Source organism: Centruroides vittatus, unplaced genomic scaffold (genome assembly GCF_030686945.1).
Source record: "Centruroides vittatus isolate TY-2023 unplaced genomic scaffold, ASM3068694v2 contig_928, whole genome shotgun sequence".
NCBI lineage: Eukaryota > Metazoa > Arthropoda > Arachnida > Scorpiones > Buthidae > Centruroides > Centruroides vittatus.
In genome coordinates this window covers 20,195-144,426 of record NW_027122614.1, presented here as the reverse complement: position 1 = coordinate 144,426, position 124,232 = coordinate 20,195, and the positions used below count along the sequence as shown (strand labels likewise).

Sequence of the window (124,232 nt, the reverse complement as noted above, 5' to 3'; positions counted from 1 at the left end):
TATTCAGAAGGCCACGGGTGTATGTGCTCGTGCATTAAGCGGTCCCGGTCGTAGGAAATAAAAAGTACAAATTTACACTACAAAAGTCCTCGGCTCTTTACTTTCAGCTATATATTTTTTTGTAAATAGGAAATAAAGCAAATTGCTTTCCTCTTTACCTTAAAGGAATCATCCATCAGTTCTTTACACCAGAGTCGAAATTATTGGCAATTAAACGATTTCTTCATCGTTATGAAACAGTTTAAACAGAGCATCTGTGCTCTTCAATGAAAATATCTTTAGAAAGTTTTAGCGTTTAGCAAATATCCTTACATCTCTGTTGAGAAAGTTGCGCAGACAACTGTAGTGTGTTTATATTTAGTGTACCAGAGCCCCTTTAGCCGCCACTCGAACACATCGAGTGACGTTTCCACTTCCCAGGACGAGGACCTAGGGGTTGGATTTCGGGAAGCGGTGTTGGTGTTATGTGACGGTGTCGTTTACTGTAACGAAGCGTGATATGTAAATGATTGGATGCGACGAACAAACTAGATAATGGTTCAATTGTAAATGTTATAGTGAGAAGTGTTTGTAAGAATGTGTTGTAATGAAACCGTCGAAATCGTTCAAATAATGAATTTCGTGCTTATCTGCCCTCAATACAATGGAGTCGTGGACCGAAGACCTTGTATTTTTTTGTCACTCTTCTGCGAACACCAGCGTTACGTCGTCTGTCTTAGGTCGTCGTCTATCTTGTCCATCCATATTTGTTTCCGGGTCTAAAACTCGTTCCGATTGACGTACTAATACTTACTTGGAGCCGAGGACAGCTTATTGCACTCCAAACTGGGTCAGACGGAGCGTGTAATTTGTGGCATACCTGGCGCTAAGTATCTAGCAATCCTGTAATAAGAAATTCATACGAAACGAAGTTAGTCGACTCGAAATCTAACGGCCCTACGATATTCTAAACAATAATTTCCGGAATAAATGGTCTGCAAATGCAAGAATCTTCTCCATTGTTTCTCTAATAATAGCATCGACACAATTATTAAATTTTCAAGTCAACTGTATAAATTATTAATTTTGTTTTCCATTTCAAAATTACTGTATCTGTATATAGTATTTGAATATTAATTTGTCTTCGTGCAGTTTAAAATACCTGTCGGCAACTTATATAACATAATGTTTGGTGTGGTGAAAGGTGAAAAAACAGAAAAGAGAGACCGCCGATACGGTTGAGTCTAAGAAGGGTATTCATAATAGAAATGGGTAAAAATAAAGCAAAAGTGTGCTTAAAAGCACTCTTACATTATTTCAAATTTCAGAAAGAAACTTTTTACCACATTTACGTGATAATGCTATTTTTATTGTATCGGATCTTATTTTATTTATATTACGTTATCATAATTTGTCTATGAAATAAAGCAAGAAATTTGAACCTATTCTATTCAAATTATTCTTATATTTCTGTATAATATCAATATTCGAATATTGTCTAAAGACACGAGGATATTAATTTACACTTTAATAAAACTTGCATTCTCTGATTATATTAAAAATTTTTATCATATTTATTTCTTTACTTAAAGTAACATCTTTTACAATCATTATTGATAATTCTAGAACTGTAGAAATTTTGCTCTTAAGAGTTTAACATGACTTAGACAATGAAATTGTTATTCGAGCGATAATTTCTGAAGGTAGAAAAATATATCTTTACTTGGAGGTAAGCCCGGGAGAAAGATAAGTACAAACATTAAAACTATTTCATTACTCTTCTTTTATATTATATTATACCATTTGACATAATATATAAGTACTAAGGTGATCTTAAATAGGGGCTTATCACACCGAGTGACCAATCTCACACATTTTAAAAATTCATTAAATTGTGTACAGTAGAAGAAGAAAGGTTTTAAAAGATGTTACATTGGTCACTCAGTGTGATAAACTCTTACGCAAGATAACCTTGGTAGTTATATTTATCAAATACTATAATATAAGGAACATTAATACGATAACCATATAAAGAGTTTGGTTATTTTATCCTACTCTTGTCACGTTCATCACGATAATCGGATGGTACAAAATGGTACAATTTCATTTGTCGAGTAAACAATTGAAGTCGTGGTATCATATTTTTTCTAATGTTATCTTTAAGAAACTGTACCATTCTCAGCCGAATACTTCTTGTAATGAAAATAATCCTCAAATAAAAGGTCGGCGTTTCGATCAATTTTAAATATGTGAAGATTTTTTATAATTTACCATTTGTTCTAATGAAGTTAATTCAAGCCAATACACTGTTACTTCTGTGGTGGAGTAAAGAAGGATGTAAGATAGACTCGAAAATTTTATATTTTTGTAAATAGTCATAATCCAATTTTAATTGAAAATGATCTTGCAAAAATTCGAGAATAATCACTTCTATGTGATGATAAAGTGTTTAAATTTTGGCAACAGATTGTATAAATTATGTGGCAAATGCGTTCTCGTAAATATTGCGTTTATAGAAAAATCGTTGGGCTGCATTTGAAAAATTTGTAGACCTCTAAATTCCCACTGACGTCCGTCTGTCTAACTGTCCTTTCTTAATCTCGAGAACTAATTAGATAGATGAATCTCGAAATCAGGCCTGGTAATCAAGTCCCAGATTAACATTGCTCCCTACCGGAAATCATGTTATTTCAATTGAAATGTTCCCCCTCGAACAATGTTAGATACATAACCGGCAGGATTCAATCGCCAACAGGAAAAGTATGATGTGCTGTACGGGGACAAAACACTACCTCATTCCAGGTAGCACGTAGCACTTTCCTGCTATGTGCTACTTGTGGCATTAATAGCACATCTATTTCGCGCTATCATTGTTGCGGTAATTCGGTGAATATAATGTATATTTTTTAAAATTGTGTCTGTTTTTTTTTGTAAAATTTATATTTAGTTAATCATTTGTTAACTTTTTTGTCAATAGATAGCGCTACGTGTAAATAAAAAAAATCGACTGTAAATAAAAATTAATTGATTTATAGAAATGCAATCGATATTTTGGGGTGTGATGTACGACATGATCTGAGTATGTAAGCGTAACTACCGAGTTTCGTAGCAATTGGTCGAACGGTTTAGGAGTGTATGACGAACAAACAAACAAACATTTTCATTTATATAGATAGAAGATGATGATAATAATGATGATGATTACACGTGGATTCTTGGAAATTTCGTTTGTTTGCAACGATTTGATAATACAATTTCGGTGATATACTCTTGATTCGACATAGAGAAACTTCAGAGAAAGCTGCTGTTAAAGTTCTATTTAAGATTTGATAATACAATTTCGGTGATATACTCTTGATTCGATATAAAGAAACTTCAGAGAAAGTTGCTGTTAAAGTTTTATTTAAAGAACATTACCATGTGTCCGATGCAAGTTGATACTACAAGTAATAATTTATATATGAGTATGCACATTTTGAGAATAATTATATTTATTTTAACTACAGCTATGTGTGCAGAGAGAGAAAAGAGAGAACTTGTCGTCATTTACATATCGTGACATTGAAAGCATAGTTTGAAACTATAGATAGGTTTGATAGTTAATTATACTATACTTAAATATATAGAGTACCCTATACGTCTGTCCCCAGGATTTTAAATACGTCTGTACCCATAGGATTTTAAATTACTTGAATTTCTTCCTTTTACTCAACTTCATGCTACTGCACCTAAGAAAGAATAAACAAACATCAACACAGGCTTATGGAATAAAAATCTTATGGATTGTGCCATATCTTTAGTGTTTAAGGTATAATGGATTGATAAATTTACATCATAATCTTATGTAGTTTAGTACAGTAAAACCTGTATCATGCCGGAGTAGGACGGTACCGAATATATTTCCGTTTTGGGCAGGTTTTAACGTATTTATATGGCCGGATTTGGGGTATTATGGCATTTACCTACTGCGTATGGATCCAGATTCAAATCCCGATAGTTGAAAAACCAAAGAATTTTTGGGGTTTTCTCCCGGATATAACTTTCCCCATCCCTTGCTATCTGACGGGCCTATTGTGGGCCTAACAGAGCTCATAAATTGTTTAAAATGGAGCCCTATTAGTTTTCGCGAGATGGAAATTACGGAAAATGTGTTATTAGTACAGAATTATACATTAATTATATTAATAAAATTGCATGTCAATTAGTACAAAATTTTAATCTATATCGAAGTATAATTAACATTTTTTAGTAATTAACCCATTAATAAATATATACTAAATGTGATATTTAGTAAATAGGTCTAGAAGAGAAATCTTTATAAAGTTAATTGTTTTTTTATTCTGTAGAACCAGAATAATTATGTTGAATCAAAATTTTTGAAATTAATTATTTTATTAGAAGCCAGAAAATTGGGGAATAGAGAGGCAAGTCTATCCAACAATGTTTGGTACTGCATTCATTACTGTATTATACCTAATACAGTACAAAATGTTCTTTCCCTGTGTTAGGTTGTGTAGGTTGTACACAACCTAACACAGAAAAGTAAAAAATGCCCCTCCAAGATTTTTGGACTCGAGACCCCTCGAAACTTAGAGAAATGCAAAAATTCAAGGGTAATTTATGTATGTATGGATGTAAGTTTGTGTGTGTCTGAAGGGCACAATTTTACTCACCCACTTTGAAGCTTAATAACTCCTATGCCTTTTGCCGAAAAATTCTGAAATTTAGCAAGGAGTATTAGCAAGTTTAAAATTAGAAATTTAGCAAGTTTTATTACAAAAAAAATTTGTAATAAAACATCATAACAGATGGCGCCACATGTAATTTTAATTGTTCTTCGAGAAAGTTACGCAACTCGTTGATTGATTTTATATCCATTACTGCAGTTTGAACTTTAATTTGTATTGTATTGTATTTAGTATTGTAAGATTTGAAGGATAATAATTAAATTTAATCAAAATAACATCAATAAGTCAAAAAGTCATCACGATAAGTGTTCTATCCTGTTCTGCTCACCCCGAAATATCTTGTAATCGATGAAATGTTTGAGAGATTTTCGAATTAATTTTTGTTTTATAATAAATTTCAGATAAATCTACAGATTTGTGGTCCTTCAGGGTATTAGTTTATGTGATGTTAGTAGGTAAAACCCCAGCTGATTTCTGGAAGGGCTAAATTGCCCATTTACCTCTTCAATCATGTGCTAAAATATTAAGGTTACACATGGCTTCTAACGGTTTTATTGATTATAAATGCAGTCATTTACCTTCTTAATGATTAAAAATAGTAATTTCCTCTGTATTTTTTACAGATCTTAGACGAAAATTCGATGTTTCTTCTAGGTTTATCAGACGAAGCAGCCAACTCCTGCTGAAAGTGAGATCCTTGACCACGAGCCACACGTTAGTTGTATGACGCAATATCTTTACGACATGTAAATATTGTGACGTGAATTTATAAAATTATGTAAAACTATTTTGTTATTAATAAACTTTATAGATTATTCTTTAAATGTAATGCGAGAAACGAAGCGACGACGCGACAACAAGCGACGATACAAAGACATATTAAGCTTATTGAAGCGAGTAGCGATAGAATTGTAAGCAACCGCACGCGACTCGCTCCATGCATAATTGCGACACGACTGTTATATAATAAATATACATTCTTAGGAAAGTAGCGATATTACACGCGACGATACGAAGACGAAGCGAGAAGCGATAGAACTGTAAACAATTGCCGCGACTCGCTCCATGTATAATTGCGATGAGACAGTATCTGAGAAGCTAGATATTATAAACGAAAATATATTATGAAATTTATAATGTTTTATGTTAACAAAGAGTGTAAATTGATAGCGAGCGACGCGATAGTACGATGAGAATAAATCATTAACGTAGGAAGTCCGACGCGATGCGATAAAGTTGAGATAAAGTAACGCGATAAGCAATGAAACTTTGATAGGGAAAGGTGACCTTGTTAGAAGAGACATCGCTTCTTACGCGATATAACACGATAGATGAAGAAAATAAAGCGATTAATTATAAATATATAAAAGAAAAGTATGCAATCTTTGATCGCGAATCGCTAGCGATGCGGAAATTGATTCAAAAATTACGTAAATGGCGACGTCGCAGGCGATAAAATTTGCATACGTTTATCGCATTTGCGATCTCATCTTGACACGATATAAATCGACTCAATGTGATAATTCGCGACGGAAATATCGACGTCGCCCCTTCGAACTTCTATCTTTCGCAGTTGTCGCAGTTGTCGCTCGCGACATCGCGACAACTGCGAAAACACAATTCCTGTATTCAAAGTTTTGATTCGAAAATCAAAGTTATATATTAACCAATTAGAATTCACTTAAAAGTAACTACTCGGAAGCTTATTGATTAAACTCCGTCTCTATTGGTTTACGAGAAACGACATAAAATTTCGCTCGCGATATCAAAAATTCTCGCGAGCGAGAAGAATAGAAAATCAATTTTTCTACCTGTATACAGGCTAAATTTATTTTTTTTAACGGGAAATAATTATATCGTAGACAATTATTCACCCCCCACTTTCAAGTGGTTCTTGTATTGCCCGCATCATTTCCGGTTACTGACCGAAATAATGTTATTAGTTACATAAAGGAGAGAATAAAATAAATGATTTTTGTTAGATAAACATATGTCGTCGACCCTTCGGAAACATCTGGAATAAAATATTTGATTGAATATATAACAATAACAATAATATCCTTTATTATTCCTATACGCTTCAACAATCGCTTCTTGTTAACAGTTTTGTAAATATATTTGTGCAAACCCAAGGAAATTAGAGTAAAAACTGAAATTTTACGTAAATTAAAATAGATTTTTCAAGTTTTGGGGTCTTTATAGCCTTTCAAAGACTCAACAGTGAGTCAAAAAGGCTCTAAGAATGATTAAAATAAGCCTTAGGATAGAACACTAATGCAAAAACTACAGTGAAATACTTACAAAATAAGATACGAATTAACCAGATTTTCGTAAGGTTAGAGACTTTTTTAAACTCATTGTGCCTTAATTAAGGATAAAAACATCGAATGCATGCCTTGAATATTTATAAATCGTGGTCACAAAAAGCTCTAAATTAACAGAAAAGTCTGACTGAAATTCCTTTTAAATCTTGCTTTATGGTTCATTATCACGAGCCATAAAGGCTCATTATAATAAAAATTACAGGCATAAATCATTACAAAGGCTCTGAATTGATAGCAAAAGTGTAAATTCGTCTCAATTAAACTCGAAAGCGTGTGTATTTTTGTGTATTAAAGCATGAAAATCGCGACCATAAAGGCACATTATAATAAAAATTCGAAGCACAAACTACTACAAAGGCTGTAAATTAGTAGAAAATTGTCATAAATTTGGGAATTTCCACAATTTTGAAATTAAAAATATAAATAATTCTAACACAGACAGACAGGTGTGAAACTTGTAAACAATTAAGAATAACACGAAAAGTTTATCAGAGTAGGGGGGAAAATATTAATTTTGCAATTCAATTTAATCTAATCACGGTTTAAAAAAATATCTAAAAATTCCTCGAAATGTTTCTTAAAAAAATAATAAATAATATAAATTAATAAATATTATTAAAGTCGCGTGTAAAAAAAAAAAATTCAACAGAAGGGAGGAAAAGGTAAACAATACAATTGTAAATAACCTAATATTCTAACAAGTCGAACACGTGTTAAAATTGTCATTTAAGTGTATAATTTGCCCGGATATCCTCTGATATTTTGATGATTTATTGGAAGTGACACAGATGCTAACAGATGTGTTCTAAAATCCTGTTTAGATCACAGAACCTGGGTGCTGTGTTGCTGCAGGTCAACCAATCGTCTACTTGCCCTTATTTATTATCTAACGATTTTACGTAAGTGAAACACTAGAATTTCTATCGGAACTTCGAAAGGTGAGTCACGTATTGTAATCATTTCTAATAATATTATTGTGTAAGTAGTGTACTTTCTAACACAACAATACACTATACAGTGGCTTGTTGTGGCCCTAATATAGGAGGACCTTCTTTTTTATTATATGATACGTGTAAAAATATGAGGCCTTAAGCTTCAGACTCATAAGTTTAGCTTACGTCCAATTCCAGTTATATTGAACTGTATTTAATATAAAGTACATATGTGCAGTACGTGTACGTATATTATAAAGGGTATAGAAGTTAGAAAATTGTATGTTTAAGATGAAAAATTAAGTATTTGTACCCGCATTTGTTGGTTATAAAGCAGAATAGTGGGTCATCAAGCTGTGTAAAGTACTAAGCAAGCCCTCCTCTACTTAGTTGATTGCTTTAAAAATTCTAATTTAATATATTTATAAGCGAAAATATAATTAAAATTTATGTGGTTGTTATTAAATCGTTGCAAAATAATTGCATTATTTTAAGTTTAAAATTTAACAAATAATACATGGAGTAAGTGGTAAATTTACAATTGTACCGTCTGCAATATTTAAATTTCTAATTGATTTAAATACAATTATAATACTTTATGTTAATTGATTATACATAGACTTATGTTGATATATCTGGGTTTTTTACAGTTAATTTTGTAGTTAATTATGCTTCCAGGTATACTAAATTTACCTTTCATATGCTGAAAAATCTGCTGAAATAATGCATTAAGTATATTTTTTGTTATTTTTAAATTTAAAAATGAAAATATTACTTGTTTCCCTTTTGTAATAGGAAGAGGGAATTGTGTAATTCGTTTGATTGAGGGTGAATCAATCGGTTAATTCAGCGAATTAATTCAGTGTAAAGACATTTCTTTTGTGTAGTTTTGTCCAAAAATTAACCTTTTTAATGTTAATTAGCTTATTTAATTACACTTAAAATCTTATATATAAACCAGTCTATAGGGGAAACCGGAAATAATGAAACACAATGAGAAAATTACATCGTTCTGTAATTTGGGATTATGTAAACGTTCTTTGTCAAAAATACAATGAAATACAAGTAAACTGTGTGCAATACAATTAATTTAGTTGTATTGCACACGGAACAAAGTGAATATTTGTTTCGAATTAAGGCAAAATGAGAATAGCATCTTCATCTCCATTGTCTACTTCAGCACATGAATTAAGGGTCTACTCGAGGCAGCTCTGGCAAAACGATCCACCTTTCAATAGAGGTTATATTTGAATATACTGTACTTAGTCCATATTAGTAACTGAAGAATTACAATACAAGTACATGAATTTACACTTTACAGTGCCATGGTAAAGAAATGGCAATGCCTAACAACCTCCTAAACCTTTACACTTTTTTGGACCAAATTTTTGTGAATTAAAACTTGCATTTTCTTATCGTAAAGAACTAAAATTGACCTTGTAGATAATTGCAAGTTTTTTTAAAGAATGATTACCTATCTTCTAGACTTATCACTTGTCTGATGTAAAATAAAAAATGGCACGTAATCTATTACACTTCCACGTACATCCCCCTCATACGTGGAAAGCATAATTAATACATTTTTTGATAAATGATAAGTCAAAATACCTATATAAGTAAGAGACATCACAATGCAAAAGATACATTTCGCTTGTGATTTGAAAGAATGTAGAATATTGTAGAAAAATTTGCTCATTTTAATACGAAAATTTAGTTTTTAATTGCTAAAACAATACAATTTTTATACATTTTAACTTTTAATACAATTTCCTAAATCAGGTATGATACTTTTCTACTGAAGCGTGCAATGAAGGTTTTTCACATTGCAGCTTTCAGAAAAAAATCGTACTTTTATATATATATATATTAATGTGATCTTGATGAAATGTCTTATTTAAATATGACGTATTTCGATTTATAAAAATATTTCATTTATTTTTAGAATTATTGACCATTTCAACCATGCCAACAATGATGCCCTACTCCGTCAACTGTGACGACTCAATTACCAACGATAACTGTGAGAAGCCCAAAGATCATCTAAGATTAGTTCTTCTAGGAGCTGCTCGTGTGGGTAAGACATCTTTAATTCAGCAACTGCTGTATAATAAATTCCCATCCCAGTATCGAGCTACAGTCGAAGAGATGCACAGAGCAGAATACGAAGTGGACGGATGCTCGCTGACACTTGAAATCTTAGATACGAGTGGAGCTTATCCATTCCCAGCGATGAGGAGATTAGCCATTAGTAGAGGGGATTATTTTGTATTGGTATTCTCTATAGATGACGGGGAATCTTTCGAAGAAGTGGGAAGATTGAAAGAAAGTATATTTGAGCTTAGATCTCCTGAAGCACCTATGGTTATAGTCGCTAACAAGAGCGATCTAGCCGATTGTAGAAGAGTTAGAAAGGAGATTGCCGAAACTGTGGTAAGCATCGATTGGGAGAAAGCTTACATTGAATGTTCTGCCAAAACTGGACATAATGTGCTTCATATTTTTACGGAGGTGCTCTTTCGAGCACAGATACATTATGCACTGAGGAGAGCGGTCGAAAAGAGAAGACATTCCCTACCTGTTCCTCATAAAGGTGAAATTCCTTCTCCTAAACGTCACAGCTGTGTCATATCATAGATACACACATACATCTCGATATATATATATATATATAAATTACTGGATAATCGAGATCGATTGTGTAGAATTTCACAATTGTAACTTCAGAATGAAATGGTGAGACGTATGTATTGATATTACGTAACTCTACAGGCTTAAACAATAGAGTTTATATCGATATTATGCTAGATATATTTTAAAATCGTAATTAAAATTCCATTATCATCAATTAAAAGCACGAAAATTCATCGGTGATATTCGAGACTTCATGTCTCACCTAATTCTCAGAAGTACTTATGTTCAATCTACGGAAAATCATTTGTAGAAGCTCGGGTAATTCATACACAATCGATCTCTATAACCAGTATATTTCATTCCGTTATTAATCACTGTATTCTTGCTATTTTTTCACAGTATTCTCAATTCTTTCATCACAAGTATATATTTTTTATATTACACTATACTAAATATATGTATAAAACAATAAACTTAGTTTAATAAATATGTACTCAGATAGCAAATTTGTGTGCTTATTGAGAAATTTACACACGTCTTTATCTATTACCGTAAATTCGTCAAATTTTATTTCGTGTAAACAGGTTTACACCGAATTTTTCCATAACCCAAACAAGTTGCAGCTTAGGATCTCAGGTTACGAGTCTACAGTTAAAGCCTCACATTTTCACATATCATTATTGGGTGAACAGAAAGAACCTATTATATATTATAGCTTAAAGCCACAAGAAGTCTAAGTCAAGCCCCGTGAATTTTCTAAAAGTTTCGAGTCGATTGGCTGAATGGTTTGATGGGATGACATAGTAAAACATGGGCGATCTGTCAAGAGGATGTCTCCATTATATGGGAAGCTGACTCTTGTTTTAGTGATAGGTACGTAAAGAAACTTTGCAAATTCCACGCGGCCAAACCATTGGTCAGGTGCGAATCCGTGACTACCAGTATTCGGTGTTTTTTAGTAATTTTGTATCGAACGATTTTAGCGAGGTTGAGGCCGGAGTTTTAAACGCGAAAACGTGTACGTGGGATGTTCAGCGCCGCTTTCCTGTAAGCCTAGCCTAGAAGTTTGGCAATGGCGTTTGGAATGTCGAGCATGATTCCACCGACGTTCCAAACGCCATTGTCAAACTTCTAGGCTTACAGGAAAGCGGCGCTGAACGTCCCACGTACACGTTTTCGCGTTTAAAACGTCGGCCTTAACCTCGCTAATTATTTCAAGATACTCTTACTTAAAAAAATAATGTAAGTAATGTATAAAGATATTTGCCGTATAATTTATTAATTTTTATAACATTTTACATCATTTTAACAAATTGCATGGTGAATATCTGCAACTTCCAACTCGTTAATTTTTTTACCTCTTACTATCGAAGGATTAGCACATTTGCCTTTGATATTTTTATTTATATTTAATTGTATTAATTCTTCCATCGAAGAACAACAAAGAATATCATTACCTGTAAACAATGCAATCAAAATTATTATCATTGCATACACGTAACCTTCAGAATATTGCAAGAACTCTTTACCTTCGAGGATAATTTCACGATGACTGCCAGTTAAGGGGCGGAGCAAATCAAGTGATAGAAATTTTAATTGATTATTTGCCAGATTCACGTGCATCAGATCGGGCATCCTTTTAAAAAAATCATCAGGCAACTTTTTTATCTTGTTATTCCTGTAATATAAAATAATCATATGAAATTTTTAATGAGCTACTAGCATTGGCGTAGCCAGGGTTTTGTTATGGGGGGCCTAGTAGAGGCTGTAATTTTCTGGGGAGGGGCCGTGCCCAGTCATGCCCCTTTCTGGCTACGCCCATGGCCACCAGTGACATTGAAACTGTTAATTTTTCGTGGGTTTACGCCTGACAGACTGGCCATGTGAAGTTTTCCAGGTTTTGTTCTCGTGTCCTGAATTGGGAACAGTTTCCCATAGAAAGCCATTCCGGAAAGTAAATCCCTTTGGCAGACTGCTCCAGTGTTGCGTTGTCTTATGCCATCAAACCAACTAACCATTGATAAATTAAAGTAATAAACAAACGAATTATTAATTTTTGCCCATTATTAACTTTTTAATGAAATCTCATTAAGTTTGTCGTTGTATCAAAATTCATTTACAAGGATTGATGGATGGAATAGGACAACACGGCGATTTATAAAGGGGTGAAATTACTCTCTGAAGACTTTCTACGGGGAAACTGGTTTTTATTTAGGTGTTAGACACGTGAAGAAAGCGCAAAAACGTGGCCAGTACGGGAAGCCACAACTTACTACCATGTTCAGTGGTGTTAGTCACTCGATCACTGATGAGTTCTAATTTACAAGAAGGTAATAATTGAATGATAAACCTTTCCTTTTAAATTTACACATGAACTAACTAACAACTCTAACCATAAAATACGACATAAATTACTTACCCCAAATATAATAACATTAACTTTGAGGGTACAGGAAACATGGATCTCTTCATATCAGTAATCAAGTTATTACTTAGTTCCAGACTCATCAGATTCTCGTGTTTGGCAAAGGCTTTGTCGTGTAAGTGGCTAATTTTGTTGTTTTCTAGTTCGAATTTATTGATTTTTTTCGGTGCCAGAAAGGAAAAATCTTCAGAAATAGCCGATAAGTCTGAATCCCGAATAACCACATGGTTTAATTTAAAGCAGTCTTCGAACGGTTTCCATCTCCACGAATTTAGCCCCGTCACTTGTTCTAATCTCAATTCTTCCAAAGTTCTCGCCATGTTACCAAACATTTCGTAACTGTCTTGAAGCTCTAAACCTAAAACTTCACTAGATTTAATTGTTAGAATGGCGATAGAAAATGCATTCCATATACGAGCCGGTAGAAACATCAAGTGAACATGGCTCAGTTCTAAGCTGTATACCAGATAATCATTGAAAGATCGAAGGGATTTTGACATTTCCTGGATATTCTCGTAGTTCTTGCATACAACGTGCAATCTTGTATAACGGATTTCGCATTCGCAATTAATTAATTCTTCTTTTGCTGGGCAAACTTCTAATTTGTTTCCTTTGCAACAGGCCGTTAGCATGAGCACATAGAGTACCATTTGAAGGCAATAAATCCTTCCTAGTGCTTCCTATAAGTAAGAAGAATTAACTGTAATTAAAAACTTAAATTACAGAATATAATTATGAAACTTAAAATATATTCAAATTTAAGGTTAATGTTATCCTTGGTGCCAAGATGGCGGCTCGTCTCTGATTCCAGCAAGGAAACAGTGGGACACACGTTCTAACCTAACCTAACCTATTCTAATAATTTGGTTGGTAATAATTATGATAATTTATTAGAATAGGTTAGGTTAGGTTAGAACGTACGTTCCACTGTTTCCTTGCTGGAATCAGAGACGAGCCGCCATCTTGGCACCGAGGGTAACATTAACCAAATTTAATATGTACTTTTTCTTATTCTATATTGTGTACAACCTTCAGACACTGCATTATTGTAGTTAAATGCCAACCACTGGCCAACTCACCAAGGGGCTAACTGACCTTAGAGGTCCTCTTTGGAAGATTAATAAATAGCTGCAGTTTAGGTGTTAGACAAGTGTTTATGTAGCCCATTAGCAAATCGCTTTATTCCTTCAGCCATCAACTAATCATATAGTTAAAAACTTTTTTCTTCCTTTTTTTCTCAAATTAAACATAACACCTCCGGTTTTTAACTTATAAAATACGTTAGAAAATTCATTTAAAGCATGAAATTTCGTGTAAACTTACCATGTTTCTCTAGATGAAAAATTGTATAAACAAGATGTAGTTCTCTGTATGATTTCCAGGTGTTTTCTTTGAGATAAATATAATTTAATATCAATTAAAAATAAGTTTCGTAGATAAATAATGGTAAATAAATGATAAAATAATTAACTGTTAAGTTTTATCTGTTAAATTTAACATAAATTTAGCCTTTGGTAACCGTATACCGAAGTTTAAAATGTCAAGATATGAAGCGTAAATGTTAATTTTAATTAAAATTGGGTGTTTTCTTTATCGCAATTAAGTAAATAAGTGTGTTCTAATCTACATAACAGTATTTTATGATGTAATTAATAATTAAATTATAATTTAATCGGAGGAAGTTGATGGAAAATTATAAATTTCATACAGTTCAGCATTTTAATTCCGTTTAAAATTTCATATTCAAGTTACGTTTTGTACTTATTTTCTTTAGTCATTAAATCACTTGTCTCTAAATTTCGAAAATGTAGGAAAATAACAGGAAATTTAAATTAGAAGGTAGGACTATTGTTTACAGTTGTACAAAGGAAACGGACTATATCATTGGCTTGTTGTAAATTATTGGCGCAAAATTCCAAGTCTGTCACTTGAATGTGAATGAAGCGTAGTCTTCTTTGTGGGCCAACTTCCATGGACAATCCTCCAATCGTAGTTCCAAATTGTCTCCAATATTTCTGATAGAGTACCTTAATTTTCTCTACCTTAGGCTCTCTGCACCAAAGTATACCGCATTGGAACTGTCCAAAGTACGTGTGAATATCTCATACATAAATAGAACTGAAAATTAACCTAAGCTGTGAATGCCGAAAACTTCAAACAACGGTATGCATCAACAAAGACTGTCCCTTCCACTGAATACAAAAGCTAATTTACATCCTATTATTCGATTCTACTCAAAACTACTAAAAATTGTGATTTTATCCACTTAGCCCACTAGTGTCAAGTGGATGAAACCAACGAACACTGAACGTGGGTTCGCACCTGCCAACGGGCTAGCCTCGTGAAGTTTGTTGGTTTACTTCACACGTCTAACACCTAAACAGAGGCTAGTTTTGTTTATTTGTTTGTTTGTTAAATTATGGCAAAGCAACACATCTTCCTAGAGGGGAATGCCTTTCGAGTGGTCTTTTAAAAGTAACTGGGCCCTATTCAGGCGTTACAGATGTGGAGTAAACCCGAAAAATTCCACAGGGCTAACCCTTCCTGGCGAGGCTAGAACCCACGACCCAACTCCCAGCGTTTAGGAAACAGAACCGCTTGTCTACTGGTGGGCCGAGGCTAGTTTTCATGGAAAGTCCTCCCGGGAGGCATCTCCTCTTGGTAGATTTATTTTTAAAACTGTTTCTACCCTGTGGGCACTAACTTGCTAAAAACAGGCCTCTTCGTAGATTGTCGATGTGTTGTGTTGCCTTATCTCATCAATACAATACAATTCAAAACATGGCAATGAAAAAGTTTTCTTACTCGTTGTCATTGGCCAGATCCCCAATATACAGATCGATGTCGACGATTACGTTCATATTTCAATCGAATACAGGGTGAAGAAGCACCCTGCATTCGATTAAAAATATAGTTTCAGGCATTTTAAAAATAAATCTTCCAATAGATCCATTAACAATCATCTTCGTCACTTATGTCTAATTCTTGCTTTTTCTTCTAGAAACTTTTCTGCTGCCCTTTTTTGTTGGAATTTTTGCTCTGTAATATTTCTAAATAAATTTCTCTCGTTTGTGTTAGTTATTTTTGAAGATTCTCTTTTAGTTTCTGCATCATTATAAATTTCATTAATTTCAATTAGCAGACTGAAACTATTTACGGATTATCCGTTTAAAGGTACTTTATCCTTTGTCTTGTCTTGTCAGTGGTTCATATGGAGATTTGTGGCTATTCGCCTCTACTCCGAAGAGACCCGAACCCCCGACTGAACTCCCAGTGTTCAGGGTTTAGTCCACTCAAGTGCGGGGATGAAGATCGTTCGGCCAAGGTACTTTATCCGTACTAAGGTACTCCATTTCAAGGACAGACAGCCGGATGGCCGAACGGTTAAGGTGGCAGCCTAACGCTCTGGGATCCCGGGATCGAATATGGACGGGTCGAATAATCCCGGGAGTTTTTCGGTGATGGTTCGGCCACCCCATTGTGGGCCTGACCAAACCCACAATGGACTTGCAAAAAGAAGTCCTCTTATTGCACACAGGGCGGAAAGAGTTTTAAAAAATCTCCGTTTAAAGGTAAAGTACCATCTGTCAATTGCTTCGGATGGCACGAAGTCTTCTTCACTGTATCAGTCTTTGTTGAATTGCCATAGAGCAATTGACCGAAAATCGGTTAATAATACTCTTTAATGTTGAAGAATTTGGTAAGATACAAGTATACTCGGTAATGGAGGAATATTATAAATGGTTATTGTCTTTTCAGGTTCCTTATCATAGTGGTGTGAACTCTATTTATTAGAGAAGTTTAAGGTGTTGTTGTAGGGAAGTATGGACAAAGATATTACACTGTTGTCTCGTTAATAATTGATTGAATTTACACGTAAATGTGATTATTAACGATAAAAAGGCCTGGCTGCTATTTGTATGTCTGGAGTGGGATGAATTAATTCGCGAAAAGTAAGAATTCTTTTGTGACTCACTCATAAGGCCAAGAAGCTTTTAAGCTGCAAACTCTTCTTTAAAAAATGTCTATTGTGAGGACCGAATTAAGCCGGTCCGATTTTAAAATTTTATAGTTTCAAATCCCCTCGGGAGATAACGATCAAAATCAGAGGTAACAATCAAGATTCAAAGGATGTACAGTCTTCCGCCGTCAAACACGCTTCCCTCCTCTCCGGATCCGACTTCTGAGTCACGGAGATCGACTCATCGTCTACCGTCATCGCAGCGGACGGGACTTGGAGTATATAAGGGGGGAAAAAGCTGAGAACGGGGTCGCTGAAGGTCCGCACAAGACACCCGACCCGTAGGATCCGTCCCGAGAAGCGAGGGCCGAGACACGAAGTCACCGAAGCCCGGCGACGACGAGCCGCCCGCCCGATCCTCCCGCTTCCCTCCACGACCGGAGAACAGAGACGATTAACCCTACGATTACAGCTAATTCTTCGACTAATCCTAGGAAGAGGTATGATCCCCCCGCATTTGTGAACTCTCTCTCTCGCGGTTAGAAACGGAACGCGTTAGATCTTTTGTATCTGTTTACCGTCTAAATAAATCGTTATTTGTTTTCCTCATGGTTCCGTTATTTCGAATATCGCCTTAACCTTATCGACGAACCCACACACTTCCTCCACTCGACCTGACAATTAATTACCCAATTCCGACGAGTCGGGATATCATAAAAATTTAGCCATCCTTGACAGTGGGGTGGGTCTTGCCGACCTGTTCGCCGACAAAAAGGAGGTACGACTCCGTCCTACCTCCCGGCGTTTCCCACACTATTAAAATACCAAGACAGATGGAAAGCTGTTATTAACGGCATATAAATGCAACTGGCATTTATATGCTGTTAATAACAGCACAGTAAATTACGTTATAAATCATAAACTGCTGTGATCAGATTTTAGCAGTAGTAGTAGATCCTAGCTTGTTTAAACTCTTCGATACAATTAGTTTGCATGAACACTGTACAGTAGTGTGGTCCAATCTTAGTTATGTTCTAAACTTTATAGCCACTGTTTCCTTTAAGCCGCGCACTGATTTCTATAAAATTATAGAGGTACGTTTACTTCCTGTGCACAAAACCGACAGCGGGACATCTGCACACAAAGCATTCATGATGATTCCAATAATTTCTACATACAGGATGATTCAGGAGGAATCTGCAATATTCTGGGAGATGATAGTATGAGTGATCGTAAGCAAACCATTTCATATGAACATGTTTCGGATTTCTTGTTTGGAAAGATTTTGCTCGGATACATTTTTCCACCGCGCAGCAATATGAAAAATTAGAAGGAGCATTAGGTAAAGACATACTTCTCATAAATGTTCTGGTTTTCTAAATCAGAGATTACTTAAATCTAGAAGCCGATCTTTAGTATTTTATTACATTCCAATGAAAAAGTACTGCAATTTCATTTTTATTTTTATTACTGGCATGGCAACCATTTGGCAGCCGTTATTGCCAGTCCAAAAATTACCTTAGCTAATTGCTTAATTGAAGTATTCAATGAAATAAGGTACCTGGGTTACTTAGGTCCCTTATTCTTATTGTTATTTATTTATTTATTTATTTTTAAGTAAATTTTATTTAATAAAGAACACCCGGAAAACACGCGATACACGTTTTCGTGATTCTTTGTTAATTTGTTAACAGTCGTCGGTAAATGGCGCTAATTTCCAACATGGCAGCCATCATATAAAATGCGTTTAGCTTTGTTTATACGGTTTATTACTGGAACAATACATATTCTACTATCGTAAAGACCTCGTAATTTAAGTGTTTGAGGGAATAGTGAAAGAAATCTTGAAAATCTTGCGAAAGCCTTAAGTTGAGAGACAGCTATAGATATTAAAAATACGAACCATTGGAGCAATTGTCATCATAATGAATTAAACCAATAGTTATCTTTAATAACATTAACACAGGCGTGTCTTTCATGTTTATGATCAAATATAACAAAAGTATGTGCTAGAAATAGGCAATTTCTGTATTTATGAATAAAGTTTTTTATTTTATGGACAAATGGGGCTGACTGAAAGTATTTTATTGAATACATAAAAGATTTTTTTAAAATATAATTAAAATATTTTTTAAAACACTGATCTTAAACTGTAACAATGCATTCTATACAGCAGTAGTTTCATTATTTCTTCCAAAATAAAGAATTTATAAAACTTTTCGTCGATTTCTGAAAAATTGCTTGTCTATTTCCATCCTACGATTTAAAACACCATTCATTTTCAACTTTATCATATAACAGATTTCTTAATTACAGTGAAACTTCGCTTAACGAGCATAATTCGTGTTCATAATGCGAAACACTCGTTAAGCGAAACAATTTTTTCTGTAGAAATTAATGTAAAATACGATAACACGTTCCATGCCGAAGAAAAATACTCAAATATTTTATGTGTAACATTTATTCAAAGAAAATTATACAACATACATTGTTAAGAAGCGTAAATCATCATCTTTTCTTCTAGCGCAGACTATACCAACCTGGAATGCGAATTCAATTTACACAAAACAAAAAAATAGAGATGTTTCGGCCGAAGTTTCCATCTCTGAAACGTAAACGTCAAACGTTGAGCCCGCCATCTTGTAAACCTAGAAGTTTGACAATGGTGTTTGAAACATCGAGCATGATTCCGCTGACTTTCCAAACGCCACTGTCAAACTTCTAGGCTTACAAGATGGCGGCGCTCAACGTTTGACGTTTACGTTTTAGAGATGAAAGCTTCAGCTGAAACCTTTCTATTATGTCTGATAAACACGCCAAACAATATGCCAAATTCTTGGGCTATGTTAAGGCTATAATTAAATATTAATTAATTTGAGTAGAGGTAGGCAGTTATGCTGTCATCTCGTATTAAATTTAATGACCGATTCCAAATTAAATTTCAGAAATGTCTAAATTAAAAATTAATTATTAAATTTAATACGAGATGGCAGCATAACTGCCTACCTCTAGTACCGGCTTTTTTTAAAAACTTTCTCCGCCCTGTGGGCACTAAGAGGGCCTCTTTTAGAAGGCCCATTATGGGTTCAGTCAGGCCCACAATGGGGTGACCGGCTGGTGAGAGACGGGGCACGACATATCCGAACGGACCATCCCCCGAAAAATTCCTGCGGATTATTCGACCCGTTCGAATTCGATCCCGGGTCATCCAGAGAGGTAGGCTGCTACCTTGACCGCTCGGCCATCCGGCCGTCTAGAGTACCGGTTTTTAAAGATACCAGTTAGCTTCCTCTTGGTTTAATTCACGCTTAATTCCTATTGCTCGTTTGCTCCTAATAACACAGATGTATTCTATCTCAAACTGTTTTTCTTTTTCAAAAAATATTTGGAAGAATTTTCGTAAATAAAGTAAGTTACTAACATTTCTAGTTTAGTGTATAATTTGCCTGTCAACATAGAAAATAAACGTCAAACTATAAATTTTACTTTTATTTTTCAGATTCGACTTTCATTCAGCAAATGCCATGATCAAAGTCTGCTTTTCTCAATAGACCTAACTGATAACCCCTTAATTTCTTCGGGAATTTACATATTGCTGGAACTTTTAGACGAAACGGAATAACCCAAGCCATGTCGCTACAACAATACACGTCGTTTTCTGTAAAATATAAAATTATCGTCATCAACGTCACACCATACTTGTCACAAACTTAAGACTACAGATTATTGTTGACGGGATCAAACGCTACAGGTAAGAAGTGAGATACTGAACAATAGAATAAAAACGTACCCATTAGTACAACTCTCCAATCTTTATTATGTATTATAGGTTTGACAACTTCGAATGGCAAATGATGAAAATGATTATTGTTCAAGTACACTGCTTCGAGAGCTGGCATATTTGTAAATATGTCTTTCGGCAGATTGCTCAACCTGTTACCACTAAAGAAAAACTAAAGTAAAAGACAAGCTTTTGATAAAATTCAACATATAACTATGAATATTTTAATACTTACATAAAAGATATAGATTCTAAACGTCTAGCCATCGTAGGTAACATGGATCTATGCACTTCTGTCAAATTAAGATTTTCTAATGATAGCAACTTCAAGTTTTCGTACATGGAAAAGGCATGAGGTTCAATATAATCGATTTCGCAGTTACTTATGGCTAAAGATTCCAGGATTTTATATGGAATTTGTTTGAAATTTTCGCCGATGGGTCCTAACTCGCTTCTGATGATATCTAAATTTTGAAGATTTTTTAAAGCCGCAAAAACGGACCAGTTCCATGATTTTATTCCTTTTACTCTGAACAGACGAATATAGTTTAAGCTCTCTTCTGCTCCTGCAAAAGCTATATTACCATCTTCCGATTCCCAGCCATAAACTGAACAGGAAAGAATCTTCAAGTGTGTTATAGGAAGATTCTTAAACATTCCGTTTGGTAGATACATTAGTTCAGAATCGAATATACTGTAAAAAAATTTATATGAAAAATTTACAGATATTGTACGGTTATATATATATACATATATATAATTACTCTAATATATTAACTGTGTAGTCGGAAAGGACGTTCGTTATCGACAATAACTGGTGCGGGGTCATAATATTTTTGCACATCATCCAATCTGATGAAGCGCAGACACATTCTGGAAGGTCTTCTTTGGGTGGACAACCTGTCTTCCTAGTTTCTGCAGCAAAAAATAAAGCTATTATTAGAATAACACTATAATACCTCTCATCCATTACAAACATTTTCCTGATATTTAAGTCACGAAAGTCAAATGATTAAACTTTAAACGTTCATTCTATCGATATAAACTGCTTCAGTTGCAGAAAAGTAATCTTATCTTAAACTAAACAACGTATTTAAAATTATACACCTGTCGAAACAAATTATTTCATTATGTTTTAATATTCATTTAACAGGAGAATGGTTCTTACTTAGATGTTAAATACGTGAAAAATACCTGAACAACTTCAAATGGTCAGGTGCGAACCCGCGACCAATTATCAGTATTGAATGGTTATATCGATCACTGGTAAGCTTTTTAATACTGACTAAAAGATTTCATAGATGTTTTGTTGACTGAAGAAACCTGTTCTTACACATATTTACAGTGTATGCCATGCACATAAAAGTATACAGTGTAACAGCAGCACTGCTAGCTGTTTGAGCGCCTGTGTGCAATACCGATTATGCCGCCTCTGTTTAACGACTACCTACGTAGAGCTTGCCAGCAATACCAATTTGCCGCCCCTGGACGTGCCGCTCGCGTGCGGTGCACCCCTTGCACGCCCGCTTACGGCGGGCCTGCAGTGTAACCTCGCTTAACGAATGACGAGGAGAGAGACGTCTCGGATTGAGCGCATGCTCCATCAGTCAGTGTTTAGCACTCGTTCCGCTAGCATCTTAGTGTCGCTTGTGATCACACATTTTTCCAAACTTGTGTTCACACATATTACGTATCAACAACCATAGCCTGTTATATAATAAACACGCCAAACTATATGCCAAATTCTTGGGCTATATTAAGGCTATAATTAAATATTAAAAATTAAATTAATTTGACAAGAGATAGGCAGTTATGCTTCCATCCCGTATTAAATTTAATGACCGATTTCAACTTAAATTTCAGAAATGTCTAAATTAAAAATCAATCATTTATAATTATTAAATTTAATACGGGATGGAAGCATAACTGCCTACCTCTTGTCAAATTAATTTAATTTTTAATATTTAATTATAGCCTTAATATAGCCCAAGAATTTGGCATATTGTTTGGCGTGTTTATCAGACATAATAGAGAGGTTTCGGCCGAAGCTTTCATCTCTAAAACGCGAATGTCAAACGTTGAGCGTCGCCATCTTGTAAGCCTAGAAGTTTGACAGTGGAGTTTGGAAAGTCAGCGGAATCATGCTCGATGTTCCAAACGCCATTGTCAAACTTCTAGGTTTACAAGATGGCGGAGCCTAACGTTTGACGTTCACGTTTTAGAGATGAAAACTTCGGCCGAAACCTCTCTATTATCTGTGATTTTTTTGTTTTCTGCAAGTCGAATTCGCATTCCAGGTTGGTATATTCTGCGCTAGAAGAAAAGATGATGATTTACGCTTCTTAATTATATGTATTTTTTTGTTTTATATTTCAGATTAACTTTCCCTGTTTTAAGTATTTTGTCAATTGCAATTATTCTACCAATTCTTATGGATGGGCCCCATTGACATAATATTGATAACCGCGTAAAATTCGTTGAACAGTATTCGTGGAAATCGTTATTACATATATTCAATTATGAAGACATTCGCTTTACACTTAGTTCCATTTAATTTTAGTCAACTCTTAAATTCATGCTTCGTATATGGCAAAAAAAATGTTATGTACAGTACAGTACCTTTCTTGCAGTTGTTCAGTCACCAGTAGGTCATGAATGCAATTTTTCAATTAAATATCATTACTATGCCTGTATTATTTATACTAAACAGGTAAGAACACTTGATTATTAATTAAAATTAATAATAAATTTTAAATGGGACATGTCATTAATAAAAGAGGGTGAATGAACAAATCGCAGTATCGCTCATCATTTGGATCGGAGCAATGCAGTGATGCAGACCCGCAAGAATCGTCAACACCGATTGCAGCGGTACAGGGCTCGATCAAAAGGACTTTCGGAAGAACTTTGAATGGAGAAAATGGCCCTTATTTAGGTGTTAAACACGAAGAAAACTCGAAAAATTTTACGTGACCAGCCCATTCGTCAGGCACGAACCACGAACTGTTCGGTGATGTTATCCATTTGGCCATTGGCAGGCAGAACACAAAGGACCAAAGAAACTAGACCTAATAAATTATTCAAATGAATGTTAAAAATATATTAAAATTATTTATTTCGACAGGTGTAAATTTTCAAATACTCAGTTTACTTTTAGATAAGGTTATCTATTACTGTAACTGAAGCATTTGTGTCGATAGAATGAACATTTTAATCATTTTACATTCGTGACTTAAATATCGGGGAAATGTTTGTAATGGATGCGCGGTATTACAGTTTCATTCTAATAATAGTTTTATTTTCTGCTGCAGAAACGAAGAAGACAGGTTGTCCACCCAAAGAAGACCTTCCAGAATGTGACTGCGCTTCATCAGATTGGATGATATGCAATAATATTATGACCCCGCACCAATTATTGTCCATAATGAACTTCATTTCTGACTACACAGTTTACAGAATGAGGTATATTAATATATTATATATATATATATATACATACAACTGTCAAATTCCTGTAAATTTTTCATACAGATTTCTGTTACAGTTTATATGATTCCGAACTAATGTATCTACCGAATGGAATGTTTAACAATCTTCCTATGACACACTTGACATTTTCTTCTTGCTCAATTTATGGTTGGGAATCAGAAAATGGTTCTGTAGCATTTGCAGGTGCAGAAGAGAGCTTAAACTCTATTAGTTTGAGGGATATAAAAGGAATAAAATCGTGGAATTGGTCCGTTTTTGCTGTTTTAAAGAATCTACAAACTTTGGATGTCGTTTCGAGTGAGTTAGGACCTATTAGCGAAAATTTCAAGCACATACCATCTGAAAAATTGGAAACTTTATTCATAAGTGATTGCGAAGTCGATTATATTGAACCTCATGCCTTTTCCAAGTACGAAAATTTGAAGTGGCTAACATTACAAAGCATTTCTTTGACAAAAGTCAATAGATCCATGTTACCTACGATAGCTAGACGTTTAGAATCTATAAGCTTTACGTAAGTATTAAATTATTCATAGTTATATATTGAATTTTATCAAAAATTCTCCTTTTACTTTGATTTTCATGTAGTGGTAACAAGTTGAGAAATCTGCCAGAAGATATATTTACAAATATGCCAGTTCTAGAAGCAGTATACTTGAACAAAAATAATTTTCATCATTTGCCATTCGAAGTCGTCAAACCTATAATACACAATAAAAATTGGAGAATAGCACTAATGGGTACGTTTTAATTATATTGTTCAATCCTTCAATCTCTATGCTTTTACATGTTTGTTATTGTGTCGTTTAGTCCCGTCGACAATAAACTGTATAGTCTTAATGTTGTAGTGACAAGTATAGTGTGACATTGATGACGTTATCGATACTTTTATATTTTACAGATAATGACATATATTGTTGTAGTGACATGGCTTGGGTTATTCCGTTTGGTCTGAAAATTCCAGCAATATGCAAATATCCACAGCATTTAAGGGGATATCAGTTAGGTTTATTGAGAAAAGCTGACTTTGATCATGGCATTTGTTGAATGAAATTTGAATCTGAGAAATAAAAGTAAATCTTAAACTCTGTTTTACTCTTTTTACTTTTAAAATCAGTTATAAAAAATAATAATAATAATTAAATAGTTGTAATTTCAAGTTTTCCACAGAGCAATATCTTCATTGTATAGTATTTTCTAAGTACTGTGTAAGTAGCCCAAAATGTAGTAAGTCGCCCAAATACAGTATCTAGAGCCCTACAAATATATCAATCTGTTACTCATAGTCCAAACTCGCAATCCCGAAACACGGCCGTGTTTTATGAATAAGAGAAAAAAGGGTAGTCCATGGGTAAGGTGAGTCCCGAAAATGTGTTACCGTAACTTATTATTAATTATTATTAACTTATTTGTTACACATTGTTGAATGAATTCCATACTTACACAGTACACGACCTTTTTAAAAAGAGGAGAGTAACAACTGAACCAATACTCATCAGAAAGAATAATTCATAAATAAAACCTTAGGCTGCTGAAATACTATAACATTTTAACGACACTTCATCACTTGAAAATAGGGATGAGCCACACTGTGATATTATCACTTTTTCTTTTATCATAAATAATAATACAATGCAAATAAGGTACAGAAATACTAGTTATCTTTTAACTTATATTTACATGAGATATTAATTTCTTTTGCAGTAAACGTTAGATAAGTAACTTAAGATCATTCTGCTTTAGAAATACTAATATGGCCGCCGCTGTCTTCACTAAGAAATCTTAAGGCTCCTGTTACTATCTTGTGTTTGTTGATTCCAAACCATACATAATTGTAGAAGATGGTAACGCTCGTAGTTTAAAATAAATAAGTTGAAAATGGGTGTCTTCTAAACTTTTATGAGAAACCGGCCCGCATTTAGTTGCTAAACACGTGAAATCACCGGGAAGCTGCACGCGACCCCCACGATCAAATTTCGGTGGTTCTATCTACTTTAGACACAAGTAGCGTTGAGTGTAACACTAAATGATTCGGTTACTCCGACACCAGTGTCACTTAAATCTGCTGAGAGCTACTTTGCAAAGTCCATCTGTTGAAAACAGAATAATGGTAATTGTTTTGTTATTTCGGTTAGTTTTTGGCTTAGGAATATTGTTGCGGAAAGCTTTCTGTCTACGACTTTCTTACTCATATGTGGTGAGGCAAAAGTGTGTAAACACCCTTTTATTTTGATCAATGCAATGTTGACAAAATCGACTATAGATGCGACAAGACAGTGGGTAGGAGTCTTCTATGTTTGGTGAGCCGAAAGATAGAGGATTATACCCACTTACAATTTTATTCTTACTTTACAGAATTTATTCTCATAAAAAAATTATTTCATTCCACCCAATTATTATCTTGGTATATCAAAAGTCAATTTTTTTAAGTAAACTATATTCAAAATGGCGTCGCAGCCGCCATCTTGAATAAAACTCACAATTTTTAAATGGAATTGATGTCACATTAAGCCTAGAATTAATCCAGAAACGCAATGGAAGCACCAGTTTTGGCCTAACTTTATTTAAATGAAGTGTCCACAAAGCGTTAAAAGACGTGTTCAATGTGCTCACCATGTTGCTGGTTGCACATGTTCAAATGTCTATCATTAATCAAATTAACATACGTGTGTATTATTTGAAAAACCTTATCTAACACAAGTAATTCATGTTTTTCATATTTTTTATCTTAAGCGACTTTATTTCTTTATAAACAAAAGCAACTCTAACAGAGTTTATGTAAAAAATCTTTTCCTTTGATATCTTTTATCTTTTTTCCATCCACGATTTGAGGATGTTTGCATTCACCTTCGAAATATTTTTGCACGTCATCCTTCACGATCCAAGAGAAATCGGAGCAGCAATAAAGATCGTTCCCTGAAGAAACAAGTATAAAAATATACATTTCAGATTCGGTAAATATAATTTCAACAGGATCGAATGTAGAAAACTTCTGCTTACCATTTAGAATAATGCTAAATTCTCTTCCTCTAAGAGGTTTGAACGTATCGACAGAAAGGTGTTTAATATTATTATTTTTTAAAGAAATTTTCTGCAAAGCTGGCATATCCGTAAACATGTCTGCTGGGAGGTTGCTCAGTTTATTTTCACTGTAATGAAACGATTGGTGAAAAGGTGTATACATAATTATCTGCGGAATCAAAGTTACTTAACCAGTGGCAGATCATCGCACGGGGCAAGAAGCGCAGATTGGGATCTCTGAACATTATCACCCAGAGATACATTGTGCGAACTTCAGGCACAGATACCATTTTTATTTAAACAATTACAGATTTGTTTTTAAGGACGATTGACTGATCAGTGTTGTTTTATTAGGTAATAAATTGATTTGATAGCGTTACTTAGTTTGATCTCGAAACTAGGTTGCGCTTGGGATCCTCCAATTGCTTGATTCGCCACCGCAAGTAACACACAAAACATAGCAAAATGTCTTATTTTACTTATTGTGTAGATCATTTATGTATTATAACTCTAATTGATGTAACTGTTTCAAACAATGCATTGTTTGACGGTCAGAGTCATCCTATTGCTCTGGAGGATCCGGGATCGAATCCATGCCAGTTCAAGGAATCTTTCTTGAGCGATCTGTTCCGTATATGTTTCGTTTCCAACCTGCTCATTTGTGAACCTGTCTAAATCCACATTGGGTATAGAAAAAACTCTTTCTTAATGCATACAGGACAGAAACTGCTGAAGATATAGTACTTGACAGCAATCTTTCGTTGGGATAAATTAAGTTTTTATTGAAAAATTATCAAACATCTAAGTAATAATTGATTATATAAGGTATGTATACTTTAAAGATACTTACTCGAGAAGCAAATCCCTCAGATGTAAAGCTGGTGATGGGAGCATGGAACGCTTAATTTCCGTTAATTCATTGTCCTGCAAACTTAGTTCCTTTAACATTATGTGCTTTGAAAATGCATGCTTATCAAGGTTTCTTATTTCACAAAATTCCAGTCTTAACTGGGTTAATGTCTCCGGTGCAACCGTCGTAAAATCTTTATCGACGTAGCGCAACTCACCTCTTAAAATATACAAAAATTGTAGATTTTTCAATGTGGAAAGTACGATCCATCTCCAAGAATTCAATCCTTTCACAGAAAACAAACGAATGACTTGTAAACTATCTTCCGCGCCTTCAAACATTACCGATCCATCTTCGCTTTCCGTGCCTAGAACATCACTTTTTCTAATGTCTAAGGCTCTAATTGGAACTTCTTTGAACATTCCACTCGGAAGATACATCAGAATGGCTCTGTTCAATCTTAATGAAATTACGATATACAGTTTTCATTTCAACTTAATAATAGCGAAAAATTCCTTTCTACAGTAAAACCTGTGTAAACCGGATTCGGTTGTACCAAAATGTTTTCCGTTTTGAACAGGTTTTCCTGTATATAAACTTTACACATATATATACTTACCTGAGTGTAGAAACTTTATATCCGGAAAGAGCATCCATTATTACGTTCAATTCTTGATGACTCATGATACCGTTACAGATTATTCCTCTAGGCCAGTCGCAAACACAACGTGGCATCTCTTCCTCTGGAGGACAGCCTTCTTTCCTTGTTTTTATTGTCTTGCAAAGGGTTAACAGCGCAACCCAAGTAAGGTACTTGCTATGCATTATTTATTCTTATTTATAATATGAATCTTTCAATGCACTAATCCTTTCTTATTTCTGCACCTGTTATAAAGTTAGAAGAATGTTTCCTTCTGTTTACAGCAAATGGAAATGAACTTTAGATATTTCTTGTAATTTTACAAATATAACAGAAAATATATATAATATTACAACATACCTTATAAATTAATCATTAGATAATTTAAAATAATGATAAATTTTTCATTACAGAATTCATTTATATCTATATATTTTAATTTATTTGATAAACAGCTGCTACTTGATAAATGTTACTGTGATAATTGGATTAATGGAGGCAACGCAACGCATAGGTAATTTGCCAAGAGAGTGTCTCCTCGGAGGACTTTCTACGAAAAACTAGCTTCTATTCAAGTGTTAAATATTTTACTAATATAATAAGAAGCTTGGGAAGCTTGGCAACGGATCCTTTTATTTATTTATTTGGTATTTTTATACTGAGTACCAGTGGCGTGCCGTCATTGGAAGCGATAGAAGCGCCGCTTCCACCTTCCAATGACCTTCCCTTGTAGTTTCTAAAATATAAATTTTCATATTTTAACGAACTTTGAATTACTTAAAATTAATGTTTTATTATAACTGCATTATGTATCTTATTACAAATTTCTATACTACATGTGAAAAAAACGATAATATTGCTACTATATATTCGAATATCAGTGGCTGAATGGAAACGCTTACGAGACAGCTTCCACGGCGAGAATAACTAAATGGTGTAAAGCAGCCAGAGGGCATTGGCGCATGCGCTTTACAGAGCACCAACCTCACCCGGTTTAGCTGGTGAAAGCTACACAAGTGTAATACCCTATTCACACTGTACATTTTAAGCCAGCTTAAATGACTAAGCCAGCTTTAAGGTATGAAATATAAACGGAACTGACTAAACGTTAAACCGCTTTAACTACCAACAACCGGCTCAGCTTAAATCGCTTTCTCAAAGACGCTTAAGTCGCTTCAAGCTTTTCACGAGGACCGCCACAAGTTCAAAAATAATGGCGGAAGCAGATGTACAAATGTTCGAACAAAGCGAGAAAAAACGTTCAGAAAATTGGTCGGAGGAAGAAATAGCGATTTTAATTGAAATATGGCGGGAAAAGATCGACGATTTACATCGAGCAAAACGAAATAAAAGTATATACGAAGCAATGGCGGCAGAAATTCGTCTTCGGCGGCCAACGTCTAGAGCCAGAACGCTTCCAACGATTTTATCCCTTAGCCACTAGTAGGAAGCCATCTGACTAAGTGAATTGTTTAAGATTTAAAAAGTAAAGAGTATTCAATGTTAGGGGCCGTCCATAAATTACGTAAGGGCGATTTCGGCCATTCTAGACCCCACCCACCCCTGTGTAAGAAACCGTAATATTTTCTTTGATCCTCCTCTCCCCTTTCTTATCTTACGTAATATTTAGGCATGATTTAAAAAACAAAAGATTTTAACAAAAAACAGTTTTTTATGAAACCCGAAAAATCTTAGGTCCAAAATATATAATTATTAATTAGTTAATTAATATGTACTATTATTTATAAAGACTTTATGTGAACAAATTTAAAAATATAAAAATTTAATGAATTCGAACGAACAATTTATTTTAAGAACTTTATTTTTTTAATTATCAACAATCTTTTCATTGTCATCATCATTAATCAGCGTCATAATATTCATTTTTATATTAATTTTAATTTTCACGAAAGGACACAAAAAACTTTGACAGATCGACTAGCTACTATACGTGTAAATAGAAACGTCATACAATACAAAGCAAGAGAGAGAGAAACAACCACACTGCCTTTGTCTTATGATAAAAAATGTGTAGAGCGTGAGTCTGCTAGCGTTATTATTCTATCACGTCACACGAGACGGCGTTAGTACAACGAGCGTTCTTAATAGAAACCGCCAAATTCAAGCCAAATTCAAAACTTCACCACTCAACGAGATCAAAAAATAAGAATATTACGTAAGACGAGATCTATTACCCCCCTCCCCCGGAGTAAGAAATCGTAAGAAATTCTTGACCCCCACCCACCACAAAATACCTTACGTAATTTATGGACGGCCCCTTATTTTTATGTACGTTTTTTTGCAAAGTTATATTTGATTATAATTTTATTTTAATTCTACTGTTATTATATTTACAGATTTTCAGACATAAAATCTTTAGAATTTTTATCACTTTTAGATGTTAATAATTTTAATATTATGAAAAAGAATTTTTCCAAGTGTGTTTTAATTCTATAAATTAAGTAAATTCTATGGCAAATTTTTTGATTTATCTAAATTACGTAGCGAATCGCGAATTTTATATTAATGTCCAGACTATATTGACAAGTAACTCTTAAACATAAAACATATTATAATTAATGTCGATCCGAACAAAGACGTGCTAAAAGAATTATATGATTTAATATTATTAATATTTACGGTACCATCTACCGGTGGGTCTGCTGAGCGCAGTTTTTCGACTACGAAGCAAATTCGTACATTGGCCAGGAACACTCGGTGGGAGGAAGAATTGTGGTCGCTAGCGGTGCTTTCGATAGAAAAAGAGCTTTTAAATACGTTGATGGAGTCGGCGACCGGCGACTTTTATGATAAAGTAATTAACGACTTTGCGGAAAAAATCGCCGAATAGAGTTAGTTTATAAAAAATTAAAAAAACAAGTTTTTCTATCGTTGTTTGTATCACATCAATTCGTATTATGTATGTATTATTTGTATTATTTGTATTTTAGAACTAAAATACATAAATTTATTTATGTCATTTCCAGTATATCATATCACGCTTCCAATGACGACACGCCACTGGTCTTATATCGGGAGTCACTGTAGCGACCCCTCGGGAAGTAAAAATGAAACTGACTGACTATCACTACATATACAGGAATCGAAGTTTCCGACTTTCGAGGGGTCGATTTCTCCGTCCCCGAATAGCTATAGTAACTTTCAATATCTCGTCTCGTTCAAATTCTTAGTGTGCAGAATTTCAAGATTTTGTATAAAGCGGTTGCCGAAACACAAGCAATCGAAAAGTGCTAAGATTTGCAAAAAAGCTTATTTTCTTATCATTTTTTTTTTTTCATCCGGCACGCAGAGAAAAACTACTGGGTCTAGAAAGCTCAAATTTTAAACTTAAGCCTTTCCCGTTATCGGTGAGGTACTGGCCAAACTTCCGGGTCGATAAGTCAAAGTTCACGAGGGTTATCCATAGAGCTAATGACAATTATTTAGATAAATATATACGACTTATTTGGGAGTTCCTTAAAATCGAGAGTGCTAAGTAAATGTCTTTTCCTGAATGTAAATAAGATTTTAAAAATAATATGCGAAAATGTTTATTGATCAAAGAAATTACACATAGAAACTTTTCGGTTTATTTTTAAATTTTAATTCGTAATTATGCGGTTATATCGGGATATTAATTGATTAAACATACACAGTATACACAGTATATGTCTAATATCTACTTTGTACAATGTATATATATATAGTACATTTATCTCACCGGTGATAGGAAATGCGTAGGAAATTTGATTTAAAAGACACGAAATGGTACAGTCGAAAGACGACGACAAATGTAATAGAAAAATCAAAAATTTCCACAACTCGCAGAACAAAACTCTACGCCAACAGTCGAATTAAAGTACTATTTACCTATTTTGAAATGTTTATTATTATTAATTTTTTCTACATTATTTTAAACGACAACTTTTTCTCCTGTCTTACTATCGATTACTTCTTACTACACGTCACAGTTAATAACTGTTTTATTAATAAATAAGTTTATAAAACAAAATTATACATTGCAATTAAAATTCGTATAAAACGACAGATTTAACTATAAACTACAAGGGGAAAAGGAAACGTATTATTAATTAATGGTGATATGTATGAAGGCCTGTTATATTATAAACACTTTTTTTTATTTTACAAAAAGCATAGCCTTGTACTCGCGCCATAAAAATTTGTTGGATTTCTTATACCCTGGAGATTTTTAATACCGTAGTGAACTCGTTAATAGTTTCTTCACGCACGACTTTCTTGCCCATAGATAAGGGTAAGAAGAAGAATAAATACATTTATTTGATATTGAAATTGTTCAAATATAAATATTTCAAATTCAAATAATAAAACATTTAAAATAATTATCGATATACACGCCGGAATGCCGAGAGGAGTGCACGTGGGTGATGCACTTTGGAGAACCCGGGATCGTATTTCAGAGATAATTACACGGAAATTTTTTCTTATTTCTTAAATTTTATTCTCAGCAGATGCTTCACTTCTTTCTTAAATGGTTCATCTAAGAGACAAGTAAAACCTGTTAATATTTTATAATTAAATTTTAGAATGAACTTTGATTGGCATACAATCCTGCAATATGTATATTAGACAATCAAACTCGTGACTATTCCACACAATGCATAGTTTTTGTATTAAAAGTTCATTAAACTACATAGAATTTTTTAATTTATATATAATTCTATGAGCTGAAAAGGTTATTTTTGAAAATATTAACCATTTTTAAAGAAAATTAGTGATGCCCAATACCATCACTTATTGTATATAGCATTGCAATAATAGAACAAACTCTGTTTTTCATAAAAATTCTAATTTTTTACAAACATTTTTATAAAATGTATAGAACATATTGAGCTTACATTATCTTCTTGAAGTAAAGAATTGGAATTTAGTCTTTTATTGCTTTAACACTTGAAAAATTGGAGACATCAGAGCATAAAATATTATACTCAGCTTTGCTGAAGAGGGTCTACGTTAAAATATTGTTTTACATTGGCGGATTATTTCATTGGTGTAATCGTTCCAGCGTGTTTTCCCGCGAAAATTTCTGGAAATTCCTTTTAAAAGACTCGTAACCTGACTCCGTTTCTCTCGATCGTGGTCTTGTTTGTAAACTATTCATTGATACTCTGTTCTTAGTTATCCTTTTGAAGCACGTTCCAATATCTTATAATGGCTTTTGTTTCATTATTGTTTCTCTAAGAACACGATATCTATTTGCATATTGTGTACCTCGAGAAACATCTCTTAAAGAAGTATACGCTGAGATTCTCAGAAAAAAATCCGTCATGACGTTCGTGTGAAATGTGCAGGAATTCTTAATGGAAAATTGTTTCTCTATCACAATAACGTTGTATCACTAATATTGTGCAGCCAGTATTACAACTGGAAATTATGTTACGTCACGTCATTCATATTTCCGTGTGTCTTTTTGTTTCTGCAACCGGAGAAAGTTGTAAAAGGGATATCGTATCTAACGACGATGCACGCAGAGTTACAGTGACAAATCTTTGAGGTATGCCCAAAAATACATTTCAGGAAGCATATAAGACGTGAATACGACAATGGCAGAGGTGTATATAAGTTAATGGAGAGTGCTTGAAACATGAAAAATTGTCAGAGGATATAGATGATGAAGGCTTGGTTTGGTTTATTTGTTTACGGCAACGCGACTTAGACGATCTGTCAAAGAAAGACGTCTTTCTGAAGGACTTTCTTTGGGAAATTAGCTTTTATTAAGTGTTACAAATGTGAAGAAAACCCGGAACACTTACGTGACCAGCCCGTTGGCCAGGCGCGAACCCACCCTACCTGTGTTCGGAGGTTGAATTCACTCAGCCTCTTATGAGCTTACCTTAAGGCACTATGTAGTATTATTTCATGAATTAGCTCTTGTATTATAGAACAGTGCATATGTTAAAGAATTGTTGAACAATGCTTTCATTGTTACAGACTAACATGATAAGGATGTAAATAGGAACGCCTTTTTCCATTTCGACTAATATAACCCAGTCACACTTGATTATCAAATAACTTTAAAATGCTACAGAATACCTATTTTGCATATTAACCAATCATTCTAAATAAATAAAATAAAAGATAGGTGAGAATTTTAATTGGGTTCTTCAACGTTAGAACGAATGATACTATTACTAACGAACAAAGCGTTATATGAATATGAAAAAAAAAGAAATGAAGACTGGATCTTAAGAGCTGGGCATTTTAATCGTGTTATAGCCTACTCATATTCTCTTAAATATATCTGTCAGCGCATATTGTATCGAATATATCGTCTCGTAAATAGGGAATGGAGATAAAAACAGTTCGTTATATCGAATTTCCGTACTTCGAGTGCTCGTTATAGGGATCACAATGTACTTTCATTAGTAAATTTATTATTAGGCTGTAATAAAAAATTGTAATGCGTAAGAATAAAATTCCCATTGAGATGAATGTTGCACATGTAGACGATATTATAGTAAGTTTTATTCTTAAATTTAACATAAACCGTGACTAAAGTCGATTTCAGTTAATTCTGCGATCTTCTTATTCATCAGCGCGTGTGGATGTTGACAGGTTCCAATAATATGCTTCTGAAAATCTTTCTTGACAACCCATTTCATATCCGAACAACAATATAAATCGTTATCTGAAAATGAATATCGCCATAATCTATCTTCCACTGCGGCAAGAAATTATGGAATCTTTGTATTATAGAAACCTTATGGAAACTTACCAATCAAATTCACAAGCCATTGTCTTCTCGAAAGAGGGTAAATTGTATCTTCTGATAGCCGTTGTATTTTGTTGTTCAATAAAACTACACGAAGCAATTCTGGCATCTCAGTAAATATGTCATCTGGCAGTGTCTTCAATTTGTTATCCCTGTAACATGTTTAATTTGATAATTACTTCAACCCATTATTATAGTTTTTATAATTGAAATATACAATTTGCTATGAGCTTTAATTGCTACGCTACACTACACAATTTCTACAATTGTAGTAGGTATTTGCAACGTTCTTTGTTAGAATCACTAAAGATATTAAAAGTATTTACTGTATTCATCATATGTACAGTACAACGCCCTTTCTTGGAATTACAAAGGATATTAAGAGCATTCACTACAGTTGTAGAAATTGTGTTTGTAATCTAATGACTAGATTCAACGTTGTGTTCAATATATCGATGTTTACCTTCAACGATCTGCACCATGAAAAGGAATCGGCTAGCCTTTATGTTATTCATAAGTGAATAACATGAAGGTCGTATTGTAAATAACATGAACCACTTCTTTACATAGAGATATTTCGAGAATATAATTACCAAACCAGTCCAAAGACTGTAGAATAAAATAGGATTGATGAAGTAAAGCAACACAATACATGGACGAACCTGCTAATGGAAGTACCTCTCGAGAGGACTTTCTATTGAAAATGGCGCCCATTTAAGTGTTACAAGTAAAGAAACTCCCGAAAACTCCACGCGATTAGGCCGTTAGTCGGGCGTGAACCGGCAACAAACTACTCGGCCATTGGCGCAAATTCTTTGAAGGTCACTCAATTGTAATAAATGATTGATGTTGGTAGATTTTGGGTAACCCTGTCATATACAAATGCTGTATAATATGAATATTAATCTAATTTTTACTTACGTAAGTTCGATATCTGTTAATTTTTTCGCTGGATTGGGAAACATGGAGCGCTTTATTTCCGTGATATCGTTACCACTCAAACTTATCTTTTCCAATTCTTCATGTTTAACGAAAGCTTCTTTATGTATGCTCTTAATGTTAGCATAATCCAAATACAGTTGTTTTAATTTTGTAGGGGCTACCAAAGCAAAATCTTCACCGATCTGGCCAACTTCTGCTCTTCTAACCATGAAATACTTTAAATTTTTTAACGTGGAAAAAACGGACCATCTCCACGAGGTCAATCCTGTTACTTGATACATATTAATTTTTTCTAAACTGTCTTCGATTCCTTCAAACATCTTCGATCCATCTTCCGTTTCCCAACCTAAGATCTCGCTATTTTGGACTTCTAATGATTTGATCGGTATCTTTCTAAACATTCCTTTCGGTAAATACATTAGAAATGCTCCGATCAATCTGGAAATTGTTTTTTAAATTTTCAATATTGAACTATATTCTTGAATTTTGCAAGGCAAGAATGTGACTTACTTAAATGAAGAAACTGCATATCCATCGAGAACATTCATAATTGCATGCAAACTTTGAGGACTCATAATGTCATTGCAAGTAACTCCCTTCATCCAATCGCAGACGCAACCTTCGAAAAAGTCTTCTTCGGGAGGACATGTTTCCTTGCTTCCAAAGGTTAATGTTATCAGTGTCAGAAATACAATCCAAACAATAATTTTTCCACTCATTTTTAATTCTTAGAACTGTAAAATAGGATATACATTTAAAATATCGCTTCTATTATCAAATGAACAGTCATTTGAGTCATTTTCTTGTTTTCTGCATCTTATTCTTTCTAAATTATAACACGAGAAAAATATATAATAAATTTAAATAGAGTTTCTGACTGAATTTCATACTAAATTAGTTAGTTTTTAAACATTTTTGTTTTTGGTCACCATCCTAGAACAAAATGGCGACTAAAAAGTCACCATTTTGTTGAGCTACAATTTGAGAAAAAAAATTACAGTTCTATTACAGTGATTTTACTTAAGACAATTCTTCTTCCGTGTGCATTAATTAAGCATATCAGTAAGGAAGCAGAAGAAATAAATCTGTATTAAACGAAATCCTCGATTAAGGACCCTCATAATGCAAGCATGATTCGTTTTCACGCCGCAACTCTAACTTTTTGATTGTAAAATATTCTTTTATAAAGTGTTGTGAAAGATTATATTTTAAAACAATTAGTAAATAATATTTTTAATTTTCCTATTTTTATTCGCTATATTGTTTGTTCGTTTTCTTCAACGCCACATATGGACGATCTGCCGAGGGAATTCCTCGTGGAAGTGCTTTCTATGGAAAACTGGCTTTTATTTAAATATTACTAACTTGAAAAAACCTCGGAAAACTCCGTGTGGACAACCCGTTGGCGAGGCACGAACCCACGACCAGTGTTCAGTTGTTTTATCCAATTGACCACCGGTGGGCATTCGCTAAGGGTGTTAAATCTTGGACATCGTATCTTATCCTATTTATTTGCGCAGTATGGTGGCAATCTACAACTGGAGATTTAGATTCGTACCTAGTTTTAACCCAAAAATATCTTGAACATATTATTCCTTATTGTGGTACCATATTGAAATCTTATTATGTATCCGTTACATATAAACCTTACTATACCAGTATGTTGCATTAACATACTTGCATTAATCATTAATAAATCTCCTAAAAACTGAAGTTGGAAATCTCTTAGTGTCCTTTAAGCGGAAAGAGGATCAGGCTCCTGAATTATTGGTTTGGCGTGTTTAAATCGTAGAACTTTGAAGATAAATCAGAGTAAAGTATTACATTGTGTTTCAGAAGAATAGTGTGTTTCACTTATATAAAAACTAGATTAAGCACTTACCTGCGGCCTTTGAATACTCCAAAATTTCTCTTAACAATTTTTATCTTATTTTATAAACTTACAGGGAAAGGTACTATCGAGTTTCACAGCTGTCTGTGTCACATCTGATAAATCATATTTCTTTTATCATTGGAGAGAAAATTGGCATGTTATTGATATCAATTTTAGGTAAAGGAACAAAAGGATAAACTTAACATTCGCTCTTAATAAAATTGTTGTCAATACAATCAATTCATCTTTGCAGTAGTGGAATGAAAAAAACCACTGACCACTATTTCTGGGGATTGGCACCTCACCAACGGACTGGCCATCCAATCCATTTTTGATTCTTTTCTCTGTGGAAACTAATAGGGCCTTTTTTCCATATCCATCGTAGATTCTGCAGGCCCACAATGGAGCGGAAAGGTGTTGAGGGACAGGACATATCCAAGTCGGATTTCTCAAAATATTCCTGTAATTCTCCACCCGAATTCAATCCCGGATTCCCAAAAAGGTAGTCTGACGCCTTAACCACTTGACTATTCGTAATAGATAAATGAAATGTTTATTTGCTTGAAACTTGACAGAATTTTACAGCACTTCGTCTTATCTTCTATAATCATATTCGAAATCTTACCTAATTAAAATATGCTCACTTGTCAGCATTAAACATATTCTATGACATGTAATTTAAAAAAATGGAGGCACTTGGCCAATGCTCAGAATACGAGATCCCGACAGGGCCGGATTTACCAATCCAGGGGCCCTGGGCACAAATTCGGTGGGCGCCCTCCCTTTAAGAGTAGGCAAATTTGATGATTTAGAAAATTTACACAAAATACTGTACTTTCAACTAGATTTCAACTAGGAAGTTGTAAATTTCATTTAAAAATAAAGTTATTGTAAACATACATATATTTTATTGTGTAAAACTAATTATTTTAATTTAATTGAAAAATACCTTTGTAAAATTTTTTTCCCGAAATTTTCCGGTGTTTCATAGGTTTATCCCTGATTTGGTTTTCTTTGCCTGTGGCCTCATGATTAGACCACACTAGGCTGTCGCAATAATAAGGAAAAAAAATTATGTCTAAACATAGTTTTGTGGGGGCCCTGGGCACCGGCCCCAAATGTCACTATGTAAATCCGGCGCTGGACCCCAAGTTTAATGTTTAATGTAAAACATGATATTGATATAAAGTTTCTTTCGATACTTTAAATAGTTTGTATCTTTCGTATGAGAAATTTAAATATCTTGCATTTGTTTTAGTACGTATCAATAAAGAAAGATAACATTTATCTTTTTTATAATAAACTTTATCTGTTATATCTTGTATAAAGAAACAGGAGAAAGAGAATTACTTACAAGAGAGCACTTCCCCTGGGATTGAATAAAAACATTATAATCATATTACAAATATTATAATCATAAAAGTGATTAATATTTGTAACCTTACACAATCGACCGTGGGACGCTTTACGTCTTTTTGTATTGATGTATTCTATAATCTACGTGTGAAAAACCCCAAAAATTAAATAACCAAGTTAAAATTTATTGATGTGGTTATTTGTCTCCAAGCTTTGCTCCTCTGGAAAATTTTCTGCGAACGCCCATGACTGCTGTCGTGCCACACCATACTCAATCAGAACTCCTGAACGTAACCAACGCAATAAGTTAGTTAAGTACCAGTTTTACTTTGCAAAATGACATATGACTAAGTTTCTAAAATTCAAGAAAAGTATTATATTCGGATGTAGAATAATCTAATCGAAATGTGATTAAAATCATAAAAATAAATTAATCGGTTTTAAATTATGAAAACCGACGGCCGGATGGCCGAGCGGTCAAGGTGGCAGCCTACCGCTCTGGGGAACCCGGGAATTTTTCGGGGGGTGGTCCGTTCGGATATGTCGGGCCCCGTCCCTCACCACCCGGTCGCCCCATTGTGGGCCTGGCCGAACCCATAATGGGCCTACTAAAAGAGGCCCTCTTAGTGCCCACAGGGCGGAAAGGGTTAAAAAAAAAAAACTATGAAAACCATCAATTTAGTAAACGTATTCGGACTACTTCATACCATCTTTAGATTCGTTATTTTTTAAAATAAATTAGAAGAACCAAGCGTATAGTATTCAAAATCAAATGAGCTAAGTATTTGGTTGCTGTGTCCACGAGTGTCTGAGAGGACAAAACCACCAAACACTAATACAGTAATCGATTTGGGTTTGGATGTGACCAACGGGCTGGACTTATGACGTTTTCTTTACGTGTCTAACACCGGAATAGGGCAAGTTCACTTGAAAATCTTCCCGGAAAGTAGTCCCCCTTGCAGACCGCCCATGTGTTGTTGCATTGTCTTATCCCATTAATCCTACCTCCTACAATCCCCAGAAGCAAGGAAGCCGTCTTCAGCTTGTGAGAAGTGTCTGCAAACTTGAAACAGACAGAGTTGACAGCTGAAAGAGACTATCTTACTCTCGGCTCAGTGCGATAAGTTTTATGATAAAATCGCGAATGACCAGAAATTAAAAACAAAATAATATGAAAAATATGTTTTCCGTTCTTTTATGGTATCAAGAAATTACGGTCAGCCTAATCTGACGAGAGTAAGGTATCCCATATCTTGCCGCCTGTCCAGAAAGATACATTAGAAAAGAAACAAAAAACTTTGCGCCAGCCAAGAAGGTAACCTATGTAAAAATTTAAAGACCATTTACATCAATGGCCTTCGTATCCACTGTATCAGGTGTCTTCTTCCGATATCGCGGTGAACGTTCGTCGATCACCGCAATATCGCTACTGTGGACGAGAGAAACGAGAAATTTGGATCTGCTTGATGAAACCGTGTCTCGTTCTATAATTTAGGCTTAGTTAAAACTAAGAAAAATTTGGAGTTACCAAACAGACCATTTTTTGACCAATCAGCAGGCTTAAAATAACATACATGGCAGAAGTCCAATGGATTTCTAAAATACAACGTGCCAGTAGTTGAATCCTTGTGTATGTTCTGGATGCAACTTGAAAGTCAGCGTTCAACTACTGTACTTCGTCCCTGTTACCTCTGTCTTTAGCCATTCTTCTCACAACAGTTATTTATATGTTGTGTTTGATAGCCAGTTACTTTTCTTCTCCTTCGGTGTTTAGTGTAACACGTTTAACACCACTTATCATAGTAATCTTACTAAGTACAGTGAAACCTCGGTATACGACCTTAATCCGTTCCTGATGTTTAGACTTATACCGACACGCGTATAATTGAATTAAGTCGTATACCGAGCAAAATTTGTTTAGCCCAAACAGGACGTATTCCTAATTGGACGTATTCTAAAGCAGACATATACCGAGGTACCACTGTACAATATTTGTATCCAAAACTACAGATACTGTAAAATCATATTTTATTTCAGTTGACGTTAATAATAATGCTCAGATATTTTGCACCTGGTTGCAATAGATTGTAATGTTGTTGAGATTTCTCATGGGAAGTGGGATTCAACACCCGATGCTATTCTCACTAAACTTCATAATGCGCCTTACTTATATAAAAAGTAACCTATATCAAAACGAAAAATGGCAATTAAATCTGAATCATTACAACGCAAGCCAGTTAAATTACAACATATTGATACAAAAGATAAACTTCCCGTGACATTTTTAAAACATAATTTATATAGTCGATTAATTTTGTTTATTTTTCAGTAGCTGAATCATCACACGGAAACATGTGAAATGCAATTAAATTATTGTGTGGACAGATGCCAGAGCACTTCATCAGTAGGATTTCCGAATGGCGCTCCTGTTACTGTAATTTTTTAACACTCTTTTCGCCCTGTGGGCACTAAGATGGCCTCTTTAGCAAGCCCATTACGGGTTCGGACAGGCTCACAATGGCGCGGGCGGGCGATGAGGGACGGGGCCCGACATATACAGACGGACCACACCCGAAAAATTCCTAGTATTTTATCGACCCGTCCGGAATCGAATCCGGATCCCCCAGAGCGGTAGGCTGCCACCTAGACCGCTGTCCGGCTGTCCCTGTTATTCTAATTTGAGCTATTATTAGCTCATATTAAAAAATTTTAAAATATTTACTTTAAATTTTAATATTAAAACAAATATTTTTATTTTGTTTTGTTGTTGATTTGTTTAAAAATTATTATTAATTAATATTATATATTTTTCCCCTTATTCGTAGCGCCATCTGGTGCCAAAAGTACGCAGTAGCTGTCATAACCTTGGTAATGGCAGTCGTCTATTTTGGTCGAGATGTTCCATTCCCTTCTCATCTGATGCGTAATTGCACCAACAATAAAGATAATTACATAAGTGCAACCCTCAGTCTTGTCTCACATGCTAAAGTGGTAAGTCGTCTCACCATTTGCTCCCTTTCTTTTGTTATGATCAATGACGCAGTTTAGGCTTAGGACCAACTTACTTTATTAATAGCGTATTTTAAGTGTATTTTAAATGAATTTTTCTCACGTTTACCTGCCGTTGTACACGCAAAATACCGAAATAATTTATTGAAGGAATTTATATACCGTATAATTGATTGTTTTTTTCCATAATGTGGCAGTCTGTCACGTGATCTTCCATAATGAGCTTTTGTGGTTGTAATTTCCCCATAGTGTTGGTTTTAATGAGGTCGTGTTGCATATTTCTTTCATAATAAACATATCTTCCTTTAATGTATATGACAAGGTTACCTGCATCATACTCTAGTAGTTGTATATGCTGTATGCTTTTACTAAGCTGGCTTCTCGTACCACTCTTACCAGAGGCAAAAGCGGTGGCCTTCTGCTCCGGACGGGCCAAAAGACCCGGGAATTTTTTGGGGTCAATCCATCCAGATACGTCCCTCTCCGCTGGGGGACTGGCCAAACCGGTATTTGGCTCACTGATAAGTATTTAGTGGCTGCGGGGTCGAAAGAGCCGAAAACTAAAATATATCCCATTATCAACTTTTTTTTTTTTTAATTACAGTAAACTTACAACACTAAACTTAATTAATAGTGATTGTAAGTTTAATTCTTTATGATTGTACACAATTTCACAGTAAAAATGATAGACTGGTTATTCACTTCCTTTAGGACGTTTTTGTGATAGTCTTGGGGTTCCTAAGCACCTGGAAAGTAGGGAATTTTCATTAGTGTTCAGAAAAAGTCGTGGAATATCTGGGAATATTTTTAAAACTGTCAAAAAGTCAGGGTATTTGCTTCCTTGGCTGCCTTGTTGATTTTTCGCTGTCGATATGCTTGAGTAAGTGTAGCCGTCTTCGGGAGGTGAGAAGTAATGTGGTGCAATACAACTAATGAAAAGAGGTGCAGAATATTGTATAAATTCCCTGACCCTCAAGTCAGGGAATTTATACAATGTTGGTCAGGGAAAGTCATGAAAATTAAAACAAAAGATGTACAAAAGTACAAACTGATGAGTTTGTACTTTTAACTTTAAACTGAAAGTACAAGTGATGAGTTTGAGTACAAACTCTAGTCTTTTCGTAATGCGATGTAAAAAGTTTAATAGTGTAATAATGGGTGCTTAACCTAGTAAAGTGGCTTTAATATAGCTGGATAAGCAAACCAATGGCATAATCTGTTTCATAGGAAGTTGGCTATGTAATTGGACTGCTTATTTGGCTGTATTAAAGCCACTCTGCCAAGCACCATGCCCAATGTGATATATGAAGTCTAAATTATTTTTGAAAACAATATGTATTTCTAAATATTGCATTAAAAATATATTAGTGTGTCGGGAATTTTTGTACCAGTTTCCATTGTTTATGCTTTCACTTTTATCATTTGCATGGTTTATCATACCACTGATATCATTATATAAATACAGCTTGTAAGTGTATATAATCAACAAAGAACTTATGTAATATGCATTATTTATGTAACTGAAATTGATAATGCAAAAATAGAACAAATAGGTCAAAAGTTAATGAATTTTAAATCTGGTAGTGTTTTTATAAAAATAGAGAGAGATAAACACTAGCCAAAATGTTATGCAATACTTTAATGGATGCAATTAAGTAAGTAAATTTTTTCTAAAGCTTTAAAATTATATAAAATTATAATTTAAGCTGCTGTTTTTATCAGAATTTAGTATTTATTAATCTTGAATGTGATTCAAGATTAAACACTGATAACCAAAATTTGTACATTGCACTTTATCATCACTAAGATAATAGATGTATGTGTAGTGTAATTATAATAAAAAATACATTTTTTATTCTAAAATGACTGTGTTTTCTTCAATACTTTCCAATAAGATTATCCCAAATTTAAAAGTAAAAATAGGGGTACTAATTTTTTTTAAATGCTTTAAGACCAAAGTGCACAAGTGACAAAATTAAGGTGCCAACAAGTGTTAATGATTATTCCAGTTGGGAATATCTTGTAACTTTGATGAGTGAAGATGGTTATTGCAGTGGTTCTCGACCTTTCTGAGCCCGCAGAACATCATTCGTATGCTTTTTATTACATGGAGCATTAGCATCGATATATTCAAAAATTGATAGAATACCATGTTTGTTGTTGTCAGAAAACAGTGAAGTAATAAACTAATAAACTTTAATGTATTGAATAAAATGGAATTGTCTACAGATATGATATATTGTAGTATATTGGAATAAATTTGAAATATAAACTTTAAAACAATTTTTGCAGGTTTGCAGAACACCAGATTATAGACTCTGTTGGTAATCGATAGTCATTTTGTTACCACAAGTGCCTATTTATGGGCAAAATCTGTCTATTCTATTAGCTAAGCAGCACTTACTTGGGTGCTTATAGGTTAGCCTATAATTGGAGCATTCAAATACATTAATCAAGCTTCTGATTTCTACATTTGTAGTTATTTAAATTTTAAAAGTAATATTTTTGTAATGTTAGATGGCACATTCCATTTAAATTCTGACTTGTCATGAAATGACATAGCAAACAGTGATGAATGTGCATTTTATAATATTTATTGACTACATTATTTTTTGTCTAAATATAGTTTACTCTTATTTATAAATAATAATAATGAGTAAAAATAAAACTGCATTTTAAACACAAAGCATGAGGCATAAAATAAATAGTTCATTTGTAAATAGTTTGATCATTGCCGTCACTTGTTTACCATGTTAATTGGTAAGAGGAGCATACACAATGTTGCATATATATCAGTATATAAAGCTATTAATTATAGAATTAATTATAAGTGGACTTGTAATCTATCAGTATGAACAGTTTGTAATTATAATATCATAAGTATAGCAATTATCAAGATTTCTCGTGTATAATTATCCTGCAGAAATTGCTAGAATGCATGGCCTGTACCTGCTGTCAAATTGACATTAAAACACACTAACCTATATAATATATATATGGGGAAATTTTATATATTATGGTATAAATATGGTATGTAAAAATAACCCGTAACTTATATTCTATTATTGTTTAGTTCTTGTATTGAAAATATTTGCAATACATTTGACAGAAAAACTGCTTTTTTATAGAAGTAAAGTACAGAGTAAACCTTTACTGTAGTGAAGAGTCCTAAAAGTAGAATTTTGTTATACCTACGCTTTAGGTTTTGTTAATACATTAGTAGAGAAATATTTTTAATACCTACATGCATACAGCTAACAGCAGGTTTGATTAGAGTCTGGTTGAAACCTCCAAAATTTTCTTAAGTGTTTTGGTCCGATCACGTCAAGCTCAGTCATCTCGCAAGTTTAGCAGATTCCACAGTGATTACAAAAAAGGTCTTTGATATCATATGGCAGAGAGTTTAAAATTATGCATTTATATACTAATAAACATCCAAAAAACTTACAAGTTAGTAAGTATATAGGATTTTGTTCTATGGCATCACAACTAATGCTAAAAATGGCATCATTTGCAGTTTGAGATTATCGAATTATGTTGCAATTATCTTTATAACTTTCTTTTATATTCTGAAACATTGACTCCCAATTTTTATTACCTATAGAATTTTTAGTATTCTTTTTGTAAGTTTTAATAACATTAAGATTTTATTTTATCCTTGTTCTTGCTTTTAATCATCACCTTTATGATTACAACCAAAGAATTCAAGCCTTGCATGCACTGGATTACTTCATTTAGTGTCATTCTGTTCTTATATTATCATTTACTATATTTTCACTTATAAGCTCTGTGATGTCAAATTTATTATTGAATATGTAAAAAATTAATTATTATTATTATAAAAGATTTGAGTACTAATTACATTTTAATTTTATACAGAAATGAATTTATGCTGGTAGAAAAGGAAATAATGTCAGTGTATAGAGAAACCTTTAATTCTTTAATTTCGTCTCTAAAAGAAGCCGAAACAGACACGCAGAAATTTGCCACTCTTCTAGCGGTTGCAGATTTTTTGAAGAAAAATGAGTTGAGTAATGAAGACAGAGTAGAGGTGTCGGAGGCTCTCGACTTGCAGTTTCTGAGGAGGCTACTGCACACTAGCAAGCCACCAGAAGGGTGCTCTGAACATGTGTTTAGAGCAGTCGCTCTGAACATTTTGACCTACATCTGTACTGATGCCTATATGCAATGGGAACAAGTGCTGTTAGAAGAGATAAGTGTGTTGAAAGAGATGATATCGACATGTCCTGCAACTTCAGAAAAAGAAAATATGGTGAAAGATTCGTTGCAGTGTATTTTATTTTTAGCGACAAAAGACCGTAGTCATCAGGCAGTTCTTCTAGAAAACGAAATTGACCGGGTGCTTGCCAACATATGCGTCGAGGGAAGTTACGGATACGAAATGGCCCTGCATATTTTATTGATGACATTCTCGTCCGAAGGAAGAAACACTCTTCCTCCAAAAACATTCACTGATCTTATGAACAAGTTGACTGACGATTTCTACAAAGATCATTCTGCTAAAAAGTTTGAATTGTGTCATGTACTTACCGATATTTTACAAGTTTGTGCAAACATTAAAGTATGTCAAGAAGAACAGTGGTTGTTTACCGTTAGGTATGCTCTGTACGACATTCTGAGAAGTAAATTAAGTAAAGAATATAGAGATTCTGCATTGAAATTAGCTAGTACCATGATGGAGAAATTTGGTTCAGTGTGGTTGATAGACGAGAGTGAAGGATCAAGAAAATTCTTGGCGCTATTGATAAATCTAGCGTGCATTGAATCACAAGTTTTATTACACAATAAGAAAATTAATGAAGTGATTAAAGACCTCGAAGTGCTAGTTTCTTGTTACAGCATTCTTGAATATACAGTGTCTTTGTTAGTTGAGGACGGTCTGTCACATTGGACCGATCCAAACATGGATCAAATTCTAGTTGCGTTAAAAGATACATTTAATATTATTATTCAGTTTTTCATTAATGTATCTAAAGAATGGGATAGCATAAAAGATTTAGATGCTTGTTCTGTCGGAAGAGTTCGCCAAGTAACGTGTGCCACGTTTCGCATACTATGTTGTTGGTTGGCGGAAGAAACTTCCATGCTCCGTAACGAAGTTTACGAAGCCCTTCCCTTTATGATTAAGATATCGAAAAGTTCAGTTCGTGCTGTTAAAGACAGTAAACGGAGACTAAATGCAGCACCCTTTCAAATTTGGAATGTAGACATGATGCGTTTCATTTTACCAGTGTTGTGCCATCTTAGTGCTGATGATAACGCAAGAAAAATATTGCTCGACGAAGAAATTCCCGTCACGTTATTAGATTACTTGCAATTTCAGTGGAACGCAATGTCAACCTCTTCCAAAGCCGAAGAAATATCCATCATCCTTTCCACTCTCTGCAGCATACTTCTGAACATAGTCGTGTTTGAACGGAAAAATATTACAAAAAATGAAATATTTTTCCAGCTGTTAAAGTTCTTATTTTCGGCTCTGTCTACTCTGCATTCGGGATCGAAGTTCTTGCAGCTAAAAGCTAATTTTGCAGTACTTGGCCTGATGATAAGTGGATATTACTACAACAGGATACGGCTGTGCGAAACCAGTTTCTGCAAATTCTTGTCAGCCAGCGTGAAATTTTTGTGGGATGCGCATCACATCGAAGACACCAGCGATTCTACATCGTTTGTTTTGGATAGAGAATATCGCAAAATCTGGCAAGACATTATGGAATTATGGTTCTTGGGAATGCAGGCGCTATCGAATCTTCTCTCCTGCATACCTTGGATTTCGACGTTTCTCTTAGAAAGCGGCTGGCCCCAACACATAGTCACCCAGCTGTCCAGAGTTTCAGAACCGTGCATCGAAGGAAGCATAAAGACAGCCTACCAGCATTTTCTGTACTGCGTCATCAAAACGTGTCCTGAAGCCATTCAGGCGCTGTTGGACTGCGAAATCGTGAAAGTGTGTAGAGTTCACAAATTGAAAGAATTGGAATCGTTATTTGTGTGAGGGGATCACTCGGACTTTAGAAAGAATCCTCGTTCGTGGCAAGTATATTTATAAAATTCATCCGGTCTCGACGTCTTATTTAGGAAATTGGTGAAAAGGAATGTGTGGGAAGAATTTTACACAGACAAAGACTGGAGATACACATTAATTTATAAATGTCATAATTTTTTAGTTGTTAATGTTTCTCTCTTAAAAATTTGTAATTTTTAAATTTGAAGATTAAATTTTTTGATGTATGTTTACTTAATTTTCTTGTCTGCTGCTGAAGTAATCAGTTAGATTTCACCAAATAAATCTAAACTTCTCTTGAGAAACTTCAGGTAAATAAATTTTTCAGTAATACATGACAAAATATTGGGCTTTTATTGAACATATAATTCATTAATGGACTATTAAAACAATTTGGTATAGTGATCTACCTACCTACAGTACCGGAAACAGTTCGTAACCGACATTTATTGTCATCTTTGGCAATAAAAATATTGTATTAATTTGGTATGTATTGTTTCTAAGTATCAGGTCAGTCCATAAGTTCATGTGCATTTTTGTGACCAAGAAAAATCTTATTTTCTTTTTACACTGAAGTGTGAAATTGGATCTCATTCATATAATACTGTTCAGAATTGGGAACATTTCAGTTTTGTTATTTTCATTAAAATGGAAGGAACGGATGAATACAAGAGAGATGTTTTGTACTTTTTATTTTTAAGTGGTGAGAATGCTACAAATGCAGTTGAAAAAATACTGTACATAATCAAACTAATTAGTGTAAAGACTGCATAGAAGTGGTTTGAAAGATTTAGAAACAATGATTTTAGTGTGGAGGATAAAGCCCATATGTGAAGACCATTTGACTTTGATGATGATGCTCTCTACACTAGTTGAAGCAGAACCATCTTTAACAGTTGATGAAATTGCAGAACATTTAAATTAGTATATAATATATACTTGTGGCCCAAGGATTAACATGTCTAGATTATAGTAATAAGTATTAAAACTTTATCACGAGAAAGGATATTTTAAAAAATTACTTCTACAGACACTTTCAATTTTTACTTAGAAAATAGATAAATTCATTTATTATAAAGGAGACAAGCAAAAATGTATTTGAAAAACACAAATATTTGTTTTATTTGGGTCTCTACTCATTAATAAAACGACAAAACACCATTTTAAAGTGCATTTTTATTCAACTAATATATTTATAATATGTAGCCCAAAAAGTAGCTAATGCGCCAAATGATATTTTTTTACGCCAAACTAAAAAGAAGGGTAGCCAAATCTTGCAACGCTGGAAGGAATACTAAATAAAGCTGGAGTTGGGACTCAAAGGATTATAGGCCCAAATGCAGGGAAAGGAGAGAAAGGACAAAAGATGATGAAGGTTGGAAAATTATTTGCAGAACAAACTCTATTTAACCTTTCTCACTACTTTTTATCTTTTGGCCCCTCTCTCCTTTCCCCGAATTTGAGTCGCAACTCCAGCTTTATTTAGTATTCCTTCCTCATTCATACATTTCAAAGTATTTGAAAATATTTCCTTTCCATTCAAAAATAAAATATGTATAAAGGTTTATGGCTTTGTGAAAATTCTCTTTTGAGTTTATTCCGTCGAAATAAATAATAAAATTTGTCGGTTTTGTTTACATGTTTATTGGGCCACGTGCGGTCTGCAGGTCGGACACCCCTGATCTAGAATAAACGTAAATATCGTCATACTGCAAACTCTAGGAAGAGTTTGGAACTATTATCCAAAATATTTATCCGGCAGCTTATTTCTTCAAATGAATATTAACAAACATTTTCGGTTATCTTTGGATTACGTGATCAACGACCAAATAGAGCATTATTCGTAAGAGCATGTTGTGAATTTGTTCTACATGCAGTTTGAAATTTAGAAAAAAATTTCATATTTGAATGACACTAAATTATTTTATAAATCAACTAAACTCTAATTTGTTACATCCAATAAATTATACAAGCTGCTTAAAATTAACACAAATGAAAGTTCAAAATGGTATGTGTATTGCTGTTTAAACACACCACTATGCTCTTGTATGATAGATATTAGAAAAATTAAGTGTCGCTATTTTAAAAATTGTTTTAAGTCACGCTAATCGGTCGTTAAAGGAATAGTTACAAAAGACAAATACAGGGTGGATACCAAAGTTCTTATATACAAATGTAACTGACAAGTGCAGATAGGTATGGTTACGGTACAGTGACTGCACTACAAGACGACACAGCTTTCAATGCTCCTAGTGGTAAAATTTGGAAGTTAACACTCCTGTTTCAAACAATATAATTCACTTTTCTTCCGTATCTTGCAAAGTTGTAGAGTTAGACTGATTTAGTACAAAAAGGACTGTACGAGACTGGTGCGAATAGAGCAAGGAGTACTAGCATGCACGAGCACAGGCATTAAAACGAGAAATATGCATTTTACTGTGTCTTTGTGTTGCTTCGTTACCATGTTGCACGACGCTCACGCATCACTGTGCAAGAATTTTCCAATACATCCCGTATATCACACAATGGCTATGGTTTCCGAAGAAAATGTTTGCCTCTTGGCTTAAGAATTATATAAAACAGACAACAGCCATTAAGAATAAAAGAATATTTATTGTAAACTTAGAAAATTCAGAATCTGTTAATAAGATTATATAACAATGAAATTTGACACGGATTGGCCACCTTGCGAGAAATATTGGATGGAAGCTGTAATCAAATTATATCGCGTCACAATTCTAGAGTATCGGAAAAAGAAAATAATAATCCTCCGTCTATATACAAACCGATTCATTGCACCTCGAGTCTCCGGAATGTTGACCTGTAAAATATTTACATGGAATGCAGATCCTTAACAAGTTAAATATTGCAATAGAAAATATATGTATATATAACAAAATCTTACAGAATTAAATCGTTCTCTTTCGAATTTTTTGGCAAACTTTTTAAAGTTACAAGGCACTTTCGGTCTCGTCTCTACGTACCATGCATGAGCATATTCGAAAGCAGAATTAGGAACCAATTTTGCAAACCCATTAAGACATTTAGAATAATTGCACGTGGATTTTAAAACGGCATAACATGCTTAAGAACATTAATGCATTACATCAATCTTCACAAGTAGAGTAAAGAAATGAAAAATCCTGGTAGTTTTCAGATTGTGTTAACTATAAAATTACATCCCTCAGTTTATCTGTAAGCTTTACTACTTTTCTTGTTTGAATGGAAGTAAAACAGAATAACCGATATGACCAAAAAAGTCAAATTAATTCAACCTGTGCGCCACAGATTTGGAATTTATACCATTTGGAACTTGTAGAAAATAGCCGTAGCACTTCACGTTATACTCGTCTTATACAGCACATTAAAAAGATATACACATTTGTACAAACTACGCCAGTTATGCTGTTTTACTTTACATTGCCGGAACAAAACTGCTGGTTGTTTAATCATTTCTAAAGACAATGCAACAAAAACTTCCATTACAACTTTTGAAAAGTTACAAAGACATGTAATTATGGCAAATGCAGAAATTGTGACTTTGGCGATCAGATAAAAGTCCACGGTGACTCTGCAAATTGCGTCCATCTTCGAAAGAAAAGGCCGTGGGCCGATCACAAAATTGGTTTCACTTCCAGCAGCTCGGGATAATTCTCCACGATGTTCAGAAGAATTCCGTCGATGTACTTTTTCAACTTGGTATTGTCTTCCTCTTGTTCTTGCAGAAGTTTCCTCAACTGGAATCAAATGCAAATTTTAATTTGCGGACCTGCTCCAATTATGTACGTACTCGATAACTCTCGCTATCGAGTATGTTATCAAGATAATGCAATAACTATGTAGTCCAATCATTGCAAGGAAATTGAACTGAAAGAAATATTCTACATTCTACTGGGCAGTTTTTACCCTCGCCTTCTTTTAAATCTTAACTGTCGTTACTCAATAATTTTACAAAGAAATGGAAGAAGTTTCTTTGAACTCACCTGTTCCTTTGACAAAGTTTCCAGCTCGTCCTCCAAGGGCAACGGCGAACTCTGGGGCAGCTCTTGGACGATGGAAGAATTCGACATATATGCCTGCAGTTCCTCGTTTGTTTCCTGCAATTTTGTATTTTCCTAGAATTAAACAAGGATTTTACAGTTTTTGAATCATTTGGTTTGGTTACTGTTGACATAGCAGACATTGAATCTAAGATTACATGCATTAAAGAAATCACTAGCAAAAATTTAGTGTATTAGATTTGGTCATTACTATATTGTGTATGACATTATTAAGGAAACAATGGACTAAAACAGTAACTCATTTTTTCCTTGTGCAGATTGTAATTTATAAAATTTGCTAATTTACACATGTACAGTACAGTACATAGTTCTAAAATAACCATATTTATGGACAGTGGCACGGGAAGCCAGGCAAAGTAATTCTTGTACACCTTTCATTATATTTGTGGTCGTAATATTTGCCACATGCAAATTTAAATTACACGACATTCTGAAACATCAAATTATAGTGTTTTGGAATCTTTCTACCATCACAGAGCTTTCAATGCAATTCAAAACGAGCAGACATCTTACGACCTTTGTTCAGCCATTAAATCCGAAAAGCATAGCATGTTTGTCCCGACACTATTTAGTTTTAAACACTAAACTACTACGAGAATTAACGATTCTGCGGTAATAAAACAAATTAGAATAAATGTTGACTACAATGAACCTCAACAAGTCAAAATAAGTCGCAGACATGCGGCCCCTCCTACAAAAGCTTTGAAAACATATGAATAATGTGAATATTTGTGGAGGTTCTGTGCATCCATTCTGTAGGTTTTCACCTAGATCCTCATACAACACATGAGGCTCACAACAGGGAGGAGATTTTATCTTGGTCCTTATGGCATTATCAATATTGTAGCAGTTAGCATCTTTTGTTATTACTTCTAATGTTCTATTCAAAATTACTACAAGAATTTAGTAATGCATTCAAGTTTTTAAATGGAAAGAAGTACTAATAATTACAAAAGTTTCATTATTTATTTAATTGACACAGAATGCAATACAGAAAATATTTTATGGAGTTAAATATAAAATAGATTGATAATAGATCTGTTGTTTAATACAAATACAAATGTAAAAACTCACAGTAGTAACAATTGTAGCAATATATTCTAGGTGAAGATGCAACCCCCGCCACAGGGTTGGAATGCATCTGTAATGGAAGTTTAGAACGAAGGGTCACTCTCTACTCAGATCCCACCTGAAGAAGGTCCTTGGGGACCGAAAACGTTTGTGGTTAACTATAATTTGCGAAACTGTTTAAGGTTATTGGAATAGATATATTTATTGTTGCTTCATTTCTCAAGATGGATTTTAAACAAGTTAATATTCCAAATTTTGTTTCTTAATCTTTAACCCATCCTGAAATATCAAACAAAATAGATGCCAACACAGTTTGAGTTTTTTGGGTTTGACAGTATCAAAACATTGGATTCCAAAAACCTGGAGTGTCGAATGTGACACGATTACAACATTATATTATAAAAGCTTGGAACGTAACCCACGTTACGTTATAATCATCTCAAATTTTTACTTTCCCGGCTGTTATAACAGCCGGGAAAGTACTAACAGGGAAAAGAATTGTAATGGATTTGTTATACAAAAGGTACCCTTATTTTCTTTTCATTACACCAATCTTAAGTAAATTTTATCATTTAATTCTATATTAAATGGCATAAACGTCCACCAAAACTAAACAACTTTTGTAACATTATAATTTCTCTCCACTTTCAACTTACATTTATCACAGTGGCCTAAGTAGTAGTGATGTGATTTATCAGTATTCTAAAAGTCTTAACATTTGTTTTCAATGTTATTTTCTCTCCTCTTTTCTGCTGTTATCATTATCAAATACACAATAAAGTCAATCGGCTATTTGCAAACAAAAAATTAACAGATATTTTCCATTTCTACCTTGTCAAAAATTCTATGTAACAATCATACGAGTCCTTCTGTCCATTGCGAAATTAATTCACTGCCTATGCCACTTAGAACGTGCCTGGTTACTGTCATTCTCAATACAGTCAAACCTGTTTTTATGCAGGGGATAGGGACCGCATTAAAAAAAACGCATAAAAAAAAATCTCACGAAACTTCACGAATGGCTGTAAATAATAGTTTTCGCAACACAATTAAAAAATATTTTTTTAATGCGGTCAACAGGGACCGCATAAAAAAAGTCTCACATAGAAAATAACTCAAAACCGTGTGAAGTAGAATTTATTGACAACAGATGTCAGCACTTGACTGCATCGTCTGGTCTATCGTCTGTTTTACATATTTTTGTCCAGGTGTTTTGTTGACTTAAAAAGTAAATTATTTCATTTTTCGCATATTCATGCAATAATATTACTATAATAAGTGCATTTATGCTATAATAAGTTTATTTAGCTATAATAAGTCAACGTAAGACATGACGAATCGCACGAGACTAGTCGCCAACTATACCGCACAAATTAAAAATTCGCATTAAAAAAATCGCACAAATAAAGTTCGCACATAAAAAGAGCGCATAAAAACAGGTTTGACTGTATTTTATCTCATCCAAACTAATTTTTGCCCATTGATAAACACAGACCTAGACTAAAAATTGCAATTATATAATTTCTCCTTTAAAAGGTGTCTTGGTTTCTAACCAAAACAAAGATTCAAATAATTGGAAGCTACTTAGTATTTATGAAAGTTATTTAGGTGTTACTAAATTACATCGATGGCAACATCACAATGTTAGAATAAAAATAAAAATAGAATAAATTTAATGTCATCCAATGCATAAAAAGAAAAGACAAGTAGAATGGATTGCAAACACTTATCAAAATTGAGATTTTCAATATAAACCTCAAATGCTACTGGATAGAGTTAATGTCACAACGTAACAATTATATAGGGCACATCTCAATTATACAACAAAAATTCAATGTGCTAATGGTTAAAATAACAAATGTTTGCATTTTTAATTGGTAGTAATTCTATAAACAAAGTAACTTACCTCCTTTAGCTGCCTCAATTCCCTCTGAAGTTCAAAGAACTGGTTAGGTAATTCCTGCATGCTGTGACTACGGAAACGTTCCAGTTTCTTCATGTCGTCCTCGTAGTCCTTCAGGTCTTCCGACTTCTGCTTCAACTGTTCGAGAAGCTGAAACACAAGTAAAAATGCAAATTTCAATTTCATTTATTTAGAAATTAAATGAAAATGTGCAGAATTTGGAAGAGCTGACATAAAATTTACTATTATTTAATTAGACGAGTAAATGAAAGCGGGAAGCACACTATTCTACGAACTATCTATAAAATAAAAAATAATCTGACAACTCTTGGATTTACTTTTTTGCTCTTATCGCATTTGATTTAAATAATATTTCTAAATTTTCAAGAATTAAAACAGGATTAAAACAAACTGCATCACTAGAACAAGAATTCTTTCATCAAATATTACAAGCATAACTGAAAACTTTGATATATAATATACAACATTACAAATTGTAATGTTGTATATCGTATTACTTTACAAATTGTAAACAGATTAATTATATTACTTTGAAATCAAACCAATGACAGTGTCAAAATATGAGGTTAAATGGAGCAATTAAATTGAGGTTAAATGCCAGTTTGAAGGTCGGCCAAGCAATTTCTTTTCTTATTTACAGAATAAACTAAAATCCTTCAGAAGTATTATGGATATAACAAACAGACAAGATTAAATAGGAATGAAGCAAATTTGAAATGATCTTGCAATATTTTAATGCAAACAAACTACTATTAATGTGTTATTTATGTAATTTTTCTAAAAAAAAAAGACAAAAATATTTCTGGTGAATATAATAAACAGTTAATTAAAATTGAGAGTATGAAATGCAAAAGTTATCGTAGACTCTGACTCAGATAGGATATTTCTTCTAAAAGCTTCTTGAATAAAAGTAAATAAAACAATTGACAATAAAGACAAAGGTTGTAGTGTTTATGAAACCGTGCCGGTGCTTATTCTGCAACTTGAACACAAACTATGAAATTTGCCATGTGTCCGAGAAAATACACCATATAGTTTGTGTTCAAGTTGCAAAAGACAAAGGTTATTTTTTAACAAAAATCTACAAGTATAAGCTTTAAAGCTTCATTAAAATATATATAAAATAAATTTCCTCCTGTTAAAATAATTAAACAATGTAACATTAAAAATCTGTACAATTTGTTTTCGTGAAGGCCAAATCATTAATTTCAAGTTTATCAGAGAACAACCACTGTTAAAATAGATAAGATTTGATTGAAAATGTGAAAGATAGTTATCTTTTGAATGTAACTTTGAATTCCTATTCAAAATTAAGCCCAAAAGTCCTGAGACTATTGAAAATTCTTAAAAAACTGAGAACTTCTGTATTAAAAAGTCTTTTTTGTCTGAATGATAGAGCATTTCGCAGTTTGATACTAAATTGAAAATTAATTTCACATTGTACCGTAGAAATTTATACATTTTAAATATAATTAAAATGAGAAAACCAAGTTATATTCTACTAGAATTATATTTTTGTCATTTAATAATGCAGGGTAATGTACATACACATACATTGTTAATTCATAAAAATAATTAGGATAATTATTATACGTGTGCATATATGTAAAGGATTTTTCTAATTATTTTTAAGAATTCAGGAAAGATATTATAGAATAACAGAAAGATGACATCAAACTGTATGGCTCGAAATTGAAACAATTTTCTATCATTCGTGCATCACTTTCTTTACGTGGTTGACTTTTTTTACTCTTTCCATCCCAAGGATACTAAAATGGCTTTTTCTGAGCCCTACGTGGGTTTGGCCAGTCCGAGAATGGGATGTCTGGGCCCAACATATCCCAGGACGGACTGCCCCCAGAAAACTCCCAGGATTTTTCGACCCAACTGGAATCATCGCCAGATTCCTCAGAATGATAGGTTGGTGCTTTAAAAATTCAGAAATTATTAAAGCAAATTGTCAAATACAATTAAAAAGGGAAAATATACTTCATTTTTACGCCAATTTTGCATGCTCTTGTAACATTTTAAAAAATATATTAAATGATAAAATAAATTCTAACCATTTTGTTTTTTTCTTTTTCTTCCATAAAATTTTTTCTCTCCTGTGAAACTACATCTTCCAAATTCTTTTTCTCTTCATTCAATGAAGTTAATTCTACCAGATTCAATTCCAGTTTGATTTCCATCTGCATTTTATCCTGTTAACAACACTGTCAATTATCAAAATGTTAATAAAAGCATTTAATCCTAATATACAATAAACATTCACAATTATGTCCCAGTTGCTTACTTCAGAATACATAAGGTGAATGTCAAAGCACAGTTCCAATAGGCAGGTTTTTTTAAAGTGTGGCTGACCAATCGACTTTTATTGTTGCAAAACAAATGCTAACAGACAGTCTTTATAAATTTTAATTTATTTAAAATCTATAGTTAATGATTGTAGCAATTGTGTATTATAAAACTGTCATCATTTGGCTTTATTATTACATAGTAACAACAAAACGGACTACAGGCTTAACTCCCAAATGGCAATTCCATTTACAAACTCGGTACTGCCAATCGAAACACTTTGATATGTGTTTAAAAAACACTATACACCCTCTTACCTGTTTTAACTTCTCCACTTGACTTTTCAGATAACTAATTTCTTCCAAGGCATTTTGATTTTCAATTTGTAATATGTGAATTCTAAAATTAAAAAATCAAATTTATTAATTATCTATAAATTAATATAACAACTGTAAAGAAGAGGTTGCTTCCAAAATAGAAGTATTTTTGTTCCGACAGAAAAATGGTATTAATTTAGAACAAAAGATTTATTTACTTATTCATGTAATCTTCTATTTCTTGACTCTTTTCTCTCTCGTGACGGCTCTGAAACAAGTTCACGTAATTCATTTTTCACCTAATGCCAAAACTGTAATGCAATCGAGCAAAGAAATAAAAATACCAATAGTTCTTTCAGTTTCTTCTGCTCTTCCTTCATCTTTTCTTCCGACTTTATCTCGTGTTCTCTTATCTGTTCTTCCAAAAGATGTATTCTATTTCAAAATAAACTTTTAATTAAATCGTAAAACAAACAAACATATAAAGAAAATTGTACCTTGTCATCAAATTAACATTTTCCTGCTTTACTTTTTCGTATCTGTCGTCATTATCGGTTTGGACATCTTGCAGTTCCGACAGTAGTTTCTGAAGATTGTGAATCTGTAACAACAAGAAAAACTTTTTAAAATGTTTCATCAATAATTTCTAAGTCTTATGATTTATGAATCTAACTGTACAAAAAAACAATACAATCAGTATTATATATGGGTGATTCAGAATATAAAATGCTCTTTACTTTTCAGGCAATGGCAAACTAGGGTCTCTCTCTTTAATGTAATATGGTTTTTTGGTGTCATATTGAGCATATCTCTAGCCGCACGGGCCTTATTTTCCAGGCGTTTGCTCAGGTGGCCAGGAGAGACTGGGGCCTCTCTCCTGAGGCCCTCTCGACTATATATGACGGTATCTTTATCCCAATCGCTACCTATGGGTGTGGCACATGGGGTAGTGCCATCTCAAAGGTTCACATCAGAAGAAAACTGGTTTCCGCACAGAGGCGAGCTCTTCTGTTATTAACTAAGGCCTATCGCACCACTAGTAATGTTAGCCTACAAGTGATCGCACAGAAATTACCCATAGACATTGAGATCTCTATGAAAACGAAGATGCAACAAGCCAAATGGGGAACAAATATTCAGATAGGCGACATCACAATTGAATCTGCGGATATTGAAAGGCCTCACCCATTCCGTGATACCATTACCCCCACTTACAACTTCTCAAGTAGCTGGAATAACCTTAACAATGCCAGTATCCAAATATACACCGATGGCTCGGGTATTGACGGTGGTGTAGGTTGCGCTTATGTTGTTTATGACAACAGTGAGGAAATTCACAACCAAAAATTCAGACTACATCCACAATGCAATGTATTCCAAGCGGAGCTTTTGGCAATCAGCAAGGCCACGAACTGGATTAACAACACCTACTCGAATTTCGAGATCGACATCTACACTGACTCGTTATCTGCCCTTAACATGATCTACAGCATCAAGCTCCATCCACTTGCAGTGGAGATACGGAACAACATCAGTGTATCCAATAATAACATTCAAATATTCTGGGTCAGATCACATCAGGGTATGGAGGGGAATGAGCAGGCAGACGCCCTTGCAAAAGAAGCTGCCCTCGACCCAAACATCTCTTATGACTACGGCAAAATCAGCCAAGGGACTCTTAAACGACTTATGCGGGAGGCAGCCATAGATGCATGGCAATCTCACTGGAACGAACCTGGGCACCACATCATTAAGCAATTCATTCCTGACCTCCGGCAACACAACAAAATAAAGTGGTTTACCCCTGACCACTATACTACTCAGTTTTTGAGTAACCACGGGAAATTTGCTCACTACTTGGCGAGGTTTGTCAATAGAACGTCTGACGAGTGCCCCACCTGTGGGGTTAGAGATGGAGCTAACCATTACCTATATGACTGTACTATAACTGCCAAAGAGAGAACTGAAATAAGTCTTCTCCTGAATGAAATTAACATAGACAGGCCCTGCGACCTTACCGACATTTGGAAAAGTCAAGAGATCTTCCATGCCTTCAAAAGGCTCGCAATAAAGACGATTCTTACTAACAATCAGCTGCTCCAAGATGGGGCAGTTGGGGGACCAAATAGCTCCTGAGGGGCTGCGTTTTCGGGTTTTCCTCTCCCCTGCTGGGCGGCAATGCCGCCCATCTCTTTAGGTACAGGGGATGTCATCTTGTTCTTTCTCCACGCGATACAAGCTGTAACGCGGTGATTCGTGAAACTGTTTTATTTTATTGTTTTAGCCACTCTATATTTTCATCTTGTCTCTTCAATGTAGCATTCTGTAGCGCCAATTATATTGTTTCCTACGCCCTGGTTGTGCCACTGGCAGGTACAGGGCATGTAAAATAAATCTTTACGTCAATAAACCAACAATACAATACAATAATTATATATGCACGTATTTATTATTTACAGTAGAGCATTCATTATCTGAAACAATTTGGGACTGGGGTTGTTTGGATAATCGATTTTTCGGATAACTGATTATGTACAAAAAAATATATTAATCTATCCCATGTTGAAATTCGTTCAAATCCTGGCGCGTCCTTATGTACCCTCTCATGGTTGCACCAGTGCTGCCAGCTAAAACACACACATCAACAAAAATAATATTGGAGTAGCCCAAGACATAGCCAAATATTTCAGCGCCACAGCACTAGCGGAAATTTAAATTTGCCAACTGGACTGTTTTCGGTTAACCGATGTTTTGGTAGATTGATATTTGGATAAATCGATGCTCTACCACCGTATACATATTTATTGGCATAGAAATGCTTCTTTTTAATGTGACAGCAATCATGGTTACTGTAGCTTTCATCGCTGTTAACATGAACAAAAAATACCCAAGATGATAGCTACTTACAAAGGATGTTTAAACATACTACCCAGTTTTTCTTTTTCCTCGTAAACATCTATGTCAAAGGATTTCTGGATCATCAGGTACATTAAAATAAATAAATCTGTATATAATAACAATATGTAAAGTATGTAATAACAACACTAAATCCTATAATTAAAGTCATGAAATATTGAGTATTTCCATTTTTCTTCTTGCAGTAATTTAGTAAAAATGACCAAATGAAATTTATTTAAAGTTGCACTTGAAATTTAATCTTAAATTCCTCCATTTGTTTGGAAGAAAATTCAAAATAAAATTAAATAAAAATTTTTCTGTTTATTGTTTCAAAGCAACATTCGGAAAATAATACACACAAACCATTTTTATTGCCATTTGTACTCAAAAAGTCATTAAGATGCAGTAGAAGCTGTTTCTACAGTCACAATATGCTACATAAAAAAATTTACATTGCACCTACAGAGTTAAATTCAAAATTATGAGATTAAAAAGACTATATCTATCAATTCCCATAACTTTTCTATTAAATATAGCATTATTTTACTTCGAAAAGCACTCTGTTAAGCAGTTTCTACCAAACAAGAACTGAACTAAGTACATTTGATTTAAAATATTGTATACCTACACTAAATTATGAGTAAAAAAACCATAACTTATCAAAATTTCTTACTTTATCATATAAAGTCTGAATGTCGTCTTCTACGGAAATTTGATCTTGAGACAAGTCAGAATCGTAGTCCGCACCATGACCGTTGATCGGACTGGAACTTCGGAATAGTATCCTGTAACAGTGATGTAAAGAAATAAAGATGTGTTTTGATAAAGAAACCATTCGATTTAAATACTTACCGAGCAGAAGCGTTCGACGACGGTCTTTTATTCGATCTGTTAATAAAAAGAAAATACCATAAGAATTCGGGTTTGATCGACTTCAAAGCCTCCTTTGAAAGACAACGATTATACATTATGTCACAAAGATACAAAATGGTTAGGAGCTAAAGCAAGGTTAGTATCTATACAACACATCCATTATAGCATCATTCACAGGTTAATGGGTTTATTGGATGGAACAAAGCACTCTACACTTTAAATTTTTCTGTACCAACACCATTTACGAGCGTGCATTATCGACTCAAAATGACGTACCGAGACGACCTACGTAAGCTGCTTCGGAGCCACGTGTTTCTCTGTTGAAACAGATTTTCCTTATTATTGTTAGTTCCGTTTGTATCGTGGTTTTGAAAATTATCCGAGCTACAACATAAAACAGCATGTAAAAAATTTCACATAATTTACGTGACTGGAATTTATGAGAATTTGGGTCCGTATTAATTCCATTCCTAGCTTAAATCTAACCGACAAAAGAATATTATAATTTAAATTTAATTACCTTACAGAGTGACCTCCCGGCTGAAGATACATGTCTCGATTGTTTACTTCATCAGTGGTTTCGTACAATTCGACATCGGCGAAGTTGATCAGGTCGCTACTGCAAGAAACAACACCATCGGCTCGTAAATTACGAAACACAAAAGGCCACTTCTATGCAAAAGACAAAGGGCGTGTATTTACTTAGATTCGCTATCGCACAGTCCTTCGTCTAACGTCGTAAAGACGTCTTCTCCACAATCTTCGATCTGTAGCGTGGGCGGAACATCCTTAGACATGACAATAAAATCCAACTCCAAAGATCCACCGGCCGTATATTCTAGCTAGAAAACATTACAATAAATTAGCATTTTATTGATTTTCAGTTTCCTGTTTCCAATCTGCATTAACGAATAACCAATCATAAACAAATAAAGAGCTAAATCAATAATCGATTCTTATGATGCTTGCACACACAGCTGCATCCTACAATTGTATGTTAACTTGATAAACAAACACATATTTTATAATAATAAGGAAGCATTTTTATTATGTACAGAAAATGCTTTAAAGATTATCCAAACTTCATCATCAGAAGCTTTTATTACATCCTCCCATCCTGTACAGCCATATATTACACTTGTTCTAGATTTGCTATCTCATAACTAGTTCACCGGTGTTTAAATATATATCGTCTGTGCTATCTACATTCTAAAATCTGCAGTATATTCATCACATCAATATCACTAGATAGTTTTCTATAATATATACAGCTTAATGCATTTATAAATCAACCAAATTGTGTATTCCCATCGAAACAATTCAAATCTAGCTAACAAATCAATTCCGATAGACTTAACTAGTCACGTTGGTGTCCCACGCATCGACGGGACCGACATCAACAGTACACCGTTTAAGACAATCCGAATGCTACCATAAACATTAACCATAGCATACGAAGGAACGTTTTAAGCACTAGAGAAGCCTCGGCCCAATTTCCTTAAATGCATTATACAGATATGGAACAAAAACGAGCAAGCAGTAAAAAGAGACCTCTAAGAGGGCAAGATCTCGACTATGGTCGGACATGCCTGTGCATTGAATTGCCAAGCGCGAGCTTTCGTTACAGACATTAAAATTGTCCCATCCATAGGAGCTATGTCACAGACGGCGAGACCATCAGGCCCTCCTCGGCGGAAGGAGCAGTCCCACGACGTAGCTCCCACACACGGGACGATTTTAACATCCATAACAAAAGCTCATGCTCGAATCTCAACTTTTGTAAAATAATTTGGGGATTTTTTTTGTATGTTCCGTCATTTGAGGGCATTAATGTAGGGAAAGTTATATTTTCTGCTCTAAGAAATGCAAAATTGGCAAGAATTCCTGAAAATCTTCCTTGCAAGATTTCTTGCTTGTTTTGCATTTCTTACAGCCTAAATAACCAGAAAGTAAGCAAATTGCTTATATAAACACATGCTTAAATGACCTAAGGGAAATTTCTACCGAAATTTCATTCAAATTCATTCTTAAACAACACTTATTACAGAAAATATGACTTAATTATGTATATGGGAGATTAACGTGACATTGCAACCTGCCAATATGTTACATCAATGTCAAAACATCTCAATCTGCATCTTCGTTAGTGCATAAAATTCCCTAAATTAAAGTAATTTTCCAGGATTTTTCTCACCCACTTACCTAATTCGACCTAATTTTACCGGGTAACATTTACTTTGACACCATTTATTGGCTACATTTTCACTTTAAATCGTTTAATCTTCCTTCTCCCATTTACATCTTCGAAGCAGAATCGTCTAACTTTTTGGCATTTGGGTAAATTCGATACGCTCGAGGGAAATTTCCCTAAGGTAAATGCTATTTCCGTCGACTTATGTAATTTATTGTTTTTTTAATTCGGATTTATTATATTGTTTATATTTTATTTAAAGTATTAAAAATTATTTTCCACTTTATGTATTTAAAATACTTCGAATTTTTCTCCTAAAGAAGAATTACGAATGTAATGTTTATTGCAGTTTGGGGAAATTTCTCTCTCGACCTGACTTTCGGCGTAATAATTTTTATGGGAACAATTAATAGAAATCGAATTTTTAAGTGAATTTATTATAATATTTATTGTTAATTTTGTATTAAATTACATTTTAAACAAAACTTCGAGTATAAAGTAATATTTTCTTTAGCGTTTATAATTTTCGAGACTACCGGAATTTCCCTTTATTTACATAATTTTTTTATTCGTTTGACTAGTTATGTAGATTAAATTATAGAAAATTACATAATTTTTTATTTGAAAAAAAATGTTTGTTTTTAGTATACGATATTACATAATTCGCTTGAAATTTCGAAAAAATATTTTCACGCGTAGGGAAATTTCATATAGGAAATGCAAACTCGGATAGGGAATTTTTCTGCCGCATAAATTGAAAAAACAATTTTAGTTTCTAAGCATATTTCCGGATGTTTTGCGAAATTTAATCCGGAAAAATCTTAAGAGAGAAAAAAAACAGCGTTCGAATTTCATCACGCGAAACCTCTTTATTTAATTTTTTTTTCTTAAATTATTCTCGTTTTAAGGAAAAAGCGTTGTGTCGAAGGAGGAAAAATTGAAGTAAAATCTCGGTCTAGTTAACGGGTTTAGGGAAATTTCCTGAAAGTTTTTTCGAAAAAAATAAATAAAACATTTTTTAAAAGGTTTATCTGTTTGAAAGTCGTAATTACCTATTTTCGAACTAGCCAATAGAATCGAAGAGAATTTATAAATTTAAATGTTTAAAATACGTCACAATTCATACGATTTTAAATTTGTATCTTAAGATAATTACTAGTAATTTCCAAAAATTCTGTAAATACCTGTGTAGGGATTTTTAAAGTAATTTTTCTATGTATCAATATTTAAATGTAGTATTTATCATGCAAGAATTCTAGTATGGGATATTCTATTTTGGCATTTAAATCTCTATGATAATATTTCTAGTGTTTTTAAAGCATTATTTCTAACGTCTTTAGGTAGTGTTTCTATTGTCTTTCTAGTGTTTTTAATGTCTTTTTGCCGTTTCTAGTGTCTTTAAGGTAGTGTTTCTAGTATAAGGTCGCATAAAATAGCTTTTCTAGTGAATATTTTTAAAGTAATTTATCTCGTGTGAGACCTTTGAGACCTGTGAGAAGATCCTGAACTAAAAAACAACTCGAAAGAAACATTTGCATTGCAAAGATCGTTAACTTTTCTAGTGTGGACATCTTTAAAATATCTTTCTAGATATTTCAATTACTTCAGGGATCTTTTAAGCGGAATTTTTTTAATATAAGAAAGGAAGTGACGACGAAATTAATAATATAAAAACGAAATAATTTTCTTGTCGGACGAATCTTGTGTTCTTGACGCTCGACAGCACTAGCGGAGGATTCCACGAATATTTTTAGTATTTATTAAGGGAGGCGAACATGCATGAGGGATACTTTAAACGAGACGAATGCATGTCCATATCGTTTATTTTAAAACTTTTGGAGTCACGTACGAGGCTCCGGTTACGTGCCCAACTCTCGTCATTCGATCTCGTGCCAACTTCAAATCGGTCTGAACCTGACGTCACCTTATACCCCACTGTTTAAACAACACCGTGACGTATCAAAATTCCATCTGGCCATCGGGTTCGAGTTTCTTTCTTGCTCATATCGTGTTCGAAGTACGTGTGCAATTAAACCTGTTTGCGTCACTTCGACTAAATTTAGATATTACATTAGGTGCGACGAAGGTTCTTTAGCAAAATTACCTCCCGGATTTCTTTACCTGTTTGTTACGTCACACGTCTCACACTTTTATATCTGTTGCTGGCTCTTATTGTGACCTGTTGTATGCCTAATAGAGCTCTACTCAGACACAGGACACGAGCTTTGCAGATGCTTTGACACGTGACCTCGTAAATAACTTCATCTATAGGAAGGATGCGTTCAGTTGTAACGTGATTACAAGCTTATTTAAGGTATCTGTACTCTTTAATCACATGACTTTCTCTATACTTGTACCCTATAGTTTTATGCATACGTCACGTAACAAAGGATGACACAAAATCGTTTTTCCTTAAAACACATCTTCGAATGACGTTGCTTGATGTATTGAACACCTGTACATGTACAAAACGCAGTTAAAGTGTAATCGCGAGACCCGTTCGTGTTTTTACGCAAAGTGTGGAGGTGGCAGAGGTCGCGTGGTATGACCCAACGAGAGGCAGCAGGGCCTTGTTTAATAACATGCACGTCTGTCGTGTGACATCGTACTTATTTACACATTACGTCATAATTAATACACTGTACGAATCAACGTATATTCGAAGAGGATGAGTGGCGTAACAACTAGAAAGTTTCTTAAGCAAATATGGGAATTACTTACCTGTTCTCCTTCGTCCAGACCTGTAACCACATCGGTGTCACCATCTGCAACAAGTAAAACAGGGTCAGACTGGCGCAGACGCAGGTGTTTCTAACAATACTTTACGGCGACGTACTCGTTCACGTGGTTACGACCTTACCAAATGTGGGATGGGTCGGTTGTGCGAGATGCCACCTGTTATCGATCACGTGAACTGTCGCTCTAAGGTGTTTCTGTTAAGACGCAAGACTCAGTAAGCATTAGATTGCGGCGCAAAAGAAAAATATTAATCACGTGATAAGACAACTCGAAACAATACCGTGTGAACACGTGATAAAAACCACCCGCGAGCATAAAGCTGTAGGTTCCTACACCTGCCAGCAACTACGCTGGCACGTGTTTTCAAACAAACGGCATGCTGAGAGATCACGTGATTCAAACAGTAGCTACGCAGTTTACTAAACAAAAGAGGGAATTTGTAATTAAACCGTGGCTCGCGTTTAGAGAATTTGTCTCATATAATAATGCCATTGACTAAATAATCTATAAATATAATCAATTCTTGTGTTTAGGTACCAGATAATCCCGATCACGTGGTATCATTTTCTTCGCTCCGTCACTTCTTAGCTTACTTCCTCCTACTTTTCCCCCTAAAAACCGGGTCTGAAAATCACATGGTAAGCGAAACAATGGGGAAATTCCTCGAAATCTTTTACCGACACCCGCCAGCACGTGGTTAGTGTTTATTTTTATCAGCAGTTTTCGACAAGCGACGACATCTGGTGAGTGCAAGGTTATCGACACTCATCTGTCAAGTTCGTCTATGAAACTGTATCGTAACAAATGGACTTTTATTCCACTTTTAAGGGATAGTTGTCGATTTTTTTCAATGGCCTTGCCAGTTTATTAGGCAGGCAAAGTTTTGTATTAGACAATTCTTAACAAGAATTTTTTCTGAATTAGTCGAGGACCTCGTAAATACCATGTTTATGTAAGACCATTGTTAATAATCATTTAGAATTCAACAAACCTCAACATATTCAAGATTTGATTTTTTTTATGAGGCTCACTTGTGTAGAAATTGATTGATGGAAAAAAGCAACTCAACACATGGACCATCTGCCAGAGAGGGTGCCTCCTGGGAGGACATTCTGTAGGTATTAGACACGTGAAGAAAACTCGAAAAACTATGTGGCCTTTGAAAATCTATGTGGCTGGCCTTTGATGAGGGCGCGAATGGTCATGTTTTATGATATATCCCTTCAAACGGCGCATAATATGCGTATTTTCTGCGCGCAATTTAGAGTTATTGTATGCTTCAACCTTTTTATGCGCATAAAACTCAAAATAACTTACCTTTAGAATGTAGGACCGTATCGACTCCCGCGCAGAATTCCTCGAAAGAAATTTCTCCGTGTCCTCTAGGGTATAAAATCTCAACCAGCCTCTTCGTATCCTATAAAATCAAATTACACAAGGCATTACTCCTTTCGGGACTTAAATTGTGGGCTTTAAATTACGAGCTTTCGAAACACATGATTTAATATCCGTATTATAAATTAACGTTTCCATCCCACACATATGTATTAGATACGTGATATTTTAAATTCCACCCCTTTTAAGGGATGGAAGTAGTTTTGTTTTGTTTATATATTAAGAAATTCAAAATTTAAATTTAAAAGGAAAATGTAAGCCGTTGCCACCCTTTAATTAAATTTTGAAGTTCAAATTTTGAATAAGAGATGGCGACACTAGAATAATTTTAATACATTTTTGAAGTTATTAATTGTATTTTCTCGAAAATATATATTATTTTTATAAATATTAAACAATATTTATAAAAGTTACATTTAATATACATATTACAAAATTCAATTTTAAAGCAATTAAAAAGAATGAATCTTGAAACGGTCGGGTTAATGCCCTATAATTCGTAATGACGTCGAATCGAGCGAGTCTCGTGCTCTGCCCACGTGTTAGCACGAGAATCTCGTATTCATTTTTTTGTGCGTGCGTTTTTTTTCGAACACAGGATGTACTCTTTGAACTTTCTCTTTAATCAAAAGTCGGCTCACTTTGATAAAATTTTTATCGATTTTGACCTCTTACACCGATTCATTTGGAAATTTTATCACTCCTATTATTTTACACTAAGACATTTCGTGATTTTCCACCCTTTCGAGGCATACCTTCTATCGACATAACTTGGTTGTATGTTTAGGACATTGTAAAATATCCCGTTACTTTGAATGTATGCCTCGTGAATGATTAATCAAAAAATACTTTTCGAGAAAATATGCCTTGTACTTCAGGTTGGAAACTTGGATCTGTGTAGCTCTAATAGGCCCTTCCTCTCCGCCAAATAATGATGTGTAAAAATGTCAGGCTTTTAGCTGTACTCATAACGCAGGACCCTAAGTTGCAGATTTGTCTGCAAATCCGGTTCTACTTGTCTCAGAAAGTATGCCTCGAATTAAGGCAATTATGCCTCCTACTACCTGCTGTGTATAAAAAAAATGCCTTTGTTTCATACCTGCTAACATTGAAATGGTATAATTTACATTTTACACATTATTGTGTATCATTATATGTGTTGTGTATCTCTATCACAGTTAAATAGTCTCTTCCTAATTATAATGGCATGCTTATAGCTCGTGATCAACCACGCATATAATTTGGAGAGACTCATTAGGATCATCTCAAAAAAGACTTTTATTAGAGGGTCAATTATATCTGCCCTTCAACTGTAAGATTTTTTATGAGGCGTGTGTTTTATTAAATTAATTAATACACATTATAATGTTACTAGCGATGATTAATGTTCTTTGTACCATACGTCACAACTCTATATTATGTTACGTGACCTTCTATAACAACGAAAGGCTTTATCGATGGTACCGTAGAAAATAAATGTACCGAGACCTACCTGAGCGCCAAAGTATCCCCTAGCAGATTCTTCTAACTCTTCCACCGATAAATAACCGGACCCGTCGCGATCGCAGAAGTCGAAAACCTCCCTCAACTGAGAAGATTTGGATCCTTTTTCCTCCTCCTCATCCATCATCAATTTGTTTTACAAAAAATAACGCGGGCAATTGTTTACAAAGTCCCGCACCTCACTCGGTTAGTCGAGGGGCGTTTTGTTCACGTGACTCGTATCTAATTTCGTTATATTATTTGTGTCGCGATTAGATTATGGCCGTTGTTCCTCTACGCAACTTAAAAATCCAAGAGCACTTTTCTATTGTCCACTTTTTATCTATGTAACAAAAAGCAAAACTCGACATACCGGGTGATATGTCAATTTTCTTAGAACGTTGTCATCTTGTATTAAACATACTTACTCGTATGACGTCTTCCTGTACGTAAACCGCTGAGACATTTATACTTTATAAACTTTGTAATGCGGTAATTATACTATCCCGCATAATAGTATAGTGTAAGTTCGCCGAAATGGGGGGGGGGTTTATTCCCAACCGTCGGGATGGCTAAGGGCTATTCGCATGTGGAGTGGCGGTTTTGAGGAGGCAGAAAAACAAGCGTTTCACATAGAAACCGTTTATTTTAGTCGAAAATGCTTACATAAATTTAGCAATGGTCCTTGAGTTCAGAGCTTTAGGTTGTTTTCGGTTTCGGTCTGGTCCTACGCTGGAGGGGCCCCGTAGCAACGTCGAGTTAAAAGTTCGAAATTCTGAAGAGACAGTGAACAAAAGATGAACGGAAACACCACTATTGGAGGTAAATAAATACAACAGGTAGTCTAGAGGAAGCTCTTCTGTCCTTGACATCGGAGGCTTTATAATTTTCTCGGGATCGAATCATCGCTAATTGGCTAACTCTTTACCTCCTCGTTTCCCAATTGGTATCCCACCTGTCTCCAGGTGTAAATGGAGCTTCGTTAGGTCGCAGGAAAGGTCGGCAAGAGAAGGTTTACCCGACACCGTCTTTTAGACTATGATCGCGTTTAATTGTTGACTATGACACCTACGCTCATTTTGATATTTTTTTTCTTTCTAGTTTCGTTTTGCTTTCTAAACTGCGTCTTAAAATTTTTAATATTTTTCTTTCTAAATTTTCTTTACCTAAAATTTTGTTTTTCCCGTTACTCTTTATGAGCGTCGACATCAAAGTCCGATGTCGCCGACTCGATTACTTATAAATGTTATAATCTTGCGGTTTGACTTAACAAACTTGTACATTTCCCTTCTGGACGGGCTATTTCCGGGCCTCACAATAGCAATAACACTTACTATATACACGAACTATTGTGATGGTACTACTGCTCTACACGCACTATTGTGGCAATAATACTACTACTTTAAATAGATTGGTATGGAAATAATGGTTTATTTACATATTTTCAAGACAACTTTTTACAAGCAACGTACAGTTGTTCATATTTTATATCAAAAACGCCAGACGAATGTAATTTAACCTCGAAAACTGGTAGGGCACTTCAATAAAGACTTCTTTTTTGTTGATTTCTAGCGACTAGAAATGTCGAGGTAGTGTTTTCTCTCGGTAAATACACACGTGAAAACACCGCAACTACTCGAGTAGTGTCAGAAATTGCAGAAAATCACGTATATTCGCGACGGATCGAATAGATTTTCTAAGAAGCGGGATGCTTAAATGGAAATTAAAAGCTTAAATACGCAACACGTGACATCTACTATGGGGTCATCCTTACACGAAGAGGCACAAAAACCGTACATAAGCATGCGCAACACGTTTCTCTCTTTAACATCGAGTAAGCGATCGTTACGAGGAAACTCACGAGCCGATTAGCGCCGGGAGCTTCAGCCAATCCGGAACCTCCTCGGCACGAACCACCTGATAATCCCGGTGGCGCATGCTCGAGAGCGCGTGCCTCGCGATGTCACGTTCCACTGGCTTCGAATGACACAGGCGCGCACGCGATCGACCGGTTCGGACGTGCGCGCGTCCGACCACGCGGGTTGACAAGCGCGTGTCACGATGCGATGCTGCTTCAAGAAGATAGCCCGTCTGGTCACGTGCGTCATCCTCATTCTCCTGTATCTTTTCTTAATAACACTGAGGGATCATCGAAGGAATGCGCAAGATGGCGGATCGTCACACAATGTTTCCGTTTTTACGGAAGAGGAAAAGGAGGAGGAGGAGGAAATCATTTTTAATAATTTAATCCCTCGAGACACGGAACTTCGCGATCTGTTCGTGAGCGTGAAGACCACCAAATTTTTCCATCAGAACAGGTTGGAAATACTCCTCAAAACCTGGTTTACCTTGGCACGCGAACAGGTAAGTGTTTGGTGTCATCCTCCTTGTTTTTTTTTACTTAAAATTTTGGAATTTCGAGTGGGATAACGGGAATTTTTCTAATTCGACCCCCCAAGAGCCCGCAGATAAGTGGAACGCCAGCCACGATGGTGAAACCATTGGAATGATAGAAAGGTCACGAACAGGTATCGAAAATATTCTATCTTTGCCCTCTGCAGCGAATACAATGGGTGTAGACGAGGGGGTCACATAATTTCGCCTCACGTTCCGAAGGTCGAGTAACGATTGCGTCACGAGTTTCGTTGCTCGTGACTTCGAAATTCCATCGTTCGAACGGGGATCATTTAACGATCTCGAGGGGAGGGGAGCAGCTTTGTTAGTACAGGCCCGATTTTGGGCACGGACATACGAGTAGGACCTCAATATATATTTACTTTATAAAATTGCAAAGAGCGTGGTTGGCGAGTGCCCCTTTTAGAGCCACAAATTACGCAATCTATATACAGCTTAGCTTTAATCAGGCCCTCCTGTATGCCCCCTCGTATGGGCATCTTGCCTATACGCATCTATTCGATATGGGCATGATGTCCATATCGAATGGATGCGCTTAAAATTCTTCGTAAGGGCAGGATGCCCATACGAAGAATTTTAGGCGCATCTATTCGATAACGATCGGAAAGGAACAATCTCCAAAGTCAATACTTGCTCGGGGCCGAAAAAAAAATCATTTTCTAAAGTTAACAGATCCTGTTTGCACCTCACGACTCCATCCTCCAGATGCACGATTCACGAACGGAATGCGCACGCCGCTTGCGAGATTACGTGGCGCGTAACACGAGGAGATGGTAACGTCACGTAGAACGTGCCTACCTCTCGCGCTTTTGAAAACTCGCACGTGTGATGGAATGCGGCGCGTTCTGCCGAGGGGGGCGAAAGCTATGTCCCTTATCTGTCCGTGTTTAAGTAATAGTGTCTCGGAGTCAACTAGATTGAAATTTACTAGTTGTTCGTGACACCAGACCAGCCACCAAGTGAACTTTGAACTCGTGTCATTCATTTACTCGGACGCTTATTGGCCCGTTTCAGGTTTGAAAATGCTTTCGATTCCTTATTTTTATTGTAATTTCGAAATTTTTGAGCTCGCGACGGGCGCGGTGGTGAGGCAACGCGCGAGAATTACGTAAAGAGGTATCCGATGAGCGCGCGACGCCTCGCTTTGCGCCTGTCGTGCGTCGATTTACTATAATAAAAGTAAAACACAAAAAATGTAACTACGATTGCGGTATCCTTTTATTCTAATTATTTTAATTCTTTAATGGAACTGCGTTACGTGCGGCGCGAAGCGAAGCGATGCGCGAAATTACCCTATAATGATATTAAATTACGTTTATTACGTCTATAAACTGTTATGGCTGCGTTTAAATACCGGTAAACGTTTAGAAGTAATTTGTTTATATTAATCTTTTTGTTTATTTAGTAATCTTATCGTATTTTATCTGTTTACGCTCGCGCGACGCGACGCGCCGCGCCACTTGAATAAACACAAAAGTCAAGTCTGGTACAAAATTTATCTACAATTTCTGGAGTAATTAAAAGTGAATGCCCGTAGATTACGATTTTTAATGAGTTTTGATTGTGTATATTAAAATTTACACACATTACCACAGGGAAAAATCCTCGTTAAATCTTGGAAAAATATAAATTTGAGTGGAAGATTGATGGGAAAATGTTTCATTCACATCCTGTACATTTCTAAAATGTTTCTGGCTTGAAATATTCTTAGAATATCTTCTGTTTTCTATTTTTGTTTCACTTTAAACTCTTTCTGTTCACTAAATGCGCCATTTTCTGACCCTTGATGAAGGAACTGGGTCAAATTGCCATTGAAAGTTTGAGCTTCTGGTCAAGTCTTAAAACTCGAATTCCTAGAACAAAGATTGGATAACTTTGCTGGAAGATTTTTGGCTGATTCCTTTGCTGCTCTGGAAGATTTTGGATGATTCTGCTGTTCTACAAGATTTGGTCAATGTCTTTATCATTGTAGAAGTAGTTGGCCGTAGTTATCCGTTGTAGGACGGCAACAGTTTAAAGTGTTGGCGTATTGCTTGGGGACCCGGGATTAAATCTGGACGGTTGAGAAACACTAGGAATTTTTTATGGGCACTCTATCCTGGATATGCGAGGCCTCGTTTCTCACTATCCAGCCACCATCACTGTGAGCCTGATTGAACCCACGATGAATGTGAAAAAAACGGCTCTCTTGTGCCCACAGAGCAGAGTTAAAAACAATCATCAAACATATTATTTGCATATTTTGGGAAACTACAGCACCATTACTACACAGTTTTAATGGTCTGTTTATTGAAAGTAGAGAAAAAAGTAAGTCTCTTCTTCAAAAAAATGTTCTTAATGCTTGGAATATTCTTAAATTTCTAGATTCAAAAGCTTTGAGGTAAGATAGAGGAAACGGAAAATGTTTTTATGTTAATTTGACAATAACTTTGTCATTCAAAGAAGGATACGAATGCATTGTTCTATATAATGTAAATGCAGTTTTTGCGAGTGGTCTGTGTTGAATATGTTGGGTCCTATACCGTGTTACCCGTCCAGACCCTCTTCTGACCTGTACATTCTAGCAGGCAATCTTAGTGCTTACAATATAAAAAGAGATGATGATAAAAATAAATATAAATTTTTCGAAACAGCACTTTCTCTTAGTATCAAATATTTTAATCCCCTTTTCTACTTTTAATATTTCAGACTTATTTCTTTACTGATACAGATGATCCTGTCTATCAAGCCAAAACTAGTGAGTAAATTATTTGCCTATTTGAACTTGTTCCCTTTTTCAAACTAATTAATGCTTTTCTCCTCTTGCAGATGGTCATATGATAAATACAAATTGTTCCTCCTCACATAACAGGTAGGGGTAGCATTCTTTTCTTCCTTGTTTACAAAAGACAACTCAAATCCATAGCTCAATTATCTGTCTTACAGAAAGGCTCTATGTTGCAAGATGGCAGTCGAACTAGACACCTTTGTAGAATCTAACAAAAAGTGAGTTTTACACTGCCAATAATGTTAGAACTGACTCAATTTAATGATAAATTTCCTTCCATAGATGGTTTTGCCATTTTGATGACGATAACTATGTAAATGTGCCAAGGTTAGTGAACTTGTTGAAAAGTTATCAACCCCAAGATGATTGGTATTTGGGTAAACCGAGCATACATTCCCCATTACAGATGACGACTAGAGATAATGTTAAGGTACGTACTTTTTTTTGACATAATCCTAGATTGTTAACTAAAATTTGGTTTGTTACATTCCTGAGGAATTATCATCATCCAATTGTATTACAGTTATCATTTTGGTTTGCTACTGGAGGTGCAGGGTTTTGTTTGAGCAGAGCTTTGGTGTTGAAAATGATGCCATTTACTAGGTAATTTAATCAGTAAGAAATCACTTACTTTACCATTTCAATTTATTTAAAAGCAATGTCGTTTCAGTGACGGCAAGTTTATCAGTGTCGGAGAGAGGATACGACTTCCAGACGATGTCAGCCTGGGTTACGTCATCGGTAGGTTCCATATTAATCTAACATTCCTAAAAATTTCAATTTTTCAATGAAATTAATTTCAGAGCATCTGCTGAAGAAAAGGCTGACGGTTGTCGAACAATTCCACTCGCACTTAGAACCCATGAAATTCATTAGACCTGAAGAATATAAAGATCAGGTAATATAGTTATTGTTAACAATAATTTATCAACTTTGTAAATATGTATAGTTAAATACTTAACAAACCTTTGCTTAGATAACATTCAGTTACTCACGGCTAGGACAAGAGATGAACATCCTTCCCATAAGCGGTTTTGACAACAGGGTCGACCCTACCAGGTAATTCTCAAATTCAATTTAATACAGCACTAGGACCTTCAAGCCCGCCAGTGGCCGAGCAGTTCTTTCACTAGACACTGGGAGTTCGCTCGCACATTCGCACCGTGCTCAGATGGCTGGTCACGTGGAGTTTTCCGGGTTTTCTCCATGTTTGTAACACCTGAATAGGGGCCAGTTTCCCTTACAAGACCTCCCAGAAGGCATTTCCCCTCGCATAACATCGCGCACCAGAGAAGGCAACGGGGAACCACTCTGGTTGTAACTTCCCCCAGGATACACCTTGACACCTTACTAACCACTTATTAACCTGCGCCAGGTGCTCGCTGACGTCAAGATTTCTGATATGGCATGCAGAGAGAGAGAGAGAGAGAGAGAGAGAGAGAGACCTTCAAATCTATTGTTCATTTAAGAAAAATATTAATATTCTAATCATAATGTCTATCATGATAAGAAGCAAATGAATCTCATTAAATGGAATTGATGGGATAAAGCAATGCAAAGCATGGAAAATGCATCAAGGAGGATGGACTTCTATGGGAAACAAACCCTATTTAAGTGTTAAACATGTGAAAGAAACCCAGAAGCTTCTCATGTCTAGCCCATTGCTCAGCTGCAAACCCACAAGCTACCAGTGTTCAATAGTGTTATCCACTCTGCCACTGGTCAGCAGAAATGAATCTGTCTAAATTTACATTCTTTAACAGCAGCTAACTGTCAAAATATCAGCCTCAAACATATATTTTTTCTATAGTTTCTTTATATCTAATGTAATATGTTACTTTAGGTTAAGAATGTTAGAAATTACACTTTCTCATAATTAATTTCCTAATAATAAGTTTCATGACACTGCAAAATCTAATACAGTTTATGAAATGCAGTTATCATACATATCAGTCTTTGATAAAACATAAAAGTATTCACAAGCAAACTTTCAAAAACACTTGCATACACGTTAGCAGAAGAAAAGAAACTGATACAGATTCTCCTCATAGAAAGGAGCAAATAGAGAAGGCTTTACAGTGAATCTGGTTCCTCTAGTAATGGCAGAGTAGAAACCAGTTGGGGGAACCCCTTGTAATAGAGAGAAAGAATGACTTATTCCTATCTTATTCTTCAGAACAACAAGTGGTTAAAACAGATGCAGAAAACCACAGTGAAAAATCTACTTGGTGATGCAGTTTCCATTATGTAAATTTTTTCAACTGATTCAAAGCAGCAATGTTCTTTCCATCACGGGCAGATGTCAAAGCCGCTCTGTCGTCATCACCAGCATGTATTCTGCCACAGTTCTGAGTAAGCATAAATCATGATTAGTGATTCCTTCTAGTCAAGAAAAGCGTGCCAAACCTCACATTACTCTGGAAGTAAGGAGGTGCGGCATTAAGAGGTGATTTCAGGGCCGGATTTACCAATCCAGGGGCCCTGGGCACAAATTCAGTGGGGCCCCCCTTTAAGAGTAGACAAATTTGATGATTTAGAAAATTTACACAAAGTACTGTACTTTCAACTAGATTTCAACTAGGAAGTTGTAAATTTCATTTAAAAATAAGGTTATTGTAAACATACATGTATATTTTATTGTGTAAAACAAATTATTTTAATTTAATTGAAAAATACCTATGTAAAATTTTTTCCCGAAATTTTCCGATGTTTCATAGGTTTTTTCCCGGGTTTGGTTTTCTTTGCCTGTGGCCCTCATGATTAGGCCACACTAGGCTGTCGCAGTAATAGGAAAAAATTATGTTTAAACATAGTTTTGTGGGGGCCCTAGGCACAGGCCCCAAATGTCCTTATGTAAATCCGGCCCTGGGTGATTTCCTCATGAAAAACGGCACAAGTCCCTCTGATGGAGATTCCAATTGCAGTGGTGCATGACCCATAACTGCCATTGCCAAATGCATTTTGAGCAAAATTTTTCAGTATTAATTAGTGTCTTCTTAGCACAATGCTGCCGTTGAGAACATATCACACAGGAAACGGCAACATTGTGCTAAGAAAATACATATAATAGAGAACAATAAGCAACCAAGATTTAATCAGTGTCATTCATTTTCATCGAATAATATTAATTTACAGCATATATTTAAATGTTTTTACAGGTTCCTTTCACTTCACTGTTACCTCTTCCCAGAAGTTAAATTTTGCAGCAGGTGACAAAAGATTTTTGTACGCAACACATCATGCCAACTGCTAGCTGTGATAGAAAATGAATTTTTTACCTATCATTTTGTACTTTTTTACATTTTGTAAATGTTTAAAACTGTTGTGAATACGGGTAATTAAATAAACAGAAATTTTAATTAACTTTTCTGCAAAGATTATTTGTTATGAAATTACAAATTTAATTAGGAAATAACAGTAAAATGAACAACACTGTTCAAATTATATTCCGTCTCTATTTGGAGTCTACAAGAAACAGTTTAGGAACTTAATTTCATGAGAATGATCCGAGAAAGAAACTTAGTAAATTTAGTAAATTGCCCTTCGAATTGGCATAATATACCAACAAGGAGGTGGGAAATGGCTCATAACAAATACTAGTCACAAGTAAATCATCTACACTATTCCGTATTGGTCAAATGTTTGCTTGACATTTGGAGCTGGCTTTATGTAGTACAGTCTACTTGTAACACAATGATAAGTGTTTATGTATCTAAACATAGAAAAGCTATAGGTGACTATGAATTTTTCAGCTTCATTATAATCTTATACAACCTCCATTGTTAAGCAACACGTATCTCTACATATTTCATTACAAAATGTTATGTTAATGTTCAAGTAATCTGCCAACTTTTCAGTACTTTCAACTTAAAAAATCAACTTATTAAAACACGAAACAGTAAAGCTGTATTGTAATTTTATTCAGCTTTGTGTAAAGTTTCTCACATATAAATTTTATGATCACAGATAGCTTCATCATAAATAAATAAATTAAACAAGTTTATAATCTACAAAGTTGAGCAGTTAAAACAGAACTCTCTAAACTAGTACAAAATTTCTGCACTTCCAAACACATCAGGTTAGTATTTTGGAAAAAAAAATTTATTAATTATCGCTGTAGAGGGGCATTGGTACCAATGTTTTTTATATATATTATCTAATAAAATGCTCAAGGATACTCTTCATATACTTAAATACCATATTTTACGGACTATAAGACGCACTTTTTTCTTCGAAAAATTGCCTCCAAAATTCAGATGCATCTTATAGTCCGTAAAATACGGTAATTAATAAACGTTAATCATTCTATATTTCAGATTGCTGATTCTCTATAAGCTCATTGGAAACTGTAATAATTTGGCAAACCAATGAGTTCTGCTCTTACTACTTTAGTACATGTACTATACACAAGTGACACATTCTACAATTACTCAGATTATCACATTATTTTTGTTTTGTATTATTTTACAATAGCATCGGATGCTAAACGTTAAATTGGGGACAGCATCGTAATGGAATGGCGACCCGTTACTATATAAATCTACTAATATAAATCTTCGCAACTTATCTGTTTCAAGATCAAGCATTCTCATTCTAAACTCGTCTCTTTGATGGGATTAATTGAATTGCTGCTACTGTCAGCTTCTTCCACACTAGAATTAGCTTGCTGTTCGAGTATTTTCTGCAAGGGTACACCATTTCCCTCGTTTGAATTCTCGTCTAGATGATCCTGAATTGCTTTTTCTCTTTCGGGAGGTGAAGTCCTTCTGACGGAATTCTGTTGTTCGTTCAATTCTTCCTTGGGTATGCTCAAATCGTCGAGAAATTGATCCATTAATTGTTGCATAATATCCTGATAAATGAAAGAAAATCTTATAACATTTCTAATCTTTGAAGATTCCTTTTTGCATAATGCAATTTAAAAACTTCTTGCAAGTATATTGTTTCCGCGAATGTCTCGAAAATAAATCCAAGCATAAAGATAATTAATTTTAAGTAAACTCGTAAATAATAAAACATTTTACATACCACATTCAACTCTTTCTGCTGCTTCATATGAAATTTGAATGCTTTCTTTATTGCTCTATAATTAAAAAATATTAATATTTTGTTATATTCTATTATTATTAATAATCTTAATATATACATCATGGGTTGACTGAATTATGATTTTAAGTTATGTTTTAACTTAAGTCAATCTTATCACATAAAAATTAAATTATTTGCTGTTGTTTTTTTAACATTAATTTTTCTTTAACACATGCAGAGAGAATTTTATTGTAAAAAATCTGGCAAGGACTCTTGCTCAACTTTCCCAGCACTTAAACAGGAGGTTAAGGGATCATTATAAAGTCCAAGTTGCATTAACTTTGAACCCACTCGAGATACTACACAAGATTCCCTCTATCTCCCGACCTCCTCAAACAGTTTTCTACCAAAATTTAATAGCACACTCCTTATATACAAGTTACCATGCAAAATTTTGTTTCTTAATCTTTACCTCATCCTGACATGTTACACAAAATAGACACCAACACACACACAAACAGGTTATATTTTCCTACTTCTTTTGACTTTTTTGTGTTTGGGAGTCTCAAGACATTGGGATTCTCTACAAATCCAAAGGAGCAAATTTCATGTGATTACAACACTTTCCTGTGTTACATTTTAACATCTGAAAAGTAAAAAGCAAAAATAATGGATAAAACCTTACCCGTCGGTATAGATTCCTCGTTTGAGTATGTCTTCGGTTACGGTTGACAAAAAATTCAGATACATTTCTTCATTTCTTTAATGAAATAATGGATATTTTATATTTGAATGCCATAGAATTATGATTTTAAGTTATATTTTAACTTACCTATTAACAAATTCTAAGGAACCTCTGTACCTCTGAATAGGGAAATCAAAAGAATCTTGATGGTGATACTGTCTCAACTTAAAATGAAAAGTTTTAGGATTGTGTGACAATTCCTTTCTACTATTTCTTCTGTAATGTCTCCACGAAGTCCTGTCACAGTCCAAATTATGGCTTCTGTCCGTATCTTCCGAACTATCTTCGGAATGCTATTTGTTTTCCAAAAAGCAAAGAATTAACATTATGATAGATTAATAGACTAAAATAAAACAGCTGCTTTAAGTAACTATTTGTTCAACAAGAAATGATTTTGGTCTGTTCTAGAACATCTTCAGCTTATACACGTGATGCTGAATGTAACAACTGCAACAGGAATGTCAGTTAGTTTAATTGTTTTTCTGCTATTAGAATTTGAAATATGACAGATTCTGCCAACAACAATTGCATTTGGCCTTTCTGATTATGAAAACTTCACGGTTTCCATATCAACATACTGTTAAAGATCAATATACACAAACTATTGTACAGAAGCAATGGACTAATAATGTCAATTATTTGTGGTATCCAAATATGTCACAAACAATTACAAAACAAATTTATAAGAGATGCAACAAGAAACACAAATAGTCTATTTTGATAAATATAAGACAAACAAACACTCTGCTTCCAAGCAAGAATGTAAACAATAGTTATAACTGTTTACATTCCTGCTTGGAAGTATACAGTGCAAATGTATTCACCGATTGCCAAATAATTGACTTTAACGAAAGCATTTGTTATGTGGTGAGCACATAAGTAAAGATGTATGATTGTTTGCCAAGCATTCTTTATGGGAATTACAAATGTTTGTCCTAGGTTCATTCTCTTTCATTTGATTCAATCTACTGATAAGGAAAGGGAAACAACAAATACCGAATTTTGTCGAGCGAAGTCACAAATCATCCACACTATTCAAATTGGACAAATGCTTGCTCAGCATTCAGCAAATACCAAATGTGTGGAGGCACCTTTAGTAGTAGACATTCCTTGTACTAAAAGTTAAAGGATTATATTCTCAAATACTGTATTTCTATCTTAGCAAATGTCTTAGAACAAGCAGATTTTGTCTGCTGTTTCCTAATAATTGTCACGTTGGGGTTCATAAACTTAAGGGTCAACAATATATTGAATTAAAATCAATAAAATTATAATAATTTTTCAACTCACCAACTTAGGATGATACTTCATGTTGGCTTTCTTCTGTTGAACTGGTGGGTGATAACATTTCATTTCTAATAATTTAGACTTGGTTTTACTTATCCTAGACTTTGCATCTGTAGAATTCTTTCTATGTCTACTATCTTTGCTTGTACTAGCATTTTGTTTTTTAGTACTGCCAATGCGAGTTTGAATATTGTTTTGACTCTGTTCATCATCACTATCAGTAGAAAAACTACCAAATCCAGGATAATTACTAGCATATTCCTGAAAGGCACCCTGTTGTACTGCATCTAGATACCAAGACAATTTGTCAGCCACACTAACTGTATTTTTCACATTTTGGGAATTATTCTTTGGTTTTTCGGGAGTCGAAATATCCATTTCTCCTTGAATCGGAGCGGCAAACATTCTCTTCCCTCTATTCTTTTTTACTGAATTTAAATACCACGATACTTTGTCGTCCGGTGTTAAATCGCTGGAAGAATATCTCCTCATTGGTATATCTGAAGTGGAATTGCATTCTTCACGTGGCAAAGATGCATTTAATTTAATCAATGGAGAGACACTTCTACTATAAGCGGATTTCTGCCAATATTCCTTCTTCTTTTGTCCCAGATCTGAAAATAAAATTCAAAATCTACTTATAATCTTGTGTATTATATGCATTAAATAAGAATGTATTATTCTCGTATCACTAATAATTATTAACAGTATGAGTCAATATTTTAATATTCACAATGGAATACCAACTACACAAACTGCTAATTAACTGAGATCAAGGAATGCAAGTTTGGTTTTTAGATGAGCACCCACTTGTGAGTCAAATCCCAATTGTTTGAGAGCCAATTGTGTGTGAATCAACTTCCAATTGTGTGAGAGTCAGCTCCCAATTGCATTCCCACACAATTTTTATTCTTGTACATTCAAATCTGTTCTCAGCAATCATTCGGAGTATGTTCAGAGCAAAATAATACCTTACCAGACAGCCACTTGATAACAAAATGTCAACACTATCGTTTCTTGTGTTATAAAACCTATTTGCAAGCTCAAAGGTAAGGTTAAACTATAGTTTTATGGTAACTAATTGGCAACGATAGACATTTAAATAAAACACGCTTAACAATTAAAACTTTAATTTACTATTACAATACTTACGACTTAAACTGCTCTGCATTGATTTCGGTGCTGAATTATCTACTTGAGCTATAAAATAATAATATAATAAGTATAATTTGATAAAAGTAACTTTTTATATGTTATATTTAAAACCACATTTACATCTACTTTAATAAAATTTATATAATTCTAATCAAATAACAAATTAGATTATGTTAATGAAAAATCTTTCCATCTTTTTGATACTAAGAGGACCTTTTTTCTTATCCATTGTGGGTTCGATCAGGCCCACAATGGCAACGAGGTGAGAGACAGACTGCCTGTGAAGAATTCCTGGTGTATTTTAACACCTACATTTGACCCTCCAAAACAGTAGGTTGATAACTTACCTGCTTCAACCATCTGGTCGTCTTTACAGATTTAACAAATTAATCATGCTAATTTCAATAGTTTGTAACTACAGTAATTGTTAGAATCTTTCTTTACCTTTGGCATTGCTGATCATTTGATAATGAGCACATAACTGTTCCAAAGCAAGATACTGACTCGTTAATCTTGTAGACGATGGAGACAAGACTGAAATAATCATTAAAATTTAATATCCTCATACATTACGCAAAGTATATGATAGTATTTATTTTAAGCAATTGATTTTTCCTACGATAATTCAATCAGAAAAGTTTCTAAAATATATAATCTGATATCAAATGCTTTCTTTGGGGTAAAACAAAAACACTCAAGATCTTTCAAGTTAAAGTGTAATTTTAACCAATCAGACAAATCAAATCCAGCAATGAGTTGCATAGGTTTCCCAGCAAAAAGCATTTAAAACTGTATTGTATCAAGTTAAATTGTTTAAACCTTTTAAAATTGTTAAGTTTTATTATCACAATACTACGATACAATAACAACAAACATGAATTACTAACCGGAACTCTTTAGACATAAATAACTTGGAAATAAATTATTAACATTCGAATATTCTTCGCTTAAATTTTCACATTTCGCACCTAAAAATAACGAAATTTCCAGTTATTTATTTATTAATTAAATTTTTTGCACAAACTAATAAATAATCTTGCTAATTTAAGTTTTTATTAATAATTTTGCTTAAAATTTAAGTATTTCCTAAAATTAAAACTGTTTTAGAGTGAATACATTTACACATAATACAGGGTGAGACAAAAATCTCCCTAAATGAATGCAATTAATGCACATACGAGATGCATTCCTTCCACAAATAAATGCGATATGCACATAAATGCATTAGAAGTACGTTCCTTCAGGTAAGGTAAACCCCCATCACATTGCACTCATCAGGAAATAAACCAAATAAGTGATATTGAAATTGCATTTCCTTTTAAATTAACTAAATTATACTCACTTCCATTGTTGCCAAAACTAGAGGTAGGTGGATCTATTATCGTCAAAGACTTTGCACTTGTATTTCTGCTCTGCATATCCCTATTAGAAGAGTAAAAGAAATTCATTTTCTCATTTAAAAATTTTTGCTTAATTAAAGCAATTTCAAATTAATATATAACAACAGATTTTGACAAAATCATCACCCTATTATATTTCATGATTACAGAATGTATGTTCCTTGAAGATTACCTCTCAATGAAAATCATTTCAATTAGCATGTCCAATAAATCATCTTGAAATAAGAAAGTTTCTTTTAATATTTCTCAAAAAATATATGAAAACCAAATAAATAGTGCATTAGAAATGCATAAAATTATGTCTCCTTAAATATGAAATCTCTTATTTTAATTTTAAAACCTGGTTCTCACTATTACAGAAACTGCTGCAAAGCTGTGTTGTAACTTGCTATCATCAATCACATTATACAATGACAGAAAAGGAGAGTTTACACGTTGAATCAAGCTTGACTTTAGACCTGTAAATACAGGGTCTATGAAATGGATAAGATCCCCAGAGTGCCCATTTTAGCCCATATGGGCTATATAATATGCACTTTTGCTTCCATCATGTAAACTTAGGGTACTGTTACTTAAGGGAGATATTCTTGATGGTGAAAAACAAATTCTAGTCAACTCATTCGTGAAAATTTCTAAGCCAACTCGGAGTCTAACCAAAAGTCATGTTCACTAACCTAGCCAAGTGTGCACTGGAATAACATTGAGAATAGGAAGAGTCAATTAACTTGTAGAATTAGACAGATTAGAAGTAATTGCAGAAAGCATACAATCACTTGTAAAGGAGATAGAGATATCCTATTGAAGATCTTCATCCAACAGCATCATTTCTACAGAAATCTGTAAGAGACTTGTAATTGGCTAGGTTGGCATACATGACTTGGATCTTCCAAGTGGAAGATTAATGCCTTTACTGCATCAGCCATCCAGCTTATCAATAGGTATATGTGTAAAGTTTATCAAAATATACATAAAGATATAAAACAGCAGTAGATATAGTTTGTCATTTTGAAGCTATCAACACTACAGAATAGTAAACTTGCCAAAACCATGCTCTAGTCATGTTTACTTCTTTCCGATCACCCTAAGGTACTCAATAGAAAGGAGACAAAGCAAATTTCAAACCCTAAACAAAATCTCTTGCACTGACTGTGACATAAATCTACATTAGACCAAACAATCATCCAATATATCATCAGATTTTATATATCTTGGCTCTTAAAAGGAAGACAATAAGTTTAGAGTATTAAATATAAGTAAAAGTAAATGTGAATTTTATTTTAGATATTCTATAAGAAATGATTATAATAAAATATTCTTTCAATGATAAGTTTACAGTCCAAAACTTGCTACTTCTTTGCCTTGTTTATTACCATACTTTATGGCACATAAAACACAACTTTTGTCCAAAAAAAAACAGGATTCAAAAACACTGCCCCACAAATTACACGTGAAGTTGCAATTGCTTTTAGGCTAATGAATTTTTTAGATGGTTTTCAGGAGGCTAGAGGTAACCTCTACCTAGCCTAACTCTTGAATAAAAATGTTATGATTTAATTAAACATAATATTATTATTATATTTTGATATAGCTAAGCAGTCTTTGCAAGTATTCATATAGAATATTTTAATGGTGCATTTTAATTGTAAATGACTTGTTTTAAACTCCTCTATTTTACCAATAACTAAAAGTATGCATTCTAATTTTACTTTTCTTAACCAAAATACAGTAAAAAACCATTTTGGGAAGTGCAAAAGTAATAGAATAGCTTAAATACACTAAATACTTTTAAACACTGGTAATAGTGGCAGGTTTAAGCCCAACCAACAGACCGGCCACAATGGACGGCTGGAGTTTTCTTTACGTGTTTAACACCTAAATAGGGACCCTAGTAAGATACGAATTCTGAATGAGGGATTTGCCACCCCAGAGTTAAACACCTTGTAAATGCAAAAAAGTCAATGAAACCATACCCATACTTGCAATCCTTCACAAGATATTTGCCTCCAAAGGTCAGTATTTATCACAAACCAGTACACTGCCTACTCTCCATGCTTCACGTCAGTCAAGGCAAACCTTGACCAATGCTCACGTAGTCATGCAGTTCGATGCTCACTATCCTAAGTGCCCGCACAGGGCAAGCTCCACACCCCTTAACACTATATAGCATAAAATACTCCACAGTCAAGTGGGCTAAATAACTAAATCATAGTCTTAGCACAAGATTCCCAGCCACATGTGACCCAGAAGTAGATCAATTTTAGGTGAAATCCTACAAAGAATATGGTTCCTTTGACTTTTTTTGCTCCTATGGGCATGGTCTTGCCAATCTCCCAAGTGTTGTTAGATTGTCTTATTCAGATAAAGGTTAATGTTACCCTTGGTGCCAAGATGGCGGCTCGTCTCTGATTCCAGTAAGAAAACAGTGGACGCACGTTCTAATCTAACATAACCTATTCTAATAAATTACCATAATTATTAGCAACCAAATTATTAGAATAGGTCAGTTTAGAATAGAACGTGCGTCCACTGTTTTCTTGCTGGAATCAGAGACGAGCCGCCATCTTGGCACCAAGGGTAACATTAACCCAGCTGAATACTTTTCCTAAATATTCTGTATCGTGTGTTAAGGGGGGCGTATTACACGTCGTAAAATACTGTATTATTGTTGAAAACTACATATTTTAAATGTGCAATTTCCGTTAATTGTACGAACTTTTATATTTTTCGTTATAAAATTATTACCGAGTTAATTTAATAATAAAAATATATAATTAAACGGCTATAAACAATTCCAATACATGACTAATGCTTATAGAAATTACTCGCCTGTAAACAAACCGAGGTAAACAACACGTTTTTCTTCAGTAGTGTTGCCATCTGTGTTTCATTAAATTTAAGAATTTTATGAGAAATTGGCAAAATGTTAATATATTATTACTTTAAATTAAACGTAAAGTATTTTTAAAATGTAGCAAATTTCAATTTGTCGCATTTAAAGGTCACGTGGTATGATCATAATTTATCGTGGCCGAGCGGTCTTCGTCCCTCCGCATTGGGTGGACTAGATCCTGAACACTGGGAGTTCGGTCGTGGGTTCGCGCCTCGCTCGGACGGGCTGGCAGCTTGGCGTTTTACGGATTTTCTCCACGTCTATGACGCCTGAATAGGGACCAGTTCCCCATAAAAAGAATGCTCCCGGAGGGCATTCTTTCCCCCGCACGCATATTGGCCATTCTATAAGGTCGGCTCATCGGTCGGCTAACGATCAACTCGGCGGCACTTCAGGGAAAGAGCCAACAAAGGCTAGAGTCTCCATATAAACCCAGGTGATAAAAAAACCACAAGAAAAAAAAAACAGAAAAACAATCTATCGCGATGAAGGATCCTAGTTCGAATTCATACTGGATCTTCATAATTTATCATGCGTGTAATAGGAAGCAATGAGTTGTTTCTCACTGCTTACTTGTATGCCTTTTTTTTTTTTGTAACTCTTTCCGCCCAATGGGCACTAAGAGGGCCTCTTATAGCAAGCCCATTATGGGTTCGGCCAGGTCCACAATGGGGCGGCCGGGTGGTGAGGGACGGGGACCGACATATCCGGACGGACCACCCCCCGAAAAATTCCTGGGGATTTTTCGACCCGTCCGGATTCGATCCCGGGTCCCCCAGGCGGCAGGCTGCTAACCTTGACCGCTCGGCCATCCGGCCTACTTGTATGCCTATTAATTTCTTGTTATCTCCTCCCTTAGAATACTTAGGTCTTTAATCCATGATTTTTTTTTTAAACTCGTTCTGCCCTGTGAGCACTAAAAACGCCTTTTATTTTTTTAGGAAGCCTGTTATGGATTCGGCCACACCTACGACGGGGCGGTGGGATGGTGAGGGACGGAACCCGACGTATCTGTTCGGATCGTACTGGAAAATTCTTGGTGTTTTTGACCTGTTCGGATTCAATGTGGGATCCCCAGAGCGATGGACGGCTACGTTAAAAGTTTTCATATTTAGCCTCTTATTTTTCATATTTCATTTCTCTTAAATGGTTTTTATTTCCATGTTTTTACAAATTTTATAGTTTCAACGCGTACCACCCATTGATCTGCCACGACTATGGCTAAATGAAAGAGTATCGTGGTTCCATTTTAAAGAAAGGAAATTACTGTAATTTTAAGTCTAACAATTTTCTTAGGAACGACTTCTCCAAATAACTAAAACTGGAAACGATTTTAGTATATAATTTGACAGATAGTTTAGCTTACAGGTACGATTTAATTTTTAAATCATATTTATTAAAAATCATTTTTAAAAATGAATTCCAAACACAATGTTAAATTTTGATTGTTAAGCATGTTATATTTAAATATAACATGTTATTTGAATCTGAAAGTCAGTTTGTTGCTTTTAACGATTAATTCGTGACACGGAAAGTATATAATTAAATTCAGATAAGCCCTTCGATACTGATGCTAACGCTTGAAAAATTTCTGATTCATATCACTGGAGACTAGATTTTGTATGAATTCTTCGTGATGACCCTGAGTGTGACACTCTGAACAGAAAAACAGTAAGTCTTGTAAGTGATGCAATAGATGTAATTCGGCTTTAGTTCTATTAGTTCCGGTTACCGAATTGCAGATGCAACATTTATAAATAAGCTTATGTTTCTCCAAATTAATGTTAGCAGTTACATTAATATTCTTAAAAAAAGTTTTCCAGTTACACAAGGTGATATTGCAATGTTGACAATATAAAAAGGACGGAAACTTGCACGAAATTGGACTATATGGCTGGTGATCTGATACAGACATTAATTGCGAAAGAATTTGCTTACTGATGTGAGATTGATATTGATATTTCTTCTTACAACAAGATAAACAAAACAGATCTTTATTCAAGATATGGTTAAATATATGCATTCTAATGGCGTCCTTTTTCTCGTCTTGCTTATTGCAAAGGGCACATTTATATAATATCGTTGCTGAGAGCTTATTTTTTTCTATGACGCATTCGTGTCTTAGTAAATCAACTAGTTGAATATCCGCTTCAGAAAATACTACGTCACACAGTCCACAGTGTACCGGAATGATTTCAACTTCACCAAAATTAAATTTAACTCTCATTTCCTCTATTCTTTCTGTACTGAAAGGCTTAGTTAATACAATACCCACTTCCGTCAAAAACTGATGTTCACTTTTGTGATTTATAAAATAAAAAAAGATTGATACACCTGGATATTGATTTAAAAGCACCAACTGAACGTTTTCAAGAACTTCTATTATCGGCATTTGATCTGAGAATAATGAGACTTCAGATGATGAAAGCACCGATTCTCTCTTTGCCTGTAACATAATTGATATACTTGGACGATGAATTGGAGCGATTGATGTGCCAGGTAGGGAAGGACCAAGTAATTTCTGAATGTTAATGGGTTTTTGGACTCTTTTCAATCCCGAGAACTCGTGCACGGATTCTTCCTTAAAATATGGCTTATGTTCGATTTTTCTAGTCCGAATTTCATCTGTTTATAATTGTTTAGTGAGAGAAACGTATTAAATTAAACATAACCAATTCCATCTGAAATTGCTAAACAATGCTAGCAATAGTATTATTACGTACCATTATTTTCAGGAATGGTCAAAGAGCGTTTAATTCTTCTAGTTTTTTTTACTGAAGGTTTCTTCCTATTTCTGTTTGGAGATTTTTTGAGTTTTGAAGAGAAGTACATTGTTTCCTTTAGATTTAAATCAAGTAAATAAATATGTACAGTACATATTTTATTAAACCTCAAATAACATTCAGTACCTTTATCTAATTTTGTGTCTTGCAAACAATGGATACAATATTTTGTTGTTGGCAATAAATTACATTGTTACAGATTTTTATTAGTACGAAAGATTTTATTATTATTATTATTACTTTTTTTTTAGTATTTTAAATCTTTCCATCTCGTGGACATTATGATGATCGGTTTCAAAGATCATCATGGATTCGGCCGAGCAGTGAGAGATGGAGTCCGACATGTCCAGTACGAATTGCCCATTAAAGAATCATGAAAAATTATTAATCGGTCTATTACTTCAAATTTTGGTTAATGTAACCCTTGGTGCCAAGATGGCGGCTCGTTTCTGATTCCAGCAAGGAAATAGTGAGACGCACGTTCTAACCTAACCTATTCAAGCGGCCGGATGGCCGAACGGTCAAGGTTAGCAGCCTGCCGCCCTGCGGGACCCGGGATTGAATCCGGACGGGTCGAAAAATCCCCAGGAATTTTTTGGGGGGTGGTCCGTCCGGATATGTCGGTCCCCGTCCCTCACCACCCAGCCGCCCCATTGTGGGCCTGGCCGAACCCATAATGGGCTTGCTTAAGAGGCCCTCTTAGTGCCCACAGGGCGGAAAGAGTTAGAAAAAAAAACCTAACCTATTCTAATAATTTGGTTGGTAATGATTATGGTAATTTATTAGAATAGGTTAGATTAGGTTAGAATTTGCGTCCCACTATTTCCTTGCTGGAATCAGAGACGAACCGCCATCTTGGCACCAAGGGTTACATTAATCCAAATTTTTTAATGGGATTATTAATTTTTCAGAGATTTTTAATTGAAAAATCATCTTTCCGCTTCAAATTTCCGAATCTTTTCGAATCTCAGAAATTTGAAGCAGAATATCCCAGAACAGCATAAATATTGAAATTATGTTACTTCACTTTTATTTAAAGTATAATTTCTTAAGTTCCACAAATGAATAATACCAGATAAAAGCAAATTCACAAAATACAGTTCTAAAATTCTTAATTTAGGGGCTCTGCTTGAAAATGGTAGACTTTTGAAATCGCATCGATTTTAGTGCATTCTAATTAATTGAGTAAAATAATACTTTTTTTAAATCATAATTATAGAAAATTTAATTAGAAACTTTTATAAAAAATTTTATGTATGATATTAGAGTAAAACCTGTCCAAAACGGAATCCTTGATAACCGGGAAAAATTTTCGTGGAGGAGCGATTTTCCATGTAAAAAATCCCCCATTCACAACGGGAATTCGCCAAAGGGGGAAATATTCTGTACAGTGCGATTCCGGTTTACGCAGTTTTAGTGTATTAATTATCAAGCATTTCCCTACCAGTGGCCGAGTGCTTAGAAACGTAAATGTGGAGCTGACATGACCCATAAGATAGAGAAAAGCCCTTGAAAATGACGTGAAACAATATATGTATGTGAGATCCCGGGCTATTATTTATAGATTTTAATAGTACGCCAACTGGGGATTCCAACCTGATGTTTTGCAGGGGTTGTACCGGCTGGGCTGCAGCGGTTACTCGGTTGTGGCTGAGCACTGGGTGTCAGCTGACTGTTGTAGAGGAGAATCTAGTGATGAACTCGTTGGTCTGGGACGTCTCGGGTAACTTGGAGGCGAGAGTTGACAGTCCTCTTGTTGAGCCTGACTACTTATTTGGACGCGTTGGATTGACCTTGTTGTCCTCTTCGATCTGGGACCGGAAGTGGCTGGTCTTGGGCGCTGCAGGGAGTCGGTGAGTCGTCGGATGCCTGGCTGTCTTCGCTTTGGAGCTGGGAGGTACTTTGGGTAGGCTGTGTTGACCTTGACGATCTCTTGGGTCTGGTCTTGGCCGTCCCTGGTCCCGGCTGCTCTGTGGGAGACTGCGAATCGACAATTGAATGGTCGTGCTCATCTTCGGCTTGTTCGGCTCTACGACGTTTCTTCGTGCTGTATCGCTTTCTCGGCCTTGTAGGGATGCACAGGATTTTCCTATTAGCTGGCAGCGGAGGAGGTGGTGACATGGTTTCAATACTCACACCGCACGATTCCACCCTGAGTTGATGCGCTTTTAAATCCTTAATGCGATCCTGGACCAACCCGCAAGCACGGCATTCAAAGCGCAATCTAGTATTGTGGACATGCTTGGCAGACAAAGGCTGCAACCGTGTGGTGGATGAAGAGGAACAAGGACCGTAATTTCTGGCATGGCAAACCAGATCAAATGTGCAGGGTATTAGAGTTTTATTGAAAAGCTTAATATAAGCAAAAAATTTGGAAAATGAACAATGAAGTTCGTGAGATTTTATTTTTTGATAACGCTTTTTTTTCGAAATGATACGTCTTCTTGGAACTACTACTCACCCAAGAAAGTCAACAAAAAAAATCTGGTATTGGACGTTAATAGCACTCTCTATCCCAGGCCTGGCCAACCCGTCGGCCGGATGGCCGAGCGGTCAAGGTTAGCAGCCTGCCGCCCTGGGGGACCCGGGATCGAATCCGGACGGGTCGAAAAATCCCCAGGAATTTTTCGGGGGGTGGTCCGTCCGGATATGTCGGTCCCCGTCCCTCACCACCCGGCCGCCCCATTGTGGGCCTGGCCGAACCCATAATGGGCTTGCTTTAAGAGGCCCTCTTAGTGCCCACTGGGCGGAAAGAGTTACAAAAAAAAAAAAAAAAAAAAAAAAAAAAAAAAAAAAAGGCCTGGCCAACCCAAATTGTTTCGCGGGCCACTTCTATCACGCGTAATATTACGGTGGGCTACAATTTAGGTAAACATGCTTTTAAAAAAGTAAAACAAATACAAAATGAATAAGATTTTACTGTTATACCAAGAGTTCGTACTCGCACTTGCGCATTATAACAATGACACATGCAAATTTTCATTTATTTAACTGTTTTGGTATACACATAACGGGAAACAAAAGTTTTAAGATATATAATATCGCTTAGCGGGCCACAGTTTAACGTGACGGGCCGCAAGTTGGCCAGGTCTGCTCTATCGATATTACGTCAAAATGCTGGTATTCCAGATATTGTGAAGGATTACGCTAACAGGCAGGCGCCGCTAGCTGTTTGAGCGCCCGTGTGCAATACCGATTATGCCGCCCCTGTTTAACTACGACTACCTACGCTGAGCTTGCCAGTAATACCAATTTGCCGCCCCTTGGACGTGCCGCCCGCGTGCGGTGCACTCCTTGCACGCCCGCTTACGGCGGGCCTGGTGACGAAAAACAGAGTTCGAAGAAGAGCGAGCCGAGTTCAAGTGAGAGTTCCAGGGCCGGATTTACCAATCCAGGAGCCCTGGGCACAAATTCGGTGGGGTTCCCCCCTTTAAGAGTAGGCAAATTTGATGATTTAGAAAATTTACACAAAATACTGTACTTTCAATTAGATTTGAACTAGGAAGTTGTAAATTTCATTTAAAAATAAGGTTATTGTAAACATACATATATTTTATTGTGTAAAACTAATTATTTTAATTTAACTGAAAAATACCTATGTGAAATTTTTTCCCGAAATTTTCCGATGTTTCATAGGTTTTTTCCCGGGTTTGGTTTTCTCTGCCTGTTGCCCTCATGACTAGGCCACACTAAGCGTGTGGCCTAATCATGAGGGCAACAGAATCATGTCGCGGTAATAGAAAAAAAATTATGTTTAAACATAATTTTTTTTAGTTTTGTGGGGGCCCCTATTTTGTGGGGGCCCTGGGCACAGGCCCCAAATGCCCTTATGTAAATTCGGCCCTGGAGAGTTCGAGTAGACTTCGAATTCCCTCGTACTAAGGATTATCTTCCACGAATTTACCTTTCACGAGGACTTTAATTATTCAAGAACACAGGTATTTATCGACACCCAATTAGTTTGTCAATTCTCTCTTTCAGAAGTAGGCGCGTATAGGTTAGAATAGTACAAAATAGATAGGCGCCGGATAATATAGATTCTAGATGAAATTTCTACTATTGTTAATATGTAGTAATATTTGTTCATGCTTAAAATATGCTTTGTTGCTTTATTATTAATTGCGCTGTAGAGTAAATCACCTCCGGATTTTTGTCTGTCTTATCCCTCCTCCATTCGCTTACTAAGGGGCTTTGGAATACCTCGAAGTAAAAGGAAAAAAAGCACTAGTAAATTTTAAAAAGTTTCCAGGGGATTTTTCAATCCAGGGTAACCCAGAGCGGTAGGCTGCCACCTTGACCGCTCGGCCATCCGGCCTTACTTCATGTGTTGAATTCTTGTATTGTAATTTGCAACTTTTAATTTAAATTAATTAAATAAAATTAAATTAATAAATACTGCAAATTGTCTTTAAATAATAATATTAAATTAGCTTTATTTTATGTATTTTGCAAAATTTAAGTATCACGTTAACAATAGGTAGCGCTTTGCGCAATTGCTTGCAGAAGAAGGCGGGAAGACATCATGTTTACTAGTTAACGAATTTTGGAGCGCCTAACGTTAGTAAAGTCTCGAAGTTAGTTTTTTCAAGTGTATTTCAGGTAATATTGATAATTTGTTTCTGTTAAAGTTTACATTTAAGCGAATAATCGTTAATTAAGAACGGAAAAGGATCGGAAAATGTCAAAATTCTCGGTACAATTCTAGGTCCGAATGACGCGGTTGGGACTTTAACAGAGCTGTAGAGCATACTGATAGGAACAAAAAAAGTCTAATGAACTATGGGTCTACGAGCGCGCCTTCGCGAGATATAGGCCCCCCAAAATGACTATATGTGAACTGTTCGAGACCCTCAAAAATGGGGTAAAATTTAAAATTCTTCTCTAATTCTGTCGGGCGTTTAACGGCAGTCTTGCCCAAATGAAACCCTATTCTAACGACACTCATCGACAACGACCAAAGAAAAGCCACCAAACACGAGAGTGTCACCTCTCGACCGCCACTTCCGGGGAGCGCCGTCGGGACTCGCCGCTCTCTTCGCTAATTCTGTCGGGCGTTTAACGGCAGTCTTGCCCAAATGAAACCCTATTCTAACGACACTCGTCGACAACGACCAAAGAAAAGCCCGATTAACAAGACTATTTAGGCAACGCTTTCTCCGACGCCGCTCCTACGTAAACAGAGAGCGCTTCTTCTATTTCGAGCTATCGCTAACACGCTCTAACTACCGAAAAGGCCAAGAAAACAGATCATGTACTCACCTTCGACAGAGTCTCCTCCTCTCGCTACCGGACGACGTCTAGCATGTTTCCGATCTTGTGTAGAACGGGGTGAGGTCGCCGCCTCCTCCTCGGCTATGTCCCGGAGATCGACGACGACGAAGATGGTGTCCGAACAATCGCATATAATCCAGGTTTCGCATACAAGTATCCTTCGGTAACGAGCACTATATATATGCACACACACACACAAGCTTCACTGTTGGACGACGACGAAGATGGTGTCCGAACATTCGCATATAATCCAGGTTTCGCATACAAGTATCCTTCGGTAACGAGCACTATATATATGCACACACACACACAAGCTTCACTGTTGGACGACGACGAAGATGGTGTCCGAACATTCGCATATAATCCAGGTTTCGCATACAAGTATCCTTCGGTAACGAGCACTATATATATGCACACACACACACAAGCTTCACTGTTCGCTGGGCATTCTTCTTCTTGGTTAAAAGGCTTGCCCGATATTGTTCAGCTGGAATGGATGTTCAGATGACGCACCCATTCCAGCCAAACAACATCGGGCAACCCTTTAACGAAATTCTCGGCATAAAAAGTTTTCCTTGCGTTAACACTCAAAGCTGCAAAGAGCAATGCTTTTCGAACATCAGATGTCTTCTGTTCCGCTTCGATCTAAACCCGATCGCGCTTCTATTCAGCTTCGATCTAAACCCGATCGCGCTTCTATTCAGCTTCGATCTAAACCCGATCGCGCTGCTTCTATTTCGCTATCTCTAACACATTCTAACTACCGATAGAAAAGGGCAAAAAAACAGATTCTGCACTCACTTTTAACAGCGTCTCCTCTTGCTTCTCCCGCGACGTCCTCCTCTCGCTACCTGGCGACGCCTAGCCTGTTCCTGATGTTCTGTAGGTGAGGACGGGGTGAGGCCGCTGGTCCCCGCCTCGGCTAGGTCCTGGGGGTCGATGACGAAGGTGGTGGTAGTGGCGCCCGATGTTGTCTGAAAAAGCACATAATCCAGATTTCACATCCGCAAAGAAGTATCCTTTGGTCGCGCGCACTATACACAGGCTGCACTACTCACTGGGCGGTCGTCATCCCCCTGCCGTTCCTCTTCGTCGCCCTCGTGCACGGGAACATCGAAATAGGGCACGTCTGGCGGCAGATGTTGATCCACGGGCACACCGATCGTCTGGAGTTGAAGACCCTGGCGACCGGGGCCCGGGTAGACGGCCACGATGTCCCGTAGAAACTGCCGGAATTTGGCCGATGTTGTTGGCCACTGGGACAGGAACCGCGTCCTGTACACGTACGTGCAGGTGTAGCTTTGCAGGCTCCTGTCCGTGCGGAGCGACTTTATGGACTTCTTCAGCCAGCGATTTCTGCACTCGATGTTCTGAGTGTGGGCCTCCGGGTCATCAGTGTCCACGAATCTACAAAAAAAAAACAGATAAATGTCGCTTCTCCATAACGCCCGTTCATTTCTTTCAATTAGCACATAGCACAATTTCGTGCTTCTTACCTCCCGGGGCCCCGCTGGCTGTGGTTGACGATCTTATGTCCAGAGAAGCCCAAAAAAGCCGCACAACCGCGATATTGGGCCGCGCTGTCGGAAACGATGATGGAATTTGGAGCGATGTATCTGAGCATGTGGCTCCACAGAACACGTCTGCTTTTGTTGTCCACCTGAAAGAATACGAGAAAATATAACACGTCTGAAATGCGCCAATGTGTGCCGGACAGTGTGCCTTCCACGATAACTGAACAATAAAAGGAAGTAATGTTTCGCTACTACTTACATGCCAGTACATCAGCTCTCGCGTTTCCCGACAGTAGGCACCAAAGATTGTAATTTGGGTGCCTACACCTACGCGGCCGCGGTTGTATTTTCGCCTCCGGGTGAAGGTCTCGTCGATCTGAAAAGATAGAAAAAATAACATTAATATAGACAGCCATTTCGGCTACGTCAGCAACGTGGGTCGACGGTCACCTCGACGTGCAAGCCTTCACCGCCAAGCTTGATGTTTTGAGCATGGGAGACGAAAACTTCCGCAACTTCCCGGCAGAAGTTGTACCAATCTACCGCTGTCGCGAGGGCCACGCGGCATTGCTCCGCCGCGATGGTGACCGGCAGCTGCATCACCCACGAATAGACCAATGTCAGCACCTGTAAAATACAAAGAAAACACATCTGTTATACATACGTCATCGTAATCGGCACGATCAAATTACAGAAAGCGACAATCGATTGTAATATCATACTTCTAGTGCTGACAGTTTCGCCCGTTCGAAGAACGTGTTGTGGGTGCATGACAGGCTACCGGTGCACACGGCCCTCCTGACGGTGCCGCCTGTCCGTCGTTTAACTGTTTTTTTTTGTTTCAGTTTTTCGCAGCGGTAGACGAATCCGAACCTCTCAGATGGAGCCGGTTCCTTCAGCATGGGTCCTGCAAAATTACGACAAACACATTGAAATTGCTTCGAAACGTACCGAAACGCAGCGCTGCGAATATCGGCTGCTCCTGTATATGCGAGAATCAAGCGATGCTTACCTCCGCAACGAGGACACGGCGGTATGGAACCGGTGAGGTCCGGATGTGGCACGAGCCCCACAAGATGGCAAAATTTCTGAGCGGCCTCTTCGGTGGGGAGGTAGGTACGAAATTCGTACGAGGTCAAGTTGTCAAATATGTCGTCGGGATCCACAACGGGAGACGCTGATCGTCACAGTTAAATGGCATTCTACAAATACAAGTCAATTACAAATACTCCAAACACTGTTAAACACTGATTGTCAAATACTGCTTTGCAGTATTTGACAATCAGTGTTATACAGTAGAGCGCCGTTAAGCCGCGGAAAGAGCTCGGATCCCAATTTTGCACTATCGCAGATTAAATATTTAAATGCTGGCTTACAACTTCAAACAGGCATTCATAGAAGATGAGTCTTATATTTATCAATAACGAAGAAAATAACTTACAATGAAATTCAAAGTAGAATGGCGAAGATCGAGAATAAGAACTAGAATAACGAATATCGAGAATAACGTAAATCACTTCATTTCTTGTAATTTATGCATTATCATAAAATCTTTCGGCCGCGGACCACGTACGCCGCGGCGGAAATATTGAATTATGGGTGTACTGTACGGGCGAGCCTTCGCGAGATCCGGGCCCCCCAAAATGCCTATGTAAGAACTTTCGAGACCCTCAAAAATGGGGTAAAATTTAAAAGTGAAAATTTTCGGAAGTACAACTAAAAATTGCGTTTCGAAGGCTTTCGGCAGTTTGGACCCCAATTGCCGCGGGTTAACGGCGCTCTACTGTACTGAAAAATTTGTAAACATACTCTACATACCTGAACGCAGTTGTGAAACTAGGAACAATGGCCCGAAGGCGGCGTACGGGCTTATAACACTTCGGTAGGCCGTGCCGCGGTCACGTGACCCGCGGCCGGCTCGCCATTGGCCGCGCGAGGGGCCCGCTTCAACTTCGCGGCCGAGGTGGGGCCGCGTGGTCGGGCGCGCTGCATCTCTGGCGGAGGTGGGGCCCGCGTGGACGGTCAGTCATGCGCAGTGCGTTCCTCGGCCTCGCATGCCTGAAATATGAGTTCCGAATAGGTTCTGGCAGAGCGACTTGACGGGCGGGTGCGTACGGGAGTGGACCGGCGCCTGCCAGGACGGGGGTTCGAATCCCCGCTCAGGTAAGAGGTGTAATAATAATAGATACTTGTATTTACAGGCAATAGATGGCGACTCCGGACGACTGCGGGCGGGAGACTTGGCCCGCGGGCCGCGTGCGAAGGGGAGACGGCGGCGGCGGCTCGGACAGGAGGGGGGAGGCGCGCGGGGGACTAGGAAAGGGGGAGGCACGCTTTTTTTAAACACTGAGAGGCGGAAAAATCGAAAAAAAAAATATTGGGTCACGTGACCCGGCTTTTTTGCCCGCGAACCCGCGTGACGTCGGCCCAACTTTCGAGGGCCATATCTCGCGAACGCGCACATATACAGGTATGGTTCCTTTGACTTTTTTGCTCCCCCAGGGGGGTCGACAGTTTGCCCCCCTCCCCCCGCGTCATTCGGACCTAGAATCTTGCCCTGGCGATTGGGCAGCAAACTACTTACGTCTAGTAATGATGATAGCCGTGGAGAATGTTTCGTTTAAAATAGGAGGACTCGGCAGAACCGTGGAAATTGACGAGACCGTGATAGCCAGACGTAAATACGAAAAGGGTCGCAAACTGAAGGGCACGAGATGGGTAGTCAACGGAGTGTGTGTCGCGAGGATAACCTCGCATGCTTTGTTTGCAAGGTCGACAACAGGAGCGAAAAGACGTTGAATTGGATAATTTCGAAATTTGTCAAATCTGGAAGCATGGTTTTTACCGACGAGTGGAGAGGTTCTAATCCCATGGACGACCTGGAAAGTGTAGAAATAGTTCACAAGACGGTGAATCATTTGAAAAATTTTGTGGACCCTCAAACCGGTGTAGTACACACACGGAAGATAGAAAGGCTATGGGGAGTCTTAAAAAACAGAAAGCATTTGCCCAAACATTATACCGAGGATTTGTCAGATTCTTATCTGTACGTGTTCATGTACAAGAAGTTGTTTAAATGGCACCAACTATGGCCCGGAAAATGATTCAAACTGTTTGCGAAACATTTAAGTTACATATATCCGGGATCGGGTAAGATCCCTGTATGGAAGGAACTGCTGTCTGTGCCCGCTGCCCCAGAACCCCGAAAGAAAAAGGAGGAAACGGAAATGAAGGGAAAGAAAACTACAAGTGGGAATGTAAAACAGACGAAGAAAAGAAAAAAGAATCGTCCCAAGCCGAATCGAAAACCGGTCACCACGTTGTTGTTGCCAAAAAAAAGAAACAAAAATGACAGCCTTTGGAAATGTGAGTAAATTTTTTTTCGAATACTTTCAGCACTGCAGGCAAGGGCTTCGCCAGGGGACAGAGAGGCAGCTGCCCTCCCCTAGAAATTCAAAAAAATTATTTAAATGCTAAGTTTTAATTAAAATAATCTTCTTTGGCTTCTTGTAAGTTAAAAAAAATGTTTTAATTAAGATATTTCTTGTCCAGTACATAGTAAATGATTAAAACTTTATGAATCGTTTTTATTTTACCTACATACAATTCATATCCTCTATGAATTTACATCATCTTGCCCCCCCTGGCCCATTGGCTGGCGTCGTCCTTGACTAGAGGTAACATTTATGAGCCAGCAGGAAACAGGCTATGCCCTGAAAATGATGAAATTCTCATGTTTTTGCATCACAATTTAAGGGTTTTAAAGTTTGAATATTAAATTTTTATTGGTTTTATATAGGCCTGTTTAAAGTTTAAGCTTTAAATAAAAGAGATAGCTTTGAATAGGTTATATTATACCTTATAATATGTACCTTTTTTATATATAACCTTTTTTTTTTTTTTTTGTAATTTCGAATTTTGTTCGTTTTTGTTATTCGTTAACAGACGAAGGCTGATTAATGCGGCCGAAAACGTTTTTAATCTAATAAAACTTCCTACTGGATGCTTAAAAGGTGTAGTACGTTTGTTATAATATGTATTGAAAAAAGGAATAATTGAACTTAAATTTGTTTTTAATTTTCAGTTTGTCATGTGATATATAATAAATATATAACAGAAATTTATTATTTTTTATTACTAACCTTATACGTGACATTCTAACAAAAATATTAAAATGCAAAATTGGCCGATTATTCAAACCGATTAATCGGAGAAATGGCCGATTACTGATTACTTACCGATTAATCGGTGCATCTTTAGTTTTTAAGCAATCAAAAGTTTCAGGAATTGTATTCCATGTGGTTAGAATTTCATCTTTGGCACTTTTATTTATTATAGCCAATAATCAATTATTTTTAATTACTTCCAAATCTTTTCTTAAATCAGCAAATTTTTGGTTCCATATGGAGCTTGATTGGAAATCAATTAATTGCATTTCTGTCATGCAAATTTAACCAGTCAAAGAGTTTTAAATTTAATTTATCAAATGGTATTTTATCAGGATATAAAATAAATTTTGAAGTTTTTCAAATTGTCTAAACTGCGTAAATCTTGCAGAAATTCCTGGATTGGGGATTGAATTATCGCTGAAAATTCTTTTGTTAGTTTCTCTTGATTTGGTTTTTCATGGAATTTCAATGTCAGAAAAAACTTTTTTTTGTATTTGAAAAATGTTTATATGAATTTGAAAGAATGTTATGATTAAAAACTTGTAATTTGACTTCGAATGCTTTAAGTCAAACATTATAATGATCGTTTTATTAACACCTTGTAGTTTGATATTTAACTTATTTAAGTGAGAACATAAATCAGTAAAAAAGTATAGTTTTGCAAGCCATTCTACATCCATTAATTGACTGTATTGTTCAATAATAGATTATTTCTAAATAATGAGATTAATTTCCTCCAAACAATCTACAAATCGTTGCAAAACATTTCTGAGGCTTAACCACCATATATTATTGTACAAAAATAAGCTATTGTATGATGAATTTACCTTATTTAACAATTCCTGAAATTTTCTTTTATTTAGAGCCCGTGCTAATATAAAATTGACTACTTTTGTCATCAAACTCATAATATCATTCAAAATTTTCAAACCTGTCTTGGCACATAACGCTTGCTGGTGAATAATGCAATGGAAACCGACAATTGAATATCCAATATGTTTTGTAAATAAATTTATAAACCCATTTTCCTGTCCAATAATGCTGCGAGCACAGTCAGTTGTTACTGATACAATTTTGGAAGTACATATTTTTTTTTTGCCCAATGCATCTATAACCTCATTACAAATATCTACTCCTTTTGTTGTTGTTGTTAGTGTTGATAAACTTATTAATTCTTTTTTGTTAATTCTATTTTGTTCAAAATAATGTACAAAAATTGCTAAAGGAGCTGAACCTGTTACGTCGGTGGACTCGTCAAGACAAATGGAAATAAAATTGCAAGATTTTATATATGTATTTGTTGTTGAAAACTTACATTTTCTGCCATTCCCAAAATTCTTTCTTTCACCGTATTCCTAGCTAATGGTATATCTTTAATTCCTTGGATAACTTGGAATTACTAAGACTAACAGTGGTGACATCACAAGTCTCAACGGAAAACTCAACGGTCAATTTAGAAATGTTGTTTTCTCGCCATTGAGTCAACCGTTGATTATAAAATCGTACGGATAGTAGGTAGATATTCAGTACTATAAATTTAAATTGTAAGTTATTTTTAAATTATGGATTTTGAAATATAATTCATTTTTATAATTTATAAAATAAAATTTCATTATGGTTAATAAAAAAAATCATATTTTTTGTGTGTGCCATCAAAATTTTCTTTTGTGCCATAGGTTTGCCATCCCTGTCCTAAGGCATTAGCTACTAAATGTATTGGCCCTAACTATTTAAGGAGTTCTACAATTTTACAATACTCTGCTTCGTTCCACGTGTGAGAAGCACTGATATCATTCAAAGCTAAAACAATGCATTCTTTTAAGGGTACAAATCTTTATCATTTTTTTGTTGTTGAAAGATTTCTCCCTATTGTAGAGAAAATTGGACGCTATTTGGTGTAGGGGGATTTTTTTTGTTTTTGTAGTTAGTTTTATAAAACTTAGTATTTAACAATATTCCTATATTATGTCAGAGATGATTTTGTGTCAAAATTTTGATGCTTTTAATCAAATAATTAATTAATTTATATGTTTAAGTCTAGGCTCAAAAACCAGTTTTTTAGTTGGGAAACCCTGGTTTTCAACTTATATAAATTTCTTCAAAAAACCAGGTTTTAAAAAGGAACAAACCCTAATGGAAGCCTCCAATGTTTTATCTAAAAAAAATAAATGACATCAGAAAGACATATTAGTCACACACACAGAAAATAATAAGAAAATGAACAATGGAAATTTTGACAACAAATTTACTAGAAAAAAACATTTCGACATGTGGAAAGAATTATTTCAAAAATTTAATGCGTGTGTTGGAACTAAAAAATCTGTAGTGGAATGGAAAAAAATAAGTATTTTAATTTAATCCTTTCTTCAGTTTTTTGTTTGATCTGTTTTTTAAATTGTTCAATGAAGTTAACACTTCTGATTAATAAATAATCTTAAGTGTCTATGCTCTTAATAATTTATATTATTATTAATTCTTCTTCTTCTTTGGCATTATGGACCTTGGAGGTCCTTAGCCGAAGTCACAATCTTTCTCCATCTCATTCGGTCTATAGCCCGCCTCTGCCAATCTTTGATTCCGAGATCTTGAAAATCTTCAGTGACTCCATCTATCCACCTTTTTCTGGGATGGCCTCTTGGCCTCTTCCCTTTCCCCTCAGGTCTAAATCAGTGACTCTAACGAAGCTAATTGTATGAGTCGTATACACTTAACTATTAATAATGAATCACTGCACACCAGAGTATATTATACAAAACACTGCTCATAAAACCTTTAATTGGTGCGAAGCACAATCTATCAGTCAATGCAAACATTTTCAGACCTCTCCTTCTTCATCAAAGGAAAATCCTGGGTCCTTCTTCATCAAAGAATTGTTTGAAATGATTTTTTAAAATGCAATCCAGCCATTTGGAACGAATTTTAAAAAATGAAAAATAGAATGGAATCACGTGTTTTTAATAGCTTTGAAAATAAAAGTCTGTATGTAATGTCATACGTCATACAGAATGTTTCCTTTTTTTATCCATAAGTTGGTCTTAGAAGCTTGTTGTCAATTAAAGCTATATCACATAAACCTTATTAACCAGTTGTTTGCGGAGTACTGCTATTGGAGTAACCGGTTTTCGTTAAACTGTTGCGGAGTACTCCAGTTGGAGTAACTGTCAATTTTCTTTCGTAATTAACTAGTTGGTGGCGATTTAAGCACTGATTGGCTTTTATCTACATAGACTAAATCTGTTTCAACGAATAAGATATTTGTTACCACCCCGTATTTTTAAATTTAGGCACAAAACTCCTCCATTCCATGTTAAGTCTATGGGAGACCTTTCTTTTGTTCATTTGACAATAAAATCCTAGTTAGCATGCCCGTTAAGTTCTAATTGGTATATTATAGCTAAATGACTATCCTTGGACCAATAAGCATTGACTTGGGTTTGTGGGGTGGGAACTTTCTTGGAAAAAGTTATACCAACTTCAAGCTACATTGTCAGCTACAAACGTAAACAAACAATTATAAATCGTTATTCTTATCTATTTTTAGCATCAATTTAATAAATTTTTATGTATATTTATCCTATTTAACAAATAAGCTTGTTTTTTAAGCCATTCAGCCATAAATCTTTCAAAAAACAAAGTACTTCTGGTTATGGTGGTACTTCCGTAATACATAAGATATACATGTATAGTCGTTAATATAATAAAGTAATAATCGCTTATTATAGTCTACTATTAGTACAATAAATTAAATAACGTATAAATAGAATCAAATACACATCATCAGTAATAAAAGTGTATTGACCTAGATTTAGAAAGGCCACCACCCCCCACGCCGATCGGCGTTATAATCTATAGGCCGTATTATTTCTCTACGTTGATTTAGAAAGCTGCAGTTTTTTTATTTGACAGAAAATATACATGTCTAAGTAACGTATGTAACAAATTAATGGAAAATTTATATAAAAAAAACGATTTTTTTAAATATTTTAAAATCTTAAATTTTATTAATTTTTTTAAACGTACATAATATTTTGAAGTTAACAATCGTAAAGTGTAATATGTACGTGATAAAAAACTGAAAACAGATTATATCTACTACAATTTTTAAGCGAGATATCGCAAATTGAAAAACCACTCTAAAAACCACAAAACCTGTACACAACAGCGGTGTTGTTTCGGATTATCGAGTGCGCAGCTGACAGGCTAATCCCCTTTTTTATTATCTGCCTCCTTTTATGTAAATGACGCACTTACTCATTTTGCTTCAATAGGGCTTGCCATGCCAAAGAGAGAGTGATCTCATCCCTGGAATTAATCCCTGGGTGAAGATGTATTGTATGCCTTGTAGATCTCAATTTGCTTCAACCATTTGAGGTGGTCCACATAAGCAACTTTACACTTATTAGGTTACAAGCACAGCATTAGGTACACTTAGCTTTGTTCTTTTACTAAGGAGTCTGCTTTTTAGTATGTTTGTGAGTCCAAACTAGATTTTGTTTCCTTGTAGCAAGTGAGTCCGTATCTCCTTTTTGATGTCAATGTTTTTGTTTATGTCAGTCCTTAAGTACTTGAAGGATTTCGTAGTGCTGAATGTCATATTGTCTACGGTTAGATGTTCTTTGTGGAACTCTCCCTATTTAGAAATAACCATGTATTTTCTTCATTGATGATCAGACCCATGCTCTTGGCAGCTGTTGCTAATTTTGACGTTATTTTGTCCCTCCTTTTCAGATGCTTCAATTATGACAGTGTCATCCACATATGCTAGTAGTGACAGTTTGTATCTTGAGGCATTTTCCATTTTATTGTGTATATATTATTATTAATAATATAAATTATATTATTTAATTGGTCGGAAAATTCGTTGCCGTCTTAACTGTTTAAACACAAAGTTGGCCTAAATTGGCTTAATCCGTTCAAGATGAAGTCCACCGAATGAAAAGTTGTTTTACTAGTTTCATTCTACAAATTGTTTACGTTTCGTCTACTGCCTTCTCACTTGGTTGAGTTCATTTTCATTTAAGAGTGATATCGAATGTCAGTTAGTTATGTTTACAAAATCTTTGTTGTTTTGTATATACAGTGATACCTCAGTTTTTGTGGATAATTCATTCGAAAACAATTGACGAAATCTGAAACTGACGAAAACCGAGGCAATCATTTTCATACGAATCAATGTAAATCCAATTAATTCGTTCTAGACAGTCTAAAACACATACCAAAACACATTTTATAGAGAATTAATATAGCGTTAAATACTAAAAGCAATAAGAAATTAATATAAAGAACTAATCTAAAGGAAAACAATGGAATTGTTTGGCTAGACGTGCATGTGATGTCTTGTCTTGTAGAAGTTAGTTGGACGAGCTTCTAGCCTATATCACCCCGTGGTAAAGTGTGATGTAATTGTGATGTGATAGTAGTAGTGTGCATTTATGATGGTTGTATCGCGGGGAATAATGCCTTCCGGGAGGTCCGTTTAAGGGTAACTGGCCCCTATTCAGGCATTACAGACGTGGAGAAAACCCGCAAAACTTCCATGTAACCAGCCCATCTTGGCAAAGCGCAAACCCACGACAAAACTCCTGGTGATCAGGGAACAGAAATGTTGGCCAATGGTGGGCAGTCGCAGGGTAATGCTCACAGAACAAGAAATAACGCCACACTGCGCCTGAAAACGCATGGGTCGCTCTTTGTTTTTGCAAAATTAGCAACGAGGTCACTTGGGCATGCCAACAAAATACGAGGCAATCGACGGAAACCGAGATAAATTTTTCGCGAAAAAATCGACGAAAACCAAAACCGACGATGACCGAAGTCAGCGAAAACCGAGGTATTACTGTACTGTATATTTTTTATATAAATTAAATATTATTGAATGAAATGTTATTTACACTTTTTTCTGACTTCTTTTCATTTATTATATTTATATTAATCTTATTTTATAACATGTTATTTATCATTATAATGCAAATTACTTTATATTGTTAATTATGTTACATGCTATCAATGTCATAAGATATCGTGCTATATAAAGGCTATAATATTATTTAAAATTAATTAATTAAATTATAATTATTAAAGTTAATAAGTAATAGCATCTAACTCTAGTACTAAATTATTTCATAATTAAATAATATTATAGCCTTTATCTAGCTTGATATCTTATATCATTGATGGCTGTAGATTAGAATGTATTGGGTATTAATGTTATTGTTTAGTTAATTATGTTATATTCATTTTTGCATGTGTTTTAATATTTTTTACAATATTTTAAAATGATTTAAGAAAACATTTTATTGAAACTTATTGTATTTAATGAAAGGATTATTTATCTATTTCTAGAATACAAGTAACTAATATATAATTTATTTTATATATAAAGCAAAGAATGAGCATTTCTCATTATATACAAAAGATAACATTTAAAATTATGTTAATTTTGAAAATATTGACAAAAACAATATCACAAAACTTTACAAATAGAAACTCACCCAATAATATATTTGAACTGTTCCACAACTGGGGAGAAACTAGACCATATGTCCCCACTAAAGTATACCCTTAGGGTAAAAACTATTCAGTCTACAAATACATAGTAAAAACAAAAAATTTTATGCTTAAAAGAGTTAAACAATGTCTTTCAGCTCTTTCTAATGCTTCAATTGTGATCAGAATAGCATATCCGTCAGCCATTTTCACTTTTGTGTATAGATCTCGCATGCTTAACTCAAAGTGAGTAGGAACTCACATGGTGAGATGGGAAAGCACATTATAATGTGAGTTATAACTCGAGACTACCAATTTGACGTCAGAGTGTGAGATGGTACCATGTGACACCTTCATCACGTTAGTCTCAAGTTTTTTGTGTTACAACTCCTAAGGGCCCAGGTAGTGAACCTGTGAAATCTCTGCTGGATATGTACTGGTACGTGGAAGGTAAGATTGCTTTATCAACAGGGAAAACTTTAAAACTTAAACAGTTTATTAGTTATTTATTAATTATCAATTTTATTGATAAACTTAAAAAAAGAGATGAAGAGGATAAAATTTGGTGTCTTGAGAATAAGTGAGAATTGATGGAGGAGACTTTTGGAGCTAGGACTACAGAATAATAATCACGGGAGCTTTGAACAGGACTGCTGGAGTTAGATTAGTTGGATTTATCTTTAACAAGAGGATGGGAGAGGAAGTAGGAAACTGGAGACACATTGAGAGAATAATAATGGTGAACTAAGAGCAGTCCCAAAGAATATCATTTTAATGCAAATATACATGCTTATTTCAAATAATACTGATGGCAAGATGGGAGAAGTTTATGAAAAGATAGAGATTCTGATAAAAATTCATGAAGCAGAAAATCTAATCATGAAAAACTGGAATCCTGTTGTAGATGAAAGCAAAGAGGACAACATAGTTGGAGGATTCAGATTGGGAAGAAGAAATGCAAGAGGAACAAGATTAGCAGAATTATGCAGAAGCCATAACCTTACAATAACAAACACTTTTTTATAGCAACTATACAGAAGATATACATAGACAAAACCAGGGGGTGAGAGATGTGTGGAAAACTGCGATGATCCGTGGTGTTAAAAATCGCAGGAAATAGGTGATTCGGATTACCACAAGGAGATAGAAACAAGACAGTCACTTAAAACTAATTTTTACTCGTACACAAATCATATATACGCTTATGGGCAAAGTGATTAATACGGGCATGTATGAATACGATGACCAACAAAATCGGGCATTGTAATAAATTTCAAGAATTTATCAAATTGACCGGTCATTAGAATACTGCTACCACTCTAGTCGGGCAAAGTGATAATAACACGTTGAGAAGTGATCATCCGACATACGCTAGCCAATCAGGACTTACCACTTAGTCGGGCAAAGTGATAATAACACGTTGAGAAGTGATCATCCGACATACGCTAGCCAATCAGAACTTACCACCTAGTCGGGCAAAGTGTTAGTACTGAATTTTAAATTTATGTGACCAGTAGTTAATCTTTCTTCTTTGACAAAAGTAACGATCATGGAGAAATCATTAAGTGATATAAATAATCGCTTCAACAACCGAATTAAACGAGTTAATAGCAGAAAAAGGTGAGAACAATCAAATTTTTACAAAATCAGTCTATTTGTCAATGATAGAAAAAGTGAAACAGTCAAAAATGAAAGTTACTTCTAAGTTACCGGAAGAATATCAGCGTTTACGTAGATATGACGTTGTATCTATCGGAAATTTAGAAAAATTAATTATGCCTGTAAAAGAAGGTAATGTGATTAAATATTACGTTCACACGGAAGAAATATTTCAGATATTGCACGATGCCCATATCGCTATTGGACATGGTGGTAGAAACCGTATGGAAAAAGAATTAAATACGAAATATAAAAATATTACAAGGGAAATGATTGTAATTTATTTGAACTTGTGTGAAATCTGTCAGAAAAAACAGAATGTTCCTAAGAAAGGCTTGGTAGTTAAACCGATTTTATGTAATAAAATGAACTCAAGATGTCAGGTCGATCTTATAGATATGCAGTCGCAAGCCGATGAGGATTATAAATTTATACTCGTGTATCAAGACCATCTAACTAAATTTGTTCAACTACGACCATTAAAAACCAAAAGGGCTGAAGAAGTAGCCTATGTTCTTTTAGACATTTTTACAATTTTCGGTGCACCGAGTATTCTACAAAGCGATAATGGCAGAGAATTCGCCAATAATGTCATCAAAGAAATGTGTAATATGTGGCCCGAGTTAAAAATGGTGCATGGAAAGCCCAGGCACTCACAAAGTCAGGGTTCAGTAGAAAGATGTAATCAAGACGTAGAAAATATGCTTAGTTCTTGGTTGGAAACTAACAATACTAACAAATGGTCAGAGGGATTACGTTTCGTACAACTGATGAAAAATCGAGCGCATCATACTGGTATAAACTGCAGCCCTTATGAGGCCATATTTGGAGCAAAGTTAAAAGTTGGACTAAAGAATTTTATACCCAACGAATCGTTGACCAACGTTAATACGGAGGAGGATCTAGAGAGACTTTTTAAAACTATCGACGAAGTAAGTCAAAGTTGTTCAAACTCTGAAAGTTCAGGTACCGTCCAAGAAAACATTATAAAAGATTATTCGATAATGCCATCCTCACATAGCAATATAACTGATGAAGTTCAAAGATCTACATCGTCTTCACATGAAAAAAATCTAAACCAGGATGTTATTAGTATTACAGAATTGATGAGTGAAGAAGAAACAATCCAAACAATTGATCCAAAAATAGAAGAAAAAATAAGAAATGTATCTAAAACAAGGGAGATGGCTTTGTTAAATCTTAAAAAGCAAGCAGAAAAAATGATTGGTACATCAAATTCCAAATACACAGCAGCTAATGTTGGTGATACAGTAAGGATTCGTGTACCTGATGTAGATCGAGCCCGCAGTGATGGAAAAAATATTTTAGGTGTCGTTGTTGCGGTTAAAGATAAAAACCTTTACAAACTGGGTACCAAATATGGCATATTAAATGTATTATATTCAAGAAACCAATTTACTGTTTGTAAAGAAAACTTCATTTCTGTTGAAGATGTACCAGGTGAAGAAATTTCGCTTAGAGAATGTGCAAGAATGTCATCAATTTCTGGAGGTCAAGGCTATAGTCGATGCTGCTGCAAAATTGGTTGCAAATCTAATAGATGCAAATGCTACAAAGAAAAAAAATTATGTAATTCCAAATGTCATCAAAATCTTAATTGCTCAAATAAATAAACTATAAAACATTTAATATTTTATATAATTTATACCAAAAATGAAACTCCAGAAGTTTCCTGTAAATTAATTTTTTAATTAAGTATAAATTTGTTAATAAATACTTTTTGTTAATATTAGTTTAATTTATATAGTTAATAGTACTTTGAAATAATTTACAAAAAATAAATATTTCTAAACGAAATAAGTGGAGTTTTTTTTAATCAAATTTAAAATTCGGTACTAAACACGATATGCACACGCAATTGAGTGCCGATTGGCTAGCATATGTCGGATGGTCACTCCTCAACGTATTATTATCACTTTGCCCGACTAGTTGGTAACAGTATTCATAATGACTGGTCAATTTGATAAATGAATGAATATTTATCACACTGCTCGCCCTTTTTGGTCATTATTCATAATGCCCGATTAATCACTTTGTCCATAACATATACAAAGATACACATTATCCAACACACTTTAGGTTGCACCGCATGTGGTGTTTCACAGAGTCCTTTATCGGAGAGTAAATTAACACAAATAATATTTTAAAAAAATCCCAATAAACGAAAAATGTACACTCGGTAATGTTGCAAGGCAGGCACTTAACTCACGTATATAAGTTCTATCCCGTGGGTTTCGCTCTTCCTTTCACCGATGGAGGCGGCTTACGAGATCCAAATCTCCGCTACAGCGAACAAAGAAAAATTCACTAGTTACTTCTTTGGCTCTCAAAGGACGACACACTCCTCTCAGCTGAAAGTCCGGAACCAGAATGCCCTGTGCCAGTCCCGCACCCCATATATAACAACCCCACCACCAACAGTGCTGCCATGCGAAAACTGCCCAAAAGTAAACCAAAATAAAAAATTTTTTTTTTTACAATTATCTATTACAAATAAAACCGCGTATACATTAAAGGAGATGATAATCTACAATAATAACATCAACAGAAAACAATTTATTTTTATAACAAATATATATATATACATCGACAATATATAAGAATGACACATATGCCCCCTCCAAGACTAGAAAAATAATTTTTTTTTCTTTTTTTAATAGCCACGGTTTAGGGTTACATAGTCAACTCTTCGCCGTCTGAGGTTGTAAGGAATGTCCCGTTGACCAATCATATCTTCTTGCTCTCTACCTTTCGAGGTGTCGACTTTAGGCTCCAGGGCCTGAGATTCGTGGGGGAGAGGTCCACTATCATACCCCCTATAAGCCTGGGACTGCCGGTGATCGGCTTCCTCCTCGTCATCCTCCTCTGTTTCCTTGACCTCGGTGCTTCGTTTACTCCTCTTGTTTCTTCTAACATTGTTCTGCTGTTCATAAAAAGGTTTAATGCGGTTGATGTGCACAGTTTGTCCGTCCTTTAATTTCTGGCCCCTCACCTTGACTACAACGTCATTGAGAATGCTTTCAACTTGGAAGGGACCCATATACCATGCGGAGAATTTTTTGTGCCTGGCTTTTGAGGGTTTCTTGATCATCACCAAGTCCCCGACTCTGAATTTCTTTAACTTCCGGGTTCTATTTCAATACTCTCTCTTCTTGGCTAACTGGTCCTTATTGAACATGTCTGCTGCCTCATGGCATATCCGAAGTTTGTCGACTAACATCTCACGATAGTCGAGAGCACTCCTGCCACCCTGACCAACACCTCCCGTTTGTTTTTCACCTGGGAGAGTGGGGTCGAAACCATACAACAAGAATGAGGGAGTCTCCCCAGTTGACCCATGGATGGAAGTGCGATAAGCTAATAACGCCGCTGGGATGTATGTACTTATCCCAGTCAGTGTTATCGCCGTCAGAAATCTTTGCAATTGTCTCTATGATAGTCTTATTTGCCCTTTCACAGGTTCCGTTTGACGTGGGGCGATAAGCGGTTGTGGTCCTACGGTCAATATTAAGTATTTTACACATATCATTCATGAGGTTTGACGTCAAGTTAGTTCCACGGTTGGAAATAAGGGTTTGCCCCCCGCCATAACGGCAAACGATGTTCTCAAAGAGGGAGTCAGCAATTTCTCTAGACGATACCTCTGGGACTGGGATTGCCTCAACAAATCTTGTGAACATGTCGACAAATACGATGATGTAACAATTTCCCCTCCGTGATTCGGGCACCGGTCCAATCACATCTACGGCAATTACTTGCATGGGCTCACTAGGGTGGATTACTTCCTGGACCGGCGCTTTGTGCGTGGTACGATTAAATTTTTGGCAGGTCTCGCATCTAGTTATGAAGTCCTTGGTTTTCTTTCTCATATCAGGGAAGAAATATTTGTCCTTAAGTCTCCTAAGCGTCTTCTCGGTTCCTAGGTGCCCCCCCACTTCATGGTAATGACTTATAAGAGAAATTTGGGCAGAGTCGCCCACGTAAATGCACCTAATCGGCTCACCCCTACGATTAACACTATTCTTGACTAGTACGTCATCCCGTACCTCAAAGTCGTGCAGATGGGTAGGAGTGCTGCTGCACCTTTTCGACAGGCTATCTTTAATTGTACGAACGCGGCTGTCATTTTTCTGGGATGCAAGTACCCAGTCCTCGACACAATGCGTATTGATATTGGAGGGTGAGGACACCGAATTAATTCTGACTTTCACTTCCTCAGATGGAGAATTGCTATCATTAGGGATACGGGATAATAGGTCCGCCACTTTATTCTCTGCCCCCTTCACGTGCACCATTTTAATATCGTAACTAGCCAACTCAACCGCCCACCTCATGAGCCGCCGGTTATGGTTGTTCATATCCTTGAGAAATATTAACGGCTTGTGATTGGAGTATACTATTATTGGTCGGCCAAGGACCAGAAAACGGAAGTGACGAAGGGCCAGTAATAGCGCGAGGCACTCTTTCTCGACGATGGAGTAATTAAGCTCAGCCCCACCTAGTTTTTTGCTAAAAAAACCGATAGGCGCAAACCGATCACCACACTCTTGATGTAGGGCAGCCCCCACAGCTAGCTCTGATGCATCCGTGAAAAGATGGAACTCTGATGAAAAATCAGGGTGTCTTAATGTCGGATGCGTGGTTAAGGCCCTTTTCAACTTAACAAAACTGTCCTTGCATTCTCTTGACCACCTGAAACAGTGTCTCTTCTTAGTTAGTTCAGTAAGGGGGAACGATAGATGGGCGAAATTATCTATAAACGGACGATAGAAGCCTAGGGCCTCTAAGAATGCTCTTACCTCCTTAACCGTCTTGGGTGGGGGAATTTCCAGGAAGGCCCTAATATTTTCTGGGTCTGGTCTCACCCCTTCACTATCAATGATATGCCCCAGGTAGCAAACAGACGTAACCGCGATGTGACACTTTGACGGTCTCAGGACCAATTCTGCATCCTTGATCATCTGGAGCACCTCCCTAAGCAACGCAAGATGCTCATCCAAGGTCTGGGAGAACAACACCAACATCGTCCTGGAAGACAAAACAATGGGTCCCAACATATTTGGATAGTATAGAGTTCATGACTCTGAAAGAACCGTCCTGAGTTTTTCCCCCCTTGGGGCATGCGACACAACTGATATTTACCCCAGGGGGTTGAGAAAGCGAATACCTCACGGAGGTGTGGTGGCAGCGGGTATCTGGAAATAACCAGAGTTCAGGTCCAACACAGAAAATACTCTTCCTCCTTTTAATTGAGACAGAATATCGTCAATTCTCATAAGGGGAAAGTCTTGACCTTTTGTGATTTCATTCACTTTCCTTAGATCCAAGGTGACCCTTATCTCCCCATTACTCTTGGGGACAATATGCAGGGGCAAGTTCCATTCTGACCGTGATTGTTCAATGATGCCGGCTTCCATATATTGTCGGATTTTTTCCTTCAGTTTTGGTAGATAGGCATGTGGTATCCGATACTGACGCGTATGAATCGGTTTGTCTGTGCTCAACTCGAACTCTTGTGTGAATTTGGTTGTTCCCTTTAACTCCTCAACAGATTCACTAAATATATCAGAGAATTCCTCAATCACCTTACGGACGCATGCGGTTTCTCTAGATGAAAAGTGGGATAGGTCAATTAGCTCAGGAAAGTCGGGCAATTTATGGAGTTTATGGCACGATATTAGTTCTATAGTTTGTGAAGGTGAAATTATCCGCTTATTATTATTGATAGCCCCTGATATTTTCGTCAAGATCTCCGGGCAATTGCTTATGAAGTCCATACCAAGAAGACCTTGGTTACCGACGAGGATTTCGGAGTTTACTCCAATGAATTGTGTGGGGAACACCTTGCCACCAAACTCAACATCAAACGAAAATCTCCGATTACATTTCATGACACCCCCAGATACGCCCCTCACCCTTACATCATGGCAAACCTGTGACATGCTATCCAAGAACTCGAGTTCCTTTTGGTTCATTAAAGATCTCTCCGCGCCAGTGTCAATCAACAGACTCATCGCCCGTCCGTTAATTTTACCGGAAACCGATGGGAGCTGGTGATTGTTAATCGTGGGTTCATTTGCCAGCTTAATAATCAATTCTGAACCACCAGCCTGGCTGCCCAGGTGGCTCGGTTCTAGTTTAAATTTTTTGGGCAGTTAGCACATAGATGATCCCTACTTCCGCAGACGAAACATCTCCTACCCTGACCAGGAATGACCTTAGTTTTATTGGGGTTGGGTTTATTCGGCCCACATGTTAATCCCATGACAGCCTGAGACAGCTGTAGTACAGTCTCTTCTAACTTAGCCAAACGAGTCGTAACTTCCGATCCAGTTACGTTACTCTTATCGGGGAAGTTGATTCCTTACGAGGTGGTACCACAACGCCACCTACCAGAACTTCCTTAAGTCCTCAGGCTTGCTCGATTTTAGCTAATTTCTCAGTTAGTTCGACCGCCTCATCAAATGTTTTTGGTTCGCGCTCTAACAGTTTCATTCTTAAGTTAGGGTTTATCCCTTGGATAAATTGATTGCTTAACATTTCATTTCTCAACGTGGCCATGTGCAGGTTTGCACAGACCAGTTTTTCAAACGATATACACAATCGAACTTTGTACTCCTCTACCGACTCATTACGTCTTTGTCTTATGTTGATGAAGTCCTTCAATGTGCTGCCTTCAGTCAACTTCTGTCTGTGGAAGCTACCTAGCAGGGATGTCTTAATTCCGTTGTAGTCATTTTGGTACACTTCCCGTAAGTCCAACAACAGACTGAATGGCTCTCCTTTCAGGCGTGATTGGGCTACAGCTAAGCGAGTTCCGCTTGTTCACCCAGCGATCGTTGACACCTCCTCAAAAAACTGCTTGATGGATACATTATCTGCTTAAGTGCCTGAGAATGTTGGAATCATCCCCAGGTATCCTGTAACGACTGGGGTTGCCGCTGCTGGGTCGAGATTTCCTGTAACGTTCATGGTCGACTCAGGTTGCATGCCACCACTCAAGTGCTCTACTGTCACGGTTTCCATTATAGCCCATGTGGTAATCCTGTCGCGGACGCCAATGTGGAAAACTGCGATGATCCGTGGTGTTAAAAATCGCAGGAAATAGGTGATTCGGATTACCACAAAGAGATAGAAACAAGACAGTCACTTAAAACTAATTTTTATGTACAAAATCATATATACAAAGATACACATTATCCAACACACTTTAGGTTGCACCGCACGTGGTGTTTCACAGAGTCCTTTAGTGGAGAGTAAATTAACACAAATAATATTTTAAAAAAATCCCAATAAACGAAAAATGTACACTCAGTAATGTTGCAAGGCAGGCACTTAACTCACGTATATAAGTTCTATCCCGTGGGTTTCGCTCTTCCTTTCACCGATGGAGGCGGCTTACGAGATCCAAATCTCCGCTACAGCGAACAAAGAAAAATTCACTAGTTACTTCTTTGGCTCTCAAAGGACGACACACTCCTCTCAGCTGAAAGTCCGGAACCAGAATGCCCTGTGCCAGTCCCGCACCCCATATATAACAACCCCACCACCAACAGTGCTGCCATGCGAAAACCGCCCAAAAGTAAACCAAAATAAAAATTTTTTTTTTTTTACAATTATCTATTACAAATAAAACTGCGTATACATTAAAGGAGATGATAATCTACAATAATAACATCAACAGAAAACAATTTATTTTTATAACAAATATATATATATATATATATATATACACCGACAATATATAAGAACGACACAGATGATATCAAATTGACTACATACTAGTTAGACAAAAAGTATAGAAATCAAGTGAGGAAAAGCTACCCAGGATCAGACATTTATTTATTTATCATTGATACATAGAAAAAGTCACACAACTACTACAGTTCTCCAGCCTCCAAATAACAAGCAATCCCAAAAGAACAAGTAATTTATAAACACAAATAAAAACAAAAAAAAGCTAAGCAATGTATAAATTTTGTTTACAAATATTTTTAAATTTAAAGTAGGAAACACAAAAAGAAATCAAGATTAAACATATTTTGCAAAATACGATAAAAATAAGAACGCTGTGAAATCACTAATCTATAAAATGGTGCGTAAATATATGAAGAGTAGTGTAAATTTCTTTGGAGCCAATTAGATTGTATAAAACCATTAAAATAAACCACATGTACAGGAACCACTTATTGGTGTTGGAAACGAAAAAACGTTGTTAACGTTTTCGAACTTTGGAAGTTCTTCAGACGATAAAAGCGACGGAACGCATATCCAAAAATAGAACGATTATTTTTAAACAAAATTGAACACTTCACATTAAAGCCATTAAAATATTTCAAGTATAAAAGCCAGTCAAAGTATTTAATTCTTTCTTTTAATATCAGGAATGCCCAGTGTGTACCTGGCAACATTTGAAGATTGAGTATAGGGGAGGTTACAAAATCATTTAAAAGCAGATACATTTTATTGAGTTCTTTGGAAATTTTGTTTAATAAGGTGGGGTCCACCATGGCCCAAATCATCAAACCATAATGAACAGCAGATTGGTTGTTTGCAAAGAAAATAGTGTGAATGATGATGATGATTCAAAAAATGAGTTTACCGAAATGCCAAAATATACTTAGATGTATGGCGAGAGATTTTATTATTTTATTTATGTGGCTTTTAAACATGGATTCGTTATCCCAAATTATGCCAAGGTCATTGACTGAAAAAACATATTTGATATTGTATGTGGTTATTGTAGGTTATTTTAGCACTAATAATTTATGAAGGTCCATCAAATTATTGAATTATGACCCATGTAAACTAGTTTGGCTTACCACAGGCCATAATTCTTTTCATTCAGGTTTCTAAAGGTTTTGACTAATTGTTATCATTATCAGGGTCTCCTTCTCCTCTGTCAATCATTGGAACTATAAGCAGCATCACAACTAAAGGAGTAAATTTGCATAATAAAATAATTTATGCTTATAAATTTGTATGCTAACTTACCAAACTATTCTGATCTATATTTTTCTGAAAGCAGACTTTTTAGGTGAAAAGTGTTTACTTAACATTTATATTAAGGATTAGTTCAACTAGAAGGTTAACATATTTTGTTTCATAACGTAATAAATCAATTACAACTCAAATATTAAACTTTGATACAATGATGTACTGTACAAACTAAATCACTATGGTGACTTTATATCATAAATGCAGGAAACTTGTTGTGTTCCAGTTAAGTCTATCAAATGATAAGCCTGAATTTGTCTTATAACAAAGTCTGTTTTAATCAGGAAAGGAAGTTTGGCAAAAGTTTGTATTCGTTATGCATTTTGGGATTAAAACATTCCCTTGTCAGGCAGGAACATTTATTAAACTTTGATTTTACTTTTTTCACTTAGCTGTTTTTGTTTATTACTAAGGGAGTGGTTGAACCATTTTGACACATACTGTACATTTTCATCACATTTTGGGGTAGAGGAATTCATTAGTGAAGTTCATATAAATACAGTAAGACCCCGCTTAATGTGGGGGATGCGTTCCTAGATGACAGAGTGCTAAACGAAAAAGCGTTAAACGGGGTCATCTTAACATGTAAATAAGGGGAGTACATGAAATGGAACAGAGAATAGGAAAATTTATCAGTTTTATTTTGTAACATTTATTGTTAAATACTTTTTTATTACATTAATTATAGACTTATTTATTACTAATATCAAAATTTATTCATAAAACATTCATGAAAATAAAAAAAAGTTTGAGTAAATAAGTTATGTTTGTGATGAGGAAGGTTCTTCCTCATTTGACATCTTTTGTTTCTTTGTGAAAAAGTCATCTAACGTCGTTTGCCTTTTCCTGTTTCGTTCAGCAAGCAGTTGTCGATAGCAAGACATCGCATCCATGACACTTCGTCTTGCCTTTGAACTTCTATCAAAATTGAAATCATTTTGTATAAACTGATCCATTATTTCCGTTATACTGGCTAAACTTTTTTTTAGAAAATCTGTTGAAAGTTCCTTTTGTTCTTCATCTTCAGAAATGCTAATTTCGTCATCTTCATGCACCTGTTGTTCTACTAATTCTTTAAGATTGTCGTTGGAAAAACTTTCTCCAGTTGTAACTTGCAATAATTTTTCAATATCCTGCGCATTTATACTATCAACCCTGTTTCATTAGCTAGCTTGACAATTTCGTCGACATCAACAATGGATTCTCTTGTGTCAACATCCTTGCTTAGCTCCAGCCATACATTCTTCCATACTCCTTTCAAAACATTTCTCGGTTACCTCATTCCAGGAAAGAATGATGTTGTCTATAGCATCCATGTTGATATAGTTTTTCCAAAAATCTCTAATGGATTGTTTATCTGCTCCATTTTTTTATCAATCAGTTGTCGGAACATTCGCCGCAGATAATAAGCTTTAAAATTTGATATTACACCTTGATCCCAACACTGCTAGTGATCTCGGGTAATTCCAATACTACCACGTAATACCAAAACAGCGTTAAGCGGGGTCTTACTGTAACTTGATTATTTTAGACGAATGACTCTGTACAATACCTAGTGTTAAACAGTGATTTGTGATCTCAGTAATTTTAACTTTTCAGTTATTTTATTGTAACTGATTCAGTTTAAAATTTTTATTTGTATCTTGAGTTTGCTTTTTTTGTTCCACAAATTTGGCTTTTCTTGATTTGATTTAGTTTACTTCCCATTTTGAATTCTTACTATCATCATTTTGAAGCTATCCGTTAGTACTCTCCTTTTTTGGATTTATGTATGTCCATAAAAGTAGAAAAAGGACAGATAGCACAATAGGTGTGCCAGCTATGTGTACACCACCATTTTGTTTATTTGTTTGTTGCTACAATTGGAAGTTATTTTAGCTTTTTACAATGGATGTCTGATTATGTATGTTTAATCAAAAAAATGAAGTTATTTAGTATCTGTATAATTTATTGTGTTCTGTCTGGCAGCAGGAAAGACCAACATCAGGTAATCGCATTCATGCAATTTCTGTCAGCAGATTCACTGCACTTTGCTATTTTATAATGAAGTAGCAAATTGTTTATATTGAAATTTGATAAAATATCATGTAGATTATCTCTAATTTTAGAAATAGTAATAATGCATTTTGAGTTGAATTTTTTTAACATACAAATTAACAATACATATGTAATGAAACTTGCCTATAACAAATTTCAGGGAGACTAACAAAGAAATTTTATTAACCTCAAGTTCCAAAGAACACGATGTAGAAAATTTAATATTTGATTAGTTTTTTAGAAGTTTGATTAGTTTAAAGAAAACAAAATAATTATCATATGAGAGCAACTCAAAAAGTTACCACTTTGTCACTCCTTGGGTTGGGTGACTATATGACACTGCCTTTCTGTGCTGTTTATTTCATACGAAATCCATCTTGGCACATTATGACCCCTGCAGCATCAACATTCAAACCTTTCTCTACAGCAGCGGTTCAAACTTTTTTGTTTGGAAGAACACAAATCATCAAACAAAATTCCAGGCACCCCTATTATTATTATTATTATTTTGCTTTTTACAGTTAGTATAGATATGAAGGATGAGATGTATTTGAAAAAAATAAAAGTTATTTAAAGTAAGTTAGTTTACTTCCAAACAAAACAAAAGTTGTTATAAAGGTGTCATGTGATAAAATATGAACTTAATATGAAATATGTGCCTGATGGTGTTTACATACTCATTTGATATTAGGTCATGTTTTTGAGAGACATACTCTCATCTTATTTTCAAGGGCCTTTACTTTTTCTCTCTCCTTTCTTTTAATATTTACAAGTGCAGAATATCCCTGTTCACAAATACAAAGTGGAAAACTGCAATAAAATATTAAGTGCTTTGAACCCTATACTGTAGCCTCAAGGTAATCTGAGCAAATGTTTTGCACGGTGGTGGCTCCGTGCAAATAGGTTTGTAAAGGAGTCAATGTCCGATCATTAATTCTTGTTTTGGGGCGTTATTTTTATTTTGTTCTTTTCTTTTTCTTGGTTCCTTTTTTTTGTTGTTACGGACAAACTCCCAAGCACCAATGACCAAAAGAACAAAAAAAAAACGAAATTTTTAACTTAGTTTGCATCGTTGCCCGATCCTGGAACATCATCCTATGTAAATTAGACAGTGCGAGCTACACTGGATGAAACAATAAAAGCGGAACAGCCAGGACCAAAGGAGAGAGAGCTTCAGGTGACCAAGGTGGTAAACGTCAGTGATAAGTTCGAGGAAATTGTGTTGGCTGTACATTATTTATAGCTTGAGGAGGAGATAAAACGTTTTCTTTATTATGAGAAAGCTGTACAAGATTTGATATTGTCTGTGGTTTGTGGAAATTATTAGTTTTAAATAAAGTCCTGGTCTGGTACTTGCCTCATTATTATGTAACCTATTGTTGTTTCCGAAAACGGTGAGTTACAGGTTGACTATGCGCAAGACGATTGCGCAGCTCAGGAAGCTGCTCATCCGTGACGTAAGAACGTGGTAATCGTCATCAAAGACGTTCCAGGTGGATTAGTCCGATTTCGTGCAATAGGGGCGCGGAAATCGATTGGAGGGACGCGTTATAGCACCGTACATTGATAATACTAATCGCTTATTGCTTTTCTAATGCTTAGCATCGGCCATTTTTATTTTAAAATCGTAAATGTGCTTGCAACTGATTATCAGAAATTATGATCGAATCTGTTATTTTCATACTTTTCTTTCTTTATAACGTTTTATTTACGTTTATTTCTCTGTAATTAGAGATGATACAGCTTTAAAATAAACAGATCAGGTTCCATTTCTTAATAGATTATCTCTATTGACATCGGTTTCTTTGTAATCGGAGAGGAAGAGATTCTGTGTCAATTTCCAGTGTTTATTGCTTTTGCAGTAATCTGAGAAGTTACTTGATAAACCGCCAAGTGTTTTATTACTGTTTAAATAACTGCTTTCCACTTGTTATTCTTAGTAATTAGAGACGGGTAAGATTGTCTGTCAGGGTCGGTGAAAGTTTATTACTTTCACAACAGGGTGTCATATGAGCTGCCACCCACTCCCTGCTGTTAATGACAACAATGCGCTAAGTGTTTTATTACTTTGTAAATGAAAACTCCTTTCCCTGTCAGAACTGGGTCAGATGTCAAGGTCACTGATTAACTGTATTGAACAGAACATTGTCCTCGATATTTAAGAATCCAGTTTTGTCAGAACTGTTTACTTTTAATACATTTCTTATAATTTATTTCTGCTTCGTTTATAAAATTGTTTTTATCATGTTCTAAATCGATTTGTTTTAAATTATACTTGTATAAAGTTTATGAATTAAAGTGTAAAAACAGCAATGAAAAAGTCGTTATTTCAAGATATATTTATTGATTATACAGTTCAACTTTGCAAAAAATGTTTTCATATTTCTTTGTTATTATATATATAATATTGCCATTTTATAAAAGAGATGTTATTGAATCGTATATTCAATTGTTATATTGTATTGTTTTTTCACTTATATTCTATTCAAATTGACCTTTTTACAATTTGTAATTATTCGTGTATCAAATTATATTTCATTTATTTAATTCTATACTACTTGTAATTATGTAAAAACTATTTTTATATCGTTAAATTTATTTTCCGTTTATGTTTTGTCACGTTTACGGTGTTTAATTATTATTTTAAGCTAATGCGATTGAACCTACGAATCGCAGCTTCTAGCCATCACAAAGAATTTCTACGGGAAAGCCATCATTGCAGGCATAAAGTTGCCTCTGTCAAGTTGATTATCCGGGAAAGATGCCATTCAGAAATCATTTTCGATTTATTAAAACAAGATAAAAACACACTTTTTAAATTTTCTAATGAATATATATTTTAAAATAATCAAAAGCTATACTTTTTTCAGCGCATGATTTCGAAAGAAGACTTCTAATGAAGGAGTTAAACTATTGGAAACAATGTGACGATGTTTTCTAATAGAATGGAAAATATTTTACAAAGCATAAGTAACAGAGATACATCACATTATCACCATCAACTACTTTCGGGTTCTGAATCGAGGAACACACGATTTGTAATGTTCACGAAGGTAATGAATCCTTCACTCTTACATTTCGGTCGATGAATATAGAACATTGTCCTTTCTTGCAACTGATCTAGTCTCCCGTTACCTGCATATAGAAATGAAATGAATTGGAGAGCAACGACAGGAAATAGGGACAAATCGGAACGGTTAATTTGGAGACCCACTCTTTAAGATTCCAATTTCTTTTTATAAGTAGACAAGTTCAACTGAGAAGGTGACATTTCTCAGTGTTTTCAACACCTACGTTTCTCTCCTCAACATTTTTTCCTTCTGATTGTGATTTCTCCTCCCCTTTTCGCAAACTTGCCACTTTATTATTGACTGGTAACGTTTTGCAAGTGCAGAGACAAAACAGGAAGTGTATTGGTTTGTAATTATCCAATAAAACATTGGAAAATTCCCTTGAACCTGATTTGTTAAGTAGTGTTAGCAACACCTTGTTCTACTTGCTTGATTGGGCATTCTTGTTGGTCACACCCTGCATAAAGCGTATTGGCCGTAAATCGTTACCGAACTATATCACAATCGCGAATCACATCACAAACATTTCTAAGCGACCAATCTGCCTGCAATGCACATTAATATCAAGTAACAGTTGTAAGAACTATGATAACGTTTAATTGTGCACCGTTTTC

The 124,232-nt window shown here is 35.4% G+C and overlaps 12 protein-coding genes and 1 pseudogene across 21 annotated transcripts; 5 read left to right on the top strand and 8 right to left on the bottom strand.

Annotated features, from left to right (window-relative positions):
* The first annotated feature begins 7,803 nt into the window (after nucleotides 1-7,803).
* On the top strand, nucleotides 7,804-11,000 carry LOC136984776 (GTP-binding protein Rhes pseudogene; annotated as a pseudogene).
* An 831-nt stretch (nucleotides 11,001-11,831) lies between these two features.
* Nucleotides 11,832-14,370, bottom strand: LOC136984783 (leucine-rich repeat-containing protein 38-like). The gene is made up of 4 exons (XM_067281913.1): nucleotides 14,303-14,370; nucleotides 12,974-13,659; nucleotides 12,084-12,232; nucleotides 11,832-12,011 (listed from the first exon to the last, which is right to left on the bottom strand). The coding sequence occupies exons 1-4, from the start codon at nucleotides 14,303-14,305 to the stop codon at nucleotides 11,860-11,862; spliced, it is 990 nt and encodes a 329-aa protein (XP_067138014.1). The 5' UTR covers nucleotides 14,306-14,370; the 3' UTR covers nucleotides 11,832-11,859.
* Nucleotides 14,371-20,409: 6,039 nt separating this feature from the next.
* On the bottom strand, nucleotides 20,410-21,745 carry LOC136984790 (leucine-rich repeat-containing protein 15-like). The gene is made up of 4 exons (XM_067281921.1): nucleotides 21,486-21,745; nucleotides 20,957-21,415; nucleotides 20,731-20,882; nucleotides 20,410-20,598 (listed from the first exon to the last, which is right to left on the bottom strand). Exons 1-4 carry the CDS (start codon nucleotides 21,698-21,700, stop codon nucleotides 20,453-20,455), a joined length of 972 nt encoding a protein of 323 aa, XP_067138022.1. The 5' UTR covers nucleotides 21,701-21,745; the 3' UTR covers nucleotides 20,410-20,452.
* Nucleotides 21,746-23,907: 2,162 nt separating this feature from the next.
* Nucleotides 23,908-25,293, top strand: LOC136984784 (leucine-rich repeat-containing protein 15-like). The gene is made up of 4 exons (XM_067281914.1): nucleotides 23,908-24,183; nucleotides 24,266-24,724; nucleotides 24,799-24,950; nucleotides 25,112-25,293. Exons 1-4 carry the CDS (start codon nucleotides 23,969-23,971, stop codon nucleotides 25,255-25,257), a joined length of 972 nt encoding a protein of 323 aa, XP_067138015.1. The 5' UTR covers nucleotides 23,908-23,968; the 3' UTR covers nucleotides 25,258-25,293.
* Nucleotides 25,294-26,974: 1,681 nt separating this feature from the next.
* Nucleotides 26,975-28,950, bottom strand: LOC136984782 (leucine-rich repeat transmembrane protein FLRT1-like). Its single transcript, XM_067281912.1, has 4 exons — nucleotides 28,701-28,950; nucleotides 28,082-28,540; nucleotides 27,211-27,359; nucleotides 26,975-27,126 (listed from the first exon to the last, which is right to left on the bottom strand). The coding sequence occupies exons 1-4, from the start codon at nucleotides 28,904-28,906 to the stop codon at nucleotides 26,975-26,977; spliced, it is 966 nt and encodes a 321-aa protein (XP_067138013.1). The 5' UTR covers nucleotides 28,907-28,950.
* A 6,253-nt stretch (nucleotides 28,951-35,203) lies between these two features.
* Nucleotides 35,204-38,932, bottom strand: LOC136984777 (leucine-rich repeat-containing protein 15-like). Its single transcript, XM_067281906.1, has 5 exons — nucleotides 38,913-38,932; nucleotides 36,925-37,148; nucleotides 36,394-36,852; nucleotides 35,476-35,624; nucleotides 35,204-35,388 (listed from the first exon to the last, which is right to left on the bottom strand). Exons 2-5 carry the CDS (start codon nucleotides 37,131-37,133, stop codon nucleotides 35,237-35,239), a joined length of 969 nt encoding a protein of 322 aa, XP_067138007.1. The 5' UTR covers nucleotides 37,134-37,148; nucleotides 38,913-38,932; the 3' UTR covers nucleotides 35,204-35,236.
* A 3,557-nt stretch (nucleotides 38,933-42,489) lies between these two features.
* Neurochondrin (neurochondrin) lies at nucleotides 42,490-48,915 on the top strand. The gene is made up of 2 exons (XM_067281917.1): nucleotides 42,490-42,634; nucleotides 46,532-48,915. Exon 2 carries the CDS (start codon nucleotides 46,542-46,544, stop codon nucleotides 48,666-48,668), a length of 2,127 nt encoding a protein of 708 aa, XP_067138018.1. The 5' UTR covers nucleotides 42,490-42,634; nucleotides 46,532-46,541; the 3' UTR covers nucleotides 48,669-48,915.
* A 2,355-nt stretch (nucleotides 48,916-51,270) lies between these two features.
* On the bottom strand, nucleotides 51,271-70,131 carry LOC136984791 (rab11 family-interacting protein 4A-like). Of its 4 annotated transcripts, XM_067281922.1 has the most exons (16): nucleotides 69,934-70,131; nucleotides 68,364-68,463; nucleotides 67,029-67,072; nucleotides 62,819-62,958; nucleotides 62,637-62,735; nucleotides 62,393-62,500; nucleotides 62,096-62,131; nucleotides 61,917-62,028; nucleotides 58,843-58,946; nucleotides 58,690-58,780; nucleotides 58,564-58,613; nucleotides 58,346-58,427; nucleotides 57,797-57,934; nucleotides 55,716-55,862; nucleotides 52,661-52,792; nucleotides 51,271-52,414 (listed from the first exon to the last, which is right to left on the bottom strand). In XM_067281922.1, the coding sequence occupies exons 1-16, from the start codon at nucleotides 70,069-70,071 to the stop codon at nucleotides 52,292-52,294; spliced, it is 1,644 nt and encodes a 547-aa protein (XP_067138023.1). In that variant the 5' UTR covers nucleotides 70,072-70,131; the 3' UTR covers nucleotides 51,271-52,291. The 4 variants fall into 4 exon arrangements, with proteins under 4 accessions (XP_067138023.1, XP_067138024.1, XP_067138025.1 ...); XM_067281923.1 differs by lacking the exon at nucleotides 62,393-62,500; XM_067281924.1 differs by lacking the exons at nucleotides 68,364-68,463; nucleotides 69,934-70,131 and adding an exon at nucleotides 67,144-67,388.
* A 1,761-nt stretch (nucleotides 70,132-71,892) lies between these two features.
* LOC136984793 (fringe glycosyltransferase-like) lies at nucleotides 71,893-78,468 on the top strand. Of its 5 annotated transcripts, none has more exons than XR_010882240.1 (10): nucleotides 71,893-72,287; nucleotides 75,027-75,075; nucleotides 75,147-75,189; nucleotides 75,264-75,323; nucleotides 75,388-75,535; nucleotides 75,629-75,708; nucleotides 75,776-75,850; nucleotides 75,909-76,003; nucleotides 76,082-76,164; nucleotides 78,264-78,318. XR_010882240.1 is itself a non-coding variant. In XM_067281931.1 (10 exons), exons 1-9 carry the CDS (start codon nucleotides 71,985-71,987, stop codon nucleotides 76,166-76,168), a joined length of 936 nt encoding a protein of 311 aa, XP_067138032.1. In that variant the 5' UTR covers nucleotides 71,894-71,984; the 3' UTR covers nucleotides 76,169-76,200; nucleotides 76,551-76,687. The 5 variants fall into 5 exon arrangements, 4 of the variants coding, with proteins under 4 accessions (XP_067138034.1, XP_067138032.1, XP_067138033.1 ...); XM_067281931.1 differs by lacking the exon at nucleotides 78,264-78,318 and adding an exon at nucleotides 76,551-76,687 and having other exon boundaries at nucleotides 71,894-72,287; nucleotides 75,776-75,846; nucleotides 76,082-76,200; XM_067281930.1 differs by having other exon boundaries at nucleotides 71,895-72,287; nucleotides 75,776-75,846; nucleotides 78,264-78,468.
* A 926-nt stretch (nucleotides 78,469-79,394) lies between these two features.
* LOC136984792 (spermatogenesis-associated protein 7-like) lies at nucleotides 79,395-87,568 on the bottom strand. 3 transcript variants are annotated; one of them, XM_067281926.1, is made up of 11 exons: nucleotides 85,072-85,131; nucleotides 84,893-84,935; nucleotides 84,663-84,742; nucleotides 84,208-84,288; nucleotides 83,765-83,854; nucleotides 83,318-83,365; nucleotides 82,169-82,779; nucleotides 80,966-81,171; nucleotides 80,819-80,893; nucleotides 80,134-80,188; nucleotides 79,395-79,957 (listed from the first exon to the last, which is right to left on the bottom strand). In XM_067281926.1, the coding sequence occupies exons 2-11, from the start codon at nucleotides 84,919-84,921 to the stop codon at nucleotides 79,694-79,696; spliced, it is 1,539 nt and encodes a 512-aa protein (XP_067138027.1). In that variant the 5' UTR covers nucleotides 84,922-84,935; nucleotides 85,072-85,131; the 3' UTR covers nucleotides 79,395-79,693. The 3 variants fall into 3 exon arrangements, with proteins under 3 accessions (XP_067138027.1, XP_067138028.1, XP_067138029.1); XM_067281927.1 differs by lacking the exons at nucleotides 84,893-84,935; nucleotides 85,072-85,131 and adding an exon at nucleotides 87,543-87,568; XM_067281928.1 differs by lacking the exons at nucleotides 84,893-84,935; nucleotides 85,072-85,131 and adding an exon at nucleotides 87,463-87,518.
* Nucleotides 87,569-89,183: 1,615 nt separating this feature from the next.
* LOC136984781 (uncharacterized) lies at nucleotides 89,184-90,561 on the bottom strand. The gene is made up of 2 exons (XM_067281911.1): nucleotides 90,334-90,561; nucleotides 89,184-90,235 (listed from the first exon to the last, which is right to left on the bottom strand). Exons 1-2 carry the CDS (start codon nucleotides 90,440-90,442, stop codon nucleotides 89,184-89,186), a joined length of 1,161 nt encoding a protein of 386 aa, XP_067138012.1. The 5' UTR covers nucleotides 90,443-90,561.
* A 5,906-nt stretch (nucleotides 90,562-96,467) lies between these two features.
* LOC136984780 (uncharacterized) lies at nucleotides 96,468-99,623 on the bottom strand. Its single transcript, XM_067281910.1, has 8 exons — nucleotides 99,611-99,623; nucleotides 98,191-98,355; nucleotides 97,901-98,085; nucleotides 97,629-97,805; nucleotides 97,438-97,554; nucleotides 97,161-97,324; nucleotides 96,723-97,071; nucleotides 96,468-96,638 (listed from the first exon to the last, which is right to left on the bottom strand). The coding sequence occupies exons 1-8, from the start codon at nucleotides 99,621-99,623 to the stop codon at nucleotides 96,468-96,470; spliced, it is 1,341 nt and encodes a 446-aa protein (XP_067138011.1).
* A 9,871-nt stretch (nucleotides 99,624-109,494) lies between these two features.
* Nucleotides 109,495-111,126, top strand: LOC136984779 (KRAB-A domain-containing protein 2-like). The gene has a single exon (XM_067281909.1). It carries the CDS (start codon nucleotides 109,495-109,497, stop codon nucleotides 111,124-111,126), a length of 1,632 nt encoding a protein of 543 aa, XP_067138010.1.
* The last annotated feature ends 13,106 nt before the right edge of the window (nucleotides 111,127-124,232 follow it).

What these genes read in the sequence shown, in the direction of transcription:
- LOC136984783 (XM_067281913.1), bottom strand. An exon ending in TTAATGTTATTATATTTGGG is followed by an intron (nt 12,233 to 12,973) that starts GTAAGTAATTTA and finishes TTTATATTACAG; the next exon opens with GAATAACAAGATAAAAAAGT. An exon ending in TCGTGAAATTATCCTCGAAG is followed by an intron (nt 12,012 to 12,083) that starts GTAAAGAGTTCT and finishes CATTGTTTACAG; the next exon opens with GTAATGATATTCTTTGTTGT.
- LOC136984780 (XM_067281910.1), bottom strand. An exon ending in GTGAAGGCTTGCACGTCGAG is followed by an intron (nt 97,555 to 97,628) that starts GTGACCGTCGAC and finishes CTATCTTTTCAG; the next exon opens with ATCGACGAGACCTTCACCCG. An exon ending in GAGAGCTGATGTACTGGCAT is followed by an intron (nt 97,325 to 97,437) that starts GTAAGTAGTAGC and finishes GTATTCTTTCAG; the next exon opens with GTGGACAACAAAAGCAGACG.
- LOC136984777 (XM_067281906.1), bottom strand. Translation starts at nt 37,133, where the DNA reads ATGAGTGGAAAAATTATTGTTTGGATTGTATTTCTGACACTGATAACA. An exon ending in TTAACAGATATCGAACTTAC is followed by an intron (nt 35,625 to 36,393) that starts GTAAGTAAAAAT and finishes AACATGTTACAG; the next exon opens with GGATAACAAATTGAAGACAC. An exon ending in ATGGCTTGTGAATTTGATTG is followed by an intron (nt 35,389 to 35,475) that starts GTAAGTTTCCAT and finishes ATTCATTTTCAG; the next exon opens with ATAACGATTTATATTGTTGT.
- LOC136984784 (XM_067281914.1), top strand. Translation starts at nt 23,969, where the DNA reads ATGTTTGTAATGGATGCGCGGTATTACAGTTTCATTCTAATAATAGTT. An exon ending in TACACAGTTTACAGAATGAG is followed by an intron (nt 24,184 to 24,265) that starts GTATATTAATAT and finishes TTTCTGTTACAG; the next exon opens with TTTATATGATTCCGAACTAA. An exon ending in TTGGAGAATAGCACTAATGG is followed by an intron (nt 24,951 to 25,111) that starts GTACGTTTTAAT and finishes TATATTTTACAG; the next exon opens with ATAATGACATATATTGTTGT.
- LOC136984790 (XM_067281921.1), bottom strand. Translation starts at nt 21,700, where the DNA reads ATGTTTGTAATGGATGAGAGGTATTATAGTGTTATTCTAATAATAGCT. An exon ending in TACACAGTTAATATATTAGA is followed by an intron (nt 21,416 to 21,485) that starts GTAATTATATAT and finishes ATTTTTTTACAG; the next exon opens with TATATTCGATTCTGAACTAA. An exon ending in TTAGAATCTATATCTTTTAT is followed by an intron (nt 20,883 to 20,956) that starts GTAAGTATTAAA and finishes GTTTTTCTTTAG; the next exon opens with TGGTAACAGGTTGAGCAATC.
- LOC136984791 (XM_067281922.1), bottom strand. Translation starts at nt 70,071, where the DNA reads ATGATGGATGAGGAGGAGGAAAAAGGATCCAAATCTTCTCAGTTGAGG. An exon ending in CCGGGAGGTCACTCTGTAAG is followed by an intron (nt 62,501 to 62,636) that starts GTAATTAAATTT and finishes TTTATGTTGTAG; the next exon opens with CTCGGATAATTTTCAAAACC. An exon ending in TCGTCGAACGCTTCTGCTCG is followed by an intron (nt 62,029 to 62,095) that starts GTAAGTATTTAA and finishes TCACTGTTACAG; the next exon opens with GATACTATTCCGAAGTTCCA.
- LOC136984792 (XM_067281926.1), bottom strand. Translation starts at nt 84,921, where the DNA reads ATGCTAATTGAAATGATTTTCATTGAGAG. An exon ending in AATGATCAGCAATGCCAAAG is followed by an intron (nt 83,366 to 83,764) that starts GTAAAGAAAGAT and finishes ATTATTTTATAG; the next exon opens with CTCAAGTAGATAATTCAGCA. An exon ending in TCCTTAGAATTTGTTAATAG is followed by an intron (nt 80,894 to 80,965) that starts GTAAGTTAAAAT and finishes ATTTCATTAAAG; the next exon opens with AAATGAAGAAATGTATCTGA.
- LOC136984782 (XM_067281912.1), bottom strand. Translation starts at nt 28,906, where the DNA reads ATGCATAGCAAGTACCTTACTTGGGTTGCGCTGTTAACCCTTTGCAAG. An exon ending in TATAAAGTTTCTACACTCAG is followed by an intron (nt 28,541 to 28,700) that starts GTAAGTATATAT and finishes AATTTCATTAAG; the next exon opens with ATTGAACAGAGCCATTCTGA. An exon ending in CTGAGGGATTTGCTTCTCGA is followed by an intron (nt 27,360 to 28,081) that starts GTAAGTATCTTT and finishes GTTTCATTACAG; the next exon opens with TGAAAATAAACTGAGCAACC.
- LOC136984781 (XM_067281911.1), bottom strand. Translation starts at nt 90,442, where the DNA reads ATGTACTTCTCTTCAAAACTCAAAAAATCTCCAAACAGAAATAGGAAG. An exon ending in GACCATTCCTGAAAATAATG is followed by an intron (nt 90,236 to 90,333) that starts GTACGTAATAAT and finishes AATTATAAACAG; the next exon opens with ATGAAATTCGGACTAGAAAA.
- Neurochondrin (XM_067281917.1), top strand. Translation starts at nt 46,542, where the DNA reads ATGCTGGTAGAAAAGGAAATAATGTCAGTGTATAGAGAAACCTTTAAT.
- LOC136984779 (XM_067281909.1), top strand. Translation starts at nt 109,495, where the DNA reads ATGATAGAAAAAGTGAAACAGTCAAAAATGAAAGTTACTTCTAAGTTA.
- LOC136984793 (XM_067281930.1), top strand. Translation starts at nt 71,985, where the DNA reads ATGCGATGCTGCTTCAAGAAGATAGCCCGTCTGGTCACGTGCGTCATC. An exon ending in TGTTCCTCCTCACATAACAG is followed by an intron (nt 75,190 to 75,263) that starts GTAGGGGTAGCA and finishes TCTGTCTTACAG; the next exon opens with AAAGGCTCTATGTTGCAAGA. An exon ending in CGACTAGAGATAATGTTAAG is followed by an intron (nt 75,536 to 75,628) that starts GTACGTACTTTT and finishes ATTGTATTACAG; the next exon opens with TTATCATTTTGGTTTGCTAC.